Source organism: Poecilia reticulata, chromosome 18, assembly GCF_904066995.2.
Source record: "Poecilia reticulata chromosome 18, P_reticulata-male-v2, whole genome shotgun sequence".
NCBI lineage: Eukaryota > Metazoa > Chordata > Actinopteri > Cyprinodontiformes > Poeciliidae > Poecilia > Poecilia reticulata.
Window position 1 is genome coordinate 15,273,148 of NC_088847.1, and position 121,896 is coordinate 15,395,043.

The 121,896-nt window shown below is 39.1% G+C and overlaps 1 protein-coding gene across 7 annotated transcripts; it reads right to left on the minus strand.

The window, feature by feature from the left end:
* Window positions 1–11,893: 11,893 nt before the first annotated feature.
* Window positions 11,894–112,893, minus strand: caap1 (caspase activity and apoptosis inhibitor 1). Of its 7 annotated transcripts, XM_081599338.1 has the most exons (12): window positions 105,941–106,146; window positions 104,209–104,400; window positions 104,055–104,142; window positions 103,921–103,969; window positions 103,755–103,822; window positions 99,848–103,676; window positions 99,600–99,737; window positions 81,078–81,201; window positions 68,440–68,554; window positions 25,713–25,821; window positions 12,152–12,277; window positions 11,894–12,045 (listed from the first exon to the last, which is right to left on the minus strand). In XM_081599338.1, exons 1-6 carry the CDS (start codon window positions 106,043–106,045, stop codon window positions 103,219–103,221), a joined length of 960 nt encoding a protein of 319 aa, XP_081455464.1. In that variant the 5' UTR covers window positions 106,046–106,146; the 3' UTR covers window positions 11,894–12,045; window positions 12,152–12,277; window positions 25,713–25,821; window positions 68,440–68,554; window positions 81,078–81,201; window positions 99,600–99,737; window positions 99,848–103,218. The 7 variants fall into 7 exon arrangements, with proteins under 7 accessions (XP_081455464.1, XP_081455463.1, XP_081455465.1 ...); XM_081599337.1 differs by lacking the exon at window positions 81,078–81,201; XM_081599339.1 differs by lacking the exons at window positions 25,713–25,821; window positions 81,078–81,201; window positions 105,941–106,146 and adding an exon at window positions 112,519–112,893.
* Window positions 112,894–121,896: the final 9,003 nt, after the last annotated feature.

The window sequence follows — 121,896 nt, forward strand, 5'->3', positions numbered from 1 at the left end:
ATAAAACGGCCCCATAAAATGTCTACTGCACTGGAAACTCATCTTAAGAAATCCAGGGGACCAAGGTTGATGAAAGCACCCACCAGGTTCAGATTATTTTCAAAATGAATATCTGGGTAGATACCCTGATATTCTATATTCTATTTTTAGCCTGGCAGATGAGTTGGAAGCTAAGAGGAAACCGAATAGTCTCCAAAAAACAATCCATGATTCTGGAAAAAGACTCTAGTATGGAAATCTTCTGTTACGGCTTATCTTTGTGAATTGTGTTTATGTTTGATCTTTGTACTTTCCGGAGTGTTGAGGGCAGCTTAAAAACAAAAGACGACGATCATTTTGACGCTGGCTCAGAAGAGCCCGTCGCGAATATCAATTCATTTAATGTATTGTTTGAAAGCTGCTCTGGCTGCTCTGCTTTGTCGAGGTAAATCAGGCCCATACGCTTTTTGTTGAGCGTTTGATTAATGCCAGTTGCGGTAAAGTGGAAAACGTCCTCGGTGTGACAATGAGACAGATAAATTATCTCAAGGAAATCAAGGTAATGACTTTCATTTACTCAATAAGCAGATATTAATTATCTGTCCGGCAGATTAGGAGCCCCGAATTATTGAGAGCCCTGAGATAAATGGCTTTCTGATCGAGACATAATGAAATCCTTTTTATGTCCTCCAACCAACTACTCGTCAATTTACATATTAATTTCTGCTCTTCTTACTTTAGCACTTGCCAGAGTTTAGATTCCTCTCCCCGCGCCCTAACTGCGCCGCGATGTCTTGTTTTGCCTTCAGGGATTTTGATGTTATCACAAACACTTCTTCTCCGCTGACACCCCTCCCTGCTACCACCCTCAGAGGGGAAAGTAATGAAATGATGAATTTGTAAAATAACCGCAGGGTGACTATGATGAATTTTGTGGTATCTCTCAGACTAATAGCTCTGTCAACAAGAAGAACTCTGCGGATGAGTGCAAATGGCGGCATTTGTGGTTTAATGCACAAAGGATGAACAAGGTGGGTGGGGGGGGCTACAACTCTGAGCAGCATCTGATATTATTAATTATTAATTTGGCATTGATAACTGAGGTTTTTCCACCCAAGAAATGCAGGTTCCATCAACCATTTAGTCTGAATTCATCCCTTTTACTCGACTAACAGATAAAAATGTGCATTATCCCAAAACGGGAAAGGCGACGTGTTCTCGAGTTCTTTTAGACGAACAGGAGAATGAAAGTGCGATTAGAGAGCAAATACTTTGACAAGCATAGGTACCATATATTACTGTCAATGCTGAAAGCTTTAAGCGGCTCGGTGGAGCTCGTCTCTGATGGTGAGGACAGGATGTGTAGGCGGGAATAACTTCTCAAACATATGGAGGAAATTGCGTTTTGAAGAAGCAATCTAGAGTTTTAATGCAGCGCGAGCCATGACTAAGTAACGCGGCGTGACTGCAGCCGGCGAAACTTTTTCAAAACTTGTACATTTTGTCATGCCAGAACCACAAACCTAAGAGTAATTTGCTACAATGGAGAAATACAAAGTGATGGACCGTTCTCAAGTAGAAGGAAAATATATTCGTTATTTTAAAAACAAAAGTCTGAAGTGTGGAAAGCATTTGTGTTTTTGCCCCCTTTACTTAATACCTCAAGATATATTAAATAAATATTACATTGTGTCCACTGGTGTGTGATTTAATTTCAAAATGAATCCAGAGGTTTGTTAGAAAGCGTCAGTGAAAAAAAAAAAAATCATCATAATGAGGAACAAGAACCACAGCAGGCAGCTGTTCCTTTAAGACCTCAGAGGAAGTGTGACAGGTAGAAAGACCTGATGGAAGAAAGTCGTAGCAAGTTTGCTACAAACTGCAGAGGACACAGAACAGTTACTCTGTATAACGAGACCAAAGCAGAACTTCCTGGACAAATTAACTCTGCGTACTGTCCTGAACTCTGCACTCTGTTTGTTTCCCAAAGTAACTGCACAACCTACACGTCCAAAGCCCTTTTGCTTAAGTTCCACAGGCATCCAGGCCTTTCCGACAGTGAATTTCCAACATATAGAAGAAGTGCTATCAGAACTAATGGTTGACAGAGTGCAGTGAGCAGCAGACGCTTTCCCAGACCAGGAGTCTCACTGTTGCCTCCGTGTCTAATGGTGTTCTTCATTTTTCAGGCGGAAGAGACATTAAAACTTCACCTGTAAAAGATCAATTGCTTTGGCAATATAGATATTGTATGCTGTCAGATACAGTGGTAAAAATGACTTAGAAGCTTAGAAATAAACGAATCATTCACCGAACATGTACAATGCTGCTGGAAAATATAGACTTCAGTAAATTAACGGAAGACAGTCCTGTATTGAGAAATGTATACTTTTTTTTCCCTTAAACAAAGGCACCCAGAAAACTCTGGTAAATACATTGTCCTAAAGCATTTTCCTAATTTATATTTATATTTTAATTTTATTTTTTTTTAATTGGTCAGAATATCCAGGGACATTTAGATAGCCATTCTTTGTTTCTTGTTTACCAAGGGGATAAACATGATGTGACACGAGACCCATTTCTGTTAGCCCCTCTTCAAAATGGGAAAAGTAAGAGAACTTGCCATTCAGGCTGACCTCCATGACTCCGTCTCAAATTTATCTTGCCACTTGCCATGCTGGTGCCACACCAATAAGTGGCAACAACTAAAAGAAAAAAGGTGTTAAAAGGTGACCAGCTATTTTGAAATCTTTTCTCGCAAGTAATCTACAAACAATAGCTTCGGATACAAACAAGGTAGAAAAATGCATGCAGATTCTGCAATAAGTATATCAGACCTTATAACTTGCAATTTAGGTACGTTTCATGTGGTTGAATTGTAACTGGTCGCCATGCACCTAAGAGCTGTGGGTATGTATATCGGCTTATCTTAAAGTCGGTACACAGGAAGTAGACTGGATAGGATGGGATGAAAAAGTGCAACATATTGATGCAATATAAAGAAATAAAGTAACGTGGAGCTGAAACCTCAACACTAATGCATAATGTCTCAACTCAAAACAAACAAAAAAAGTTTGTCTTTTTTTTTCTTCCCAGGTTTAATGAGATCGTTTAAACACTTAAGATTTCAGCTTCCCCTCGGAAACCAAAACAGAAAGCTGGTATTGTCTTGTTTTTTGTTGTTTTTTTTCCGTTTCTGCCGGTTCGTTACAATGTTTTGCAGTTTTCTGTAATTCTTTTTGTTGTTCTCTTGTTTCCTGGTCTTCCTCGTGAGTTCTGCCGCTGGTCATCAGACCCACAGCCTGCGGTTACTGAAAATGCCTCCAGATGCACGGCTTGTTCCCTCTGGTTTCCTTTGCTTTCTGCCGGCTCTGTGTGCGTTTTGTTTTTGTCGGCGTTTGTTTTTGTTCCTGCTCTGTCCCTTTTGAACTTATGTGAACTTTGCTTTTTTAATTATCTTCAGCACTTTCAGTTTTTCCTCTTTGTTAGTAAGTAATTAAACTTTTTGTTTTCAAACCTGCCGTTTTCATGAATAATGCATCTGGGCTCTTTTCATCTTGCAGCCCCCTCCCACCCCCCCTGCATGATGTTATGATACACAAAAGAGAAACAGAGCCACCCTGTGTTTGGTAAGCCTAAAAAAAAAAGTTTGAGCATCTTTGTTTAAAACAAGTATTAAATATTAGAATCCAGAATCAGTTATATGCAATTCTCTGTATGACAACATTGACTGGCCTTAACACAGTTTTTCAGTAGTTAATTACGTAAGATTTTTAAACACAAATATCTAAAATGTTTCACAACGTAATCAGATCAATTGTACATACTTCAACTAAAACGGTATTTACTCTATATTGTTATATTTTTATAAATTTAGTTTTGCACCATTGATGTGGGCTCTTTAGTAGCTTAACTGCTAATTGCATGAATTGTGATTTGAGCCGCAGACTTGGACCCAGGTTTTGCTCAAGTTGCAAAAGCGACTTCAGACTTCAAAGATTTAGAGCTGAAAGACTCCAGAAAAAAAAAAAAAGAGTTTAAAAAGTATTTATGAGTTAATTAGGTCGTAGGACAGAACAGTAATGATTTCAATGCCTAGCCTGCAGCGATGCAGTGCTTCAGGCTTCACACTTCTAGAGCAGGAACATTAGTTACAGTTGTTAAAAACTAAAGAGTTGACTTACTAGATGTGAAAACTTTAGCCTTGACTTGTCACTTAAAGCCTTTAGTTTCGACTCAGACTTGCCTAAAGACCAGTTCTTGTCCTGACAAGAACTAAGCAAAACAAAAAACCAGTGAGAACATCTCATCTGAGACCTAAGACGGGAAATGTACGTAATACTCTAAAAGGCTTGTTTTAGAATATTATGGAACCAAATGGATAGCCATTAATTGTACACGTTCTTCTTAGAGAAAGCGGTGCAAGTTTCACATCTTTCAAATTGTCAGTGTAGGAATTAAGTCAGCCAGTCAAACAACAATGGCTCCTTAAATAATGAAAACAGCTAATTAACTGAATACAATGGCACCATCTTGCATTATTCAGTCAGATTTTTCTGGTGTGTCTACATGTGTGTGTGTGTGCGCACGTGTGTTTGTACTGGAACTATACTCTGTTTGCAAATGGCCAGCTGCACAGGTCGCGTGTTTCCGGTTGGGGCTTGTGGTGCTGTCAGCCTGCCCAGCTCCTCCACAAGGTGTTTGTCTGACCACAAACCCATCAGCTGCCCGGATAATGACTGTAATTGATTAGAGTCTCAGTCAGATCCCCTGAATTAGAACAAACGGATCGGCCCGTTTATTGCCGCAATAAAAAAGCAGAAGCAAAGAGCCAACCGAGTGTACAAGAGTCTCAGGGAAGAGACGGGTCAATAGTTTACCTCCATTTACTGTGACAGTACCACTGGCCTACGAACCAACGCCTACAGTGATAAACAAAGCCCTCTTATTCTTAATTCTATTGAAAATACTTTTTTGTTTGTTTTTTTTTTTGGTATGTTTTGTCTTTTCAGTTGATTGGCTTTGACAAACAGCAGAAGAAATTCTCGCTCGTGCTCCATCGAGGCCCCGTATTACCTCCGTGCTCATTACGCCAACATACCGAGCTCTTGATCCTGCATTATCCTCCAGGAAGATGCTTGATGGCGAGGCACCGTTCGGCACCGATTAGGCTGTGAACGCTTTCAATCACACGCTTGTGCTTCAAAGCCAAATATTCCTCTTCTTGTAACTTCAACCAAAAACGCATCCCCAAGTTTTTGTTTTGAAGACCTGAACATACCACTGTTGATGGTAGTCTTGGGCAAATAGAGGAATTAAAACAAGAGGATTTGCTCGTCTTAGGCTCTCGTTTAGAGAAAGATTAATTCCCAATTAATTTGCTAAACTGCTCAGAACCCACCACTTTATCCGTGCAGCGGTTTTGTTGGAGCACAGCACACCCACCTGCCCCTGCGACCCCTGGACCCGTCCGTAATCCTTCAGGATCCCGCGGTCAATACCGTAAGAGTGATTCACCCCTCCAGTCGAATAAACTATTACATCCATTAGTGAGACAGCTTAGCCTTACTTTACATTTTGATTACAATCAATCACCATCCCTCGCTGCAAATCTGATTCTGCGGTTCTGTCCAAATGTTAAAAGGCCTGCCTCGGTGCGCTCCAACGTCCAACGTACAAAGTGAAAACCCAGCCCGTGATGAATGATTAATACTTGGGGAGCAGCCAGGGCACAAAATGGTCGTCTCTACAGGTGGGAGCAGAAGTTATCTTTGTTTCTCGTGCATTTTAAAAGAAATGATTACAGAGAGTAAGTAGCTGCAATACGCCGCTCCTTGATATGTAGAGATTTTTTAAAAACTCTTTCCGTCCACAATGTGCGTGCGGGAAAAATAATCTCGGGTCCTTTCTTGGTTTCAGTTGCTTAGAACTTTTTAATTATTATTCATATAGATTAGGGAAGTGACCTGCAACTTTTACCATCCATAAAGTCATTTTTGCGTCAAATCCAGATAAATAAAACTTGTTTAGAACCACAGGAGCTCTGGCCTTTTGAAAACAGGCGGCTTATGTTTTTCGATACATGTATAGTACAGGAAATTTGTCGTGGTTTTTTAAAGGACAATCTTTTATTTCTATTTTGGAGGTTTTCAAAATAAATAAATAAATAAATAAATAAAAACTTCCAAAAAAGATGATGGGTGTGTTTTCTTTCTTTTTTCTTTCTTTCTTTCGATGTTGATATTTGGGACAAAAACAGTTTTGGTATGTCATTGGGTGTCGTCCTGTTGTGGAAATTCAATGAAACAATTCAATGGAGAAACTGAAAAATGGCTAAAAGCTCCATTTGTCACTACATTGATATTTAAAAGCATTAGTTTTTAAATACTGTTATTATGAGGCATCGTAGAGGTCCAAACGGCCATTTGCCGTAAATACTTCCGTCAGAAGTATTTATCATAAATACTTCTGACGGAAAATCCTCATTTATCTTTGACCGTGAGAAGTTGTATCATGTTTAACTAAATATCTCATTTAGTAAGCTTAAGCTCATAAAGATGGAAGTTAAGGATGACGGTAGCGATTCTTTTCAAGAGGTCATTGTGTTTTAACCGCTGCTGAGGTCCAACCGTCTGATATGTCATCCTGGCTTTATGTTTTACATCTTGCATTTTAATATACTGTAACGCTGCTCCCTTCGCCAAGTCTGCCTTGTAAAAAAAAAAGAGATTTTCACCTAAATAAAATGACTTGTGTAAACGAAGGTAAAATGAGTAACTTGAATATTTACAATGCATCAATTAACAGCTTCTTAGACAAGTAGAGCAGGATAACTATTGTGAATTATTCCAACACACAGGTCTAGTGAAAGATATCGTAAACAAAAACAGATCCGGTCTAGAAAACCGCGTATATTGGCTCGTGTTCGGTGTTTTGTAATTCTTGTCGACATGAAGGCACAGACGCTCTCTAGCACAAGTGGGAGAATTTTCAAAATCCAATCCACCGATATGTAGGACATACGTAGAAGGTAAAGCCATTTCCCCTCTTGCTTGACTGCTTCCTGTCATGTTGCCGCATCTAAATCTTTGAATGTTTGCCGAAAAAAAAAAAAAAACACCACAAGTTTCCTCAGTCAGACACTTTGTGTCTGTCTCCCATATTTTCCACATGATAGAATTTTTAGTAATCCCTCTGGATTAGACAGAGTTCCTCTAATACCTGGGGATGCGAGTCAACCACACTCAGAAGGTAGTGTTTGTGTGTGTGTTTGTGTGTGTGTAAGCCTGCGTTGCGGCACGGAGAGGAGGGAAACCGAATGTTTGGGATAAAGAGACTGAGCGGTGGGAGAGAGGGAGAGAAACGGCTTTAATGTCGGCCTCCCTTTTAGACATGCTTTTAATTCCTCCGCAGGAATATCAGCAATATTTAACTGGAAATGTCACAGAATGTCACGTCGGAAAATGTCACTGGGGAAGGACTGGAGGGTGACCTCAAACGTCCCCCCCTTTAAGATGAAATAAATATGCCTCAGCGGTACTGTAAAGGCGCATTTTTTTTTTTTTTTTTTTTTCAGCATATGATTTCTCCATTTTACGAAGGCTATTCATTTTCATAGCAACAGAGGGGCGAAAAGCCAGAAGACAAGCAGGGGAGAGATAAATGAACTCATCAATCGCGCTGAGTGGGAACACGGGATCGGCTAACGTCTACCCCGTCATTTCCACCAGCCGCCCGGTAATTGTTGACTTGCAGTGCTGAATGCATTGCCGACTCTGGCCTCCCGCATGTGATTATTGTTGCGATTGCCAAAAGGGATGGTTAGCGTTTCCTAAATGATCTATTGGTAAACATTTTCTATGTGAAAGCATACATTAAGGAAGCCATTTGCAACCCACTTTATCATCACCCCGTTTAGTTTCATGAAGAGAAAGAAGAAGAGAATTTTCTGGTCTTTAACGTTTTGCTTTTTTTTTCTTTTTCTTTTTCTGAGTTATTAGACTCTATAAGCAGCAAAGAAAGCTAAGAACTTTTTCAGTTTTGACTCCAGGAGACAAAAAGATGATTATTATTACAGATGCATTTCATTAAGTTGGGATATACTCCAAAAAGTTATTTTATTTTCTAAAAGTAGATGCAGAAAGGTTATTCAGAAATAATTGCACTGCATTAAATTTCACTGAAAGTTGAGTGGAAGGATAAACAATTGTCGTCATCCCCGAGTTAATAATATTAACATACAACGATATACGGCAGTTTTTTTTTTCTTTACAGTTCTCTCATATTGTGTTGTGCTTTCCTGAGTTTGTTCAGTTATCTTAGCACATCATGAAAGCATCTGACGGTACATCAACATGTCTTCTTGCATTACAGAAGTTCATTTTCAAAAAATCTATTTATTTTGGTAATTCAATACAAATTTTTTTTTTTATTTAACTTCATCACACAGAATGAAATATCTGCCAAGACCGAAACCACTTTCAAGCCATTTATCTGAAAGAAGGACAGATAAACATACAAGTGATTTGTAAACTCTCTCAGGCATTCGCTTGACATCACCTCATCACTCGAGCTTCTTCACGTGCAGCTTCCCCTGATAAGCGTCAGCTGCGCTTTACAACTCACATGCACACGCTGCTTTCAGAACGTCGCCACTAAAAGAAAGATTTCTGAAAACCGTCAAGGCAAAACAGGCAGCAGCTTCTCCTCTCTTGACGGACCTATTTCAAATAATTGCATCAGACTACCGTCCGTGATATAAGTCCCGCCTACAGCCGTGGCCTATCAGTGCCAATGCTGATTGCGACACTGCAGGCGCGTACGCCAATCACATTGCAGTCCTCTCAATGTACATTTCATATGAAGATGAACTGAAAACCAGCTTCTAAGCAAACAAACGAGCCAAACAAGTATTTTTTTGAGCACTTTGAGAGTGTTTTATGTAAGAAAAAACAACTTTTATTTACAGCAACAGTTGGTTTATGTGTTTTAGCTTTGAACTACCGTTTCATCATCAAGTGCTTAAGCAAAACTTTTTTGTTTACTTGTGGGTGATAGAACAGTACTTTACTCACACGTGCACAGTGGTACAAAAACTTTTCTTTAACTACTTTTTAAACTTATTGTTTCAAAAATCAGAACCGTGTATCTCTACACTGTAAGATTAGAAGACATTTTAACAGTCATTTAACATTTATTCCATTTGGAAAAACAAACAGCACTTTTTTTGCCATTAGGATCACAATTTATAGGTAAAGGCTGCAACGTAAAGATTTATTAAAACGGTTTCCGGCGTGTGAGAGAATTACTGTAGTTGTACAAACAAAGAATATGGCTGAAATCTCAACAAAGGAACAAAGAGAAAGCTGCGTCAGATGGAGTGAAAGAGGAGGATGAGATGAGTTTGTTTTTAACAAGAGGGAAAAAGGGTCAAATGCATTGCTAGCATATCACAAAGGACAATTCGCATGTACGGACCCTCCTTTCGGTTATGACAAAGCAAAAGTCACCCAGGTCACACCGATGCGCAGCTCAGCACTCAGAAATCCAAGTTGACATTTGAACCCATGCAGCAGTGGACTATAAACAGCCCTGGGGCTCGGTGAGCTGGAATCACGCGCTGTATATCTCACAGTAACCGTGCACGAGATGCAGGAAAAACATAAAACAACCCTGATCTGAAATCAATAAGGCTGCAGACAGTGGAAAAAAAAGAAGAAAAAAAAAGAAGAAAATTCCAGGAACAGTAAGAGAACAAGGCGCACAGTTCAGCTAAAAGGCATAAGGATTGTTCAGCTCTTTTTCTTTCTATCTCGCACTGAGGGAAGATTTTCTAAGGGGCACCAATGATCCACTTATGGCCTATCAAGACATTAGCCTGGAGTTCCAGGTGTCAGATTGGATACACGTTCACTCTGCTGCAGTGCTTCAGAACATTTCTTTCCTTTCCCCTCTGCGAGTCCGTCTCCTGCATCTCCGTTTCAATTTCCACCTCAGAGCCTTTACGCTTTTAAAGGTATTGATATTAACAAGGATGAGTCGTCTTCGCCGAGCTTTACAGCGCGTGATAATGGCGCTAATAGAGATCATTACCGACATAGACGATTAAAATTATTAGGAGCCGGGCCCCCTAAAAGCCAGCAAACAGCTTGGGCAAAAAAATATTGACAGCACGGAGTGGGAGCCTCCAAGGACATTGGAAAAGAAATTAACATCGGACACAATTCACCGATGAGTCACAGAAGCATCTAAAAAGAGATGTATAAAAGGACTGCTGGTATGTTTTGCGACTGTTAATGCCGCTGCGATGCTAAAGTGTCCTCTGCCATGAGTCAGAACAGCACGACTTCGCCGATTGGCAAGACAACTGGTTCAACAACGCTGCGGACGTCATTCCTTTTGACAATAAAGGGAGTGGCATGGACGGTACTTATCTTGTTCTGTCCTATTTATTGAGGAGCAGGGAGAAGGAGGAGGGGAGGGGTGTTTTAACAGGATGAGAAAATAAACCAGAGCTCTGCAGACAGGATTAAGAGTGAGGATGTTATCTTTTATACACAGCCACGAGCTACTCGGTGAAATTCACTGAAAATAGCAGCAGGAAGCTGGCGTGAAGCAGGAAATGAGGTTGAGACGGTACCGGTTTACATTTAAAAAGGATGGAAAAGGAATTCTACCTGTGGCAAAACTAACTACATTAACACACCTCGGAGATTTGTGGCCAGCGTTACGTATTCTGGTTTTATTGCTGTCCAAAATGGCTGACAATAAACTAGTGCTCAACAACAGCTGCACGTAATGTGAATCCCAAATTCCTGGGTGAGGTTTTGTGTCTCTGCTTTTACCTACTGTGATCTTGTATAACCCAGATTTTCTTTTGACACGTTGAACAGATGGAGGATGGAGGACGTCCCTTCACTGGGTGTTATTGCTACTGAAAAGTCATACGTCTCACATCCTCTTTAAAGGTTTAAGATACAACACCCCAGTTTTCCACTGAGGTGAAATTTTATTCTGCATTTCTTAACATGATGGCAAGAGTTTTAGTCAACAGTTTCAGTCAAAAATGACTTTACTTTGATTAGATTCGAATGTTTTAAGTTTAGCCACTAAAACTAAATCAACTGTGACTGCTGCAACAAATATGCTTTGTTAGTGTTAGAATTTCCCTTTTTTACGATTTAAAAGGAAGTTACAAGCCATTTTGATCAGACACTGATGATGATGAACTCTCTAAAAGAGAACAAGCTTTGTGCTTTTTGTTAAGAGACACAATAGAAATATGAGCTGATTGATCGGCTACTGTCTAAAACAATCCAGACTAATGCAAGAGTTGCATTGCTACAGTGGAGCAACTAAGATTGGCTGGAAAGTCTTTGACAAATGTTTCTCCAGTGTACAATAAATGAAGAACTTAATGTAATTTGTACTTTCTTCTACTGTATAAAATACAATCTGGAAGTAAATTCATGGCTGGCTAATTTAATGTGCAATTGAATAAATTGTCCCAAATTGCATCGGATGGCATTTGTTGCAAGTTAAATGCCAAGTGAATAAATTGAACAGTAACGTAAATGTGCATCAGTAAAACATATCAGATAATCAAGAAGAAAGTGTAAAATTGTGTTTTTGTTAAATTACCATGCAGCTTTAAAACATCTCGGGAGTTGCAAATAGTTACATTTATGTCTATTGTAGTGTTATTGTAATACCCTCTGAACCGTTTAAAACTCACAAAAAGATTCAAGATGAGAGCAAACCTGAACTGTTTTGAATTTGACTGAAAGCTTTGGCTCACCTTTGGTCCCCAAATGAAACGAAAATTAAGTTTAGGAAGATAAAATACTTTCCACCAAGCAGAAAGTCTAAGTGGCTTAGCAAGGGTCAGGACAGATATGAGGTGACACTCAAAAGATGTGCGCCTTCCTGCGCTACTGGCAGGTAATTTTATTAAATGTGCATTATTTCAAGGTCCCAGTCCTTTAAATGCGATAAAGCGTAATCTGCTGTCTGTGGCAGGCGGCAGCTCGCTGTTTGTCCTTTTCCGAGGTCAGCCGGCTCCTCTTCCTTCGCATAAAGAGAGATATCCAGTTTGAGCGAAAAAAAAAAAAAAAAAGTTCAAAAGGACCAAAGTTCGAAAGACACCAAGCTGAAACACTAAATGCTACAATACCTTGCACACCGAAGGTGTTCAATAATTGCTCTTTTTTTTCCAAGAAACATTCCCGATAGCATGCGGTAACAAGTAGGTGGTCTGGAGCCGGCGTTGAGGAGCGTGGGATGTGGGGCTTTATGTAATCTGCAAAAAAAAAAAAAGAAAAAAGAAAATATGTCATGCAAAGTAACTCCTATCAAGTTTTGTTGACGCAAAGACATACCATCTCTGAGACCTTGAAACAAGAGAAAGGGAAAGTGTTAATAGTATTTCATGCACCCATGCTGAATAACTGCAACCCAAAAGACGCGCATGTTCTCATTCAGACAAACCAATATGTGTGTATATATATATATGAATTACAGAGAAGCTTTTAGGTCAAAACAAGATTTATGTTCCCTGACCACCCACCAGGACTTTCCCATTATCTCTGTGTATTGCTTTTAGTGCTAAACGATGCCCCGAATGACTCATAAATAAAGCATTTAATCACAAAAGGGGAAAACATGTCTTCAACCTGAGTTACAGCATTTAGGGTTATTTAGTGTTGTGATATTATATAGATATATTTTTAATCAGTAAATGATAAATCCTTGCGTTTAATCTAGATCTAATGTCATACTATAGTAACAGTGGCCTTTTTAGAATACTTTAAAAAAAAACAGTTCATCATGGCTTACTTGTGAGCATGAAATTTATCTTCCTAGGGATGAGCAATGTGAGGGGGAATGTTGCAACTCTTCCGCACGAGGATGAAATTGCAGAGATGTTCCAGGCCGTGTGCACGGCTCCTTGTTCCCATTTACTCCAGTCCCCAGACTGGAGTTCTCCAACACGGGCAAAGAGCAAGAGATCCACCTATGAGGATAAGGCTTGTACATACATGTGTATATATGTGTGTGTGTTTATTTTCCAAGACAAAGAGAAATCCAGGGCATCTGTTTCTATTGATTTTTTTTCCCTGTGTATGCTCTGAGTCAGCGGCCAGGTTTGGAGATTCATGCATTCAGGCTTCCTCTCAAAAGTGAATCTACAGATCAGTCCCTCGGACGTCGCCGTGGTGAACAGCAGCATTTTCTGCTGCGCGGTTTGATACGCTTAAAGTCGCTATGCTACAGTCACGATTATACCAGAAACTTAAAAGGCAGGCATTATTCAGTGAATGCAACTGAGCGACACAGCTGCACTTTCCTCTCTAATGAAAGCATTGTTCCCATTTTTACCCCTCTTCCTTTATGGACATTAACTTTTATTGCATAATAGCTTGGTTGTGACAGTACACTAAGTTTTCCTTTATGTTTGTTCATAAACATTGATCACAGTTCCACGTTATGGCTGGCATTTTAAAAGTGTATAGTAAAACAAGAGCCATGGAGTTTTGTGGGTTTTTTTTGCGGGTCTTTTGGGCCACATGGCTCAGCAGAGGATATGAATGACTGGGGAGTTGAAGCTTTGTAATTACAAAAGTTTGCTTCTCCTTGGACTCCATTGTTCTTTCTTGTTTGTAATGCAGCTCCAGCTCAGTCAGACTGGATCTGAAGCGTCGGTGAAGAACAATTTCAAGATGTGTCAAAGATTCTCAATTAGACCCAAGTCTGGAGTTTTACTGGACCATCAAGCCTTTGTAGCGTTTAACAGTGTTTATTTTCTGATACATGCTGAAAAAAGCATAATTATAATGCACACTATATTAAATTGAGATCTCAAATGTTCAAACACAAAGAGCACATTTTTAAATATATATGCTATATTTCCTAAATGACTTGGATAAAATGTTTTTTTTTTCCTCCTACAGTGACTTTTTTCTAGATACTTTTACACAAAGGTCAGACTTTAAGTTTAATAGGATTTGGGTGACCAGATTTAAGTGTATCCGATTAGTTCAGCACTTTCTTAAATAAGTTCAATTCACAGCAGCCGTGTGCATAGGAAATGATAGAAAAGAATAGTTTCAAGTCCATGTTATTTGGACAAGTTTAAAATTACAATTTTTTATTTAGACTAGCTCTTCTCAACAAGAAATTTAGCTCTAATCCAGAAGTCAGTGAGGAAATCGAGGTTATTCTGCTTTCACAGGATCTGTAGACCTAAGGATGTAAGTAGTACTGCGAACACATAATTAGCATTAAACTCCCAAATTATTTTTCAAATAATGACCTTAAAAGTAAAGCTTCATTTCATCTTCCAACGAAGGAGGGCTCTCTCACACATGCCGAGGATGAGAGATGAAGGAGAATGAAATGCAGGACACCACTTGTTCCTAGTTTCAGTTTCTGTTACTCCTCCTCAACATCACAGATCAAAGAATGCAAGAAAAATAAAAATATAGTGACATACATTCCTGTCAAAAACAACATGTGTTTATGATAAGAGTTAGACAAGTCTTTACATTCAAAAGGGAATGCAAAGACTTTTCAAATAATGACCTTGGAGTTCAATGTAAATCCTGAGTTGAAACAACTGAGCCTGAGAAAAATGAAATCCTGTAAGAGTTTATGATGTCTGTGTTAAAAAGATGACATTTCTTAGGTAGAATGGGATGTCTTGTCATCCTTAAAGGATGGCGAATTGTGTAAAACCAACTTAATTTACCATTGAAGTCTTTACCACAATAGTGTCCTGGTTGGGGTTTTGGTGAGGTGAGGGAAGACGCAGGCAGGCCAGGATGAAGTGAAGATGATAATGAATTTAATGACAAATGTCCACGGGACAGAACAACGGGGAGCACAAAGAACACAGGACACACGACGGCCTAAATACACTGGGAGGGTAATCAAAGAAACGAGACACAGCTGGGAACAATCAACAGGGAAGACAGAGACTCACAGGGGTACAGGCTAGTAAACACAGAAAAACCTCAAAATATATACACAGAAAACACAGATCACAGCAAATACGAGTGTGAGTTAATACTCATCTGTACCATTTTATAGTTGGAGGTCACAAAAGCTGTGGGTTTTCTGCACGTCATTGTACTTGGCGACCCGGCTAAGTAAAATTAGCAATACAAACTAAAAGCAATGCATTTCTGATTTTTTTCTGCTTTGAAATACCACAGTAGCCTCTTTACTGGAAAAAACTAGAGTTGCTATGGATTTATAGGACGTAAAACGTCAGGAGTGGGAATAAATGGTTTAATTCTGCAGCTATCATAACTTTTTATGTACATGACAGTGATTTTGTACATGACAGTGATCTTCCGGGCTCTCTAAACAATCTGAGGTTGTTTAGGAGCCTCAGATTTCCAGTGAAATTTCAAATTAGAGGACATTTTATTTAGGAAGAGCTCTAATCCTACAAACACTGTAATTTCCCTCTGATCCAGGCCTTGGTGCTACAGAGAAAAAATATTATACACAGCATCGGGCACCCAAAAACTGTGTTTAATATATGTAATCCATATTTAATAATCAGATGAGTATCTATGAATTCAATTTCGATGCTTTGAATGCCTCCAAGTGGTTAAATAAGTATTATCTAATCAGAAGTGTGAAACACCCAGCAGTGCTTTCGTGACTTAACGGCAACTGGAGTGAAATTCTGAGACTTGATTCATCGTATCTGTCTTGAGGTTCTGGAATACAAGGGGCTTGTCAATTTATGCAACTTTTGCTGTAAAGAAAACATCCAAAATGGCACAGAGGCGAGAGAAACAGATGTCAGTTTTGTGGTTCAAAGCCTTTTTTTTGAGTTGGCAAGTAGCAGGAATAAACTTTGCATAACACCTCTGTTTCAATATTGCTATTTTACCAGTCTTTGTAGTAGTGCGTCGCACAAATATTTGATCCACTGTTACCTCTCCGTTCAAGGTTGTGTAACATTTCGTAGGCCTTTTAAAAAGTCTTATTATTTTAGGCGAATTATCATCCGACAATCAAAACATGAATAAATATGGCCGGGCGACAGAATTGCCGGTTCTAATTTAGTCCTGTTTATCGTTGTTTTGTTGTTTCTGCTTAGCTTGTTCCTCTGCGAAGTCTGCCACCTCACATTCCAAAATCTCTGTCTACCTCGCAATCTGCAATGCAAATGGGAAGCCCATGCAGAACAGGCCAGATGGTCCTTCACAGGCTGCCATGCCTTGGCCAATCAATAAATCCTGCCTGTGTCTATTGATCTATGCTCACACTTTTGTTTCCCGTGCTCTTCTTCTAAAAATAATAATAATTAAAAAAAGACATACAAACATGTCGTGTTTGTACTTGAATGTCACGTAAAAATGGTGAGAATGCTGTGGTGGACTCAGAGTCAACAACGTATTAAAAGGCCTCTCCGGTTGATGAGGAGCAAGTCTAAATAGGATTTCAGATTTTCTATGCGACCAGTGTTGGAAACATTCAGTGTTGCTTTTGGCCCACCTCCAAAAGAAGTCAGTCATCCACTGGCAACTTTTGGAACCAACGAGCAGGAAATGATCATTTGCATCTCTGCTCCTCTGTCAAGCCGAAGCCCTCTCCTCCTAAAATGAACGCTGTCAAACGCTGACAAGATGAGCGATGTTACGCACACGTGCCAAAGTGTGTCAGGAACTCATCTCCCCACCTGTCCTTCAAACGCGCAGCAGGGTGCCATCTTGCTTTTTACTCACTTTCACTGATGAGTCGATGTGTGTGTGTGCGGAGGGTGGCGGGGGTTCATTTGACGGGGTGCAATTTCCCTTCCTGCTTAACCCCAAAAATAGACCTCATAGCCTTGTTGTCCCTCTTGGCAGCAGTGAGTCTTTCTTGTCATGACACGCTGTCAGAGAGCAACGCAAAGTAGCAATTTGCCCAGGTATCCAGATTTCTAAACGGAAGTCAGACGTGCTCCTTCTAAATTTAGATCAAATCCTATTAAAGCTTGCAAACCCAAGTGACACACAGTTGCAGGGTGTGGATGCGAGATTTTCATGCAATGCGGTGTTTAACCGGTATATTCTAAGGCTTTCGTTACTTTCACACTTCCGATATTGTGGATATTCCAGCTAGAACCCAAGGCGGTGTCACAGATGCATCACCTACTTTTGAGAAGTTTTTAACTTTTCATCTAAAAGTCTGTTAAGAGCAATTCTTTATGAAAATGACGACAGTGGATATGAGGCTAAAGAGACTTCCTGGTGTGGACTACACTGTTTTTTTTGTTTTGTTTCTCCTTACCTATTAAGAATTTCACACTTGCTTCTAAATCTTCACAGCGCATTATCACAGCTCCGGATAATAGAGCGTGCCACAGGAGCTTAGAAACAGGCTGTTAAAAAAGCACCGAGTTCCAGTCAGAAGTCAGAACATACAGTCACACTCAGCATGACTGTCATAATACTTTGCTGTATTTTACTGATGCGTCCATTCTTTCTTTTAAAATACAAAAGAACGGTTATATCTATTATGCGGCTTTTTGACGACATTTATATCAGATTTGATATTTTATTCTAAAGTATTTTATGGGCTTGTGGTTGATTTGCTTGACTAAAAAGCATAGTCCTGACATTTTCAATGAGGGTTGAGGTTGGAGATCTCCTAGAAGCTTCATCCACTCCTGTCTGATGTGTGGTTGGAAATATTGCCGCGTTTGCTCACACAACTGCAACCATCCAATTGTGTTTGATTTGAAGTTAAAATAAAAACAAAAAAAATTGGAGTTAATCCTTCTTCACTGATTGACAGTGAAACTGACAGTGAACCAGCATCACATTATGAAGCTATTAAAGATGACTAGAGTCTGTTTAGGTCGTTGTGGCCAAGCAACTCGTTCTTTGACTCATCCAAACATAAAACGTTTTTTCCTGAAAACATTTGACTCGTCCATATAGGCAGCTGCTACTCTTAAAGGTGTCTTTCTTTGTCAGGGGCTTTTCCATCTTTCATTAATTCTTTAACATAAACTTCCTTCACACTGGACAATGACACTGGTGTTCCTTTAACATCTACTTTATTGGGAACTTGATATTCTGATAAATATAGTTTTAACGTTGATTTTACGCCTATTTTGTGGCAGAGGCCTAAAGCGCCACATCTGCCTGAGGAAATTAATCAAATCCAGTTTTATTCTGCAATCCCACCAAAACAGGTTGTCCATGTTGTCCATGCCAGAATCATGTCAGAACCTCGCTGAGTGATTCAAAAGCATGTAGTTTGTTAGCAAGATGCTAAAGGTAATTTGACCAAATATTAGGGGGTCATATTAATTTGACGTGCATGTATTTTATGTAGAACTTTTTTTAACCGGTTTACATTGTAGAAACTTGTGCACCGACTTGATATTTTTGAAATTGTTTACAGGTGTTTATTGTGTCATCATTTCGTCCTGGGAAATTCTTTTTTACAGAAAGTCCACACCGATACTTACACCCACGATGAGTGTATGCAAACTTCTGACCAACACTGAATCAGTGGCATCGTCAAAAAAATAAAGCGCGCTCATGGCTGCAGCAGTACAAATAAGACCACATGCTCTCTCTTCTTAGCTTATCCACCAACCAGACAGCATTTAGGAGAAAGCCCATAAACTGGAGGCCATAAAATGAGCAGGACTCTTGATTAAAAAGAGTAGATTAAGAGTCTGTTTGGCTGCTCCTCAGACATAAGTCATACTTGCCGGTGCCGTGTACGAGCAACAAGCACAACGGGAGATTCTGCAGTTGGCCTTTCCCCCGCTCCCTTTGGATAGATAACATGGCAATAGGGAGCTGTCCTTGTCCATATCATTGCTGCCCTCTGCAGTACTACAACCTCTTTAATGAAAAAAAAAAGCTCAGCCAAACCAGACACTAATTTATAATCATACCGGCTTTTATTGCCCCGCGATGGAGATTCGGTCGAAGGTATTACTTACTAATTGTTGTAGACATTCATCACAATAAAGTATCACCTCTGAAAGTTTCATATTAAAACTTAATCTCCCTAAATAAAAATCCCTCCAAAATTACGCAAGATGCTGCAACAGGGCAAACATCCAGAGACCTCTAAAAGCTGTTTCTAGGACATGTCCAGTGTCCCATTTTCTTCATGCACTAAAGCACAGTGACATGACTGGTCAGCCCACACCTGTGGTGTGATGTGCCATGTGACACCCGGCCCAGCTCTCTTCCCCCTTTGGGCTTGCCCACTCGCCTGCCTGCATAACACAGGAATGCAATTAATGACAGATGGCCGGGCGATGACCACGTCCTTGAGCTGCGAGCCTTCCTGGCACCTACTGCTAATTGTATCACATATAACACAACTAAAAGCATAATAAATCTGTGCGAGAGCGGGATGTTTTATGCAAGCCCTCTCCTCTTTCTCTGAGTGGTAAATTGCTCCGCTCTTGAAATATCTACAACCTTATGACACCCATGCAGCATTAGCTTAATTGCCTTTTTCTCTGCCCAGGTTTCTGGGCTGTGAGAAAACGCAGGAAGAAGACGGAGGGGGTACGGGGGGGAAGAAGAGGTGCAGCTGCGCTTAAGAAATCGTAGGGATGTTTTCGCTGATTAGCAACAATTGAGACTGATCGCTTGCCGCTGCACGATGCGACGAGATCCGAGGCAAGAGGGCATGAAATTATAATGTGGGAGAGAAAGTGACATGCTATTTAAGGTTCACACTGACGTCTTAAATATTATAACCAACCTGGCATTGAGGCTTACAACACCGGTTTAATGGTGGAAAAACAAACAACAACAAAAAATTCTGATCTAGGGTTGGGATTTCATAAAACTCCATTTATGAGGTCAGATGAAGTGTCCACACTGACAGCTTGAGTCACTGCAGGGGTTTTCCCCTCAGCGTCACGTGAGCCTCCCCACCCCACTACCTGCCGGCCGAACCTTCCCGTCTCACTCAGAGGGGCTCGTTACGGGGAGAGCGATGGCGGTGTCTCCGAGCAGCTTCTAGAAGAGCAGCTCTGCCAGGGAAAGTCATCAATACCATCGCGTAAGATGCCAGGAACACGAGCAACGATATTCTGCGCCATAAAGAGACTGCAGAAACAGACGATCTGACCACTGGAAACAAAGCACTTAAGGGTTTCATTGGCTCATCTGAAACCAAAGTTCACGGACTCTGCACACTTAATATCCAATATGGTGGATATTGACCATAACATGGACAATGGAGCCCAGGCATGTGTTCTCCACCTCATCCAAGTTTTAGATTTATTCAAGACCTTTTAATTTTATTTTATTTTTTTTTACTTTGAATTTAATGAATACAAATTTATCAGGATGAAATAATTGTTGCACATCCTCACATGCTTGACACATTTTTAGGCTTAAAACCATTACTTTGACTCCCGTAAAGATCAATATTTGTCTTGCCTGAATAAAACCCAGAAGGGAAGTGTTTTGTTGTCGTTTTTCATGTGGGCAGCTACGAATGTCTGTTAAGCTTACTGGTGTCAATTTTGGAGCATCTTTCAAGGCCCTATGGTGGAGAATAACTTGGCAAACTGTGAATAGTGACACCACTGTTTTAGAAGATCTTAGTTCATGACTTGGAGGGTCTGGCTGGTTGCTGGGTTGTTCTTGAACATCCCGATTTGTGTCCTTTAATCGTAGGGTGACAATTTAGGTCACATGGTTACAGCTTGGATCTGATGGAGTGTCTCAGTAGGTCCTAAATGTATATCAAAACTGGTTTTGGAATGGGTATTGTAAACCTGAAGACCAGTCAATTTTGTTGACTCTCTTCCCCCCACCCCCCAAGAAAAATGATCAAACATATACTAGAATCATGTTGATGGATAAAAACCCAAATGGTTCAAATGTATTATCTCCTACGATTATTTCATGTAACCTTTGATTGGAACTATAGATGTTTTTCTGGTAAACTTTGATAAAAAAAAAAAAGTGTAATAAGTGCTATGCTTGTACATAAAAGGTGCAGGGTGTCTACTAGAACCTATGAGGTTAAAAATCGTTTAGATCCCCTAAATGTAAAGTAAGGTAAATAATAAAAGGTAACAAGAGTCTTTTCTGTTTCATCTTCCCTATAGGACTACACAAAGCAACACCTCTAGAAATGACTAAGTGGACTCAGCTGAGTAAGCACAGCAGGACGGCTTCTTTTGAGCGGAACAGCCAAACAAACCTCTGAAGCCGCTGGGGAAATAAGAACGAGGTGGGGCAGGATTCACCACCCCCAGGCCTGAACTCGCAGCCACGTTGCTGTTATACTCAAAGCTCCTCATGTGCTGCTGAGAGAGGAGGTTTTCCACTGAAAGGCTGAAGAGAAAGGAGGCCTGGGCGAGAGAAAAGAGGGGGATGAAAAAAAGCACGAAAAAAAAATGCACAGATGGGGAAATCAATAAGGGTGTGTGAGAAATGGTCCAAGCAGCTTGCATTTCCTCGATGGTCATCAAAAGGTTATTTTACACCCAAAAAGCTTGTATTGATTGCGCGCGCTCGGCACGGCCTCCGAGAGAGCAGAGAGATATCTGCCGGGGGAATTTACACGGTATTTATTTTTTGCATTAGGATTAGGGTGGGCGTCGAGGACGATCAATGCTTGTTTAATGTAGCTGCAGGGATCAAACCATGAATCATGAGCTCCAGGGCTATTACATTTTATTTGGCATTATCATTGATGGGCTTAAGGGCCCAGCCATTCCTCAGTTTAGTCAAGATATGGAATTAGACGTTTATGTTGACAAACGGGTGCCAAAAATATTTGCCGCCAGTTTGGACAAGAAATTGGATGGATTTTGGTATCATCCGTGCTAAAAACAGGGATGTAAATAAAAAAATAATAATTGGCTGGACAAGTGTTTCTAATTGTTTGAATGGCCAAATCAATCTGCCGTAGAATAAAAGCCGTCCACTAATGGTTGAATGTTCAGTTACATCATTGATATTTGTGGCTAAAATTATTCACCGACATACAATTCATTAACCAGATAATAAATTGGTGTGTGTATCAAAGATTTGTGGAAATATATCCATTAAACACTCTCAGAACCAGCTGAAGAGAGACTAAACTTTCTGCTTGACAGTAATGTGAATATGCTAAGTTTGATAAAATTATTCATAGCTATTTCTCAAAAAAAAAATTCTGTTTGTAAAAAAAAAAGTTACCTTTACAACTTGAACACCCTCAAAATCAACTGCAAAACGTTGAAGATTTGTTAAGGGTTTACTTTTGTAGAGAGTGTTGGTGTTAAATTTAATTTAACTAAAACCTTCAATTATGTTCCCTTCATAATAAAGGCTAAAATGATTGCCATAAATACCAAAGAGAAGTCTAAGAGCAACAATAAAACTCCGACTTATTTCACTCCAAGACTCCTTATGGGTCTTTATGCTTTTAGAAAATGGGAGTCATTGAGACGAAATGAACCCAATCAAAGTTCCCTTTCAAAGACAATGACAGATTCACCTTGTCCAGAACTTTTCCTCTGCCGAGACAACCTTTAGATATATGTTACTGTCAGGCGGCAGCCATAAATTGCCTCAGCCTTGGCGATTTGAGAGAATCAGTTCTACCAAAACATGTATCATAGTGACGTACTGCTATGTTGCTGCCGCAGAAGGGATCAATTCATCAGCACATATCAGACCATAGAGAAAATGTTTTATTGTGCAATATGGTGGGTGATGAAAACAGCAAAGCTGGATCAAGGCCAGGATCAATTGCGCTGGCAGAAAAAAAAAGAAGGAAAAAAGTAAAGTGCAGCATTTCTGCTGATGAAGAAAAGTTAGGAGCGGGATAATATGGATCATTCTCACTTTCCGATGACTGAAAAGCTCCCGGCACCCAGCACGTCAGCTACGAGACAGTCATTGACATGGACTGCATAGCCAAACAGCAATCCTGTGCTTCAAATGAATAATTCAACCAGAACCAATAAGCCACTGCTCCAGCGTTTCTTCGTGTGACACAAAAATGACAGCTTCCCTTCTTATGTCTGTTGGAATTACGGAGATTAATAAGAGCACACGAGTGGCGGTGCGCTTACAAAAAGTAGCAGCAGTGTTTGTTTTCTAGGGATTTGGACGAGGAATTTCCTCATGAAAAACTAAAGATCATCCATGGATGCAAAAAGTAGCAGATGCAGCAGTTTGATCAGCGCTGATAAAAAAAAAATTGGAACAAACAGGTTAAGATATGATTGTATAAATATGATAGTTAGAAGAACGGCGCCGATTTATGCTTTCTCATCCACCTATATAATGTGTAGTTGCGTCACTGACTGGGACTAAGATTTGCGCTATCTACTTCAAGTGTTTAGACAGAGTTGCATACAGAAAAGCATGTTTAGGCAAACTGGCCAGTTGTAAGGCAACGCTCTGCCTCAAGGCCCACACTTTTTGCAACTTCTAACAGGTTTTCTTCCAGAATGAATGTCTTTGCCTCCATCCATCGTCCCGCTAGCTCTGACCATTGTCCAGGTCGCTACTAAAGGGAAACACACACACAGCATGCCACTGCGATGTTTCAGCAGTGACACCAATGTGTTTAGGGTGTTTTTGTTTTTTTTGGCAAACATTGAGCTATGAATGTTGGCCTAGTCTCATCTGACCAGAGCACCAAACATGTTCTCTCTCCTACGTGGCTTGTCAGTATCCCACCTGGGATTTGGATCTTTGTTGCTCCTCCAGAGCTTCCACTTTGAGAATAATTCTCTTCTTGCCTGGCCTGGTAGTTTAGATGGATAGTGTCCAGTCGTGACACATTGCTCTGTGAGACGTTTAAAGCTTTAAGTTTAAAGTTTTAAGATCTAACCCTGCAATGTGTTCCTTGGTCTGTATGACGCCGTTCGCTAATGTTTTCCAGCAAATCTTTGAAGCCAACAGCTGCATTTACACCGAGATTAATTCACACACGTCTGGACTCTTTAGACATTAGCAGAACGAAAGGGTTGAGAATGAATGAATGCTATATTTTCCAGATATTTTTAACATTTTTGTGAAAGTGATGCACTCTTTCCCTGCCAGAAATATTTGGTTGTGGCTATATAGTGACAAAACATGAAATATTTCAAGGACTACAAGTACTTTGAATGGCTCTGTTAATGCGGATGTGTGACTGTGTGGATGAGGAGGTTTTGTCTTGCAGTAAAGATGTCCTGATCTTTTAAACTTGCATAAGGACATTTCTATATGTGGATTGCATGCTCCCTGCACATCTGCAGGATTCTCTTTTTACCCTTAGGATATGCATATTAGGTTTTTTTGCCCTTGACTGTGAAAAGGACAACTCGCATTAAGCTGCCATGTGGTTGCATGCTGCTCCTACATACAGTAGTAAACGAAGGGTCAAATACACAGTACAATTTTTCTCTGAGGCGCTAGCAGCAAGACATTTTGAAACCTATATTTGACATTAAGAAAGACAAGCACAAACTACTGATTCAGTAAGACAAGTACTTTTCAGCAGAAATCAATCCAACACTTATCTCAATGTTTTTTTTTTAGTTTTTACAGAAAAACATGACCTAAATAGGCATGTCACTGTTCACAAGTTTTTTTTTTGTTGTTGTTGCTCCATGCATGTGTAGTTTCCAGGATGGTGTCCCAGATTTTCAATTCTGATAGTTATCCCGTTTTCCCATGGTTTGGTTTTATCAGGTCCCAGAATCCAAAAAAGTCAGTTGAGGTAGTTTAGGTATCTGATTACCATGCTTCCTGAATGCTGGAATTCATAGGAGGGGCTATATATTGGTTATGACAAGGGAATGTTTTGGTGTTTTCCCAAAATGAGACGAAGAATGTCCCTGGGAAGTGGGAAGTCTGGGTTACGTCCACAGACATCCACAGTCCTGTTACATCCACAGTCCAATCTTTAGCAGGTACAAGATGGATGGACAGAAATGTCTAAATTGGTACCTTCTGTCCATAATTTCACAAATTTTGTTGTCAGAAACACACTAATTAGTAAATCGTTGTCATCACATAGCGAACTCTGAGATTTCTTAGAGCTTTAAGGTGCTTACCAGTGTTCTCTCACCATCTTTATACAGGGCTACGCATTTAAAGCAAGATAACAAATGCCACATATGACATCAATATAAATGTAATACTACTATTAATTTAGCCATAGCTAGAAATGTTGTAGTCTTTTATGAAGGTTATATACCGAGATCTCATTCTGTCACAATTGTGCTTAATTTTCAGCAAAGAAATCACAAAGGAGACAAGCTTAGCTAAAGGTAAGTGTTTTTCTTTTCACAGGTGTGAGAGACGTTCACATTTCTGTCCAATAACTTTCATCTCAGGCTGCAGGTGGTGTCTGAGAGGACAGGAGAAGAGTTACAATTGCTTAGAGGCTGGTATGACAGCAATAAGGAATTGTATGTATATATATATATATATATATAATTTTTTTTTTTTTTTTTTTTTAGTTTTCTCAGGAAATGGATAGAGGGGTAGATGGTATTGAGGAGAGACATGATGGTTCCGGAGGCGAGTAGCTGAGCGTGTCATTGGAGAATGGTGTTGCTCGACTTGTGATTCTCAAGGTGTTTACCCTGGTTTGGATGTGTGAGAGTGCCGGAGACGGGCCAGGCAGGTGATAGCAGGGGAGAAGGAAGCTGCTAATGATGACTATGGAAGGTAAGATTGCTTAAAGGGAGAGGTGACTGAGAAGTCTAGCATCTTGGATGATGAAATCATAAACAGGTTTACCTTGCTGCCTGCTACGGTCAGTCATTAGCCATTGCCATTGCCTTCCTTCGCAATTCTCATCTCCCACCAGTGTTCAAGCTGAGATTCCTCCCAATGAGGTTGATTTCTCCTGTTGAATTTCAACAAATCAGACTAATCAACAAACAGAATGAGGAGCTGTGAATGATACATCACGCTGAATTGTGCAACAAAATGTAGGTCAGTAAGCATCTACTAGAAAACCCCATTAGTTTGGAACTGCAACCTGATTAGGTTTTATTTCCTGTCACTCCCAGATCCAAGGCTGGAATTACAGAGAAGAAGAAAAAAGAAACACTTTCCAAGTTCCATCCTCGCTTCTTCATGGCTTTCTGTGGCCCGCCTCACTTCATAGTGGGGGGTTGTAATACTTTTCCCTATTTTTACAATTTTTACACTTCATGAGATTTCTTGACTGATGCGACAGTCTGGAAAATACATTTCTGAACACCAACAATGGCAGACCAAGTACAACCAATGAAACTGGTGTCACAGTTGGAGAATCATTTGTGCAGTCAATGTGATGTTCCGTTAATGGCCGCAATTAGAATAACAATAATAATTATGGCTTTTAATAAATTCACAAACCATTATAAGTTAGTTCCTCCTCACTTGGTAGCAAACTGTTCCAAACCACTCAAGCCTTTCTTTACAAGCTTTGTTTAATTGTACCAGTCTAATAATTTGGCAGATTCTGAGTTCTGGTTGAAGCAGAATAGAGATAAGGCACCTAATTACCTTCATGGTAATGGAAGCTGACAGCGTGATTAGGCACTGACAGCGCCATTAGCCGGGAAAGTCACCCACTTTTAGGTTCCTTCTCATCGAATCAGTTTTACTTTGTTGTGGCACGTCTAAGGAAGCTCGCCTTCAGAAAAGTCAAACATTTTCTCTTGGCTTTAAACAAGTGCAGTCTGTGCAGAGGTGGAACTGGCTCCTCAACGCGGTCAGTCCATTGTTGATGTTACGCTGCTTCCGGTAATAAAAGACACATGCAAACGTTGAGCAACAGAAGGACACCGAGCTGCATTGCAGCCAGCACACTCAAAACTGCCAAATACTACATATATGGATCAATATTGCTTTCGCTTGACAGGGAGAGATTGATCACAGGCCGACATGAGATTTCAAGATGAAAACAGCAGGTGTCTTCTCCGGAGGAGGATGTCGAGTAACAGAGCGGTGCACCCGCTGATGAAACCGACAGGCCGGCGGAGACGTAGAAAGCAGAGCCTCCGCTCGCCCACGCACCTTACGTGACTGGATAGACTCGATTGAAGAGCCCTGAGAGTGTGGATGCTGCTGCTGCTGGAAGTCTGATACACGACTCTCCTGCTGTTTTGAAATGAGTGTTTTTGATCGAGCAACATGCCCTGACCAGTGCTTAAAGCAGGGGTCTTTTCTTGGTAATTATGACTAAAAACATATATGGCTGTTGGCTGTCTTTGTCTTAGCAAATAAGTGTTTGTGTCGTGTGGATTTTCATGTTAAGGCGGAGCGTTCTTATCATCCTGGAGACAGAAAACAGGGAAGCTTTGACATTTCAAAGTTGACTAATCCTTAATTCATCCTTTGATTTGTTCAGCCTTTGTTTTTTCCTCTCTTTTTTTTTTTTTTTTTTGAGTCCACACTTAAGAATCACTGTCAGAGTAATAAAGCTCCCCGTGCCTATTTAAACCCTAAGATCTTCACCCCACAGTGTTCCTCCATTAAACTGATCTAACAAAGCAGGCCGCTATCTCAGCAACGTCATCTGATATGACAGACTTTTACTTTCAAAGACGATGTTAAAAAGGGACTAAGCAAGTAAAATTTCACATGCACAGCATTGATCTCTCCTGATACCCCACTTGTCCATGCCACTAATTCTTTATCTGTAGGAATTTGAATGCAAGGCATGTTCAGAGTGCGAGCCGGCCCCCTCCGGATTGATTACACAGATATTCGATCAAAGGTGTCAGCGAGCTCTCGGCGAGCCTAAGTATCTCCTGACCAACCATGTGTTCAGACATGTTCCGGCAAGCTTTTGATGCTACAGAAAGGTTGAAATCTTTGTGATAACATCTCTTGACATCTATTCATGCGGTGGCTTGAGTCTGAGGAGGAAATACGCTGGTAGATCTCAAAGGGGCAGGAGTGATCGTGGATCTTTAAAAACCTTTTGAATCACGGTATTTTTTGACTATTCCATTTTTTGTCACATTGCACCAAACTTTAATGTTTTTTTTTGTTGGTTTTTTTTAATGACAGATTAATACAAAGTGATGTTTGTCTGCGATGGAAGGAAAAATGATTCCGATTCTTAACAAATTTTCACAAAAATAATCTTGCAAGTGTGGCATGCATGTGTATTCTGTTCCCAGAGTTGGCATAGAGTTAAAACCGCAGGAGATACACTCGTCCAGGTTTGCACATCTAGAGACCAAAAACTGTTCATTCGTCTTTGCAGCAAAGCTTAAGTTGTATCGGGCTTGGTTTAAATGGAGAGAGGGTGTAAACAACTATATTTAAGCCTCAATTATCAATTTGTGTCAATATAATTCTAACACATGAATATGCTTCCATCTGAACTAATTTATTGGGAGTTGTGGCTGGCGGTAAAACATTTTTTTGATTGAAGGTAAGATTGGATATTGCCTGGTGTTTTATGCTAGACTCCACCTACAAAGTTAAAAAAACATATAAAAATCAACAGCTTCCAGGTGTTAATTGTGCAATCAATGCACAATTAATGCCCATGGAAACAGTTTGGCTGTTATCAGTACGGACCTCACGTCTAACTGTGATTAATCACATCTTGTGGATGTGATTAATCACAGTTAATTCATGAATTAATAGTGGGTGGGGGCACTTATTCACTCAAGGCCAGGTTAGTTTGAATAGCTTGTCCTCTTAATTATTTTCATTATTTGAAAACGGTTGTTGGGATTCGCTCAGGCTATATTTTTCTCTTATTAAAATTGGTTCCATTAGATCTTTGTTTATAAATGCAAAAGGAGGAAGGAGGAAGGAACAAAATGGCTTAAAATTAATGGTTATTTCAAATAAGTGAAATGGTTTCTAGAGACTCTTATAATCAATAGAAACTGTTTAAGTGACTTTCCTACTGCATGACTTGTTACATTTGTTACTTTCCACTAATGGGATAACCTGCAAATTAAATAAATAATTTTAAAAAGTGGAGTAAAACCGTAATGTCTCATTAGTCCAGAATAGTAACACAATTCAGCATCACTTCCGAACCTGCTATTGAAGAAAAATCCATATTATTCATAAAAATATTACTATAAACTAAAGTGGAAGATCAAAGAAAGCTCATTAATATAGTGTAGTAACATAACTCAGCATTGATAATGAATGTTTTGGTCTTGATCTGCTCTTCTTATTGGAATCTTTTTAAAGTGGGGGTGTTATGTATTTTTCACCTGAAATGAAAGTGAAAGTCATATGCTGTATGACTCAATAAAAGGGGCGTTGTAGTTTGTACGACAAGCTCAGCAGGTGTGCAGTTCCACCAGGTGTTTGCTAATTGCTGCTGCTGCTAGTCTAGAGGAGCGGCATAGTGTAGGTGCAGAGGAGGGGTAATCTGTAAGCAGGGAGAATAACTAAGGGCTGAAGCTCCAAGGTTGAACTTTTTAGGTAAATATGTGGTGCACTGGGTGCACACGAGCGACTCATGAATTCCTAAAACATGACTCAAATCAGCACTTTGATATGTTTTTGATGAGGGAAAACATACCTGACATTATACAAAGCTTTAAAAAGTAAATTTTGCATAAAACTTGTCATTTAACAAATCTTGTCGCATCTCAGGACGATCAGAGGTAAAAATAAACATCCAACATGAGCACCAAAAGTCCTAATATATTACTGGAGCATGTCGTTGGGGTGGAATAGCTTAGGGAAAAATTATTTTCCACAACAGAAAGGTTGATAAGCCAATAAAACTGAATCACTGCATTTCTGTAATGAAGGGTGGTAGTGTACTCTGACGTTGGAAAGACTAAAGCAAACTGGTCGGTGTCCTTGAAAAGCACCACCGCTGAACTCTTGTGCATCAGAGCAGTCATGTGTTTCACTGAGGGCATTATTACAGAGTGGTAATTAAAGTGGTAAACCTTGCTGACTCTAATCTTTGGAGATACGCGTGTGGTAATGTGACTTTCCAAAGGAGAGCAATGCCGCGATGCACAGCAGCCATCCTCTGCGTAGTGGGGGAGTTCCAGTCGTTTGGTAATAGAAATTACATTAGCTGCTTGTTTATGGTGATGGGCTGGGAGGCACAGCCATGTAACTGGCATAAAAACAATTGCTTGACATGCATAACCAGAGGATTTAAAGAGTAAGCCCCTGGTGAAAGCAGTGTAGGACGTCAGCTAGGCTAGCATTTTTAAAATGGATGTTTTGCATTAAATTTATATAAACGGAAAGAAATGCATTTCAGCATGCATCAATGAAATAAAAAGTCTTCACAGGAATCGAAAAGTGCAAATCCATTGCAAAGAGCCTCCAGAAAATACTATCTAGCAAAGCAAAAGTTCTAAGGAGACTGCAAATTGAAATTGTTTCGGCCGGTTTGTCCTTAAAAGTTTCACTGTTCAGCTGCTTAATACAAAACATGCAAAAGAAATTAACTAAATGTGGACATCTTTCTCTTTTTTTTCCCAATTTAACTCCAAAGCATCTGGAAAATACAGAAATATACACTAAAGACCAAGGGAGCTCCTTGCTCTTTCGTCCAATTAATTTACATGTTGGACCAAATTGTGGCCCTATCATGTAAAAGGTCATGTATCATGGCACCTTACAAGAAAAGCCTCACATGAGATGGTGTCTGTCCGAGCTCATCAGCGCTTAGGGCTGGAGCACAGGAGGTGACAGACAGCATGGGGGCTGATCAATGTGGCAACAGCTATTAGGTAAGTGGGGCTGAAAGGCCAAGTGTGTTTAAATGAGCCACCAGGGAAGGCATGGTTTCCGTTGCAATAAGAACATCAGCGTTGACACTTGCTGGTGATGGTGTGTTTCTGCACACAGTGGAAAGGACTAAGTTGAAGCTATTGTTCCTTTTAACAACACTGTGCAACGAAGAATATTTAACTAAAACCGGGGGTACATGAGAGTTGCTTTAGATGTGAAGATTGAGAGGTATTACACTTTATCTTTGAGTTAGTCCACTGGATCGTAAACTGTGGTTAAAAGTTAATTTACACAGAAGACAGTCTGGTGTTGCCAGCAAGTTAAACTTAAAATATATTAATTTTATGGAGGACAACAGTGGACCAGAATCAAGTTCTGGTGATTGCTCATGATGTGTTTACTGCTGAAATCAAAAGATCCTCCGCTTTGGATTTTTTTCCGTGCAGCTCAGTTTTCATAGTCTTAATTCCGACTTTTATCATTAGCAGCCCTTTAGTGGAAAGGGCAATATTTTTATTATTATTATTATTGCTCTCATTATTGACATCATGAGATAAATGGATGACTCTGTTCTTGTCATAATCATGCTGTGTCTTGTTTTGAGCATCTGTTTTTGTTAGCATGCTGGAAACATGTCCAGTCACATGTACCGCTGACCACTATTCCTTTAAGCTGTTTGCAAGCTGGCAGCAGACAATCCTGAGATAAGCAGCAAAAACGAATACTGTAGCCCGTGTCTTGGTTAAATCAATTTGCTGGACTCCTACTTTGTAGACAACGTAAGTTAGTCAGACACGTGCTTGTCAATCAGCGACGTGTGTCAGATCATTAAGGGCCGAGTTTAAAGGATTTGGCTTTAAGTTGCAGTCAGTCGCTGTCACCAATAACTGATCTATGGCTTGGGAAACTAACAAAAGCTTTAAGAAAGCAGGATAACCTGCACATTAACAAGTAACCACAGGCTATGAACAAACAACACGGTACACACAATCACACCAAATGGCAATCATAAGACACAAAGCACAGTTGAAAGTTGGAGAGTTCTGTGACTGTCGGCAGAATTTGCCTTTTGAATCTTCAAAATACGTTTCGGTAGCGGGAATTTCCCCAAGTACATGGAGCAGTTATAACTACTCAATGGGTTGTGGTTTATATAACCACTATTTGCATCACATGACTTTTTGACATCGTATGACTTTTCACTCTGGTTACCACAATCCATCAAAAAACACAAGTAAATCCTTCAGTAATACCGACCCAACACTATCAGGATAATTATCTACCAAAATGGTTCCCTGATAACAAGCTTTTATTCATGTCGGGGTCAAAAATCACACAAGGCTCCGTCATTCTCAGGCATACTTCATGTACTCTGCGTGCACTTTTGGCGCATGGCTAGGATTTTCTAGTCAAGCGTACCCATTGCCTACATTTCTTGTGACAGATTCCTTTATTTCCTACAATTCTAATGGATATAATAAGTTTAATGAGCTAGTTGGTCCTAGTTGGACATCCGTTTCGAGTACGCCTGAAGTATGTACCGACCACCGCAAGGTGAAGTACACCCGAGTATGTAGGGATCTGCAGACAGAAACTCTTCATCAGCTCACTAATATAAGGCAGGCTAATGTCTTTTTTTTCTGACTTATTCTGGATAAAGCTCCATATAAATCTTCACTGCCTACTCAGATTTGTAGTTGCAGACTCTGTCATTGCTCCTTTTATTGTGGGTTTCCAACTCATGTGTATAATTACCTGAATTTGGCATTCATCACACTTTGCCAAATATCAGCTGTGTTCTCGTCTGGGTTTCCTTTTACACTTTTTTCCATATTTCTCCGTTTCAGTTACTGAAACTAACAAACGTTCTGAGTTACAAGCCTAAACGCAACTAAAATGAATAATTTGATCCTTTTACGTCACACCTTTCATAACTAGAAAGTTTTAAATGCTTAGTCACGGAGACGCAGAGACAAAAGGCCCTTCATGCATCACTCTGTCACTGATGTGCGTTCGCGTTAAGGTGGAACAGCAGGAGCAGGTTGTGTTTCATTATGCATCAGCCTACATGAGGTGTGGATGACTGATGAACTCGATTGGAAATCCATGACGAATAAGTCAGCTAACTAAGGTAACCTTGTTTTTACACGCAAACAAACTAACTTTTAAACACATGACAGTAGCTGCAATGTCACTCAGCAAAATTGATTGCTGCGATGGTGTGAGCAAGACCCCCGGGTCACATCCTGTGGGGAGGTGGGGAGGGGATGAGGCGACTTATGAATAGCTAAAAGAAACAACAGAGATCCGCTGAGGAATAGTAATTGGGAGTTCCAGCGAAGGGAAAGAAACATCGGCAGTTTGAAGGTTACAGAAAACATCGAGAATGAGTCCAAGGTCTCCGTGTTTTCCACAGACGAGTTGTTTGTGTTTTTTTCCTTTTGGATATAATTGAATCACACTGAGATTAGTGGGGGAAAAAAAGTAACAGGGGTCATCTTCAAGCAACAAGCTTTGATTTATTGACGGTGAACACACTCTTCTGAATTTACAAACACCAGTAGAAGACATCATATTAAAAAAAATTATCTGAAAAGAATTCTCTAAATAAAAATTGTGGATATATATATTTTTTAGCACCAGAAATAAGAAGTGTTCCTTATAACTCAAAGATATATGGGTGTGCATTGGTTAAATAATTGTTCATATATCAAATCTTAATTGTTGCCAACAATAACAGATGTGAGTAAATGAAAATTAGGCAAACTCATTTTCATTTGCTTGCAAAATGCACATAATGCTGACTTGTAATAATGAAGCACTTGAGATGAAACAAAACCATTCTATAGGACCTTACCAGAGATGTTTTTCACACTACATTTACTTACCTATTTTTAGATAACAGAATTATCGGAAATTCATTCAGGCTGATAAATGTTTCTGACGTCAAACAACATCTTAGGCCTCAGAATTTAGTACTGCATGAGTAGATCCAGTTATGAGAAGATGGCTTGGATTATCTTAGAAGCATTCTGGGTTTACACATCCAACACAACCTTGAACCGAGCCACGCGCCACCTCGTCATGTACGTCACCCCGTACCTTTACGCTGTGTGCACAATTATTAGGCGAGTCTTATTTTTGAGGATTATGTTTGTCAATCACTAACGGTTCTCTCAGGTAATCAAAACCATTAATGAACCGTTTCAAAAAGTAAAAGTTAGGTTTGGGCTTTCTTCATAACAAATCTATACGTGCACAGTTACTGGCCAACTATTGTGCAGAATTATTGCAACAACTGAATGTAAAACATTTTCTCTAATCACTAACCCCATTTTGGGGGTATTCATTTTTTAAAGAGTAAAAAACCCAAACCAATCTACAGGTATTATCACTGTATAATAACAGAATTCACAACCTCTAATTGCCCCCAACAAACTATTAAAATAATTAAAAACATTGCGCCACAGCCAAGAATACAACTCAAAACCACAGACTAATTTAGAGCGAAGATGATCCAATATGGCCCAGGCACAGCAGCAGTGACATAGTAGTTAATATTGTCAGTTATTTCCAAAACACCAGGGACCGTGGCTGCCAGCATTCAATTCAATCTCATAATTGGATGGCCCTAAAGATCTGCAATTACAGAACATCATAATTAAAACCTTGCTTTCCAGAAATGATTCAACTTTTGTCCTCTTGCAGGTCTTTTTTTTTTTTTTCTTGGTCTGCAATTAAACCTGCCACTTGAGGAAATGTGAACGTACAATTACAACAGACGTAAAGGATTGGTCATTGGTTAGTGTAATTTCAATACTCATCACAGGTAAGGGGTGATATAGTAAAGGCTGTCTGGTGGAGTTAAGCTGGCTGTCATAACGCTGAACCTCTTTGCAACTGTGGGTGACTAGAACAATAACAGAACACCAGATTATTATTATTGATTTATTTTTTACAGAAAAACAGTGCATGAGGTTCAGATCGTTTATGAATTGTTGTTCTGCGACTTTTGTTAAAGCGCTTGAAAAGTATTATGAAAGTCAAAATATTGTTCTGTAAATAGCTAACAGAAAACACGGTTTATGTCCCCCCCAAAAAATCCATCACATATTAATTCAGTCATATTAAATCAAATGGAATATTACAAAAAAGTTGAATTTACTAAGTGAAACATATTACATAAATACAACTATATAATGCAGACTGACGTTTTCATATTTTCTTTTTTATTATGAAACATTACAAGACACTTTTTACACCAAAACGTGAGATTGTTATCGAGTCATTCTTTTAGTATTTGCGTTACTTAGCTAAATTTGTAACAAATCCGTAGGCAGAGAATTGTTGTGTTTCTAACCTTAAACGTTTGTCTCAATTTTTGCAGCATTTAAAAAAAAAACAATACCTGTGGCAGTTTTAGCTGGAGCTGCATCAACAATATCAGATGCTTTGAAAAGTCAGGTTGGGTCATTATTAACTCGAAGCCTTGAATCTGATCAGGGTGGAAAGTTTGACTTTAATATATTTCTCCAGTTTTTTCCCAAACTGAGATAACTTTGGCTGCTGCTTACTGCAGCTTAAGCACTGCTTGCTCAGAGCTGCTCCACGTAACCGTTTCAAAACAAAAGTCTTGTAAACTGCCCTCTCTTATTTATTTAGTATGTTTTCTTCTTTTTCTTTTAAAACTATTGCTGCAGACTCAAAAGTACACAGTAAAACTGAATTACCGCCAGATAGTCAAAGCAGAAGACGTCTTTGGAAAAGGGAAGGAGCACTCACTCATTTCTTTATTTTTTTTGAAAACTCCACAACCATAAAAGTCCTAATAAATCACGGTTGGCTTAGTAATTTTTGTCGTCATAGCGAAAAGGTTGAGGGTAAGATTACTGCCTAAGCCAATAAACTTTATTGGTCTAGTATTCAAGATATCACACTGGCCTTTATTTGCCTTAGCAAAAAAAAGAAATAAAAATGAAGTTAAAAACGCGTAATAATTTTATTCAAACAAAACAAAACATACTTACATAAGTAAGAATGGTAAATTGATTTATGACATCAGAACTACCAGCACCACATATTGTAAGAGGAGTGGGAAATGAGAAAATAAAAAAAGGGACAGAGCTCATCTCTCCTGTGACATGATGAAGCACACTTGTGCATGATCATGAATCACCCTGCTGACGCTGTGTGTACAGAGCAGGGAGAACAGAACAGACACAGAGAGTCGCTGGAGTACCTGGCAATGGAGGCGACTCTTTCTGCCGTTTCATCAACATCACCACTTAGTCTTCTTATCAGAAGGAAAACCATAACCTGTATCATTCTGTTTCAACTCAGCAGACTAATTTATTGATTTCTTCCATAATCCAGGCATACGTTAGCAGTAGCTAACGACGCAATCACAAACCACACTCGCTTTGCGTCCATGACGGTTTGCAGCTGCTCGAGTACCTAAAAAAAAGAAAAAGCAGGCGAACATGAATACGTGTCATCATCCTTGGTTTGATAACTTTAGACATTAATTCTCAGTTGTGCTGAGAAATCAGATAAGTCGACGCGAGCGATAAGGACGACAACGAGCAACGATCCGGAAAATGAGGCGAGCTCAAGAGGTGTATTTATGTGGTTGAGCAATTGGTTCGGCATGTAATTTATTCAATGACTCACTTGCGCTCCCCAGATTCGGCAGAATTACATGAGCCTCTGCATCGAGCCTGTGTGTTTTATATGTGCTTCATTTTGTCAAAGTCTCGGAATAGAAACCCAGTTTCCAAGAAGTGCGCTGAAAGCACAATTCACCTTATTACAAGCTGAAAGCTCTTTTCACAACAGGTGCAACACCTACGTGTATCTCCGTGTTTCTGCCGGGAGAACAGCTTGTCATTAGCTGCTCTACTATTTAAGTTCAACTTTAATGGGGTTTTTTTACACTTCAGTCATAGCATGAGTTGTCGCCACAGAACGGGGCAAAGTATGAACATGCAGTTGGGACGTACTTCAGAACAGTTTGACCACTAGTCGCCTGCAGGGCAGTGATCCTAACCATTGTGAAAGCTGTCAGTTTTGCAGAGACCTCTGGCTGTCCTTAACTATTACCTTTAATTTAGTCTTTGTATGAGGAAAATGATCAGCTTGAGACCTGAAACAGTATCTCCAATTATTGCACCAATGCACCAAATAAAGTTTTTAGATTAAGTATTGTTAGAAGTAACATGTTTGTCATCTAACAACTCACGGTGTCAGTCATACCAAGATCTATAAACCAGGAATGTTATGAAGCACAAAAAACAACGATCCATTGTACTGAAAGCAAAAGTCTTTCTGTCCAAGCACGTGGTCACAGTTGGCTGTTGTTGGAGATACTTTCACAGATATTGACTAATCACAACTTCATTCTTTGAGGTCACTCCAAAGTGAGTCCAAAGCAAATATCAAGTCTCTAAAAACTAAAATGACTTTATTCTGTTAATTTAAAGTCAAATGTATGAGCTGTTCCCATGACAGAATGGGTTCATTTAATCTTTAAAATAAAAGTTGAGAGAAATGAGTTGTTTGTAATTTAGTCTAGACATGTTAGAAACATTTTCTAGCAGTAATTCTTTTCAAGAACAGGAACTCTGGCGCCACGTCGCGCTTGCTCCTTTATCAACACCTCAGTATGCTCCACCATTAAAAGTGACTTCTTTTGCAAACTAAAGAGCTCAAATCTATACAATAAGGCTCAGGTTGTTGTTTTTGATCCTCGTTTTTGTCCAGTGGCCAAGTTTGAATTTTTAGAGGTTTTTGATAAAAAACTCTCAATAGGCTGTAACCCTATTGGTCCAATGCGTTACCTAATAAACCACTTTGTGATAGTACAGAAGAAAATGTTACAGTAATTGTTTGTAGCACCTTTAAGGAATTAAGTTATATTAAAAATCATTCAAATTAAGCCATACGGCTGACAATAGTACAGCAGGAAAAAAAAAAAAAAGGTGCATTTTAAGAAAGTGTGTCCGGGCCCTCCAGCATTTACAGTTAGCTACAACTAGTCAGCAGTGCAAGTGAACATAGATTTACCAGGATGCAAATAGGTTTGAATTGCCAGGTGTCGTTTGTGCTCATTGTCCAAAGCACACACAAATCCGAGACACTGCGGGATGTTGGCAAAGAGGATTACTCTGCAGTTCATGAAGCAGGGCCTCAACTCTATGAGATGCTACCATCTGGATATGATGACTGAGTGTGGAACATGCTATCGGAGTCAGTAAACACAGGTGTGACCTTCGGTTCTGACAAGCATTTACATCAGCAACTGTAGGCGTTTATCTTTGATAAAAAAAATAAAATAAAAAGTTATCTCTGTTCAAATGTTTCTCTGAAGTAATTCAGGCTTTTCTTCTTGGTCGACGACAAGGTATTTCACATTATTTTACATCTCAGTAAATTGCTAATATTTGCCTGAGCTGACTTGAAAGGCTTAAGATTCTTTACCCTATTAAGTGGAAAAAGAAAAAACAAAATAAAATGTTTAAAGATTAGGGGGCCTAATTACGTCTCTGCACACAGATTGCCTGACGGCACTTTGTTGCTCAACTAAAATGCGATACAAGCGGCCATATCCGAGGAACAATCTATGCAAATAGCCACCGTTTCCTCCACGCTGGCTTTAGTCCATCCGGCTAAGATCAGCCGTTCCATCGGATTATCATCGACGGGAAGTCCGGACCTGCTGAGAGAGGCACTTTCCCCTCCTGATTCTCTATCTGACATTGGGACGGACAACAAACAACTCTTCTATTTTTTTTCCCGCTGGGAGTGCAGGGCTCCATAATCCATACTGACCTTCCTTGGCTGCAATTCAGACTTATTTTTAGTCATGCTTGAAGAGGACAAACCTTACCTCACACTGTTGATGCAGAAAGTACTGCAACAATTTTCCCTGCAGGGATCCAACCTTATCACTGTTTTTATTTTTGATGAATGGTGAGAAAGGATTGATTTGAAGTTGCTGTGTCTCAAATTACCCGGCATACCTCTTCAACTGCGACGGTCGTATCAAAGATGTAAAATGTAGCATATGGAAAATCCTAAATGGTAATCAACATGTAGACCTCTGAGGTGACCACAGCTGCTGTTTGTGATGTATATCAGGAAACAACATGCCTATTGTACTGCAGTAGTTTTTAAGTTTTTAACTTTTATTCCCTCCGTCAGCACAAATTGCCTGCTGATGTCCGCAAAGCGAGTTAAATCAACACCTGCTCCCTTCAAACAATCCTTCTGCGTAGGCCTGTCACGATAACACATTTTGCTGAGCGATTGTCTAAAAAATTATTGCGATAAACGATAATATTGTTTCAAGACCTTCTGACACTGATTTAATGGAAATGACGTAATAATGCATGTGATTTCCTGCCATAGATAGATACACTTTATTTTCAAAAGAACACATAACACTGGGACTGATAAACAAAATAAACAAAACAACCAAAAGCAAAAATAAAATGGATTCTCAGTTTCCATTAACAAAAAACATACTTGAATAAAAACTAAACAGTATAAAGCCAAAGTGGAAATAAATACTGCATTCAACCAAAAGAGTGCAGATTATGAAGTCTGTGTACTATATTGCCCTTCAGTAATCACTAGATTTAAATAAAGATGGGCACATCAATGCAATAGTTCATGCCACACAATTTTTTGCCCCTATTTTGCCCTTTCGACAATCTTTGTTGGCTGATCTAAGATTGTCGTTGGTGATTTCGTAATCGATCATCCTGCAGTGTGTGGTAGGTTACGGTAGATCGTCGTGACCGCTCCGATCTAAATCAGGGGTTTTCCCCGACTGGGAGCTTAACGCAGCCTGTTGAATGCGACAGGTAGCCAATCAGAAAGCCGGATTCTCCTCCGTGCTTTCTGAGGGGAAATTACGGAGGGGAATCCCAAATAGCTGACACGGCGCAACACGAAGTCCAGCTGACATTGGAGATGATTTGCGGAAACATTAATATTTATTCAATGTTTCGTGCAAAGAATATAGAAATGACAAGGAGAGGAGTTGGAGCCAAATTGCTACCACAGTTGATAAACCCGGTTTAGTTTTCAGCTGTTCTTCGTTAACGTGACATAAATAGGTTATAATGATTTTCATTCAGTCAGGACTTTACGCTGACTCTAGTCACATGCATCACAGGTGGATTCTAGTAAAGCATTGATTAATGCCTGATATTAAAATTAGTTAACTGGACTTGTAGCCATTATTTTGTGCCCATTGTTGGACGCGGCACGACGAACCCTAACGAACCGTTATACCTAGGATTTTTGTTGGCTGTGTGGCCTCAGGTTTTGAAAATCGGCCGACACCTCGTGTAGTGTGCACTGGACATTACACTAAGGAAATGAAGAAGGGAGGGTCAGTGGAGAGCACCGGAGCTGAGCCTTTTTTATTCAGTGTCAAAGACCAAAAAAAAAGACAGGAAGAGACAGGAAGCCGATAATTAAAATGAGGTCGATAGGTTTAATTTTATTTATCGTTTATCGAGACAGGCCTACTTCTGCGTGTATATCTTTAAGAGTTTTGTCCCTTGTTTGAGACAAATGAGCGAGAGATTGAAGGTAGCAGCAGTCTGACTGCATGTTGGATATTTTAATTACCCCTTCATTCAACGCTTCGCAACACGATTACCTTAAACTGACTTTGTAGGGCCTAACGACAAGGAATTTGAGTGTCCTGAAAAAAAAAATATATATATATTTATATATATATATATTTTGACAGCCGCATTCCTGTCATCTTTAACCTCTCACAAGTAGTATTTGGTGGACACATGCCAGTGAATAAAAGATTCACAATGCCAGTTTAGACCAAAATCAAAATTTCCCAATCCGTAAGAAATACTGGAAAATGTTGTTCTTCACATTTACAGTCATTGTCACAAGCGGTCAAATACAGACAGGAGTGACAAAAAAGTGCTTTTACATATCTTTGTAGGATGCTTGTTTGCTAGGTTACCAATCTTCTGGTCTCTTCGACTTACTCATCCTGACCAAATAAATCACTTTATAAATCTTCACTTTATGAGTTGAAGCTACGGACTTTGCAATCGCTGCTTCGGCTTTCTGCATCCATAATTTGTGTGTGCATTTATGCCCAAGTTCAATATTTAAAACGCAACGTCACGGATCTTCAGCAACTTTCAGGTCTGGTTTTAGATGTTCTGTTTCTTTCTCATTCTTTAGGTACCAGCCTGAAGTCAATCGAAAGAGAAAATTTGTAAATTTAATGATATATGCCCTTTAAACAATTCCAGTTGTAAGTAATAGATCTATCTGTCTTTGTCACAGACGATTCCCGACTGATTACACGTCCACCTAATCTGATATTTGACTCTATTCTTCAGCCATGGCAACATAAATCTTCAGGCAGATACCAATCTGGTGCAAAAATAAATAAATAAAAAATTTCCCTTTCTCAGAAAGTGGGAGAAAACAGATTTTTTTTCTCTCCTCATTGGTTTGCTCTTCATTTTATCTCAAATGGCAAAAAGCTTAAAGAAAGATTAACAATTAATGAGGCATGTGTTTCCCTTTAAAAGTCTTAATTACTGCAAAGATCCGAGACAAATTGCATTAAACTTGGAGGTAATTTGATCATCTTTGAGTGTTAATATCAGAAAATGAATTCATTCCACCTCTGCCGCAGTGTGTGTTTGCGTAGACCCGGTGCAGCCGCAGCGCTTTTCAAGCTTCAGAGAGAAGAAAGTACAAAAGCAAAAAAAAAATAATGGAGGACAGGGGAAGTAAATGTTAAAATTACCATATTGATGGATGTTACAAAATAGGGGGTTCATCTTTTTCATCTGAATTTTAATAATGCATAATCATAATGGCCATTCCTTGCCATATTTGCATAGTTTCCAGAATTATTCAATTTTTAGGTCATTTCACCAGCAACATTCTTTCTTTTTTTTTTTTTTCTTTTAATGCTGTTTAGGCTCGTCTGTCATAAGGTTACACTTGCAGTAGATATGAAGGCACACAAACAGTTTCTTTTTATGAAAGCACTAAGTAGAATGTCTTTTTGGAATGAAAAATATTGAAGTTTTTTTGTTGAAGTTCTGGATCTAGTGATGTTTCTGAAAAACCACCTGAAACTTTTCCTTGTTTATTTTTGGTCGCCCTTCATACTTGTAAAATCCCATGATATCAGTATCATAAAAAAATAACACAAAACTATCTTCAAGACGAAATGCCTTTCTCCCATTCTTTATTTCTGAATGTGTTGGGCATGATAGGTCCCTGCATAATGGATATTATTGTTATTATTTTCTCCCCTCAGTCAGTTGTGTTTATTCCTACCACCTTTTAAATCTGTTGTTGTTGAACCTATGTTCGTTTTTTTTAGAAACTGCTTGAACACCTCTTGGGAAAAATAATTACAGGTTTATTTGAAATTCAAGTTTTGCTGCACAAATGTAAGGAGAAAAAAATGTGTCTGACCAGATGGTTTTCTTTTCAGCAACAACACAGAAGTTTAAATGAATACCAAGTTAGGTTTTTCTTGCATTCAACAGAATCTGCTTTTCTGAAAATGTTCAGTGTTCATGATGTTCACAGACACAAAAATGTCACTGCTTTGGTCTGGTTAGACATCTTAACCTTTTATAACACTAATAAAAAAAAAATCAAAATTAAGAGACTGCACTTTTATGTTCGTCGTGGTAAAGAGAGAGCTGAGCCAAAAAGCGAAGCTCTTGATTTACCGGTCGATCTACGTTCCCACCCTCATCTATGGTCATGAGCTTTGGGTCATAACCGAAAGAACGAGATCACGGATACTAGCGGCTGAAATGGGTTTCCTCCACAGGGAGGCTGGGCTCTTCCTTAGAGATAGGGTGAGAAGCTTGGTCATCCGGGAGGGACTCAGAGTAGAGCCGCTGCTCCTCCACATCGAGAGGAGCCAGTTGAGGTGGCTCGGGCATCTGGTCAAGATGCCTCCTGGACGCCTCCCTGATGAGGTGTTCCGGGCACGTCCCACCGGGAGGAGGGGAAGACCCAGGACACGCTGGAGGGACTATGTCTCTCGGCTGGCCTGGGAACGCCTTGGGATTACCCCGGAGGAGCTGGAAGAAGTGGCTGGGGAGAGGGAAGTCTGGGCCTCCCTTCTGAAGCTGCTGCCCCCGCGACCCGACCCCGAATAAGCGGCAGAAAATGGATGGATGGATCGATTGGGTGTTTTAGATTAGTTGGGATCTCGTCTTTCAAACAGCAGATTCAGAAAATCCAGATTATGTCAAACTTCTGTTTTGACCACCAACAATTTTTATTTTTATTTTTTTTGCTATTAACACTCATATTCATTATTTGCTACCAATGAGATCCGTTTGTCAGATTAAAGGTGAAAAACCTTCTAAAATAATATTTAATAAAAAAAATTATTTCATTATCCCAACATTTCTTTTATATCAATATGAGTGCTTAAAAACCAGTCAAATTTGCCAAAAAGGTTATTCTTATACTGTATTAAAATATTTTTTATATGTTTGGATGTAATATGCTAATCTTAACTAACAATTATTTATCAATCAGTTATGTTCAAGAGTTTGGATGTGTGGATTCCTAACATTCAGTGTTTTGTTGTGAGACTTTTTGCCAGTGTCACTGATCCACCATCACCACGTTTGGATGAACCATTATTGGACATGTTTCTGCAGATGCTCCACTAAGGTCTCCATGGCAACTCCTTGTCACCTCTTTTTTTTTTTTTTTTTTAAAGTCATCTTAGCGAGCACCTCACAAGGAAGTACAACCGGAGCACCCCACACAAAAGTGCCAAAACAATTTGGTTGACGCTCTAATCCTGTTTTAAGCCCTCAAAGAATTATCATCTCCTGCATTAATGGGTAATGAAAACACATCCTGAGCAGCTAAATCCGATTGCTTTTAACATATTATCAGACTTGCAGCATTGTGCGGACTGTACGCATCATCTGCCCTGTCGGCCATTTGTCCATCTCCGTCCTGCAGTTTGCCATTTGGAGTCGAGGAGCCTGTATTGAAATTCATAACAGAAGCTCGAGTCGCATAAATGTTGATAGTCTTATATCAAGGCGTAGACAGCCCATCCTAAACCCGGCCGAGTGAATCTACATAATCTATCAATAAGCCGTAAAGCTTTGTGCCTTCAAGACGACCCGGGAGATCGATACTTCTCTGCAGGTATCGACAGGACTTTAAATGGTGGCTTAACACAATGTGCAAGCTCTGGAAACATTTTTCACACTTACCCCATTATCTAGTTGCACATTTGTTTCAAAGACAAAGCCTATTCATTGAGAAAAGGGAGTGCTCTGCAGACTAGCAGGGGCATAAATAAGGTGACTTTTAAAGGCAGAGTTAATCTGAAACTGCTTATTATGGCCGTGTTGTGACATAAACTACAGAAGTGAAAGCAGCTGCAGTAAAACACAAGCTAGTATCTGTTGTTTTCCCATAGCTTTACTCCTGGTAAAAGTGAAATGCATCCATTCCAAATCATGTCATAGCAGTTCAGCATTTTGTTCAATATTTCAGCAATAGCAAAGAGAGGTGTCGAGGTAGCAGAATGTTAATCAGATTAAGAAAACGGAACTAAATGATTAAGAATTATTTTTAATGGGACCTTTTTTTTGGTAAAGATTTCTTCTTCCAATTGGGATTAAGTCATTTAGGTAACAGTAATCTGGGGTTAACAATTTATTGGTAAAATGAAATATTTTATATCCTTAAAAATGAATTTATTGGTGAAATAGAAAAAAAATAAAAAGACTAATTTGATGATCAAATCATAATGGTGAACTAAATGAAATATCCAATTTAATAACTAAATGGAGGCTGGGATTGTATGGGCATGTATGCACGGTAAATGATGAAGGCCTTTTTCATCGTTCATCACATACAGGAGTCTTCAACTACTGTTGTCGTTCTGTCTGTAATTCACCTGCCAGTAGAGCTTCAGTCAACTGTGTGTCTGATTTCCACGTAGACAGCTTTTGGCAAATGATTTCCTCCGCTTAGTTTTCAGAAGTAGATTCTATGAGGACGTACATTATTTTCAAATAAAAATCGATGTAACAATTTTTATTCTCTATAACTCCATTTGAGGCCGCCGAAGGGAAACTCTACCTGCAGTCTTTCTATTATGTAAACTGCCCAAAGAGCAGCTGAAATAATGGCCATGAAATCTCATGGCATCTCAAGCAAAGCAGTGATTTTCTAAAGCAGGAGAACGATTACTAACTCAAAAACAACTGGAACTAAAATACAGTTTGAGATTCATTATCCCGTGGGCCACATCAGCACAAAGTGCAACCATGCTGGTGTTAGCCTAGCATGTTAGCAAGCTGCCATGTACTGTATGTATATAAAAGATTCGATCAAATGAAAGAAAAATTCAACAGCTAGACTTGAGTTATTCAGATCCACAATCATTTATGGCGGATTTGAACTTACTGCATATTAAAAAGGTATTATAACCGAGTAGTCATTTCAGGCTGTCCACACATTAGTGGAACCAAATTGTTATTTATTGTTTTGTATTTTCCTTCTAACAGATCACTTTTTTCAGTTCAACTGAGGTGGAAAAGTTTTAATGTAATTTATCAAGATCTCAATTACTTAAGTATAAAAAAAAGAGTAGAATTTGAACAAGGTTTGAGTACACTTTGAAACTTTTTTCCACGTTATTGATTTGCTTAATCTGAATATAGTAACAGACTTTGTAACTGGCTCAGAGAGGGGATAAAACACTGATCAGAATATCCTTAGATTTTACTTCCATTCTTAGATGAACACCAATAATGACCTTATCCTAGAATGGAAGTGAATATCCAGATCATATCTTACCACTCCTTCAACAATTAAAAACAATAAGTTACCATTGTGAAATTGTCAAATTGCTTCAGAAGTTTAAAAAGAACACTTTAGCTTCAGCCATCTTCTTCTTTGAGTTAAAGGCTTTTTTTTGTACCACAAATGTACACAAGCAATTACCATGAAAAGGAAAAGCCGTGCACACGGTTTCTTATTAATGCTGCCGTTAAATAATTAGCAGACTCTTTATCTGTGCAACAACTTAAAATAACGGCGCCTTTTTTCCATGCGTTTCCATTTTCAACAGTCAAATTAATTCCTTCAGAGGAACCAACACTGTTGAATTAATAACAGAAGGAAAATGTCGACAGCCTAAAACCCATTAATGCCAGACGCCTCATGCGTTTTCTTTCCCCACAGTCGCACATTTGTAGAGAAGCAACAGGTCATGTGACTGATGACTGCTCTTCTAGTCGCAGCGGCGATCAATCAGGGATGATACACATCTCATCAATCCACATTATTAACATCTATCCTTTATTTATCAAACCATTTGCATTTAAATAAAACCGAAATGCTCCAAAAGACCTGGTGTTTGTTTACTTTAAGAAAAAATCTAATTATCCACAGTTTCTGCCCCCTTTCTCTCGGGCCGCAGACCTTAAACAATTAAAGCTTTTAACCCAGCTGGTTGGTTTCATTCCGACTTCCCACTATCTGCTATGCTGCGTTTCCCAGCATGACGGAGACTCTGCGGAGCATGATGGAGCAAATAAGAAGAAAAAAAGAAAAAAACGCTTTCCTTCAACATGAAAGCCAAGGAGTGAGCGTGGAACGCCTCGAAACTGAAAACGGCGGCTTCATCTCTCGCAGAGCGAGAGCCTTGAGGTATTCCGCCTAGCACTTGAAAAAGACTGAAAACTGCCAGCTTCTCCTCTTTTTTTTTTGCTGCCTGTGATGTGCATCTTGTGAGCAGGCAGTTTAGGAGCAGGAGGCCCGATGGATGGCTGTTGAACTAGTAAAAGCAGAGGCTGAGCTGAAGTGCTGCATTAGGGGAATATAGGCTAAGTGGGCTGTGAAGTGATTGAAAACTTAAGAGACGGAATCTGGCACACAGATGCTTTTTGGAAAGATGCAGCTGGTCAGCATTGCGGTCCACAGACTAGAGAAAAGCCAGTAAGAGCAAGCTTCACATGTGCTTACTCACAGAGTTTGATTCAGTCATTTCAATCTTTGGACTGGAGCAGAGACACGGGCTTTAGGTAAACATAGTGACTGTTTTTGTGCAAATTACAGCATTATAATGTAAATTATGCTTTCTGGCATTCAATCTGACGCTACTAAACATCCCTTGGCCTACAGCATGTTCACAGAGTGAAACGACTATATGAAAAACATATCTAACCACAAAACAACTGGGGAATATAGAGATAAACAAAATAAAAACCCCTGCGGGGCTCCACATGTACTCCCTAACAGAACACATTTTTCACTACTCATTGTTTTTTGGCTTGTTTAAAGCCTGTCCCTCCCCTGGTCCAACACAGTCTGATTCAGAACCATCAACACACAAGTTGTTTTCTCCTTATTTTTGAATCGCAGCGGCTGTTTTTCTGCTTATGACATCATAAACATGTCTGAGACCAGCAGCTTAGAGACCCAGAGCATCTGAAAGCATCCTGTGTGAAACCCAGGCTACCTATAATACAAGTTTTGTGTGACCACATAAAAAAATTGCAGCTCAAGTTAAAATTCAGGCAGTATCTATACAGTCTATATTCACAGCAGCCCCGTTTCATCCGCTTCACTAATAAAACTCTAGTTCATTTGCCTAAAGAGTCAGATTAGTTTGGGGAGATGCGAGTGTGCAATCGAACTCTCACAGGGTCCAAAAAGCGAACTCTTAAAAATCTAGGTCTCAGTTTGGTTGAGGTGAGATCTGGTGGAGTCTGAATGCATATGTGAATGCCAAACAGACCGAAGACGGCGCCAAAAGCAGGAAGCGGACTACGGCACAGGGAATTCTGGGCAAATACAACAAAAAACCAAACCCGTGTCTTTAGTGCTAGCATGACAAATAACTCCTGGTCTTTTGCCAAAGACAAAAGAGAAATCCTACAACTGCTAAAACCTCACAAAACGCCATTGTTTACATTTCATGGAGTAGGAAGTAGCGCTCAGTTCTTCAGAGATTTTTATGTCTTTTTCTTTCGGCAGTTCTTGGTGTAGAGCAACCACAGTCGAGGGGGTGAACGGTTACACTGTGTGGACACGAAATGCACCAGATGAAATATTGCAATTTTAGTCCCCAATTGAACCAAGTGTAGCAGATCATCAATGTGAAAACAGTCTTAATTTCTGCTCCGGTTTCAACCGACTGTGTGGCTCTTATGTACACAGGCACTGCTAAAAGGACTTTCATGCAAAGTCAAATGTCTGTTCAGTCTCTGATACAGCATTTTCATAACAAGTACTACAGTTACTTGATTGTGGTATAAAACTACATAATGAGCCAAGGAAATACAAAATGCAGCCTCTTTCAATAGAAGTAGCAACCTTATGTGGCGGCACAACTCAACTCCTTTTGCTGCATAAAGGATCATTAGGGAAATTAAAAGTCCTCGCTCCGTCTTTTTCCTTAAACATATAGCCACTCATCAATTTAACATGTTGAACATGAAAAGAAAGATTTTTTGGGTTTTTTTGTTGGTTTTTTTTAAATAAAAAAATAACAGTTTTTTTTTCTGCGCAACAATAGGCAGCCACACTATGTGGTTTAAGACGGGATGTCATCATCCACAGATAGTGTCTTCTTTTGTTCTTTTATACAGTCATCGTATTTATGTCTTCTGGCTCCAAAATATGATGAAATATCCTCCTTATGAAAACATTTTAATCCTTACCATAAACTGGAATAACCTGTCAGGTAGTTTATGCTGTATGTGAAAAAGTAATTGCCCTCACTTGTTAAATTATGAATTAACCACGACTAGCCACGATTTGTTTTAAACCAGTAGCACAACAAAATAACAAACAGAAAGCGGCTGAAAACAAAATGCTCCACATTGAAAGTATCATGTTTTGCCGCTATCTGAAAAAATTCAAGAAGTGATGAGAAATGCACTCAGAACAAAAGTTTTCTAAAATATACTTTTTTTTTTTACAGAATATTTAGTCATTAGCTTTTATGTCATAATTATTACATGCCATTCTTTAATTTTGTTTAAAAATGATTTGTTTTTATACAAATGGTGTAGAAAAACTACTTTTTATTTACAAATTCATTTATTAGCTTAATCCATTTGAATTAAGTGGCAAATTTATTAATTTAAACCTAATCTATTAAACGCTTCTGTAGACTCCGTGTAACATATTGGCGTTTGGCTTTGTTGATGCGACTACCGTTTTCAGCTTCAGTGACAATTTGTCAGTGGTCGTCGGCGATAGAGCAGGACTGTTCTGTATGAAAGCAGATTTGTTTTCCCGAGCCACTCTGGAGCTGAAATTTGACACAAAAGTGAAACTCTTTTCAACTCGCCCCTCAAAATCATTTAGTGATAACAAGCCACTGTTGTGTGCAATCCATAAGTCTTGTGATCAATGCCACCCCTTCCTGCCACAATCCGCCTGCAGCTAATGGCATGATTAGAGGCATGAACGTGGGCTAACACCGAGGCCTTTTTATTCCCCACATGGAATTGCCATTAAAAAGTTTGGCCTTATTCTGCCAAATCCATCTGCCTCGTACAGGAAACCTGTTAATTGATGGATGAGGACGTTACAGGAAATGGCAGGAGTCGTTATGGTGGTGATTTTCTTTTAAATGTTCCTGCTACTTAGCTGCTGGAAGAAAGGATGAACGACAACTTTCCTGGACCCCGGACAGCTGAGAGGAACGTGGGCTGGTGATGCCACGTCAGCAGGGGGTGAACAAGTGAAGGGTGGATGATTGATAGGGACTTAAAATGGAAAGAGGGACACCCACCTTCTCTCTCATCACGCCAATAGCCGCAGTGGCTGTAATTTCCCAATGCTGGGTGGGTTTTAATGAAAAAGGAGTGTTTTTTTTTGTTTTTTTTCCCCACACATCGTTGCAGGGTTTCTCATTCCCTGCATGCCTCTGTTCTCACTGGCTACTTGCACCCAACCACTTTCACTGCAGACGATTTCATTATTGACAAAATGTACTAATGAAATGTCACCTCTGACAGCTGCCTTAGACAACCGATGTGCCAGAACTTTTTTTTTTCTTTCTTTTTTCAGGTTTTCTTCTCTTTACTTTTAGTGCACCTTCTGTATTGATTTTTTTTTCTGGAACTGATTCCTCACATCATACATTTTTACCTTTTTTTATTTGTAGCAAAAATAAATAAAAATTATCCTTAATCCTGTGTAGAGTTCTAGGCAAAAACTCAGTATATTCAACCTAAAACATCTTGGACATTGTGGTAGCATAACGAGTCCTCTATTATGAAAAACATTATTATGGCAAGGTAGTTTCTCTAAGGAATGCACATACAAGGAATTAAAAAAAGAGCCTCTATAGTCAATTGAGACGGCACAACAGAAAAGCACAATATTTCTTATTTTATAAGCCTCAAATGAACGTAAACCAGGTTTAGAGACATCAGTTATTTAAATCACAATTAAAAAATTGTATTCTTAAAAGAAGGACTAAGAAAACACAGACTGTGGTTTCAAGAAAACAAGTTAAAGACAAACAGAAAAATAAGGACTGCACACAACAAACTCAATTTTCAAGTCGTTAAAGTTAAATGTATCTTTTTCCCCAGAATCTCTTTGCTTTTGATGCTCAATCAAACAGCGTTTGTGCTACTAAGACAACTGTGTGTACATGCTAAATTAGCCTCGCGCTTATCAGCTACAAATTTCCTGGGGGGGAGATTTTCTCCCGTATTATCTGGCAAATGCAGGTATCTAAATTTCTTCATAAAAAGTCACGATGTCTTTCACTTTATCACTGCTTTTTGTAGTTTGGTTACCATTTTTATTGTTGTTATTATTATTATTATTATTATCATTATTATACCCAGGAAGTAGCGGATTACAGAAAATTAGAGATGAAAAATATTCTGGAACTTGAGCACAGGTTATGATGCAAATTAACACAATGAAAATGGTCAACAATTGTTCGAAGTAGTAATAAGTATCAGTACCTACTAGAGATGTGCCGATCAGGTTTTTTCCTGCCGATACCGATACCGATCACCCATGAGGGCCAATCACCGATACCGATCACCGATATGGATCAGATAATTATATATATTTTTTTATCATAAACACTACCGGTTACATTATGTGGAAAAAGGAACCATGAATTCACCTTAATTTTGACAAAAACTTGTTTTTAATAACTTTTTCCAAGAAGAAAACTAAACAAAACAGCAGTACAATTGTGCAAATTGTACTGCTATCAGTAATACTATCTTTAAGAGACTGAAAAAATATGAAGGCTCTGAAGAGGCTAAATGATGCAGAGTCAAAATAAAACTTCTCAACATTGCCAAAAAATTCAAGTATAAAACTTAACATTCAAAGGCAAATACAGGATCCATTACAATAAACAATCCAGAGTTCTGAATGAAAACTTCCTGTTAGCATGATGGCTACCTGATTACTGCTAGTTCTGAGTGGCTGTTTCTGACTGAGCGGAGTAATTATGCAGAGTAGGGAGATCGATAATTTTTTTTAGAGATTATCTGTCTCATGTTAGGACAGCGGAAGTTTTAATACGTATGTAAAATGTATTTTTTTAGGTTAGATGCTGCAGCTTCAAACAGAGGTTCGGTGTGAGAGTCACTACCAGGTGGAGCAGAAGCGGCGCTCCGTCTGTGAAATATTACTACCTGTAGCATAGCAGCGGTTCAACAGCGAGAGCAGAACCAGCGTCTTACATCGCAGCTTGAAGACTTAAATAATTTTGCGGGTTATTTGTTTAGCTTTCTGACCGTCATGCTAATCTGGGTGAGTGTTTGTAGCTGTGCGCTGCTTTACCTGCTATCTGATCCTCCATATGTCTTTTTTACTGGAGTGAGCCTCGATGTAGCCAAACTCCGTCAAGTATGCCATTGTTTTTATGTCGTATTAGCTTCGTTGTGTAGATGCATTTTGACGTGCTTCAATTTTCTGAGGCAACACGCAAACTTCCCCATTCACTCAGTGCGTTATAGTTCCACATCGCTTAGGATTTGTTGATGCGCGTTTGAATGAGGTTTATTTGTATGCAGTCACGTTCCCTCTATGCTTTCCTGAGTTCCTCCCACATTGCAAAAGCAAAACTGTTCAGTTGAGTGTTATTAGAACGCACAAAGAAGAAGGGATAATGAACCTATTCTGAAAAAATCAATTCTCCAACAACAGACGACAGAAATGAATCCGTTTTTGTTTCCGGTTTTTGCTTAGCATATTCAGAAGGAATCCGTATTTACAATCCCCTGGTTCAACTTTTGGCATGTGTGCTATTTCTGCACATAGCATTTTTTTGGATTCTTAGGCCACATAATTTCATGTTATAATGACCAAAAAGCATGAGATTTTTCTGAAAACCACAGTGTGGTTGATTACTACTTGTTATTTAAGCTTTGGGTGTGCATTTAGTAATCAGACATGCTGCACAGAGCGAAAGGGGCCGCAGAACACAAGGGAGCTCGGCCAGTGCTACTGCAAGCAACTCAGCAGCATCAAGAAATCAAACGCTAATTTTCTTTCAATTTCAGGTCGCCAAAGTAGCAAAACAGGTGCAAAAAGAGGGGAATGCCTCCCTCGCTCCTAAACCTTTCCAACAGCTGGCAGAAATGTGGACGAACTACTGCAGCTGCTCTCAGCCAAAAAGGAGCGCAACATGCTGAGCTTCAGCTAATGCAGAAAGTGGCTTCTGTTTTTGCAAAAAAAAAAGAAAAAGGGAAGCCATTTTGAATGGTAGCAACAGATGACTGTTGGAGATATGAACCAGCACCGCTGCCACCCCGCAGAGACAGGCAGGTTTAGATAATTATTGGATGGAAACACAGATATAGTTTTACTGTACTAAAAATAGACTTCAACAGTTTATCATTTACAAAGAAGAGTCAAGCTACAACTTCCCGTAAATGATGTTTTGAAAGTGGTCACAAAATCAGTGAATCTATTCTTTTTATGCCAACATAAAGCCTTTGCAAACTCTGTATGTTATCTGATAATGAGTCCAGAGAAAAATCCAAAAAGTAGATTAGTAAAAATTTAGATTTGTATTTCTTTTATTTTTGCTCAAGACATAAAGTTTTGATAAGTGGTTGTCAGGGAGCTAATAGGTTGTTGTCATCACCGTGTCAGATAAAAATAATGTCGTTAGGGCCTTGAAGTGCTTTTGAACAACACAGTGGGGGCATTTTAAAGAGGAAGTATTCAGATTTATGTTTAAAAAAGCGTATGCGTAAGACGGCACGATTTGGTAGCCAAAAAGCAAACAGAAGCAGCAGAGAGACATGCTCTTTTCTTTCCACTTTAAAACATTCTCCTTCCTTTCATATTTGGTAAACTGAGTCACACAATTTTGCAAAATTGCCACTTCTGAGAGGGAACGTTTTGTTCAGGGGAAACAGAAGTGCTCAAGGAAAATTGATGCTTCATAGCTTATTTAAAAGCAAGAATAATATTTTTTTATGTTTTTTTTTATTTGTTCTTATTTAAAACTTTAAAACATGCTCCCCCCCCCCCCCCCCCCCCGCTTTACTTTTCCCATAATTGGAGTGTTTAGTTTCTGCTACATGGAAACTGTGTGCAAACAACAAGAAGCATAATCTAAGGAAACAATCTTATAAAAAAAAAAAAAAAAAGAGCTTATAAAATTAACACCTACTGAACATAAATGGGCTGCTTGTTTGGCAACATCAGAAATGTTCCCCAACAACCTAAAATATTGTTTTGAAAAACACTTCAGGCACCAAAGTAATTTATTCTAAGAGAAAAGGGATAGATGAGGCACATTATAGTTGAAAAAGGAGGCGTTTAAGTGTAAAGTCAGGGTAGTTAGACTGAACAAGAGAGCTTAACACAGCAGGTTGTAGAAATGTCTCAATTTTGCAACAGGAGCAGAAACATTATGATGGCAAGAAGAAGCAGCACTTAAAAGGATCCTGAATAGAAAATCTGCATGGTGACCATGTGACAATGAAGATAGGGGTGGGTTTTGAATGAGAGGAAGATTATTACACAGTCGTATTCAATAACTAAGAATATCATGTAAAAGGTCCATTATATCCAATTTATTAAGATGAACATTACATTACTATGTTACTAGACTAATGACACTCGGCCTGTTTTTCAGCCTTTCTTTCTGTTAATTACGATGATTTCCCACTTATCTGATGAAAACACAACATTTCAGATTAGAAAATTACAGCAAGCCAATTAAAAAAACAACAACAAAAAAAACATTTTTACACAAAAATAAGGGTTTAATGAGAAGTATGTTTAATACCTGCTCATAAAGTTTTAGTTACAAAAGATGCTTCTAGTCTTTTGTAGAATACATATTCTAATTTACTGAATGTGTCTGTAGTTCAGATTTGGACTGGAACATGCTTGAGAGCCCGGCGACTCTTAGGAAATAAATCTGTTGGGCCCTCACGATCTCAAAAAATATTTGAGCGCCACGCAGCGAGATGGGACAGGTTTAAAAAGATGAAAAGTCTTCATTTAGAAACTGATTTTGTGTTTATTTATGTGTTAGGGTCACAAAAAGTAGGAAATCAGAAAGGGCGGAGTCACTTTTTCACATAACTGTAACTTAACCCTGATTTAAACCTAATATGCACTACTTATAGTTTCTCTGCCTCCATGGGGCCGTTTGTTCACTAATGTTCTCTTTGGGACTTCACAATCAGTTCCACTCTGTTTTTTTAGGGGTATCAGATTAAACAGCGCTGAACAGAAATGCACCTCACACCTCCAAAAAAAAACAAAAAAACCCCAAAGAAATGCACTGACGTTTTGGGTTGCAGCGAGACAAAATGTGAAAAACTAAAGAATCTTAAAACCATTTTTCACAAGGCGCTGTTCCACATAGTGTAACAAAAATAACCAACACCTGTGAAGCGTAATATGCTTAGTCATGTTTATCCCCGCGGTTCAGTTTACAAAGCACATAAAAGCTAAATGCCTTCAATTAACAGAGACGATATGGCTCTGCTTTCGTGAACTGGAAGAGCAGGACGTTGAGCTTATTGTTGAATCAACACGGCGCCGACAATCCACAGCCTGCAGCAGCAAGCTGCAGCTCCTTGGGTTACGTTCAGCAGCAGAGGGACATGCAAATCACCTCACTTCACCGCTCGCAGAACGAGAGAGGAAGAAAGCTTGTCCCCCCCCTACTCTCCCCTCTTCCTCTTCCTCCTACTCCAACTCGTCGACTTTCATCTTTGGCTGTTGTGGTTTGTTTACAAACCACTGCCCTCCCCTCTTAATTTACGCTTTCTTGCATTTAACGCGAGGTGCTGCGTGATAATAATGACATTTTTATTGCCGGGGTCTCCTTTGGCTCTCTCAAAGCGGAGATCACAGGCGCATCCCGGGGCTACGGCAGGATTACTCTGCGGTGAGGCGTCGTGCGGCAGTCATCACATTAAAGCTCCGACAGCTCCGAGGATGTTTATTTGCTTGATTTGCTTCGAAGATGGAAACGCACAAAGTAACGGGGCAATAAAGGAAAGAGTAAAATAAAAAAAAGTTATATATATATATATATATATATATATATAAAAAACAACCTCTTAGCTGGGATTTGATTTCCAGGGGGAACAAGGAGTGTGCATGTGAGCGTGTGCGAGGCGCCCCTGAGTGACTTTTTGACAGCTGTTTGTTTTTGAAGAAGCTTGCGAGTAATTTATTTATTTCTCTGACAGATTGGGCTCTCTTTGCTCTCCGTGTAGGGAAAAAAAAAGAAAAGAAAAATCCTTGAGACCTTTTTGTTATTCATTGTTTGAGCAACACCACAACGTTTTGTGCGATATTAACAAACATCCCCCCCCGCCCCCCCCTCCTACATACATTCGCCGGCGGTAATATTTAATACATTTGCCTTTCTAATACGATATGGTGGAAGATAATAAACGAGCTAATGTGACCAATGAATATCACACCCACTTTCACAATGCTGATTAAGAATTAACTGCTTCAGCTGACACTTAGGCTTCTGAGCCAATTTGCTTTGGTAATTGAAGGAGATGAAACTGTGAGCACAACAGACTTGAGGCATTCTGTTGATTAGAACTGATGACTGCATTCAGAGTCTGCGCTTTTGTTGTTGTTGTTGCATGATGAAACACCTGCAGAGCATCGCAGGCTGCTCACTTTTTATCCTATATATTAGAATATATATTTTTAGCTTAGCGTTGCTTCAGGGCGAACTGTCCGACTCTGCCTCTTTACCGTTATCTACCGATTTAACTAATGGTGATATTTAACTATAATAAACTAAGTGCAGTCTTTTTGTTATTTCATCTGAGCTTTATTTTAAAATGTCTGAATGCAAGTGCAGTATGCACAAGGTGAAATGGTGGCCAAATCTAATTTTTAAGTGTTAACCGTAAACCAGAATCCCCAAGACTTGTTTTTAAATTTTTTTATTTTTTAGGAAAATGTAGCTAAAATAGTTTGGCATGAACTTGAGCCACATATTCCAGCAGAAGGCAGAGTTTGTTTGGTATCTGCACTTTGATGCCCTTTTAATTTTTTTATTTTTTGCAAAATATGACATTTATACCAAACAATATGTGGATTTCCACACATTTTTATCAAAAGTATTAAATTTCAAAATTTTTATAACCTTTTCGGGGAGTTTAAGTATGAAATACTATGCATACTCTTTCGAATAGTAGCTTGGTTTTCTTATGTGCAGCTCCCACTACAGATAATTATGCAACAGGCATTTCTCTGCTTTTGTAATATCTGAAACAACTTAAATTATCTTTATTTCAAAATCTAGAAGTCTCGAATTTGTCAAAGGTATAAGGAGTATCCTCGAGTAACTGCAGATTACTAAGCATGAGCTAAATAAAGCACAGTTTGTACATTTTGGTACCTTAAATTTGATTTGTACGACTCAAAATTGCCAAAATTCCCCATCACACTTGCCTTAATTTTCAAGGCATCATTCTATCCCTGGGTGTAGATCCAAACGTAAAATTCAGTTTTGTGAGAATGATGAATCTGAGCTCAGATATAAAACATACAAATTTTACTACTACTATTAAGGATATTTTGCAGATAAAAATTATAATGGATTTGAGCACCTGAATGTAGCGTGCTTCGTAGGACCTGCAACTCAGGTAATACTTTGAATTGTGAACGTATTTCCAAGTACATCTCTTTTTTTTTTATTCCAAGTGTGCCCTTAAAAGAAAAAGAAAAAAAAATGCAATCTCTTTGCTTTCACCACAGAGACTACTGAGGACCGTGCCCACCCCTATGAATAAGTGAAGCGAAGGGTTACAATAAGGGGTGAAAGGATGGAATGAGATTCAGGCTTTTGTGAGAAGCAAATCTTTTGCAGACAGCCTCTATCTGCCAAAGGCTTTAGTCAATACAGTCAAGACTTTTATTAATTTCCATGCTCCACAGAGGCATTGATCAGGGCTTCTGTTTTTCCAATGATCTCATTTCAAGCTGCAACATGAAACTAAACGGTCAATACCGACATCTTACTCGGTTCTCATTTTTTGACTCGTCCCCCTGGCAAAAAGAAGTGAATATTTGTGACTCCGCGAGAGACTACTTTGGTTTCATTTAGTAATAATGCAGGACCGAGAGGCACTGAGACGTAAAACTGGTTTAAAAATACAATTCACTTTGGCCAGTGCAAGTTAGACTGAAAGATAGGATTAAGTAAAGTGCAAGTAAACAGAAGTGGTGCAATCAGCCATACCTGGATTTATGGGAGACAGACAGCCATTAAAAGATTGAGCACTGTCAGTAATCTCAAGATGTTGCTGCATCCACAAATGCAAATTAAAACCATGCAGGGGGAACAAAACAGGCTCAGCTGCCTGGAACTGACTCAACAGGAAACATTTTAGGAGCCTCGCACTCACACGGCTCCAAAATTAACTCAGGGGAAATTTGTAATTTGATGAGCTGTTTCAAGTGAGGCAAAGCACAGCGCCCCCCCCCCCCGCCCCACCTGCCCCCCCGTCTTCTTTTAAAAACTATTAAGTAAACGTGACGATTGAAATACACTATGTCAGGTTGGAAAGCTTAAATCTTGGTGCTACGGATTCAGCAAGGTGATGAAAACCTTCCTCTGAAGTTTCGGTCCCGTCACACGGTTGCTGTAGGTTTGGACACAAAGCGGAGGACCGCCAGACACGTCCCCGCAAATGTACTGACCACGTATGCACACTCAGTTGCGACAGTCAGCGCAACTGGTCGCGTGGACGCGTACCATGTGACAGGCCACAAACTTCCTAACATCCACTTTGACTGTGTGAAATTAAGGAATTTGTCTTGAGAAATGTAGGCCATCGGTGAGTCGGGCTATGAAATCTCAACCGTCCAAAACAGAAACATGTTTATTGACACCGACATCTGAAGCAGCATACAATTCTTCTTTTTTAAAACCAGCGTGATAGTTATTCAAGTTTTCAAAAATGGTTAGCAAGTTTTTAGACTGTGCGTTTTACATGTGCACAAAGTGAGAGGTGGCTCATTTCATAGCGTTGCCTTATTCTTCCTGTACATACAGTACATGGCATTTTTCTCTGTTCAAAAAATCCCATTAAATTAACTGGGAAGTTTTTTGGGGTTTTTTGCTCTTCAGTAATGATGAGTTATGATGATTTTCATAAACCCTGTTCTAGGATGCATCCCCTCTCTTTCCCACTAAATTTCAGAACTTGCTTGACCAGGACAGTGCGGATACAAAAAACAAACAAACAAAAAAGATTTTAAAAAGTCAAGAAATCTAGATATAATATTCCAAAAGTCTCATAAAATATTGCCAAACTTTCAGACTCAGTCGTATACCTTTAATCAAATCAGCCGAGGTCTCTTTGGTTTTTATTTACGATAAGATTTCTTTAAAAGAAAAAAAAATTGTCACCAAAACAGTTATAATTTCCGACTTGAATGCCATTCCATTGTGTACTTTTGCCTTTATGAAAGGACAAAGGAGGAAATGCATAATGGAACAAACAGATAAAAACGATAGGCTGCAGAGGAATCCGTAGCTATCGCTGCCCCTTTGTCCACTATTTTTCTTGTTATCAACACCAAGACCATATCATATTGGGGAAAAAAGCAAACCTTAGCGAGGATCCTGCAGAAACTCTGCTGTGTGAGATAACACAGCAGCGAGGTGCCCTTTGTTTGCAGATAGGGCTTATAATGAGGTAAAAATGGGGAAAACATTGGATTAATAATACATGGGTCATTTGTAAATCAATGGAGGGGACGACAGTGGGCCAGTGAACAGGCTCGAGGATTTATTCTGATTACGGACTCGCAATAAAGAGCCATTTACAACCCGAATGGGACAGCAAGTAATTAAGAAGGCTGCCTTAAAACAAAAAGAGAAAGAGCTCTGTGGGAGTTCGCCGTCAGCTCTGGGGGAGAGCCGCTTCATGATAATGGCCGCGTTGTATTTCACATGCGGTTGGGTTGGTAGCGGCCTGGGAAGTGCTGGTCCTTCAGGGAAACATGAGGTAGACATCTGTATTATTCCAGTATTGGGACTGCACACCAGGGATCGGCGGCGCTGTGAGGTGGAGCACACTGGAAATGCGTTCGTGAGGGATGAGGTGGTTGAGCGTCATAAACTAGCATCGTTAAACATTTACACCTCCGGCTCCTCCGATATCCCGAGCATTTTGTCAAAAACAAACAAACCAGCTTCACGCCGACCGCGGCTCATTCTTTCAGGTTGCTCTAATTAACTCGCGCTTTATTTTAGCATACTGCAAACGCGTCAACACGTCGACTGCATTAACGTCAATCTGATTTTATCCCCCCCGACAGAATGATGGATTAAGTGCTGTTGGCTTGCAGTCGGCCGCCTCTTTAATTGGTTTGTCTAAATGTTTTATGAAATCAAGATAAAAATCAATCAAGCTCCCAAAACTGCTGATTCACCCTCAAACTGCGAAGGACACTTTGATTGATTTAAGTGACCAAAAAAAAAAAAAAAAAAAAGGCCGCAAAGGTGATACATCCCTGCAGAGCAGCAGCTCAAGGTTAAACGGTGCTAGCCGGGCGATTCTTTTTCTAATAAAAGGCGGAAAGGGGAACGCCAACGCCCACACACTCGGCAGAGTCCCGTGGGTTTTTACTGCACAGCACACACTGCTGCAGCTCCTGCACTGCAAAGAAGCTTTATAGATGGAAGGCGCAGTACAGTGTGATCAATTTCACACTCTGAAAACAACTGGCGGTTGTCACCAGATGAAAACCGTTTCGCTATTAGAGCTTTAAACGATTGCCTTTATTAATCAGCACAATACTTTATCGTGTTAAGTATTTTTTTGGACTAAATGTTTGGAAGCAAGACAGAAACGTGCACAAAAATGACGATGGTTCATTGGATATGCTTTGCCACAAAATTGATTACTACATAAGAAATCCCTTCTTAGTAGAGTTGACTGTAATTATCAGACGTTATTTTTCAGTCATGTACCAGCTTTTAACAACAGAATGACTCTCAGGTGAAATTATTACTAAAGTTCCACAGCAAATTAGGATTAATGGCGAAATTTGAAACTGCCCAGGCTTTTTGCAACAATCAAATTGTAAGAGAAGCGATTTAAATTGTTAAATAAAATCACTATTATGAGCATTTTCTCTAGCCGTGTGAAGCGTAAGGTCAATTTTGTGTTCAATCCGAAGAAAAGACTTGCATAGCTAGTATTGTTCAGCCTTTTCTATTATTTGTGTTTTGATTTGTTGATTGGTTTGTTTACATATATATATGCTGGTTTGCATGTTGGGCAGTTAAATCTGAATTACAGTGGAAATTGAATAATCTTACAGTATATCAAATACATTGACAATGAATGAAATACGGTTGCGACTTGACAAAAATGTGAACAACTGAATTTAGTATAAACACTTCACTGTAAAACATTAGAACACTTGAATTAAAGAAAAGCATATTTAGGAATGGAAAGTTTTTTTTTTTTTAAATTTTGCAAACTGCTTTTTTTCTCCAAAGTATTGCAAATGAGGGAGAGAAATTCTGTGAACATTATCATGACAAGGACACTAATTGGCTCCTAATCGTGAGAAACTTCCTGGTCCTATGTCGTCATTTCTTTGGGTTAGAGAGAAATGGAGTACTTTGTTACAGCTGGATCGACAAACATCCTGTTGTCCACGGGATGTGAAATGACACTGATTGTTTGCCTGAGTGCTGCCGATGAACATGTGCCACATTCAGATCGCTCTTTTGCATCCATTTGATTTAAATTTAATGCTGAAAATTTTTCGCAATTTTGAAAACCACACATCCTCCGCTCAAAGCAAGTGTCTTTTGCTGGGTCTCGGTCCGCAGTTATATAAATATATATGTATATTTAAAAAGAAAACAAAAAAAAACTAAAGTACATCTGCCGGTCCACTAATCAATACACTTAAGCTCCAATTACATTTCACCATTAGGGTTCCTACGCAGAGGAGGACGACTAAAGTACAATGAAGTGGAAATAAACTCCACAATAAGACTGAAATGCTCAGTTTTATCTTGATACACTTTTTTATGTCTCTGTGTGAAAGTCTAATTATGCTTTAATGGGATTTGTAATTGCAGACAAATGGTTTATTTTGAATGAGGATCAATGTTTTTATTCAAATTAGATTGATTTCTAATTAAAAGCTAACTGAGCATAAATCAGGGAATTGCCTTTTAATGAAGGCAACCAAAAATAACCGCCAGGTTTGCTGCGTGTTTTGCCGGTTGCGTTGAAACAAAGAGTTTTCGCTTGCCGACTGCCTGCAGCTGTCATTCACACTGGCTTTACATAGATTTTTTTTTTTTCTTCCCCCCCAGCAACGTGACATGCGCTATCTGGGATGTCAGCTGAAATGAGAAGACGGCTGAAATGCAAAGCCATTTCCTGCTTGTTCTATTGTAAAGCTCAGCCATGTTGCGCGCCTATTGTGTGGCTTCCTCCAAGTTATCTGTCAGGCCCGGCAAGCACCCTATTATTTTCTGCCATTTGACTGTCCTCTCTGCCACGGTGCAACTCTTCTGTCGTGCCAGGCGATCGGTCTGATTCTTTTGACATCCAGCGAGCGGTATCCAGCGATCTGTAATGGCGGTAATGTTTCCTATCAGAAAACGGTCCCCGGGAACGGGGTGTGGGAGAGGGAGACGAAGCTAAACAGGAAAAAAGAAGAGGAAGTATGAGCCTATTGAGGGGGGAAAAAAAAAAAAAAAAAAGGGCCTCGTTTATGTCCAGTTTACAACAATTCATGGGTCGAGTCGAACCGTAAGCAATGTTTTAAGCAACACTTTTTATTGCAATGTTTTATTCTTGTCTCAATAAATGTTCACATTTTAGAAATGGACCAATGTGTGGCATAATTGTTGAGGCATCCTAAAGGGACATCAAAGACCCAATAAAGTAACAACTTTACGAGGTTTACGTAGCCACGTCTGACTCGGCCTGGCGAAACTTTAACTTAAGGTGCTATTTTTGTGTTGCATCCATTAGTACAAAGAACCAACCAGTTTCAGAACATTATGCCAACCATCACCTTTAACTATGACAATATACAACAAAACCCTAACAATGTTTATTTCGGTTTCTGTTGTGTTTATTGAGACAAGACATTTTGGAGACACTTTAAGGCTGTACTGCAGCAGGGATTGATCCAAATCCGATTTTTTTTTTTTGCCCTTATACAACCTGTGTCTGATCTTTTTATGACATCTTTTACAAATGTGACCCAAACCACTTGGATATTTGTTTCTAGATGCAATACGTATCGGATTTTTTTACAAATGTGACCCTGTGCCTGTACATAAAAAAGGTCTCCTGTTTGGGACCTTCTGTTCTACAGAAAATAACAGGTTTTGGTTTTATCTTAGACAATGCACAAATGTACTGTGTGCATTTGACCAATTAAAAGAGCCATGAAAATTCAGAGAAAATAAGCCTTCCAAGGAGAGAAGAGATAAATCCTTCAGCATACAACAATCTGCTGAGGATCCAAATGATAAGGCAGAAAATAATCAGTAAGATCTTAAATCCTCCGCTAATAGCTTTGTACAGAGAGATGCAGAAACCAAATTCAGTCATTTATTTATTTTTCTTTACTACTGCGTGAAAGACTGCAGAATTAAGCAGAACATTAGTAGTTTACTCACATCCTCTGTTTAGTACTCGATAGCAAAAATAAGCTCTCCTGCAAACTATATAAAAATACCAGACATAATAAATGTTTTCCAAAGTTTGCTTCACCCGTGTTCTCTCTCTTTCTCTCTCGCTCCATTTCTCTCTCGCCTTTTCACAATGACAGACGTTAAACATTATATCCAAATTGGATCTGGGAGATTTGAGCGCAGTCTGCATCTGCTCTGAGGGACACATACACTGAGGCGGCTGATTGTTCGAGGAGGCACCGAAAATTGTGCTGTCATGGTAGAAAATGCTGAGAGATTAATATGGGCGCATTTCGCTGCCATCATCTCGCTTTCATTATCGAGTAACAAGCACCGGAGAAGGGTGGGGGAATAAAAAACGCAAAAAAAAAAAAAAAAAGAACAAAATAAATAAATCCCTGCTTTGACGCGCAGCCTGAGATGCGAGTGTGACATTATGTTGACAATTCAGTATGTGGATTCGGTTCAGGCAGATGCAGACGTATCAAGGCGAGCCATTACTGTCTTTAGTAGATTGGCTTAGCTTTGTGCTGAGGTGTAATTGCGCAGCTGTCTGGCATTATTCCCCCCCCCAAACAAATTGGTTTAGGCAAGAGAGCCTTCCAAATCTAACAGTGAGGAGGCTGCATACCGAGTCTCCATATGGTTTGCTTCTAGAATTTGATAATTACTTCTTTTGCATGAACTTACATTTAGCTGCCATCGTCAATGTTGCGCATTGGCAGTTGTGAGAAGTGCAACATTGTGTGCTCTTTCGAGAAAAGGTCAGAATGTGTCAACAGAATGTCATTTTTATTGAATGTTCTGTCTTCTTGTGCACGTTTCCATCGAGATGCAGTCGTTGAAGTTTTAAATCTATTCCTGTTTATGAATCTGTCGTGGGATCCCCTTAAAGATTCCTCGCTCTGTGTCTGAATGAGACACACCTAATGTTGCTGGAACGAACCAGACATTAAGAGGCTAGTGTGAGAACTGGCAATGGAGAAGAGGCTTTTGTTTGTCTGTCTGCAGCAGCTGCAAGTTTTGCTTGTGCCATTCAGAAACAGGTAAATGTGCTCTAGATCTGTGCTGGACAATTGCACTGAGGAAATCATTTTTTGCGTGTGCAGTCCCACACAATATTGCTCTAAAAGTCAGTTTTTACTGTGGAATAAAATCACTAAACCTTTCTTTCACGCAGATTCTAATTTTGTTTTTAATACAATCTTGTCACAAATTTAACCTTCTCAAAACTGACAATATCTGCAACCTTACATTATTATGGTGAAAGTTACAAAATAAAATATATTTGATGGTGAACATAGTGCAGTGAATAAAGACTTCAAATATTATGCTTAGGGCTGTTGTAAACGATTATTTTAGTAATCGAGTAATCTATAGATTTTTCTTACGATTAATCGAGTAATCGGATAAAAACAATTATTAAATAAAATATTGGTAAATCTTCCATAACACCAGTGTTACTATCGGATATCAACATCAGTCTATTTTTTCCACATTTGTGCTTCCCTACCAGTTACTTTTTTGTAGACCGGGGGAGCAATGCGGGATATTTACAGCTCCTCCGTTCAGAAACTCATCTACCAGCCATGTTCCGCCTCCCGTTTGTTCAGACCGGGATGATATAAGTTTATTGTGCGGTTCGTCCGTAAAGCTGCACTTACCCTGTAAGCATCAACCCTCAGCCGCCCGCCGTGTTCAGTCTCTCCGCTCACCTGTATAAATCCTTCTCAGCTTCTTCCCGCCGTTCAACCAGCAGCTCCGGAGCAGAAAGGCTGCCGAACTCCCGGCATTGCGCCGGTCATTTTAAGGATGTTTATTGGTCCAACAAAAACGATGAAAACCCAGAATTATCACCAATCAGTAAAGTCCCCGCGGGCCGAACTTGAAGATTGGACATTATGCCGCTAACACGTAGCTTCCGTCAACAACTCAGAGGCGGAAGTCAGAGCTCTGCGTAATGCAAATAATGTTCCGGCTGAAACACAGTGCGCTAAATGATAAAATATAAATTAACGAAGCTTCGAGGCAGGTCAATTTTCCTCGAGGAATTTTAATAATCGAGGTACTCGAATCACTCGAGGAATCGTTTCAGCCCTAATTATGCTTATTCATTATATATATATATATATATATTAGAGATGTGCCGATCAGGTTTTTTCCTGCCAATTCCGATTCCGATCACCCATGAGGGCCAATCACCGATACCGATCACATAATTTTTTTTTTTTATCATAAGCACTACCGGTTACATTATGTGGAAAAGGAACCATGAATTCACCTTAATTTAGCCAAAAACTTGCTTTTAATAACTTTTTCCAAGAAAAAAACAAAACGGGCATTGTACAAATTGTACTGCTATCAGTAATACTATCTTTAACAGACTAAAAACATATGAAGGCTCTGAAGAGGCTAAATAATGCAAAAAGTCAAAATAAAACCTCTCAACATTGCCAAAGAAATTCAAGTATAAAACTTAACATTCAAAGGCAAATACAGGTTCCATTACAATAAACAATCCACAGTTACTGAATGAAAACTTACTGATAGCATGGCGGCTAGCTGATTACTGCTAGTTCTGAGTGGCTGTTTCTGACTGAGCGGAGTAATTATGCAGAACAGGGAGGAGGCAGAGGAGGTCGATTATTTTTTATTTTTATTTGTCTCATGTGAGGACAGCAAAAGTTTTAATACGTATGTAAAATGTATTTTTTCAAGTTAGATAATGCAGCTTCAAACAGAGGTTCGGTGTGAGAGTCACTATCACGTGGAGCAGAAGCGGCTCTCCGTCTGTGAAATATTACTACCTGTAGCGTAGCAGCGGTTCAACAGCGAGAGCAGAACCAGCGTCTTACATCGCAGCTCGAAGACTTAAATAATTTTGCGGGTTATTTGTTTAGCTTTCTGACCGTCATGCTAATCCGGGTGAGTGTTTGTAGCGGTGCGCTGCTTTACCTGCTGTCTGATCGCTTCATATGTCTTTTTACTGCAGTGAGCCTCGATGTAGCCAAACTCCGTCAAGTATGACATTGTTTTAATGCCATATTAGATTCGTCGTGTTGATGCATTTTGACGTGCTTCACCCCACATGCTTCAATTTTCCGCCGCAACACCTAAACTTCCCCAATCACTCAGTACGTTTTAGTTACACATCGTTTAGGATTTGTTGATGCGTGTTTGTGCAGTGAAGGAAAGAGGAGACCAGCTGCACAGGCAGGCTGCAAAACGAGATGGAGGTGATCGGTTTGCGTGATCGGCAACAAGAGACCCTGATCGGCGATCACCGATCATACACTTTTTCACGGAAATCGGCCGATTATGATCAATCGGCACACCTCTAAAATATATATATATACACGTCTATCAGCATGTTTAAACCTTTAATACATACAACCCCCAACAACTTGGGCTGGGACCAAAGGGGGTGATGAGGGCATTAAAACGGCTGCTCTTAGTGCAACCTAAACACAATTTACCCAGGGCCAATGTACTGAATTTAAATTTGGTCTGTTTCAGTTAAATTCAATTAAATTTAATTGCAGCAAACATGAAATGAACTATGACCTCTAAACCGGTGGACGTTTCTATGTGCTGATCCAATCCTTATGTCTGTATCATTGCTTGTCTTGTGTAACTGTACCGATGACAGGTTTCAGCTTAGGATGAATTAAGTTTTTAAACAGACGTGCAGTTCATTTTCAAACTTATTCAGCAAGTAGAAACCTCTAAAAATTAACTAATGGCAAAAAACATTTCAGATCTAACTTTACTTGATTTTCCATCAACAAAATTAAGACTTAAATATTAACCATCTTCTTTCAGACAGTATGTAAATACATCAGTTGTATATTTTTTCAACAAAATTATTAGATATGATTTCTTTATGGTGAAATATAACCTCAGATGTTAAGTCGCATTACAACAAAGCTCCAAATCATGGATTAATTTGATTTTGTGGACACTGAATCCAAGTTTGGTGGAATTACAAATGTGCTGCTCTTATGTAGTTATTTTAATCTTTAAAACGTAACATCTGATTTTAAAGGAGACATTAATAATATAACTAATCATTATCATCGTAAAGTTTAAAACTTTTCCTTCGACACACTTTCTTTCCAGTCAGCACGAAGGTCTATTGGTAAAAAAATAAATAAGAAATAAAGAAATAAAGCGCAACTGATGACTGCAAGATTTTTGAAGCCTATTTTTCACATTCATAAAAATGTGAAAAATATGCTCACATTTTTTTATATGGACCTTCAAATCCCCATAAGATAATTAATCAATGTCTGCTAGAGAATAACTTTTTTCCCCTTGGAGGAGAAATATCAGGTCTTGCCAGCTTGGAGACCAATGAGTTTGTAGAATTGCACAATTTCATAACTGCTACAGCAAAATATTAGGCATTTCTGGAAAAAAGAAAATATCCACAGCACGAGGCAAAGCAGATAAATACTAGGCTAGAATTAATTTAACACAATATGTTCTATACATACTGCTTGCTGCTTTGTCGTGTACTTAATTTAACCCATTGATGATTCAGTGCAACTACATCCACTTATTTTCACTTGAATTTTAAAATTGTTTAACTGTTTGAAATGTTTTTAGAGGAAAACACATTTGACTTAGGACACATGTATTTAGAGCTCCTATTTCCCCACTTAGGTACAGAGCTGAAGTGGCCATAAAATAACACCAGACGGGCAAGTTTTCAAAGAAAATCATTTTCAGGGAAACTCATACCCAACAGAGAGGCCGGTTTTAGCGTGCGTTAGCGGAGCGATGTGAAATGTAAATTCAAGATTTCCCTTTCAAAGTAGCTTCGAGCTTTAAGGAATTGCAAAATGCTAAAATCAAAGTTTCATTTCAGCCCGCTGACGGTAATCCTCTTCTCATCGCTTGCTCCTTTGAACGTTTTTTGGTGAGGTTAAAAGAGGAACAATCGATAATGAAGTGAATCTGGCCACATTAGAGCCTCCATCTGGGATTTGAATGTTCTCTTCCCCCATAAATCCATAACATCAAGGTTAGAAATTGTGACAGAGCTAAAGGAGGGTCCCCCCCCCCAGCATGCCTCCCCCAGCTCCTACCCTCCTCCTGATGCACAAAAAGAACCAAAAACAATACAGCACTCTCAACCATTTAGGAATCCATTAGTATCCATCCATTTTTCCTCCATCAGTGTCATTCAGAGGCGTTATCTCCTTGTGGAAGTGTGTCAGGATAATGACGGAAATTTACCTACATCTCCCTCAACTCAAATGTCATTACACAGAGGCACTTACACATATAATACTAAAGACATGTTCGCTTCCGTCTCCAAGGCGCTCTGTTTTGCTGAATCTGGTCACGTCCACCCTGTTCCCTCACCTGTTTTCTACAGGGTCACATTGCACCTCAGTTAATTGAGTAATTAAATATTTTTATACCCTTGCTCGTGCAAGAGGGGCCAGCCATATAAATACTGTAAAAGCTGGGCAAAGTTTTAGCTTTGAAGGTCAACCTCGTAGCCCTGACTTCTGTCGGCCTCTTAAATATTTTATTGCTTCAAAATGAAAAGTAGGATCCACAATTCAAACATACCTGCAAGCCATTTGGAAAGCCTCAGCCCCAGTGTTTACAATAAACAGGGTTTCGGTAACTATATTTTGTCTTCCATCGGGGCGAGATCACAGTTTGTTTGTGTTCAGCGCTGATCCTGAAAGAGAAACAAAATTTAGCCACATGAATGACCGAAATTGACAACAGGACCTTAAAGATGGCATGGATATGGGATTGAATTATTATTTTTCCAACTCATTAATAAATTCTTCAGAAAAGGGTAGAGTCACAAATATTTGCTATTTTGAATCACAGTAGCCAGAGACAAAACATAGAGTAGGCAAATTATTTAAAATATGGGTTTAAACTTAAGAAAGTGATCAACTGATTGAACCATCAAAACAACAAAATCTGCATACAGATGTGGTTTTCATTTTACTCTCTATTAGGCATCGACACCCAACAGGCAAAAGCAAGATCCTGAGGTTTTTGAAACAAGAAAGTCAATTGGTAAACATCCCAAAATGCACTTGCACTAGACAAAAAGATCCAATGGACCTTCTAGGAAGAACCTAATCAGAAACGAAGGCAGATACTGACTGCAGTCCTATGATAAGATGGTATGTGAAAGAAGCCAGATTTGAATAAAGTCTGCAGGTAGTTTGAAGAATAAAAAAAAACTATCTATTGTTCCCATTGCCTACAAAGAAGAAACAGGCTCACAGTATCACATTTCCTCTCGCATGCTTAATAGCGGGCATAAGATTTTTTTTTTCTATACCTTTATCCTTTGCTTCACACTTGCTGACTAAAAGTACACAGTCAGAGTTAAAGTCCTAGAGTTTAGCAATCTCCACGTGTTTATATTTGCATTTGCTTTCCCCTGATGCATCTTCCAAACAGCCAGGTGTCATGTAGACTCAGTCTAATGGTTTCTATGGAGACCCGGAGGTGACCCAACGATGCCGCTACCTGCTCTAGTTCTCTAACAATGAGTTTTGGAGACTCTTTTTTTCCCTTTCTTTTTGACTTCCCTTACCATGCCACTGTGTGTGGTGGCAAAACAAATGCGGGTCTTTGTCCAGCCTAATGGCCAGTGCCGCCAGATACCAGAATGGTCCTGTATCTAAAATTGTGCTGCAGGTGATTATTATGTGAATAATACAGTTTCTCAAAAAAAAACAACTTTGTACATCTCTTGGCATTAAATGTGGACGGTGTTGTTTGGCTTAGTGTCTTCAAATGTGCACAATATATAGTGCCAACATTAAATGAACATGCACAAAATGTACCATTACAGAGCTGAAAATTTGCCATTTTTCCCCAACTTGTACCTTTAAGATAAGCTACAAATATATTTGTAAATGAGGTGTTTTACAATATATTATATTATAATAACATTGAAAGCCTCTAGGATGATTTTAAAACAAAATGTACCTCTGTTGTGTTTAACAGTGTGTATACTGAAGGGAAGTTCTGTTTTAATGTGCATGGTGCTTTAAAATGCTTCAAGTGCTAAACCAGGATTTAAAAAATGACCTCATGTGAATGCAGCAAGTCATTTAATTCAAACATAAATTCTAGAAAGCCTGCACAAAGTTCTTCTGAGAAGGGTCAAACATCTCTAAAGGTGGAGTAAAAAGTTTCTCTGCAAAATTATGACAAGAATGAAAACTATGCACCCCTTAGAATAAAACATGTTAATAATTTCTATCCATTTGCAATATATTACCCTGCAGCTGAAAGCTTGAGACCTTGAGAGGCAGCAGGTGCAGACAATCAAAAAATTACTCTTTGTGGAGCACTTTCTGATTTTTATCTGTGAAAGGCGCTATATAAATAAACTTTACTTACTATTAAAGTTAAATGGTAGTATAGTATGTACATCCAATTATGTAGTTTCTCAAAGTTTGGCTTTTAGGAGAAGGGGTAGGGAAGGATTTGTTGCCCAACCCTTGAAGTAACAAGACTCCTGTTGCCTATGAAAGCAAAAATACACACATCCTAATGTCTCATTGGAAGGCCTTTAACTTTGATCATGACACTCATTCACAGTGGCATTGCTTCAATAAGCTTTTTCTGAACCTTGACCAATGGCTGTTCAGTCCCAGTTCCTGGTACCACTGAGTGGAGGATTTAAAACCTAAAAACACTAAACCAACTGTTAAGCATGGTGGTGGCGGCATCATCCTGGAGGTCTGCTGCGCACAGTGTGGGCGGACTAAAGAGGGAGGAGGACGAGATCGTAACTCTTCAACTTCACCTTAAGTCAAGAGAGAAAGCTGGCAGACACAATTTAAAATCTCCATTTAAAAATCACGAGGCTGTGTAAACTGCTGACCTGCAATGTAAAGATGAACCAAGGGGTAAACTGATCAGTCCGTTATTTAATGAGCCAATAATGCAACCCCTTGAGTCATGTTGCTTACATAAGTAGAGACTTAAATTAAACACTGCCGTGCAGCTGTCACATTACGCACCCGGCAGCAAAAAGGCCCCAGTGATATTTCAGAGTCATTATTAAAGGCAAACACATGCAGCCTTTCTCAGTCCCGCTGCTATAAATGACCTGTTTGATTTAATAAGCAGCAACTAATGAATAAAGAGATAATTAACAACTAGGTAACTCTGTACGATCTCGCCACCTTCCCCGGAGTGCGCTAAGGCTGAGATCACATTAATATTGATCCGAGTGAAGACTCCCTCCTCAGGTGTGCCAGACCAGGCTGATCGGCCACAGAAAGAAGACCCGATATTAAACATTAATTATTCCACAGGCTGGAACTCGATCTGATTAATCAGCAGTTGGGGGATACGGGGGTGCTGTCGCTTGAGTGGCAAATGCCAATATTCACCGTGCAGGTGGGGGCAAAAAGGCCGGGGTGGCTGCGGATCAACAAGCCAATACGGAAGAACCGATTCATCATTCTGTCCGACCAATGTCCAGAGGGTAAATGGCAGGATTTTCCGATGGGAGGCAGCAAACGCAATGGTGAGGAGGGGTCAACGAGCTTACACCTCCCCAAAGAGTGCGTAAGCATGCTAACAACTGCCACTTCCAGCTTTTTAATTACGACAGATTAGCGGAGGTGAGGGAGCTGCACTGTTACCACCATCCAAACTGCTGATGTGAGTAATGCTCCTCCAGCAGCAGTGCAAGTTTTAAAAGTATCTAAAAAAAAAAAAAGATGTCAAATGTTACAAAGGCTAAATGCCATCATTTAATGCTCTTTAACAGCACAGACTCATCTCAATGACTTTTATTAAACATGTGGGACTAAAGGGTGCCTGAGTCTGCACTCATCTTCAAACGGATTGTGTACATGTTGAACCCTTTTGAATAAAAGTGACAAAAAAGTGGCCACATTTTAGAGGAACATAAATTATCACCCTCTTTCCTCAAAAAAAAAAAAAAAAGCCCTCAGTTCTATTCCAGCTTCCCACACTGCATACACATAGCATTTATAGAGAGCTTTTAACAGATTGCATTATTTAAAAAGCCAACCCCAACACACAAAAGCAATTTGAGAGAATAGCAGCCGTAAAATATAGCTTTCAGTCGTGGGCACGCAAATGGTTTGTCTTTCATCAATGCCTCTTTTTTTTTTTCTGGCCGCTTCTGTCCTCTTGTCAGACACGGCACCCACCAACCTCCCCCGACCTTATAACCCCCTCCACCCCCAACCCCCAGCCACCTCCCCCAACCTGATGCAGAGAGCATCATAAGTGCTACTGCTGCACTCAAATACAATTGATCTTCCATCAGGTACACTTCAACCAAACAACCCCACCCAATACACACCCATCCGAGTGCCCTCATTGAAATTAGGAATGTCTTCATAATGAGTTGTAGGTGTACTGAGAAAGAAGATATGGTTCTGCTCCACTGTGTATATTTAGTATATTTATATAGTATTATTTCATTTATTCTGAAAATTTTTCCAACAGTTACACAAAAAAGTCCACCCTGAATTCTCATAGATGTTATTTTTGCCATTTTCTTCAGTTTGCTTCACAAAAGCATCAGTAAATATCAGTAAAATATGGTTAATACAGCTTCATGCGTGCAGTTTAGTGATATAAAGTTCTTCTTTAAGTCGTCCTGGAGATATGTATTTTAAACTAGAATGGTTTTCAAAAGCAGCATTTGTTTGTCATGCCATGAATGTTGTCATGCAGTCACATTACTAAAAGAGAAGCAATAATGTTTTCATCAGCATTTTTATTGTTATCGCAATAATACCACAAAATATCATGATCAAATTCAAAGTCCATTTAGGTACAATTACTAGTATGCCAGTTAATACTTTGCACAACCCACCTTTTACCAACAACTGTTACTCATCTTTTTATCTCTGTAGCTTGTCGACAAGCAACTTGGCTAGACTAAACACACAGACTTCAATTAAAGATAAGATTTTTTTTTTAAAGATTTTTCTCTGTGAAAGTCAAATCAATAACAGCTGGATTTCTTATAAAGCATTTTACGCTTCTTTGACAGAGGTGCCAATGAATTTGGCCGGTACTGTGCGCAAACTTTCTCGAAACATTTGCGCGGTCAGGCTTCCAAAAACATGAAGTGCAGCTCATCAGAAAGGGTAGACGGGAAAAATAACCAATACACTTCTGTAGTCTGATTTACTTGGAGGAAGGCTTCAAATAAAATAAAAAAAAGACTTTGCAAATAGTTCAAATGCTGAAGTGGAGTAACCTTCAGAGATTTCATGTGTAAGCACGGCTTCTTTTGGGTCCATGACAAAATGGCAAATTGAATCATGTTGCAACAGTGACACTGAGGGACAAGTTCAATATATATATGATTTATCTACTTAGACAAATGCAATCACTGTCAGCTTATTCCTACGAAAAGGTTTCCGCGTCTCCTCCTTGAGCGCAAATGCAGTTTGTACCGAATTTGATTTTATCAAAAAGTTTTTCTCCCCTGCCCCATGGCTTCTGAAAATAGCTTTAAAAAGGATTCACTTAAAGTTTGTTTAAATATAATAAAGAATAAAAATGTGTCCCTGGAATCTCATAGCTAACAGAGATGGAGAAATGTGTGCACATGGACAACCTCCTAATAAATCACTTTTCACAGTTTAATTTTGCCATGAACCAAAGGAAGAACCTTTTGGCTGCAATAAAGAAAAATATGAACACAGAGGCCCTCTGTTCAAATATGTAACATTTTCAGATATCAACATTTAGTTGTTAATTTGTTATGAATAAAAAAAGTAACTATAGATTTGTGTGGGGCAGAGTTTTTTCCCCGTATCCGCTCGTATATTGACATCTTCTCAGTCTTCTTCTTTTACATGAAATTCTAAGTAGATTTCCATGACAAAAAAATGTTCAAAATGAAATCCGAAATAACTGGAGGCCTTATTTAACTACAATCCACCTAATTATCAATGCTTTTTGCTTTAGTATAAGATGTTAAACCTTGTTGCCTATTGCCAATCATACACTTCACCAACAGGGGGCAGTGTAGAAAAGGGACACAATAATGTTTTCCTGTGGTCAAGACAGTGAGGAGGAGAATCACAGCGCCAAGATGTGTAACAAATAAAGCTTGGTTCATGAATACCGCCACCATCTTTTAAAGCTGCCACAAAAATCAGAGGCATTTAGCGAATATTTATGAAAATATATTTTGTTTGCTGCTTATTTTAATATAAACCCTTCAGTGTCTCTTCACTGGGTTTATCTTAATCATACATTTTGTGGCCGACCTGAACTGAGAAATGAATGAATCAGTTCATAAAATTATTTGCTTCAGTTGGTTCACTCACTGGACCATAACACTACAAGGGTGTAACAAAACATCCTTTTTTATTGTCAAATTATGACATTTTAACATTTTTAGGAATAATAATTTTGATAACTCAACATATTTTTGCTATAACAACTAAGCTGATATGAAATAGTTAAATGAATAAATATGGTGTACTTTATTTAAAGATACACAATGAAATTGAGCTGTTATTAGCAATAGCCTTTTGTGATTAACTTAATGTACTGTCCAACAACAAGCCTGGTTCATCCTTATGAACCTTCTTTTCCGATTTCCATCCACTGCTGCTTGGGGGAGGGATGTAGAGACCACATAACCAAAACCTTAAGCTCAATATTTGCCTTGAAAACACTTCTGAGACACTGAACATGCAAAGTAATGTAATGCCTGCTTTGCAACTTCAGCTCTTTTACCAGTGTCTTCTCAGTAAATTACATTTGTGGGGGTGTATTCGCCGTGTCCCTCAGCTGTTTCTTCGTTTCCTAAGCCTTATTGAGCACAGCGAACAATGCAGCCCACTAAGACGGAGAGGTTTGACTGCTAATAACATATTTCTATGGAGATAATTGCCATTTAAATAGGTATTGTTTGTTTCAACAGATTAGAAAATAAACTAAAAACATGATTAATAGCAAATAGCTGCACGGAGTCACAGAATTAATCATTGAAAAAATATAATCCATTTGCCTCCCTAAGTATTATATAATCATTAGTCATGTCATGAATTAATACAAAATGAGGGTTTTTTTGTATGTTGTTGAAGGTTATTTTGAGGCTATATACTAAGCTACTATAACTTTTCATTTTCATAATTATTTTTTGCTCATTTTCTCCAATGTCTTGGAAGAAAAACAAAACATCACATTGGTTCTGACGACAGCAATAAAGTGCATCTAACATTTCTGACAAAAGTAACTAAAACTGGTTGTTAAAACCGTATCTTTATACCACATTTATAAACCGTGTCATAAATATGACACGGTTTATTTTCAAGTGATCCAAAACGTCAAGTAATTGTAAAAAGCAATGCAAAATATTTTCTTTCTGAAAAGAAATTAAGTGTAGTGAGGAGATGAAATGTCAATAAAATATCCTCACTTCTGATTTGGTATTCTGGTGTGGTAATCCTCAAGCCTCTTCTCCATTGTCAAGTCACACTCAAGCTGGTTTGGTTCTAGCCACGCTGGAACAGTTAGTGTGTTCCTCACTGTGTGGGCGTCAATTTGGGCAGGAACATGGGCGGGCCGTGAGCACGCAGAGTCTGTGAGCAACGCTCTGATGTCATTTTGCCCGTGAGCCGTTGAGAGTTTGGCACATGGGAGGCAACGTCGCTCCCGCTCCATTCAAAACTCAACTTACGTGCAATGAGCCGACAATCGCTTGCCCTCCTTGGGCCAAGCAAGCGGCTACAATTGTCGATGTGAATTGGAAGTTCAAATCTGTAGATGTGCGCATGCGGGCTTGCAACACAGGACAATAAAGCTGAAACATGTTCAGCTTTTGTTGCCGTTGTCCCCGTCACATCCTTTGGGTTTGGGTTTCACACTGGGTGGCAAGAACTTTGGTCCGCCGTTGTCATTTGTCACTCGTCGTGTTTTGAGCCCAATAGGTGGCCAGTTTCTTTAAAACCTTATGCTATGTATAATATATTTGTTCCCCCATCCAGAAGACACTATATGTGCTCTTCCATCACAATTAATAAAAAGGTTTGGACCTCAAGGTTTGTCCATGGAATTACTGTTTTCCAGAAACATTCAAGTAAACACGAAGCCTCGACTGTGCCAAAACCAAGGAAAACATTTTTTGATATGTCAAATAATTTATTCCCCCCAAAGCTTATGTCATTCAAATACTGAGAAACATCTTTTCACTGCTAATCACAAAACACTATGACAACAATGTCAAACGTAACTAGCCACAGTAAAGAAAGTACAGTCAAGCAACCACTAAATGCTTATAGCCCTCCAGTTTCTTCTAGTTTTCCAATGACGTAACTATGAAGTACTTAAAGTCTTTTGAGTGGGGAACTTTTAGGTGTTTTGAAATAAGTCCATAATATATATGGAGCTATGACTGAAGTGAACATGCTTTGAAATTTGCAGTCTGGTTGTTGATATCTTTCCTGTCACCTCCTTTGGACACAGATTGCTTAAAATACTTTTCTGACCTTTCCTTTGCATCTCATTACATTTTCCAGTTGTCATGCAGAGCTTTAAATAGGGGCTGAAAATAGGAGCTAAAAGACGTGGTGATGGTGGAATTTAGGTAGATTTTCCATTTACTCCAGCTCATCCGGCCACTATTTAGTGCCCCCAATTCATTAAGCCCAGTGAACAGCGGCTGGAGGAGCAGGGCTCATCTTTTTTCTTTTTTTTTTAACTCTTGGACAACACTCTGAATGATAACAAAGACAAATGTGCTTATTTCCATGCTCTAATTACATCAGCTTCAAATCCATAGTTATTTTCTCTGAAAATGAATATCCACATTAGATAAGTGGGTGATTTACGAACTTGTCCAGAGATTTAAATATACAAACCACAAAGGAGAGGTGTGGTAACAAGCATCACATCGATTGCTAAAACTCAGAGTTCAACACTTTTCCAGGCAATGGATAGAAGCGTATTAAAAAAGAAAAAGGTTCCTTTTAGAATAACAGCCTAGATCTTTCGAAAGACAAGACCGCTTTGCTTTCCATTGCCAAAAAGAAAAAAAAAACAAAAAAAACACAATAACATGTTACTTCTAGGTGAGATTAAAATATTTTAGGGCTTGGTCTAAACAGAAAAGCCTTTCAAAGTCAGCATTAGTTAAATTAGAATAGTCGAAAACTGGTTACATTTTCAACATATAGTTACACCAAAGATATTCATGATTTGTATATTCAGATATTCTGCTAGGTAAGACAAGGATCTGCCAATTTTAAAAACCTGCATTTAGATTATTTATTTGGGGATGAGAACTAAGTTTCTGATGCTGGAGGGCCTCCTTGCTGTCACCGTAATACGCAACTTCCTCCACAGGTACCATCTGATTCAATGTGGGACTCTGAGTGGGTCAATCTAATGCTATAACATTACTTACAGGCAGAAAAAAGAAATAGGAATTATTCTGGGCTCAAAGAAGGGATTATATTTAGCTTTAAATTATTTTATAATTTTATTCCCTAATCAAAAACATATCTCGAGTGTGGCTTTGATTCTTTCATGCATGTTTGAGGAAGAATACTATTCCTGTGACAGCCATTTGGGGGTGCTGAAATGCTTTTTCTCTCAAAGTGACACCTAATTTAAGGGTATGCACACTCATGCAAGCGTAGCAATTCATTTTTTAAATTTTATTTATTTATTTTTTTACATGTCCCTACAGGAGCGTCAAACTCTAGTCCCCGAGGCATGGTGTCCTACAACTTTCAGTTCAATAATACAAAATATGTGTCATATTGCAGGTGAAAAAATTTCACCATATGATTCATCTCGATTTTGTTTTATGTCTACTCGTGATAATTAATACTGATCATTAATAAAAATATTACTGAACAAACCTGACATGAATAGAGTGAATGAATGTACAAGTTAACATCTCAAACAGGGCACTTGCGTTTTTACAATGGATTTGTTCATTATGAAGATATATGTCGGCGTGCGCTTTATTTTATGGCCAGAGGCAAACTAGTGTTGACCAATAGACGAGGAGAAAAACAACTTGCTTGGAAAATAAAACCACAAAAATTCAAAATAAGTTACATTTTAATTAATTAAAGTGTAGAACCGAGTAATTAAAAAAAAGATAGCATCCCTATAGGTATTGTAGCTTGGAAACAAGAGAGCTAATGATGTAACATAAAGCGTTCAGATGCACTTGCTTCACTTATTAAATGAGTGAAGCAATCTTCACTAATTTAATAATATGAATTAAAACTTGTATGGAACAGTTCAACGCACAGGTATAGTGATGCACCTCCGCGGTGAGGTGTTAGGGATTGCACCATCTGTTGTGCTGTAACGGCGAAAAACCTCGTTAGAAAAATTCGCAAGAATGTTCAAGGAAACACGTGAAATAAGACAGAGCTGCTGCAAGAAATGCCATATTAACCAACTGAAGCATAAACACAGCATCCAAGTCTTGGAGCAGTGAATTGGAAAAGCCAGTAACCGTCCCATTGAGGATGGCTCGAGGAAAACAGCATGTACATTCACCACCTGTTCATACATCAGGGAGTCACAGACATTCTGGCATCGAAGCTTACGATTATTCACAAAGGCTACATCTCAGAACAGGTGAGAAAGTCAGCCATGCATAGTAGAAGTGGAACTCGGTGTAGATATATATTTTCTTCTTCTTCTTCTAATACCCAGTGTTGCCCCCTTTGTTTGGAAACTATATCCCACATGTCTATTGTGCAAATTTCTTATTTACCCTCCTGAGTGCCCCCTAAGGAGTGTTTCATTTCTAATTTAATTTTTCGTTTCTTATGATTCAGCTTAATGGTCTGAAGACTCTTTTTATTGCACATGCAAAGTGAATGCAGCAAAAGCTACTTTTTTTATGTAAGGTATAAAATCACATTGATTTTCCATACAAATATTAGAGAAAGCAGTATGCCTAATTATTATGTTTCCCCATAGAGTTCGGATGCTTGTATTAATACAGTTTTGTACAGAATTGCGTATGTGCGCACTGTTTTGAACTGCAGTGTTTTGCATGTTGCACCTTTTGTACACACATTTTTGTTAAACACAAATGTCTGAAAAAATTGTTACAGACTTCTAGATAAAGCAACAGTGCAGATCAATTGTTAAGAGTAATGTAGTGAATGTATCATGAAAATTTGAGCTCATTAGCAATTTTATTGTTTTGTTGTTTAGGTTTCTAGGTCAGATTAAATCATTTTCATGAGCCCCGCCCACTTCTGTCAACCATTACCTTATTAAATACGTAGGAGCTATTCCTTGGAGGTACATGCAAAGTTTTGCCAAAATTCGATTGGTTGTGGCGTCACATGACGCTGCATTTAAAATGGGCGCTTCATATACAGACCTTGATTGGTCTGTCCTTGTTTCCTTTGTCGTATGTTTTTGTCCCTTTCTGTCAGATTACTGTTGGGTAAAGGCCACTAGTGAAAAAACAAATCATTAAATAAATGAAAATCCAGTCATTTTTGTGGGACAAACTTCTCACTTTTACAGCGCCACCTAGTGCTGAACTATTGCAGAAATCCCTATGTATTATATTTTTAGCTCAGGATATGAAGGAATTTTGGAATTCTTTAGTTTCAATTGTCCATAAATTTGACTAACTTGGCCATGTCTATTCCTGTGTTATTTCCCAATAAGACAAAAATGTACAAATCCACCAGCATATTTTTTTCTTTTGTTCCTTGTAATTTGTATTAAATAAGAAGCTACTCTTGGTATAACGCTTAAGAACTCCAGTTCTTTAGCAGTGTTTCCATCTGTGCGTCAGACAGGAAACATTTGTATATCTGCATCACAAAATATTCCCAATCCTTTTCATGCTTGACGCATTGGGGCACAGGTGGCCCTTGTTGAAATGTTCAGAGAAAAAAACTTAATTGGTTGCATTTGAATGCAGCCAGATGTGTTTTAATAAGTTTACTAAAAAATAAATATAAAGTGATCATTGGCAGCTGAGCTGTAGACTTATTGTCCAGTACTTTGGAGCCTAAAACATACCACAATGCAAACCTTTACCCTGAGTGAGTTTACACGTTTGAATTTCTGAGTGAGCCCATTATCAAACCATATCAAAAGATTCTGGTTTCTCATCATGAAGCATGCACTCCTCTCCTAATACACTGCTTGCACCTGCTTGATAGTGAAATGATAAATTGCTATTCCAGGTCAACATTTCACAGTGGTGATTGTTCATTGAGCGTCACAAACTTTAAAAACTTAATACAAAATAAGCACTCTTTGGTTTCCAGTGCCCGCAATTCACTTTTGAAAATATTCCTCTCTCATTGTCCAGGACCAAAACCCAAGAGGGTCTGGCTTTCGATGTGTCCCAAGTCAGCAAGCGTGAAGCACTGCCTTTTAGAAACTTGCATGCCATTTGTTTTTACAGATTTGAGGAAATCTGAAGCTTGGTCAGCATCAACAAAAGTTTCATGTTGCACACCTTTACAGTGACGAAGTTGGACAGCTTTGGACATCATACTAAGGTCTGGATGTCGGTTCTCTGCTTTTAACTGTCCAGTGCCTTTTGTTCAGTCATTTAACTAGCACTTTTATGAGTGGCATCAAGCTGTGCCAGAGACGTGTCAATATTAAAGGCACTCCGCTGCCACGAGTGGCTCATAACAAGCTCTTCATTACTTCACAATAGTGTCTGAGCATGCTGGTCCCTGCAACACATTCGGCATACATTATAGATAAATTACATACATTTTTCAGTATTAAATTATGCTATTTCAATAAAAGTAATTTATTAGTTTTTTTTATTTTTATTTAAAGACACATCTTTCCCAGAAGTACCAATGAATTTGTCCAACGACACAGACCCCACGTCTAATGCATCTTTAAATTGTACTTTTTATTTTTTCACATCAGTGAAAATCAGCGAAAGTATGAACATTAACTTTTTTTAAAAAATCTATGTTTTTTGTCACAGTTACTCTTTTTAACAAGATCACTTTTCACCAGAGTAGTCTAAATTCAATAAATATCTTAAAGAAAATCATCTATGAATGCCAAGTTGCATGGCAAGGGATGGAGACATTTTAGTCACTATTTTCTTGCAAGCACTTTGCCACAAAAATAGGTTTGTCTTTTGATTTCAAAAGTGAACTCCCCCATTTGTAGCGATGGCAAATAAAACGCAGAACAAACACAGAAACTTTGAGGGTTTGGAAATTGTTTCTTACAGCCGTTTTACTGCCTCTTCTTTCTGAATCCGTGATGACTTGTGCGAGTTCAAGCTGGCATGGTAATGAACTCCTACACTGCCCCCTGTTGTTGATGCACAGACATGTAAGGCCCAAGGCATTCCTAAAAAAGAGGCAGTAGTTTTTGCATGACACATTTTAAGAGCAGAATGTCAGAGTGACCTTGAACTGAAGTGGAATTTATGAAAGTGAAATATAGCAAAATGGATGGGGATTAGGCTGTGTGAAAAAGGAAAAGTCTTATAGTAAGTACTCTGCCTTGGCAATTAATTGATGTTTATTTGGGCATTTATAATGTGCGTCTAAGATTCACCTTTATTTATTTACGGTATTTGTCTTTAAGATCTTCATATTAAGGCATGGAAATAATAATTTAACACGGAATTCAAATCTGAATACTTACTATATTTGAGTTAAACTGAATTACTCTGTGTGATAATTGTATGAAGGACGAAAACTCAATCAACTAAAATGGTCTTTTTGCAGGTAAATGTATTAAAAAATTATTTCAGTAATTCACTCCAGAAAGTCAGACTCTATATCTACCATATAGACTCATTACATACAGTAATGCATTTTAAGCATTCCTTTTTGTTCACTTTGATCTATATGGCTTACAGGTAATGAAAACCTAGAATTCAGTTTAACATAAAAACTGTATGTTACATAAGATCAATTTAAAAAGGAAAGTTTTGTTAAAGCTATTTTATCACAGTCGTCAGAAAGACAATTGACAATTGTCCAGCAGAAATGTAACTGACTCCATCCACAAGGTCATTGCTAAAGAAGCTGGCTGATCATGCATATTAGTGGAAGGAAGAAATGATGCACAAGGAACAGAGATAACCACGGCCTTCAGAGGACTGGAAACCAAGTCCAGACAAGAGTTCAAAAGTGTAGCCGTCTACCAAGAACATTTTATTCACTCTTGAATGAGATATTATTCTACAAAATCCATGGACTGGACGGCTTATCAGTGGGCACAAATAAAAAATCCATTTTTAATCCGCTTCACTGAGATGTGCACACATGTTCTGTTTTCTTTCGCGTTGTCTGAAGAGTGGTTAAGGAGAAATGGTTTCTGTTTGACCACAAATGGCTGGCCTGCTATACAAATTATGATGAGAGGAAGCTCCAGGGAGTCATGTGCTTCCAGGCCATAGGAGACGTTTACTGCAACCATTTGCGTCATAGCAAACTGAGGACACTACTGACCAGCTGAAGTGCTGGGAGCGAAAAGCCCCACGCATTTGTTAAAACACACTACTGTCTCTCAAACAAAAAAAAAATCCCACATAATGGGAAAGCAGTGATGTGGCACCACACTGTGACAAGGCCTTGTTAGTGACTTTAGCTTAAGAACTACAGTACTGCCGCATCTGGCTCCTCCTGAGAAGGAAGAGAGCTGGGGGAAAATGAATCAAGCGAGATTTAGAATCAGGGAGCAGAGAGGATAGCTTGAGATGAGATGAGGAGGAGGAGGAGGAGGAGGAGGAGGAGAGCGAGCGAGAGAGAGAGCGAGCGAGCCACGTGTACGAGCTATGGATCATTGGACCTCTCTAGTTCAAGGAAAGTTCATTGGAAGTCTTGCTCAGATTCATGTCATCTGTTTAGCTGTTCATTGCTCCCCGGAGTGCATCTCGCTGTCTGTTCAACTTGACAAAAGAGCAGGAGGCTTATCAGACCTCCTGCAGCCAGGAACAGATTTTCAGTCCAAGTTACAGATAAAAAATAAAAGAAAATAAAATCCACAATATCAATTAGGAATCCCTCCCGGTTTGGACAAAGTGGTCTCGGTTTTTGCTCGCTGGCAAATATAGCCATATGATAATTTTGGATGTTTCTGATAGGAAAAAAAACAACCAGCAATTTGGCAGACACTAATAGTGGTCTAATTACAAACAGTGCCTGTGACAGTGAGCAAGTGGGTATGCAGAAAAGTATGAAAAATGACTCCCTCTGTCTTTGTCCAGATGACTGAAAAGCACAAGGGATAAAAGTGAGTCATATGTAATTGCTGCAATAAATGCCAAAGTGGAAAATAGTTGTTGTCAAATTGAGACAGTTCTATGCATGCAGAGAAAAAATAAATAACTGGGCAGTAGACAGCTACAAGGACTAAACATGGAATGAAAGAGAGCCTGAAAGCTGAATGCATTAATTAGAAAGTTTTCAAGAAAGGAACCGTTGCAAACTAAACTGAAACTAACTTGTACTGTTTACAGCTTGAAACCACAAGAACAGACGGGGAAGGGATACCAATTAAGCTCATAATGGGTTTAAAAAGCTCCAGTACAAATGGATACCATTAGCTTTTATAGAGCTCCAAAATAAGCTCTTTGATGCTAGCTTTCAGGAAAACTTTAAGGCATCTCATTACAAATACATCTGTGGAAAAGGTAAATCAAGCAAAAAGTTATCACAAAGTTTCTGTTTCAGACCGTTAACGACTGATCTCATCATATTCTCAAAATGTCTAGTGGAATAATAATAGTAGAATAATAGAAAAAAAAAACACCACCACATATTTGTCATGTTTTAGACATGGTCATGTGGGGAGACAGTCATAGAAAGTTGGCATTAGCATGCATGAAAGAGATGTTGCAAGATAGCCTGAACTAGCCTTGGTCTACAGACACTAAATCAACATGGTCTTCATTATAAACATTCAGTTTTACAATTACCTAATGACACAAAGTAGTTCCTGTCTGAACAACTGAACAGTATGAGAAAATTAAAGGTAAGGAGTCACAAAAGACAAGCCAGGCAAGGCCAAAAAAGCGGGTATAGCTAGAGATGTCCAGTTAGTTGTATCAGTGAGGGAACAAAATGGGGCACAGCATTTTAGAAAGCAACAGAGGTCATCTGAATTGTTATTTTTTCCTCTTTTTTTCGCAGCAGTTATCTCACTATAAGCCAAAACCTCATGCAATCTTTGATGCTGAAGGAGAATGTTTCTTGTCAGTCTTGCTAAATGCTGCCAACACAACTTTGTCTGGTGAAATAAGTGTATGCTACTCCTATCAGCATGGTTGATTTAACTGCCTTAGTAGCAAAGTTTAGATCGAGTTGAAGGTATATAACAGGTATGTCTGTAAGGACATCCAAGTTTTCTACGCTTTTGCTTAAACTTTAACGCACCACAGCTTGCACTCCTTCATTTGACTTTTAAACCAATCTGATAAAAAAAAAAATCTGTGCAAACATGGCACGGCAAGAATTCAACAACAAAAAAAAGTGATGTAAACTAGTAATAGAAACAGGAAATAAGTCGGCACCCACCCAAGCGCACCAAAATAATCCTTCATAAGAATTTCTGAAGTGTGGAGTAGCGAGCAGATTTCCACATCCTCCATCATTCAAAGAAGTCTCGTCTTGCTTTCCTGAGTGATGCTCCAGCTGCACAAAATATAACAATTGTATGACATTACACGGTAAAAAGGCTTGCTCTGGGGCCAAAATGTCATCTCGAGTGTAAATGTATTCATACGGCATGTTGTCTTGTGCTTCCATTACATTTGTCAATCTGCTGTACTTCTGTGTCTTCTGTTGAAATTGTAATGCATTTCATATTGAACTAAGTGATGCACAGAGATGATTGTTGGGTTTGTTTTCGAGGGGGGGTTGCCTCAAGTCTCTTAAAAAATTCAATACTAGCACATTCAGGATGCAGTTAGACATCCTGAATGACACACACACAAATGAGAAACAAACAGCTTATATACATATACCTCCAGGTTTGGAGAAATTAAGAATAAAACCTGAACAATTTAGATTCCTTATTTGTTCTTATTCAGCTATAACCATTGTTCAATGTGATTAAAATGACATAAACCAGAGTAAAGCTGGGAATAATTTACCAAGACTGTGTCTGCCTATCATATAATGCTTCATTTTGGGACTAATTCAAACTGAAAAACAATACAGGCTTACAAAAGAGACAATTTGCTTAGGCTTATTTATTTATTTATTTATTTATTTTTACCATGAATCTTTTGCTTAGAGCAGAGAACCTCTCAATTTGGCAAGTAGGGTTGCTTTACACAATGAAATATGACAATCTGTCCATCAAATTTAAAAATAAATGTATCCAGTTAAACTATTTGTTTCATGGAATGGTAAACCCAACTTAGCTATATCTAGCTACAACTTATGTTAACATTCAGAAAGTCTCAACTCTAGGAGAAAAGGCATGTTTTAATTTTGCTGCCTAACATTTGAATAAGACAATGCAATGCTGCAAGGACACAGCCTGGCCAGTCTGAGACCAGAAGTGGGACCCCACATAAGCCAAAAGGTACCATACCAATACTGAAGGTTGGAGTTAATAATATCATTATGAGAGGTTGTTCTTTAGTGTATAATACCGCCAGACTTTGTGTGACTGAAAAAAAGAGTAAAAACAGAAATGTACTTGAATATTCTTGATTAAAATCTAAAAATGGGTCGGTTTCTCAGCAACATAATAATCCCAAACTTGCAGTTATAGAAATTTAAACTCCCAGTAAGTCTTAAAGAGAAAAAAAAGCAAACCACAAACTTGAATACTATTGGAAATCAATGGAAACACCCAAGAATCAAAGTGCATAGTAGAACCTTCAAGATCTGAAAAGGGTTAGTGTGGAGGAATGCGTCAAAACAACTGAGCAATGCCTGTTACTTGTTTCTATAACTGTGAAACAACTTTATTTTAAACTCTGTGCAAAAAAATTTTTAAAAATACAACTATAAGCTGTCATAAAAATCTGTAAATTATTTAGCAAATCCCAAAAAGTTCAGTACTTATGATTCACCGTTATATTACACATAACTCCCGGTTATTTTGTTTCTAGGATGGATGACAAAAAAATGGAAGCCTCCATTCAAAAACCTTCAAATCACAGCGTGAACTGTTGAACATCCCTACTTTGTGTTTTGCATTGCCAACACAAGTTTCTCATGAAAGTCCATGAAAACAATTACAAAGCATCTGTAAGTGATGTGGACAACAAGCAATGATGTCATCACCACCGTCCAGGGCCCAGCTGTGATGCCAGGTCCAGCTTGTACCCCATCTCATGCCCCCCCTCCCACCCGATGTCTCCTTACTGTCCACCAAGAAACATGGGTCTGAGCGCAGTCTGGGAATACTGCTGAACATCATCAGGATTTTAATGAGGTGACAGTGCATTGTATCAAAACCCAGCGGGGGGGTCCGCTGCTGCTTTCCACTCTCCACTCATTAAAGGACTTTTAATAGGCTCTGAGGAGGGTTCACCTTCTCTAAGTGCCTCTAACTAGTTTAAAGCTTGTTCAGGTTGTCTAGGAAAATTATTTTTTGTTTAAGGACCAACTTGCCATTCAAGCGCTGAAATATTGATTCGGGTAAACTTCAAGGGAGTTGCTGGCTGGCGTTCTCTTAATGGCCGAGCGTCTGTGGGGCTTACGGCTTTCAGAGAGTCAAAGACAATGAGAAAGTATGGCGCAATAGATTTTTAAATTTGGAGAGTTTAGAGTTGTCCTAGAAGACACACTGGAAGTGGATGGAAAGAATGCAGTGGTAATTACCAACAGCACCCTTTAATCACGACTCTGTAGAGTTCAATTGGCATGATGTCGTTTCGCTAAATAGATGTTTAATTCAACAGAGATGATGGGTTCCTTTAATAGGAAGGGCTGAGCTTGCACATTGGTTGTTTTTCTTTTTTTTAACAAACTTCCTGTACAAACCCGATTAATCAAACTGTAATGTATTCTACAGAACCATATGCTTAAACAGAATCTCTATCCACGACTATTCAAGCCTGTCTTCATTATCTACTTTGCACTTTTCAAGTTCACGCCTCAAAAGTAAAGCCTCGAGCAAAACTAGATGAATATATTCTCCATTAACTGTGACCGTCGGTTGCAATCTAGCATACACAGGCACCAAAGCCCTGTGTTTAAAAAAAAAAAAAAAAACTAATTACATTACCGAGCGCATTAGAATGGCTTTGCATTTTAGAAAAGGGCAAACAACTTGTACTGTGCAAAACACAATCTGTTACTTTATGTGTCATCGCAGTGGTGGAATACAAGTTAGTGGCTCTTTGAAAATTAAAGACAGGGCCAAATGGTATGTTAATTAGTATGATGCTAATTGTGAATTTACTCACTTAATGGGTGCAGATGCTTGAAAGGAGTTAACAGGCCAATATGTCCTCAAGGTAGTGTGATTTACATAAATTAGTTGTTTTTTTCCCTCTCCATTCAGATGTGGTCATGCTCATTTTTGTGACATTGAACATTGATTACGTGTGTTTTAATGGGTAGATTTTTTTTTTCTAGCTGCTAAATTTTTTTTTTTAACAAATTAGATTGGTTGCTTTGTTGTTTTCCAATGTGTCCCGTCATGGCATGCCAGGCATACCATATAGAGACTTACTTTTGCTTTATGAAAAGGTCAATTGCATGATTGACTTTATTAAGTCAAGACTGCATGCAGCATCAAAGTAGGCAGTCTACATTGATGTTTGCATGACCTTCAAACACTTGGATTATTTGTGTGTTGATGTGTTTGAGTGCGTGTTAGCTGCGTTTCTAAATAAGGTATTCTAGGTGACATAAACATCCTAATTCACTCACACCATTAACATCAGAATATATTTGCATATTATTATGTGAAATGATAAATCACTGAGCAAATAAGCGTAAACACCATTAAATATGTTTTTGCTGTCAAGGAAATGTTTAATTTGAATGCAGTAGTAATAAAACATGCTTTTTATTTAGCATAGCAATTAGCATAGTTAAATATTAACAGGCAGAGTGCTTTTATGTAATGAATATGCATCAACACGAATCAGTGCTATATAGACACTACTGTTGTGTGGTGGTTAAAGGCAAATTCAGAAGAAGACTGTACAAGGGTTTAAACATTCTTTTAAGGCTTATAAAAGAAAAATAATAAAAGGGATAACCTTTTGTAGAATGTGCTTAGTTAATGTTAGGACGAGGTAGCAGAAGCAGAGCTGACTAGGTATTGCACAAAGCATCTGTTGCAAAAATGTTGGAACTTGACAAATATCAACTTGATCTCTTACGTTTTGGAGCACATTTTTTGCGTAAAGTTTGCACCACTTTTCACATAAAAAACATCTTTTGTTCTCATCTCTACCTGCATTTTACATACAGACACTTACGCTTTTGATCAGAGTTCCTTGCAAAAGAGAATAAACTCAGTTAAATTGGATTGACAGTGTTGTAAAATTTAATTTTTTTAAGTGTAACCACAAATTGTCATTGGTTTCTCTTATTTGGTCTGAAGTGCTCTAACACAAAGTATACTTGAATCCGTTTGTACTTCTGTTTAGGAGTAGTTTTCCAAATGAATGGTGAATCTCTGCATCAGTCTCAAGTTTTTTTTTTTACAGCCTCTAACAGCTTTTCTTCTAGGATTTCCCTGTGTGCAACAATTCAACATAAGAGAGCCACCACCATGTTTCACATTGGGGTGGCATCTTCAGGTTGATGTGCAATACAGGGTTTCCTCCACACATACAGCATTTTGTTTTTAGAACAGTAAGTTAAATTTTAGCCTCATCTAACGAGAGCACATTCTTCCATATATCTGATGGGTCCTCATCGCACAGTTAATAGCCTTGCAGTCAACAGGTTATCTCGAGGCTGCACAGTGTCGCAGTATACCAGCACCTGTGCCTAACAGCTTGCTGAGTAACTTTCAAATAACTCCTTCAAAGTTATAAATCCTGCCTTGCAGCAAGAAGGTCCTGGGTTCAAATCATTGGAGTCTTTCTAAACATGGCTGTTTAACTCGCCTCTCTAAACTGCCCTTAGGTATGAGTGTGTGCTTGTTTGGTTGTTTGTCCTCCGAGTTGAACTCTGATGGACTGGCAAGCTGTACAGGGTGTACACTGGAGATAAGACACCAGTCCACCCCTTTTTATCTCAACCTGTCAGTTTAGGTGGATCATAGGTCTTGGCAGGATTGCAGATAAACCACACTTTTACCTTTTCCAGATAATGGCTTGGGTAGAGGTGTTCAAGATATTCTAAGTTTGAGATATAACCTGACTTTAAACCTATACGCAACTTTATCTCTGACCTGCCTGCTGTGTTCCTTGGTCTTCAAGAAGCTGTTTGTTCAACAAATCAATTAAGAAATACATTAATGATCTCAAAAGGAAATTACATTTACATTCTCTAACAAACTTCTGACACCTTTCACAGAACAAATGCATTAAGTTACCCGCAGGTGGACTCTATAAACTTATTACGTGATTTCTGAAGGTTTCGTTTTGATTTATTTTGCAGTATAAGTGTAAAGGGATCTGAATACGTGACATGCTGGAGTTTCAGACGTTTGTTTACCAGAAAGTTGGAAACTATGTACCATTTCCCCTTCAATTTAAAATTATGCACTATGTTATACTCATCTACCAAACAAAAACGCAGTAACATATACCAAAGTTTACAACTGTGACAAAAAGGCAAAAACATCTGCAGAGATGTGAATACTTTTGAAATGTGCTGCACAAATTGCTTGGCCTCTAAACGTTTTCTAAAAGGTAATGCTGAAAAGGCAGAAACTTTGATTGAATTTATGCTGCCATTCCTTTTCCTGTCACTCCCAAATAAAATATGACCAAGAGGATGACCTCCACGCGTTTGATTCTGGTGACAGTCAAGGACACTTCTACCTCTGCAGTGACACTAATCTTGAAAAGAAAGACTGTAAAAGTATGCCGCAGAGGGGACGGACATTAAAGTGCTTCGTCTGCAAACAAAGTTTTCCGAGTGTTTTTTTTTTCTTTTCTTTTTTGCTTAAATAAATGTCCATTTATCACGCGGTGAACTCAGTGAAAGTGAGAGACAAACTTGAAATCCCTTGAATGATTTTCACACAGCCAGCTCCAATGATGTGAGGGTGGAAGCCATAACTCTTGAAAACAACGGTTATCCCTGGCAATCTATAAACATACATCATTCGGTAACAACACATTCATCACAAAATGGCAAGAAGGGGAAAAAGAAAGAGCTGAGGAAGCGATGGTTTGCGTAATACTTCTGATTAAATCTCCGGAAGGCGGCACAAAAGTAACACCCTCCACCAAAATCATTTGTTCTTGGCAAATTAGCACGGGCAGGTGCTATTATTCTTGCATGAACCCTTCGGCTTTGGGAAAGAAATTCATCTTTTCAAAAATAGGAGAGAGCAAATCACTGTGAAGTTATTCAATCTGTGCCTACTGATTCAAGTTAAATTACCTTTCTTTGCTTTACATGCAACCACAGGGCTTCGGTGACATTTAGAACAATGATAGTGACTGTCAAAAAGAAGTCGCCCTGGTTCAGAGCACCCGGCGACTGGAGACAAAGAAAAGGAAAGGGGGAAACAAAAAACAAAAAAACTTTTGGACTCACTGTGACTGCACATTTTCACTTTAAAGCTTCATTTAGCCCTCAGATGAATAACCTATTGCTCCGTCGCCTGAGCCCTTCCTTTAAGCTTGTCATATTTCCAGCAACACCTCAATGTGTTTAACTGACCCCCCTCTTGCAAAAACTGCGACTGAGTGCTGCCGCAATATGAATAAATAAGAAAACATGCGCTCATCTTTGTGCCACCTCACACGGCGTACAGTTCTGAACTCAATTTCACACTCCACTGCCTTCTCAGACAATTTAGACAGGCTGATGCCAACAGCAGAAAGTCAAGAGACAATGCATTTATTTATCGACTTTTTGGCAGAACGAGGGTGTGTGTGTGTTGGGGGAGAGTGCAGGAGGGGAGAGGGGGTGTTGTCAGCCGTGTGCGTGGATGTCGACGTGGATGTGCCCATGCAGCTCCTGTATGTATGACAGAGAGGTAAGAGAAGGGAAGAAAAAGCAGAAATGTGATTCAGTCCCCAAAGAGACGCAGAAAGAGCACGGCGGAGAGGAAGAGCGAGACAACAGGCATATCCAGGGGAATTGTTTTCTTAGTCACTCATCCTGTGTTTGTCCCAGCACTCCTGCAATGTGTCGGAGGAGGAAATAAAATACTCCACGTCCACAGAGAGACACGGTCCACTGCGGGAATGCTGACAAATAATAATAATAAAAGAAAAAGACTGCTACAGAGCTTAAACACAACTAGGCCAGTTGTCACTACAAGTCGACACGAATATATTGTGCAAAAACTGTGCTTCCTTCCCAGTCATATGCCGCAGAGTGTGATTCACACTGCACACCACTGCCAACTCTGTAAAACTGCTGATAAAGATAAAGATTTTATTTATGATCTTCCTCCTAGCGGCAGGATGCTTCAAAATGCCGGGTCCAGACTCATCGAACTAACCGTTGTAGCTCAGATTAAACATGATTCAAATATTGTATTCCACTGCACATAATTTTTTGATCCAATTCCTTCCACCAATTTGTTGGTCTAACCAAAGGGCATGACTGTGTATGCAGGCAACGCCATTTCAATTGAAAATAAAACATTCTGTTTATTAATGCATTTCTCTCTCTCTCCTTCTTTCTCGTAATGAAATGCAGCATGAAATTCCGGGCCCTTTGTCTAAACCGTCTTGAGAGGTCACCTATAGCACATAGAGTAATTGCCAGCATAATAAAAAATAAATGACCAATTTCAGTCGTCTTTTTCATTTGCAGAAAAAGATATTTGAAAATGTGTTCAAACAAACAAACAATGTTGGAAGGTATTTCCTGTAAATGCTTATTGGCGGCTCTTCATCTTTGCAAAATCAATGATGAGGTCTATGAAATCTTTTTTTTTTTTTAGCCATCTGGCTTTCAGCTTAGGTTTTTCGCTTAATCGTTTATGTTATTCATAATGTTGAGCTTTGCTCATACTGAAATATTACAATGTCAAAACAGAATGAAAGGGTTAAACATCCGTTTTCTCTACAATGAATCGTTTATCTACAAAGATAAATGTTATTTGTCTCTTGAATTACTGTGATTTTATTCTATTTTGTATTTACTTCTTAGGAAGCCCGTTTGCCTTTCTGATGCATCATGGGGAACCCTTTTTTCACTAATCTTCTCCGTAGAAGTACAGTTGATAAAGTATCAAGTATGATACATAATTATACATTATACATAATCATAGTCCATTTCTTCATGCCATCTCCCAATCAGTGAAAGATAAAAGGGACTGACAAACATTTGAAATCTAAACATTGATGTTCCCACAAGTTTTTCCCCCAATTTCTGCTCTGCAACTGCAAGAGACCATTTCCTATACGTAACAATACAGGACTAACAGCAGCCAACAAAATTTCTGCAATCTAGAAATAGGATTCATAGGAATAAAATGCTTACAAATTTCAAGACAGGCTGACTAAAAAAAAAAAATCTGAATCAACATCAGTGATATTGCTAACATTCTAAAACCATTTAGAATATAATAATAGTGCCATTAAATGACAGAAGGGAACATCAACCAAGTCAACTGTTTGAAGAATATGGATCTGTTTTAGAATATGATCAGACAGTTTTTCCTCTATCATTCGTTTTAGTTTGATGGCTTCTGAGGAGGTAAACAAAATGTTGATTTTGACCCATTTCTTTGGTAAATAAATATTCAAGGAAAAACATAAATGAGGTCAAATAAACACTGTAGGTTTAATGAAAGATACTACTTAGTCTAACAAGTGCTTTATTTTATTATTTTGTAAATGCTTAAGTATGGTGGGATTGTTTGACTTTGAACTTTAACGTTCTGTGCTGTAGATCACGAATGTGCAAAACTGAGTGTGAAATGGACTCACTTTACACATAAAGGGAGAGATGAAATACAACATGTGTTGAACAGATCTAGAAAAAAAAAGATCGCATTTGTGGCTAAATGCTTTACTCATTGCAAGGCTATTTCCTTTCCCACAGAAAAGAACTAATACGTTTTTATGCGGTCCTTGTCAAAAATTAGTATATAAATATTCTGCGACAAGAAAAATGTTTGTGTTCAATTTACATTAGATGCTTAGCCGTGGAGACATATGTAGTTCTGGAATGTATGAACCACTTGAAAAATTCTGTAAAAGAGGCAAAAATAAAACAGTCAAAATAATTAGACTGTAAAATGTCAAGCTCCGTGTGGCACTGTCTGGAAGTACAGCTGAGATGCTAATCTTATTTGTTTTTCAAATTCTTTCAACATGCATGTTGAATATATTTTTATATGTAGACTAAAAAAACCACTAATTTACTTATTTCTCTGCCAAAATCATATCCAGTCATGATCTCAATTCCAAAACACAAAGCAACACACCCTCACCTTCAGTTCAGGAACAAAAACTGTTCCTGAAGTAGAAACACTTCTTTTAGGTGTGCTGAGACACAAAACTTGGTGCGAGTGTAGCCCTCCCAACCATTTTTGAAGACTGGCAAAGTAGCCAAATATTCTCTTCAAACAGAGTGATGTCAAAAAGCAAACCCTTGAGGCTGGCATGTGGAAAAGTAAAAGTGGAGCCAAACCAAAGTTCCACTTCAAAAATATTCAAAGCACAGCCTGGTACAAAATTCTCAAGCGCTTCCTGTGAGCAGAACTGGGGGTTCAGGTCCACTGAGCAGTTTCTTATCACAAAGACTTTGTGTAATTGGCTCAGACATATCAAATCAACTTTCTTCAGAATTCACAAGTAAGCAGGTATGACATTCTAATGGGCTTCCTCATTAAGTCTTCCGGCAGGGGGTAATGTGTTTGAAATGAATGTGACATTTTCGACTCCAAAGAGTTTCGGTTTTCAGTTACTTCTCCTGCTCTGTTCCTCACTGCGGAGGTAATTTATGCACAGTGGTGATCTAATTCAAAGATGCGTCTCCTAAGCTGCTGGAATGTGATGATCTGAAGCCGAACAACATGTGTGTGGACACATCAACGCAGAGAAAAGAGCAGTAGAGTTCCAGCAGGGCATAAAGTGGGATCTTGTTTGAACGTAGGGTTCTCCCTGTAAGAGGAGTCAGCGGGGGTCAAGCGGCCTTTTAGTCTAGACGGGAGTTTTTCTGGGAACAGAGATACTCATAGAGGTTTCAATTTTGATGGATGGTTTTTATATTTTTGCAACTATTCAGCCAGCTCTGAAGCCATATCTCCACATTTTCAGCAGGGTAGTCAAGGTTCCTCAATTCCTAGCGAGATATAGTGGTAAAGTAAAGAGGCTGAACTGTATGAACATTTTTAAGTCAACAATTCAGAATTGGCTTGGCCACTGCAAAATGCTCTACATATGGAGAGAGATTAAGGTAATAGCACAAAGGCCTCTCAAGATCAAAGACTTGGACCCCATTACAAATGGTAAAAATACGAGTGGAAAGATGCCATAAGCTGGTCAGCTATTGCAAGAAGGATGTGATTGCTATGCTACCATAAATGTGTTTCTTTTGGTTCTTGAGATGGGTATAAATCATTTTCAATATGCCCTTTCTAAAATATGCAAATTGAAAAGAGGATGTTTTTCAAAACCGATCTTGCTTTTACATTGCTTCCTTATTTTTGAGACGCCCAACACATTTCTTTACAGAAACTGACTTCTTGGTTGAATGAAAATAATGTGTCCAAGGTACGATAATTTAGTGGGGGTAGTAGCATATATCAATGTCTACTGGTCTTGGGTTTCTGTAGGTTAGAGCAAAATGTTTCGAGTTTTGAGATATTTTCATCCCCTTGATCTTTTTTATTCTTGATTCTACAGGTGTGATTGCTAACATTCAACTCCAAAAATATGTTTTTTTCCACAATTAACTGATTTAACAAAGATCTAAAGGCTGCTTCTTGACAGTGGCCAGGCAAGTATGGATAGCTTTATTCCCCAAAACATAAATTAGTAACTTATAAACTGCATCTGAATGGGCTTACTGATCAGAAACAAACAAAAAAAAATGGAAAAACAAGAGAAATGTGATCTTCCTCAACAAGCGCAAGAAATGCTTTGTAAAACAAGGAAGATGCTTGCAGGTGATTGAAGTCTTTTACCTGATATATCATTTTTGTAAAAGAGGACAGCTGCTTTGAAGCATATCCTCTCAGGGGATTGGTTAAGCCACTACTTTTTGTTAGAATGATTTAAGGGGGAGCTCTAGAAAATAGGATTTAGCCCTAAAAACGTCCATAAGCCCAACTCCCGCCATAATTGCAGCATTTAAATGTGTTTAAGATGTACAGCTTTAAAGGCATACATTTACAGCACTACAAGTTTAACAAGAATAATATTTATAATTCAGAGATCTGGGCAGCACTCTTGTGCCTTGAACCCAATTAATCTGAAAGACTTACTTCATCTTTCTGAGTATATTTACATGTAAACACGATTATGCATAGTGCAGCGCCGAAGCTACTAAGCTAAAGAAGCAGCAGAAGATGTACTCCGTCTTCTTTCTTTGCAAAACGAAGGGATTAGTTTCCCCAGTTGAGTTTTATCCAACATTCTGCACTATTATCATCATTTCCCAGTAAGCAGAAGCTGTGTGGATACTCCCCAGAGAGCAGCACTGAGCTCTTCTAATGCCTTTTGCCATGTTCCCATGGAAACATTTCCATGGCATACCCCATTACAGAAACAGACACTTACACATCACTTTGGAAAAGCTTTCGGGGACGACTTTAGGTCTGTCATAAAAAAAAAAAAACTACAAAAATAAAATCACTGCAAAAGTCTTTTGCTCCAAACTTCAAAAAGGGGATTTTCATTGCGAGGATGTGTGGGACACTTTGGTGATTTTTTTTTTTTCGAAAAAGTAGGGACTTCTAGCTTTTTTAGAAGAAATATTTTTAAAGAACCAAGACATTCTAAAAACAATTACAGTGCTCGGGTGAGAACACACCACATGACGAAAATGAACGACTGACTCGTTTCACCAAGCAAAAATGAAAGATTTAGTTCATTGCCTCAGCGTATGTGCCCTCTTATCACCTGAACAAAAAAACCTCCATGGAGGTAGAGTGCGGCAGTGGCCGCCGCCCAAAGACTGCCCCGCGTTCGGCTGTGGGGTGGGGGGGGCAGCCAATTTTCCAGAGGCCTGCTCAGCTCCGATTAAGTCACATTTTATTATGCCGTCTCTGCACCCATGTAATGAGTCTGGTCTGAGGGTGATAAAGGTTTGATGAAACTTGCAACATGGTTGTTATGACTTCTCAGATAGCTGTAATAAATAAACATGCCAGCAGTGAATGCTGAGTGTTAACTCTCGGAGAGAGGGTGGGCATCCTGCAAAAAAAAAAAAAAAAAAAAAAAGAAGAAGCAAACCTGCTCCAATCAGGTGTGTGCTTCAATAAAGTCAGCGGGTCTTCAAGCACAGTCATCATTCATATCCAAAGCACTGATTGCACTTTTATGACATATCATTACCTCTGTGACTAATGAGTCCCAGAGGAATAGGTTGAGGTGAGGCTATCGATACTCTGGCGCTCTATAATTGGTGGACCTTTGCCGCGAATACGCGATGACTAATGACGGATCTTTCGGTTTTCAGATGTTGATTTTGAAGTGACTCATCACTTCCTTGTGACCTTTAATTGCACAAAATAGTAGTTGATTCATCTTTGGAGGAAAAACTCTGCGAAAGCTCAGTTGTGAGGCGTCGAGGAGTTCTTCATTCGCCTGCTGCTGATTAGTTTGGGTGGGACCAGATTAAACTGATTGGCAAAGGTTGATTACCGCTCAAATCACTTCAAACTTACCTTGATTAAGGCTTGAGAAATCATCAAGAGCGCTGAACTATTTAGCCTCTGAAAAACAAATAGTTTGCTATCCAAGCCTTCTCTCAAAACAGATGCACGCACACACACACACACACACAACAAATGTGTTTTGACAGTGTCATATTCGCTCATCCTCACAGTTGTGCTCTTATTTGCAATAAATATATACATCTATATTAGTCTGAGTACTTGTAAGATTTTTTTTTTTTAATAATTCAATAAAAAACTTAGACTCATATATTATTTAGAGTTACTACAAACAGAGTGATATCTTTCAGGAGTATGTTGCTGTTAAATCTGGTCTACAGCTAATAAAAAACTCAAAATTTTTATTTTCCCCAATAGATTAAATATTACGCAAGATCAATAAAAACTGCTAAGTAAACACTGCACTACACTTATTAATTTTCAGTGGAGCAATGTTAGCAAGCAGCTATCAAACCCAAGTCATTGCTTAAGAAGATGAGTGCTGTGTCATACAAACAGAAAATTCAGTGGATAGACTGATCACACATGTAAATACATTTCCTTACACAAAGCTTGTAGGACACATTATAGAAAATTTAAGTCATCAGTTGTCAATGCAGCTACCAAACAATTTTGATAGGTGCTTGTCAGGTACAATTGACAGCTGGTCAGTGTGAAGAAACTCCTTTTCTCACCCAAAAAGTTGGGCATGAAACGACCAAGGTGTGAAACGGCCAAGCCGTTTCACACCAGACATTGCGCTGGTGCTGTTGTTGTGAATACTGTAAAAGTGAATAATGCCATTTCTCTTGTTTCAAAATTGATAAGACACCAAACACACTAGAAAGCGATAATGAAAACTAAATTTAAATTCCAAGTACCCATGGAAAAAACCCCATTACTTAAGTTTAATATGCTGACATTTCACCCTCTAATTTACATCACACAAGCATCCAGAATACCACACTACCCTATGCTCAAAACGTAAGGGAAGAATGAAGTTTTCAAGTCTGGTTTGCTACAGGAAGCTGACGGATGTCGGGCCTCTACTTATGATCAGGAGCTGTGGGTAGTCATAAAAAGATACCCATAAAAAACAACATAAGTAGCTCCAGTATTCAAGAAAGAGCCTTCTTGTTTGAAAAACAGAAAAGATGCAACTGATGCCAAAGTCAATGAACACAAAACCCTACAGGAAGGATTCAGTTTTTTCACACAAATTTAATCTAGAATATAGAGGCCAGAAATCGAGTCGATTTTGACACTTTCTGTCTAAATTACAGATTTCCCCAGGAGAGCAATACACTGCGATATAGTTAAGACACACATCAGGACAGTCATCCTAAGGTAAGTAACTTGATGCATGTCCTGATGGACAGAAACTCATAAAGCAATACAGTCCTCTCCTGACATTCCCTTTGACAATTACTTACCTAATACAATCGCTTGCCAACTGGTAGCGGGAAGCAATTTGACAGTTTTATCACAGTACGGACAAAAGTAATTTACTTGGCAAAGTCCTCTTTCTGCTGCTACAGGAAATAAATCATCCAAATAAAACACTAGATAACATAAAGATGGCACCCAGCTGGGATTTGACAGCTCATAGTCCTCCAGCGCCAGCAGAAATTGAGGTTTCTTTACTTCTTTACTGAAACATGACATCACTGAGTTTAATGTCAGAAACTGATCCTCATACTACCAGAGTTGTCAAATAAGTCGAATTGTATACTGATAACCACTGTGCCACATTAACATATGCATAAATTGGTTATATTATGAGTGGACAATGGCTAAACTAGAGTCCAAGAAGGGGTCCACCATTTGAAGTTTTTTGGCCTATTGTTAAAGAGACTGAGCTGCCAATTCCAAAAAGTTGTTAAATATAATGCCAAAGCTGCTAAGTTTACAACAGAGGGGCGACTATTGTTAACTGTGCGCCAACAGACATGACATGGTGGATATGGAAGTCAGCTAGCTCTCTCTTACAGCACAGCAAAAAGGGGACAGTGGCTGATTTTCAAAACTTTGAGGCGATAGATAAAATTGGCTTAAAAAAAATCCCTCAAAATTAAGGAAATTGAGGCCAACTATTTTGCTGTATTATTGTCTACTGAAATGACTGAAGTCCTTCATCGAGCAGGTTTGCAGGAACTGGTGATTCATGCCACGAGTTGGGAGTAGGATGCATCAAAAAGTTGCAATATCCTCATGACTACCAGTAGTTCATTTTTGTCTTCTGTAGAGGACATTTCTAAACTTGAATATCTCCCACCCCCTGCATTCTACTGAATTAATTCCTTTTGGTATCTGGAGAGGACATTTAGGGCTTTTCAATGACACCACATGTGAAGGGGTGGGACTTTTGTACGTACCTTTTTCTAATTCATAAAAATAGCATTTATCAGTAATAACACATTTTATGGGAAGAGACAAAGTAAGTGCATAAAACCTTTTATCACCTTAGAAAGGCTGTGGGATTTAAAAAAAAATGGTGATTGGACAATATTTTTTTTCCTGGTAGTCAGGAGGATAGCTCTCAAGGACCAGAGTTGGAAACCCGTGTTCTAGATGTAGGCTTTACAAAAGCTGGTGTGGACTCTCAGTCATCCAGGACATAACAGTTACAAGTACTTCAATAAAAAGTCAATCCGACCTCTAGTGTTTTGAGTCCGTGAAAACCATAACCGACCTCTCATTAGCGGGAGCGAGTTAGCTTAACCAAAATTAGCTGCCAAACAGCAAAACGGGTACTTTCTTATTACTTTACAAATTAAAACACTGAACCACAAAATACCATCAAACGTATTAAGTGCATACTGTGTGTGTGTATGCGTATTTAAACTCACCTGTAACACAAAACAGAGCAGTGGCCCTCCACATCACGTTACTGAAGGACCTTCTTTACAGCTAACAAGCTAATGCTATTGTAAAATGCTAACAGATTCCTCATGTCAGTCTCACAGCAAAGTCCTCACAACTGCCATCTGTTGGCAAAAATAAATATTAATCAATGCCTGTGTAAAACAAATCGTGATTTACTTACAGGAAATCCAATTGTTTAAAAAGAAAAACAAAAACTGTTGGAAGTACATACTTCTGCAGTGCTTTAGATGTGTTTCTAAACCTTGAGACCTTTATTCAAACTACCAGCAATAACTACAAAATTGTAGGGAAAGATCTGTCGGTGCAGTCATTTGATAACAGAAGCTTACTGCATTTGGTTTAAACATATTGTTTCATTTGATTGTATTGGTTTGACTGTGGAAGGCCGTCCATCCTGATGTGCATGTGTAGCATTTTGAATTATCGGCTCACTGCTCCAACTGGCAGAAATTCAGAGGCGTTTATGCACCATTTGAATGCACTCCGAAATTGTGAGGGGCCGTTTTGGTGGTGGAGCTGTGACCCATGTGGAGAGAGAGCATGCCTGGAATCTGAAAGTCAGATGCGAGGGGAGTCACTGAAGAGGAGGGATTTGCTCCAAACGCCGATGCTACACTGGAGTGGAATATCAAATGCTCAAATCTCTTTCAGGGGAAATTTTAGAGTGTGACGAAAAGAAAGGAACGCTTCTCTGCCAAATTGTACCAAACTTGTAATCCACTTCATATTTTTTTAAAGGAGAGTTCTGCCAGGCTCTTTCCTCTCTACTGTTGACATAACGTTAGGAATGGAGAAGAGATGAGCAGCACGCCTGGGATCAAACGTGTGAGAACTACAAATGGGAAGATCAGGATTCTTACATCTCTTGCAACACACCTACACCTATTCATGAGAAGGAGGCCTAAAAAGAATTAAAACAGCCAACGGCATTGTCACTGAATGAAACATTTAATCAAAACAAAGTAAATTCAACATAAAACACGACTTCCAACTTGGCAAGAAATCTGTTTTGTTGGCAGCTTGAGGAAAATGAAATGCGTCCGATGAGTCATCACTTGTGGAAATCAATTCATTTAGTCATACAGAGGTGCTAAGTTATTTATTGCCCGTCAGACTCTGCTTTTAGTTCAATTTAATTTCCCACTGCAGAAGAAAACAGTGAACGCGCAGGAAGAAAAGTTAAGTCACTCGGTTTTTTTTTTTCTTCCACAAGAGAACAACACAAATATTTATCCTGGTTTATGCGGAAACAGTAGAGGCGTTAAAATTGATATATTTTCTGATTCGCAAACACTGGAAGTGGTTTTTAGACAGATGTATTATTGTGTTGCTCACCGCATGGACCCAACTGTTTCAGCTGGCTGTAAATGTAAGACAAAGTTAAAAATACGTGATATAAGCAGCTGTGCCAAAGCTCTGACACAACCCGGCCTTTAAGATGCAGCAAACCTCGAGATTATAAGGTAGCATTTTCTGTTTCAGCTTGTCCTATACTCAAGATATTTAAATTCTGTGCTTTTCAAAACCCGTCAGATTGCATGAACTGAAAAACATTCAACAGGAACAATGTGTCTTGTGCATCAACTCCCATCTTTGCTTCGCTTAACGAATACACATATTCCAATTGTTCAGCTTTACTGTTGATTATCTCAAATACACATTAGCTAAACAAACCTAGCAGAGCCTCGAGTCCGTTTCATATTTCAGATTTGTGATATTAAACATTTGAATACGTGGAGAATAAAACATCGGTAAAATGCTGACCTTAACAACGACAGGGTAATTGAAAAAATCCTCACCGTCTGAGGACCTTGGTCCGAATGCCAATTTGAATGAAAGGTGTCAAAACAGATGAACTGCTCTCATTCTTTAAGTGTGACCTTCTTTTCACTTTGAAAATGCTGCGGCTCGATATTGTAACATGGATCATAGGGTTTGTCTGAATTCAGAAAGCATCATCAACTATTTGTCAGCCTATAAGCTTGATCTGAGGTGATGTTTTATTCATACCAACCGGATCGTAATTGGCCTTCTAATGGACACCAGACGCAGACGTAACAAGCATCTCAACGTCTTTACCAAAGTAGACTTTTTTTTTTTTCTTCTTTTCTATCCTTGGGGAACGCCAAGACACCTTTGGATAAATACACAGAAAATGACGCATTTAACCCTCGCACCCTCACCTCTACCATGAAATAAACCTTTTAAATGCAAATGGCTTGAAGAGGCAACTGGGATCTTACTGCACATTTCATTGAGTGCTGTAGGGGCGGCGGCAGGGTGCAGAGATATTTCACTCTGAAAGTGTAGCCTCGTGCGAACACTGAACGATTGATATTCAGACAAAGCGACTCTTTGTCAAACTGACAGAAAACCGTTTGAGTGAAAGGATGGCGTGAATTCAAACAACTTTAGAAGTCAGAATTAGACTCAAAGAGGCAGAGTTTGTAATATACTCTGGTTTTAGTGTGAAAACTTTGACCTGGGTCTAAATACTCCAACAGACCGGACACGGCTTCGTTTCAAATCGCTGCTCCCAGTGATGTTCGGTTCTAATGCTGGCTAAAACGGGAGCCGCAGTATCTCTGTAACATGAGCCACTAAAATCTATACAGTGGCAGTCCTCTGCACGGATTACTGCAGTCAAGCGTCCCTGCACTGTTATGGGACAGAGTGCTACTGCCATCTAGTGACCGTAAAGGGAAATGACCACTTGTCTTTAAAACCAACTTTTCCAGACTGAAATTTGTCAAATTCTAATTTTTTACACCTCTTTTCAAGTATAAATAAAAAAGTTGACTTTGAATTGACAAATGAAGGAAGAAAAACGGGGCAGAACAAGGAGAAGAAATAAAGAAAGAAGAAAAATAGTAAGAATGATTTATGAGGGAAGGAAAGATGACGGAAAAAAGGAAGAATAGAGAGAAAGGCGTTATGGATTAATGGAAGAAGTCAAGTCCACTTTCTTTGTTTTTTGAGTAGGGAACAAGAAAGTGAGGCAGTGAGGAAGAAAGGCAAAAGAAGAAAATGACAAGTGAAAGGAGGAATGCATGAAGGAAGAAAGGGAGCAAACAAGGATGGAAAAGGTAAAATAAAGAAAGGTCTTGGAAGCAACAAGGCTTATGGAAGAAAAGAAAATAAACGGGGTTGATGGCAGACAAGAAGGAAGGAAAAATAAAGGCAGAAAAGATAAGACACAAAAGGAAAGAAGAAATGGGGATGGAAAGGGAAATGAGATAAAAAGGAAAACAAAAGTAGAAGGAAGAAGAGGTGAAAAGAAAGAAGGAACAAATAAAGAAAATTACTTAAGAAACAAAACATGCAAATAGTATTTTCCCATGCTTCGTTTTCTTTTTCCACAGAAATCCAGACTCAGAAAACCTGCGAATGAATTCCAGACTTTTCCAAGCCGCGTAGGAACCCTGATCCCACAACGCACTTATAACTATATTATATGCAAAAACACAATATTTTGATGAAGACATTCCATAAAGTCTTAACTCAAATCATACGAGTTCAGTTCAAGTCGAATGTGAAAAGCTCTACATAGGAAGAATTAAACACAACTTTCAGCAAAACAGGCTAAATGTTGTTTGTCATACAAAGTTTTTTCTTGTCTCCAGCTTTCATCAGAGCCTTTATGGCCCTCGCCCTCATCTCCAGCTCCAGCAGCTCCAGCTGCTGGATCGACGGCGAACAAACCGAAGCTCCGCCCTGAGCGGCCGCTTCGCCGCCCGCGGTCTGCGACGTCCCGCTGCTCTCTTCCGCAGCTTCCTCTTTACTCGAAGTTGAAGAGAGAGCTAGGATTTCGCTGACGCTTTTGTCTATGTCACTCTGAATGTCCTTCTTCGTCTCTGGAGCTGCCGGCTTGGGGTTTACGGAGGCCTGGTCAGATCGCTCACCGCCGCCGTTGTCCGGTTTCGCGACCACCTCGTCGGCTTTGACGGCCTGCTCCTCCTTCGGCCCCTCGATGTCGCTGTCGTAAGCGTCTGCGTTTATGCTCAGGACGTCGCTCTCCTCGCCAGAGCCACCTCCCTCTGCTCGAAGGGATTTCCAATTACAGTTTTTAGAACTGAATATTTGAGGGGCAACTTTCTCTGGCGATTTTAAATAATTACCTTGCTTTGCGTCATCGGTTTTAGCGACTTCTTTCAAGCAGGAAGTGGAGTCAACATTGTTATCCTGTCTGGAAGAAAATAAATAAATAGGATAGATATACAAGCAACTTGTAAGAAGTACTTTCATTTTGAAATTTCGCTCTAAATCAAATAAATGATTGCTCACTGGCTCTCCAAAGTCCCTCCATCACCGTTTCCGGCTGTTATCTCTTCTCCTAGAGGAACGCTACAGATTTTGTTTTCCATCGCAAAGCAAAGTGAATTTCTACCAATATCTGTCAAACTGGCTCTGAATCTTACCCGCCAAAATTTGAGTGAGATTTTTCTCCGAGATCGGTTCCAGCTGCTCCCAACAGAGAGTTTTGATTTCTTCTAAACTGCAGTCCTGCTGAAAACAAAAGTGTCTGACCACAGGATTCGGAGTTTTGAGAGTTTCCCATACTCGAAAAGCTACCTTGAGCTCATCGGGCACCATCTTCCGGACCTTCTTCTCCCCCAGCACGTGGAAGCACTGCTGCAGCATCTCCCGCTTGTTGCTGACGTAAGCTTTGATTGGCTGGAAGGGCACACTGAGGTCGAGACCGCCTTCCTCGATGTCGCTGCCGACCCGGTCCAGCTCGGGGTCGGCGAGCTCATCTTTGGAGTCCTGCAACAAGGAGAAGGCAAGCCTTCAGCCAAACAGCTTTTTCCCAAAGAAATCGGATTCATCGAATCAAAATTTTTCAAAAATAATTTTAAATGGTTCTGTTATTTGAATATGTGACCCGTGTATAACAAAAGTAGCTTGAGGAAATACTAGCTGAAATCAAACAAAAAAGAAAAAGTGAACACACGTTTCTAGACTGAAGCAACTTGCAATCATGGCAGCCATACGTTTTGATTTTACCAAACCACTAGGCCACTGGGTTTATCTCTGAAATATAGAGATAAAGCAGCATTCTTTACAGAAAGCATGTAATAGAGAGCCGACAGAGGAAGAAGGGACAGTGAACGTGTGAGAGCGGCGAGGAGCCGAAGGATTCACAGGCTGAAGGTGGAAGTGTGAAGACGCAGAAAACACCGGCAAGCCACATGCTGGCAAACACGCAAAACGAGGAACAAAAAAAGAGCATACGCTACTATTTGACCCTTAATAGATTATGAACATATGTAAATAAAAATGTATTACAGCAATTGCAAAAGATGCAGTTGAAACCAGAAGCTTGCAAACGGTGAATAAAAATGCACTCAAGTTAAATTAGACCAAACTTTAGGTCAGTTAAAATTACCTAAATGATTTATGTATTTGCTAAATGAGTCAAGAAATTAGATATGGTGAATTTGTATGCTTTTATAAATATATCACTTGAAAATGGTCTCAAAATGCTATTATTATTATTTACCACAACAATTTCTGGGACAATTTATCGGCCTGCAAAATTTATTGGGACCCGTCTTCATGGAGTGGCAAGAAGAAGTCTTGTTTAAAGTTTGCCACAGCAAACGTGTGAAAGAAGGTGCTCTGGTCAGATGAGATACAAATGTAACTTTCACAAGCAAAAGCTTGGCAGAAAACCAATTCTGCAAAACAGCCTAAAAGCACCATCCCCATACTAAAGTATGGTGATGGCAGCTTCATGGGCTGGCATTGCTTTTATTCAGAATGGAGAGGGAAGCTGGTCAGAGTTTACTGGAAGGTGAAGAATGCTAAATCTGCATCAATCCTGGAAGAAAGCTGCATTTAGGGGTTACAAAAGATTGGGGTGAAGGTTCACCATCCATCATGGAAAACATCATTTAACATGCAAGTCCAGAAATAAGTTGAGAATGTGTGGTAAGAATAGAAAAATTATCTTCAAAGATGCTCAACACTCAAATTGAACTTTTTTTTGTCGTTTCAAAACATAGTGGACAAAAATGTCACTTTCTAGATGTCTGACGCTTTTTTTTGCAGTACACGAAGATGGGAAACTGCTACACATTCAAGTAAACTTCAGCAAGAAAGGATTCACTCCGAACGTGGAGAAAATCGTCTCTAACCACAGAGAAGATGTCTGCTCCATTCCTTATGCACAGCGAAATTAACACACTTCTTTCCATATCGTCCGGTCTCAGGTACCATCTCGTAATGTAACTGGAAGTCATTCATTGGAAGACTGCAGCTTGGACTGAGCACCAGTTAAAGGAGCTAACCGGAACATTTTTACCTCTAATTGTGACTCAGAGCTGCGGCGTTTGTTGCTGTTCTGTCGTTCTTCGGAGTGCGAGTTTTTCCTCTTCTTTTCCGATCCACTTGGTTTCTTTTTCAGCATATTTAAAGCAAGCAAGCAAACAAACAAACTAACCAGATACCGTAGCAGAAAGCCCACTAGCTATGTTGTTTATTAATAACTGACGTCACAGAAGTGGAGTCTTCTTCTTTCTGGCAGTGAGAGTCGTAGCTCTTTACTGCCACCCTCTGGTGAGGATCATTGACGAGTAAAAAAAATGAGTTGAAAACAGAGGTGTTAAAAACTAGTTTTATTTACTCGTGTAAAAACAAAACACACACACACACACACACACACACATATATATATGTGAAGACCATATATACACACCTACATTTTATGTTTAATTGGGACTTATTGTTTATACATAAATCCCCACAGTCAAGTCTTGTCAATAAGCGTTAAAAAAAAAAGCTTTGTATATATTTATTGCACAAGTAAAGTTTTTCTTTACAAACAACTTTGGTAATCCAATTATTGATCACTAAGGGATAAATTTAGTTTTTATCAAATTGTGCTATTTCCCCCTGCAGCAGCACAACATCCAGATTTAAAGCAGCTCTCGAGTCAGAGTGGCTCAAGGTATAAGTTTGTTATATTCAATAATGACATACAAATGCATAAAGAGATGAAAAGGGAATTAGTGAAATCAGAAGAGACCCTCCAGAAAGTGAGGATTACAAGACTCAGGAGTGTAAATAAACCATGGAGCACAGTGGAAAAACCTGCCCTGAGTTCAAATTTAAGAATGTCTCTAGCCTAAGACATTCTAGTTTCACTGAAAATTTTCAGATCATCAAACAAATATCCATGTCAGTACAAAAATGCATTTTGTACTGACATTCATTTAGCCAGTACAAATTGTAATTAAAGTGAAATTTGATGATCTGAAAACGTCAAATGAAAGGTTGTTCCTTTTTGTAGCTCTGCAACTTTAAAGAAGAAGCAGCATATGCAAGCTCTCATTTTAAATTATAAAAAGAGAGCTGGTTTTAGGTAAGAAGCAAGAATCAAAGAATTTGCCTCAGCAAAAATCCTATTTAAGCATCATATATTTAATAGAGAATTGCACATTACTTTTGTAGCAGTCGGCTTTCAATCAGCGTCGGTATCCGAGTTACAGCCGTTTCTCAAAGTGGCAGGTGCCTTTTCTCTCGCTCTCTTGCAGCTTACAGAAGAGCAAATAGGGAAAATTTGCATCCCATCAGATTTAAAACTCGCTTTCTACTCTAGCAACGGCTGATCAAAAATCCTCTTCCTCAATTTTACATGGTCTTACCATCTCAGACTCGCTCCTCTTTAGCATTTCATGAACTGCAGCATGTCAGATTTATAAGTGTAAAATAATTCAACTCTGTTCTCACTACTTATTTATACCTCTCGAGTCAAACTTCATAGAAAACATCTCGTGGTGAAATGACTATGCTAACATTAATGTAAAGTGCATTGCTCCAAAAGGAAAACAGTGTTTAAATGGTAAATGTATGGACTTGAAATTTGTGCCACACCATGCAAAACATAAAACTAAGATGAAACTTCTCACAGACATTCTGTTCAATTTTGACATTACGTTATAGCATGTATCTCAGAAAAGAAGAGTCTTAGGATTTTAACTCTAAGAACAGAAATGTGACTTAATTGTGAAACAGAAGGAATTGGATACAGGATTTTAAAAATGATTTACAAAAAAATCCCCTGAGCCTATCATTTGCAATTACAGCTTCAAGTGTGTTTGGGTATGTCTGCATATCTTTTGCAACTTAGGGACTAGAGTTTCTACACATATTTATTTGCAAAATTGCTTGGAACCCGAGCGTCATTTTTGCAAGTTGGGAGATGAAATCTAAATCAGTTTACTTGCGTAGAAGTGCAGGAAGAGCTAGAAAATGATCAATAGGACGTTACATAAAGTCGTTCTATTGACAAAAGCAAACATGTAATTTTATTCTACTTTCACTTAGGCATAAACAAAATTATTTTCCTTAAAGTTATCATTTCAGTTGGCTATAAATTTACTGTAAAAGTTTAAAACTTACCTTAGATGCCTCAAGAGTGACTAAAATTAAATAACGTTCTCCCTGACCTTCCTCACGTAGATCCTCAAGACTAGTGGCAGCAGCAATTAGCAAACACCAGACTGAACTGAGCATCTGCTGGGCTTACCATACAAGCTGCTTCTCGGTTCAATGTTCCTAAGAACAGTGGTTAACAGCATAATGGAGGAACAGTGTTGTGCTGATGTGCTGAAGATGGAGTGTCAGAAACAGTAGGATCTTCCTAAAGAGACATAGGCCCAACTTCAAGGCATCAAATTGCAAAAGTGTAGTTCTTTTAACTTATGTTTGATACATACAGAATTTTTATAAGAATTTAAGGTAACATAGTTACTTGATTGTGGCGTAAAATAGCACTATGTGCCTGGAAAATACATAAAGCAATGCACAGTTAATAGTTCATTTTGTACCTGAGTATGAGTGCAAAAGGTGCTGAATATAAATGCACACAGCTTTTCAGGCTTAATAGAATACAAATTAAATGTACTTATCCTCCCACTTCCCAACTAAACACTATTATGTGTTGGTCTATGACATAACATCCAATTTAAACAAATTTATGTTTTCGATTTTAGCGTAACAAACTATTAAAATGTTTATGCATATGAATCCTCATGCTATGCTTTAACATATAAAAAATATTTACAAAAGGGCCACCTCATTTAAGCTTTCTCCCAGAGCTTTTTTCAAGCTTCTTTTTCTCATTATACCTAAGGTTTCTTTTTCTTTTTTTTTTAACTTAGCTGAACCGAGACACAGATTTCGAGGTGGTGACGACACGAGCAAAGCTGTAAATCAGCCTAATTGGCATCCCCCCCGCCTCCGCCTGAAATAAAGCAGGAACCAATGCTATGGCTGCCTGGGCGCCATGGTGACAGCTGTCTCCCCATAATGCAGGTTGTTATCCTGATGCCATCAGCCAAATTACGCCATGGATGCGGAGCGAGGTGTGCATCGATCACGGTCGTGCCTCAGCGAATTTTCTTTGCAACATCTGCTCCCATGTGTCTGGATATCACCTCATTAAAGGGGCAATAATGGAGCTGGCTCTGCGGACCAGGGCGGGTTCAGGTGGGCCTGGGAAGAGAGGCTGAGCTACATCCAAATCTCTGTGTCTGACTAAATCCTGATAACTGCTGCCAAACCTATTCTCTCTGCAGTGTTGCTGTGACTGAAATCACACATTACCTGCAGTCGCATTACATGGTGGCCACATAAAACAGAGCACTTCATGCCTTGGTTTCTGTCCCTAATGTCGCATAGCAGACGCTGCGGAGGACACGCAGAGTCAGTACAGCTCATCCCAGCGAAGTCGACTGACTAAAAAGCGGCAATTAAATGGAATTAAATAATAATTAAGTTCCATTTGATGCGAATGAAGAAATATTTGATTTATTATTTTTTTTAGCATTGCTGTCAGAGCAGTCATACATCAACAAAAAACTGCCGTCATGAGAGGGGAAGTGAGGTTTTGAAAACTCAGAGTCCAGAACTTCATGTCATTTCATTTATCTTACTTAGCGGTTCTCAACGTGGGCGGTACCGCCCCCCAGGGGGCGTTCAGAGGACGGCAGGGGTCGCTGGCGGACATTTTCACAAAAGGGGGGGCGATGGGATGCCTTTGGGGGGCGTTTGGTCAAAGGTAAACTTTACACCTTAAATGCACAACAATGCCAGTTTAGACTTTGAGCAACTTGGTAAAACTGTCTTGTGTAACATTAAACCATGCTTGGCTGCAACTGTATCGATGGCAGCTCTTCTAGTGTTTGTTAGCTTCTGTTAGCTTCTTGGCGCAGCTCCGTTCTCCTGCTACTGGTAGCTAAAATCACTGTGTATCCCTCTGAAAAATGAACCCACTTGAATAAAGAAATAAAGAAATCCCTCCATGGGTGATGCCATGATAGAGAGCGTTCATTTTATAGCGTTAACACCGGTGCTGTAAGTGGTTCGGTATGAAACGGGGGTGATAGAACAACACAGCACTTTTAAATTTCAATAATCAGAATGCAGAAATTCTTTCCGTTGTTTTAAAAGGTTTATGTCAGTCTGCCGTTTCCCCATCGATACGCTTCCCGACCGTCCTGCACCTTAGGGGCTTTAAAAAGAAAGACGTTCACATTGCGCAAAACTCTGAAACAGGAGAAGCGGGACATAAAACGGAGCGACGAACTAGATGTGAATTATGGCATAAAAACAGAGAATCCGACGCTGAACAGTGAAAAAATTAACACATGATGTGAAACACATCATGTGTTAATTTTTTCACTGTTGAGATTACTGATGGTGAGCGTCAATAAACGATAAAATAAATCTAGCAACAGGAAAGAAACTAAAGTGGACATAGCAATAAACCAAGAGAGGATAATACTAATCAAATGGAAATGAATGAAGAACAAAATTCAAGAATAAACTAAGAAACTAAAGTAAATACAGAGGAATAAACTGGTATGGCAAGACCTTTCGAGCAATAATTAATACAGAGGACTGTATGGCAAGAATAAACAGACACTATTTCCAGATAAAGGTAAAATAATATTATTGAAATGTCATGGGTTTATTGAGACCATATCTAGTACTGAGAATAAATATCTTACAGACCATAACAGTAAATAACTTATCACTTATTTATGTTTTTAATTAGATTTTATATATTTATTTCTTCTATATTATTTTTCATGTCAGTGTTAATGTCATGAGGCTGATGACTCTATGACACTTTCAATTTGACTCATTAGGATTTGATTAAGAACCAGATTTGTTCTTTGTAATTTCTGTCCAGTAAAACTATTAATCTATAAATCAATAGACCAGGGGTCCCCAAACTTTTTCCTGTGAGGGCCACATAACTTTTTCCTTCTTTGCTGGGGGCCGGAGTCAGTTTGTAACAGAAAAAGTGTGACGATTGCAGGAGTTCATAAATGTAAAAATTTATTGTTTTCCAGAAAGCACAATCAAATAACCCTCTCTGGGTTCTTCACAGAACAAAAGTCAGGAAATAAATAACACTATTAACAGAATAAATAATAACCAAATAACCCTCTCTGGGTTCTTCACAGAAAAAATCCAGGAAGGATTATAATCCGTATTTTCCTAACTGAGCCACACCGGACTATAAACCACAACCCCAAAGTTTTTTTTTTTAAACCAGTAAACATGCACATATAAGCCGCAGAGATCTCTACCGCTCCAGCAGAGGGGGGCGGACACCCAAAATTTGAGTCATAACAGGTCAATTGAATATCACATTTATTACGTTGAAAAAGAAAAGTTGCCAAGTTTAGATTTAACTGAACTGATTACGGTAATTTCCGAACGGTAACTGTAACAGTAAAAGTTCTGATCCTTCGTGTTGCTACTAGCAGATGCTAAATCTTCTTCAGATCTTCTGGTTCTGGTCTGCTCTGCATCCCCAGAACCAGAACCAGACGAGGAGAAGCAGCATTCAGTTTCTATGCACCACAGATTTGGAACAAACTTCCAGAAAACTGTAAAACAGCTGAAACACTGGGTGCCTTTAAATCTCAACTTAAAACTCACCTGTTTAGAGTTGCTTATGGCTAAATTAGGGTTAGAGTGCCGGTTTTGATGTCTTCCATCTTTTTATGTCTTTAATGTTTTTAATTTCTTCTTCTTTCTTTTCGACGTTTTAATGATGTAATGTTTTTTGTTTTTATTTTTATTTTTTAAATCTCTCTCTTTCTCACTGATTATTTCTGTTTTTATTTTAATTATGTAAAGCACTTTGAAATGCCTTGCTGCTGAAATGTGCTATACAAATAAAATTTGATTGATTGATTGAAATGGGCGTCTTCTTCTTCTTCTTTAGATTTCAACAGCAGCTTGCATCCATTATTGTTGCACTACTGCCATCTACTGGATCCTAATATCTATACCTCAAATTCTCATAATGATCCCAGTATCATTTAAAAAGCTGTTAAATAGCATTTCCCCTCAACGCCATTTAACTGATCAACAACATTCTCAAATTTCAATTCCCTATTAAAACCTAATTCCGTTTTAATGGCTGCATTCTTCTTTTATTTCCAATTTTGACTTCCAATGATTCACTTTGTAATGGCCTCGCTATGGTGTCTTGTACCAAAACTAACCATCAGCCAAACTCCTTTCACACGAGTCAGGATTAAATAGTTCTTCCTTTATTTCCACGTAGAATGGAGTGAAACTGTCAAAACACAAACAACTCAGGATGAGCTCAGAGCAGCTTACAGAAGTGTTTTACATTCAGATGCATACATTAGAAGTACAACAGCTACCTCTGAATGCTATGAGCGGCAATGCTATGTAACGACCTGAGAAATCTTAGCAGCCTGCTAGTTAGCAATGACGTAGCACATAATCAAATCGCCCGCAGGTATTTCCAAAACTAATTCAATAAACAAGTTACTTCTTTTATCATATGTTTGCATAAAGGCTCGTTTTGAAGTATAAGCTGCTACTTACAGGCATCGCTTCGCAGAACTCGACCTGGAATGCGGAGTTCATAATAGACGTGTGTGTTCATCTGCTCTACCGCTAGCAAACAACCGCACTGATTAAATAACATAAAAGTCAAGCAGTTCCCTAAAAGTCCAACAGATGGCAGCAATGCACCATGCAAAATAAAACACCCACAGTTTACAGGACACACGTCCTGCTAAAGAGCCCCCTGGTGGTTGAAGAAAAATCCACATATAAACCGGAAAAATACGGTATATGAAAAAAAATAATCTGAATTCTCTCTGGTATTGTTCAGGGGGCCGGACCAAATGTGGAGGCGGGCCGGATCCGGCCCGCGGGCCGTAGTTTGGGGACCCCTGCAATAGACAAATCTATATAAAGATATAATCCATGTTTCTGTCTCATATTTGTATGGCATTAAAAGGATCTGGAACTTTTATTTTTCCACTGAAAGCTCTGGTTTGCACATTAAATGCCATGTGGGTGAAGTTTTATGGATGATACTCTGATGTCCCATTCTCCTGAAGGCAGCACAGAGCTGCACCACCAGAAACTGACAAACACTGAAGAGAAGAAGAGCTATGATTAATGTAGTTACAGTTCTATCCATGTTTTAATGTTGCAGAGCTCAGTCGTTTTGCAAATAGATCAAAGTTTAAACTGGCATTGCTGTACATCTTTTATCTGGTCATTTTGTGCAAGATTTAACAACTAGAAAATGGCACAAAATAATATTTTCCACTCTGACTGCCTGCTGTTAGGCCTACCGATTTTAACTTGAATGTTTATTGCATTTTTCGTAGACGCCTGTGAAAATAATTTCTATTCCCATGACTTTTTTGTCCTCTGGGAAATTATTTTTGATGATAAATACAGAAACAAGCATAAAAATCAAAACATCTACAATAGTGATAGTAATATTAATGATAAAATAATGGTCTGTGCAAAGTAGCCTGCACATTCTTTGGTGAGGGACCTGGATAAAGGCTAGGGGGGCGCTGGCCCAAAAAAGGTTGAGAAACACTGTCTTACATAAAGGGTGTTGGGTCTTCTGAGGAGGGATGTGGACGAGACATGTCTTCACAATCTGACTGGTTTGGGAACCCTGTGCAATTTTCACAAAAAAAGACTAATGTATCAAGGTCAATGTTTCCCTCCCCGCAATAAGACACTGCAGAGGTGGGAAATTTTGAAATGATTCAATGTAGTGTCACTTTTTTTTTTTTTTTTTTTGCACCGCACAAACTTTCACTTCAACTATAATGCACACTTGACAGCTGCAGTATCTCAGTCATTTTTCAAGGAGTCCTTTCCATTTTGAAGAGAAACATATTTTATTCCGGAACACATTTCAAAACCTATTCTCAAGTCATCTGTTTCTCAGCCAGCCCAACTCTTTCATTTGATACTTCCTCAATTCCTCACCTCAGTTGGCTGCACGCCTCGCACGAAGCCATAAGTTGTGAACAGTAAACTTTCCAATCAACGCCTGTTCTTGACAAAGCAACGCTTACGTTGATGGTGAAAGTAGCAAGTTCTCTTCCAGATGAGGAAGTCCAGCTGTGTTCGTGCCTCACACCTAAGATTCTGGTTTTTTTTTTTTTTTTTTGGCTAACCAAACTCCACCCGTAACTTGCTATTTTGAACACCAGTGATTTATGAATTAAAATCATAGCTTTTTACATGGGAACGTTTTAGTGGCACAGATTGTACCAAACTAGCTTTTTTCTGAACCCTCACCTAAATTTCTGGAAGTTCTACTTCACTTTCATATGTTGCACTATTTTTATCACTAGTAGCTTCATTATCCTGGACATGCTTTTAGGAAAATCAGATTTAGTTTTTAACTCGCAATTACTGATACTCACATATTCTAACACATCAGGGGTTTTCTTGACTATAATATCAAAAGTATTCAAGTAGATATGTAGATAGAAACTAATTTAATTATTCATCTTCATCCTAGGAGGAAACGATTATTAGTCTTACTTCCTTCGAGGCGTCGGAAGTAGCAGTGAGACAATGGATAATTCGTGGTTTAATTTCTATCTGCTTTCAACTCATAAGATCTCTTTTCTGACTGATATTAAACAAACAATAACGTTTACTAATGTCCTGTGTGCAGCTTTTGAGCAGAGGCCTTAAAAATGGGGCTTAAAAGTATTTAATGATGTTACTGATTCTCAAAGCACCGTTTTTTCATGTGATTTTTTTTTTTTTATAAAACACCACACTCAGTAGTCTAGTACTTCTTTAATTTAATTTATTTTAAAGAGTTGATAGCCATGGCTCATATTTCTTCATTTCACAACTGAGTGAAATTCTTCCTCGAAAAAAAATGCTGTAAATACGAAGGCACTGAACAGACTTGGCTAAAATATTTGTCGTCTTTCTTTGTGGGCCCAATTTATTTTCTTCTCCTGTAAGACACCTTTAAGAACTTAAATGTGTTGAATCCAATAAAATAAACTTCTAATGCTCAGACATCTGCTAAGGCTGCAGAGGATGGTGTTTGAGAGAAGTCTCTGCGAATCCCAATATGAGCTTGGCCCTCCCGACAAGGCCGCCTCCGTCTCACAAAACAGGGAAGGAACATTTCTCACAGCAGCAGGGCTCGTTACAGCTGCATGTTTAAAACCGATCTTTCATATTTTAGCTTTTATCATAACAAGTTGAGTTTTTCTTTTATTAAGTTTGCACGCTGTGTCACTTTATTAATGACATGAGCAGTGTTCACTTCCACAATGTCATAACAGTTGTGTAAAGATAAATATGCCAACGTAGTAAACATGTTTTCCACCGCCTTCATGATTTATTGTCACAGCTCAGCTTGCCAGATATTGTAACGCAACATTACGTCCTCTTGGTCAACTCAACGTTTTCAATTTTTGGTGAAACTGTGGTAAATTTAGTCTATTTGGTTTTGTCTAAAAAAATAAAATAAAATATCTGAAAAGCTTGCAGTTGTAACACCACAGTGAACACCGAAATATTCATGCTTTAACTCTTAATTGTGTCGTTAAACAGTTTTATTGCAATACTAATTTCTTTATGTGATAGAGAGGGAGATCAAACAGATGCCACTGCCTTGTCCCTTCTGGACTCGTCTATTTAGGGACCAATTTAGGCCAAAGTGAAATGTGAGAGGGTGCGTTGGGGAAAAAAAAAAAAGTGGGTAAGGAGATAGCTGGAACTCAATCCGTCTGCACTCCTGCTGAGAAAGAGAGAAAGAGCAATGAACTTTGAAGTTTCTCTGGAACAGACCCAGCAGCTCGCTTGCAATGTTCCCAGGAGCTCTGCTCTGTGTGCGTTTGAGTTAGAGCGAGCGAACAAGCAGGCAGATATAGCCTGTCGGGTCTCGCAGGGTGAGATGAGAACCAGGCGCGGGATGGGATTTGGCCTTCCTCTCGCCTTTCATTCAGTAATTGAGGGCTAAGACTGGAAGGAAAACTGACAGGATCCTTTCCCCCTTGAGGTACAACCCCTGATCCTGAGGAATCCTGAGGCACTGGTTCACTCAGGCTAGGCTGGTTCCAGACATTTTTCATTTAAAATGAACACAAGCAGGAGATAGGGGAGTTCATTGTTATCTGCTTGCGTGGGGATTGTCTCAGACTGTGCATACCACCTGTTTCCTTGAAGTTAAATTTAGGGCAAACCTTCCTGGAACAAAACAGTCTGAGCAAGAAGCAGCGTGGAAAGGTTAGTTGGAGAGCAACGCACAATTAGAAACCGTCTTCTGTGAAGAATGGAACGTCCAGAAATGTTTAATGCTGTAGATAATTGTATTTTCTAAAATGCGCAACTTCTACCAAACATGCAACGTCGAATCTTTTGAAAGAGGGGTGCTGTGGGCAAATTTTACTTTGATTATTCAAATTATAAATACTAACAGAAACTAAGCTTTCAGTTCATACTGTCAAGATTAAACACCGGCTTCAGTAGTGACTCATTTTCAAAAAATAACTAACCGGAAATGTTGACTTCTTGTGGAATTTTCATGATTCGTAACAACAAATAAAAACATCTTATTCTTCCCAGTGAGTATCAGGTGCTGCCATAAACCCCTCCTCTGTCCCAGAACGCTCACAGGTGACCAGGTCCTCGTGTAACAGTCCCTACCAGCGGCAGTCAACGGCAAATAAATCCCCGATGAATGATGCTGCCTTTGGATGATCTACAGAGTCATCTTTTCATGTCAATTTAATGAAAGTTTTGCAAGGTAAATGCAATTGTTGCCTAAAAAAGGACATGCAGTCACAGGACAGACAGGAATAAGAAATAACTGAAAGAAATAGGGCAAATTATAAAAGAAATCTAAAACGAGGGGCTCAGTTGTTGCTTCGAACCTCTTTGTTCTTTAGTAGATATGTTCCTTATGAGTGCCACCAATGTTTAAACAAACACTTGACTATATAAATGCGCAATGCGAGGACCCAGGCCGACATCCTGTACTTTGCTTACATGGCTGGTGTCCAAGCATGCCTCCGAGGCTCCAGCAGCCCGCTGCGTAAAGAGCAGAGATTGATGAACAAACACACAGAAGTTGTGCCAATAAAACCAAGTTGGCAAGGTTCCATGAAGCAATCCGGCTCACCTCCCTGCCTACAGTAAAATAATCATGCGGTGCAAAAAAAAAAGAAAAAAAAAAAGAACCACCGCAACTGGATGTGTTCGTTGGTTATTCATCTTCCCGGCTCCATGCTTCTCAGGATTGCAGAAGATCCACAGATACATTAGGGGAACCTTCAGTTTCTACACAGAGGAAGATATAGATGCAAGAGTCTTCAAATCGTGACGCAATATTCTTCAACATCGTAAAATGTTTAATACTTCAACATCTTTTAATTAAGACGTACGCAGCTACAGACAATATCACAGCAAGTCAATATGTTTCCTGCAGTTTTTCGGCACGATGATCAAATTTGCCTGCTATTTGCATGCACTGCTTGCATCATGCAAACAAAAATGTGCTATATTTAAAGGAAGAAACGTCTGCTGTTAAAGGAAGGAAAGAAAATCTCACAGTTGCTTCGAAAGTCTCACAACCTCCAAGTCTGACTGACAGTTGCCAAACTCAAAGCTATAATGTCATTTCCAACTGTCAGAGGGATATTTACTGTCACTTAAGCTCTGGATTAGTCCGTGAGAAATTTCAGAGCCGTTTTTCTTCCATACGCTCAGCATGAAGAAGAACTCAGGTCAGGCAAACATACACATTGTATTTTGTAAGCATTTGTAGACACAGAAAACTCCTGTTGTGTATAAGTTCCTAATATTATTGCATAAAACATAAAGAAACATGCAACATGTTTGTCTTTAATGAGTTCAAGTTTGGGGCTCAGCATTTCTGTAGATGGCACTATTTCATTACTGAAGAGATAAGAAAAGGGTTTCAGAAGCAGAGCTCGGTTTGGGATTAAACCGACTGGCAAGCCGTGACAATTTATCCCAAAATTCAGCAACACGTTAAAGGATTTATTTATTGAGAAGTGGCCTTTATAAATAAATAAGGTTTTGGGTTTTTTTTTTGTTTTTTTTTAGATTGACAATGAGTAAATTGTGATTTTGTAGATATCTTGCTTTCCATTGAAAGAAATGTGTTTTTTTTAATAACTTGTGCATTATAATTTTTCTCCTTTGTTAAAAAAAAAAAAGATGAAAGTAATCTGAATCCTTATTCTCAGGTATGAAGAGGATAAAACAGTCCTTTACCAAAAATGTGTCTTAACTTCATCTGAATTTGGACGACATCCAGCATTACTCACTTTAACTCTGGTGGTGTTGACTGATGTGAAAGAAATGGAATCCTGGTGGAATACGCATTTATTTGTTGCCAGTGTCTAAACTAGTGTGAAAAAATGATGATTTTTGAGAGCGGCTGTAAATAAATTTGAGGTTTATTTACTACTACTTATAGTTGTCAGATGAACTTCTGGAGTTGCCCTGGAAGTAATCTGTACGGCTCAGAAATCATTTCAGTCCATCCATCGTTGTACACTTGGGTTTCGGTCTATCAGAACCAGAGACAACTTAAAACTTTACAGTGTATGTAATTCTTCATGTGACCATTTGTTATTGTTCCCTTCCAGTTCATAAATTTCGCCACTGCTGTCTCCCTTATCCCATCTTCCTTTCCCTCTTTTAGAATCAGGAGGATGTTTGAAATTCGAAATTTTGCTCTGGTTTCTACGTTGGAAATCTGAAATGAAATATTTTACAGATTTACAAACTCTCAGACATGTCTGATTCCAAAAAATGGGTCCAGATTTGCAAAACATTGAGCAAAAAAATACTTTTGGAATAATATTTTGTCATACTTCAGATATACAATTACAAACAGAATACCCTATTGTTCATTGTCGTAGTTTCTGACTCCCCAGACAAATGCATAGCCTCTTCTTCTAAGGGAGCTTTGAGGATGTCCACAAAGTTCTCCCTCAACTCACTTGATCAGGCAGCGAGCATAAGCTGGAGTTATGAATTTAACTTCGATACACTGCGCAGGAAAGTCACGCTCTGCCAAACAACCGTCCTTAAGCGCTTTGACTGGGGGTAGGAAAAGGCCTCCGCTGCGCAGGCTGATGACTGATGCTGCATGATAATGCTGTTTCAAAAGCAACGCTCCCGCTAAATATGACAATACAAAGCGCTGGGTGTGAACTTCTGCAACTCCCACACCACTTTCAACTCTTAGTGCTGACAAACTACAAAATGGAATACATCATTGATGCTTTAACCACTGATGTTCCCCTGTCAGAGGTCCACTGTGTACACTCATCATCCATCACTAGCTTCTACCTGTCTCTTCTCTTGCTCCTTACACCTGCCTCTCCTCACAAATGAGCTCCCAGGATGGATTGTGTCTGTTCCTCCAATATCGCCCGCTTCACTCTGTTCCACAAGTGTTACTTCAAACAAAATACCTCCATATCCTAGTCCAGCGCCTGGATCGATAACTGGGAGAGACCTGCATGGAGATTTTTTTTTAAAACACTTCACTGCTACGACTAAAGACTTTATGGTAGGTAAGATGTCGGATGCAGCTGATGCTTAAATAACTCTTATAGGTGAGACCAGATACTTACTTTTCTCTTTCTCTGGCACCACCGGCGACCAAAGTTGTCCAGTTTTAGGCTGGTTAATATCACCAGAATTACTTCTAGTCGCTTAATGACAGACTAATAACAGAGATAATATGTTCATTCGATTACTTCTAGTCGCTAAATGACAGACTAATAACAGAGATAATATGTTCATTCGAGTTCTGAAGTCTGCTTTCAGGAGCGTTGTCTTCAATTTTATGAGTTGGATCAATCTTTTTGGTTGATTAATCAACCAAAATGAAGTCTGGTTGTCCAACCAACTTCTACCCAAAGAAGGTTGGTTAGGGATGCAGCGTGTTTGAGATGTCGCCTTAAAATACTGTACATCCAAAGGCGCGCCTTCATTTAACTTCAATGTCGTGAGTTAACACAAAGGAAGCTCTTAAACATGACATTCTGTTTGTAAGCTTCACAATTATAACCAATTAAATAAATCATCTGGAAAATATTTCTTTAAACACTGAGGGTTGGCAAGAACAAGTAATTTGGGCGACACTGACGTACCTAAAACTGTAGCCTGATTACTGTCAAGCAGAGACGAAAATAAATGGGTGTGTGAATTTTTGCACAGTAAATGGAAATAATTGGTTCAGTTACGAACCAAATATTTGTTCCAAATGGGAAAGATGAGAGAACGTTTCCATTCGAGGAAGGCGGATGCGTGTCTATCGGGACATTGCTACAATGGGTTTCAATAAATGTAATATATATGTTAGTCTGAGTGAAAGACACACTTATTTATCTGAATTAGCCAGGAAAATCTGAGTGGTAGCTTGTGCTTTTACCCGAGTCATCACTAGTTTCAGTTAAGATCAATGCGGCCTCATACGGCAAGTCACCGCAGTGTTTGTAACCGGCTTTGTGCAGCCGGGTCCGTTTTCACCCTCGTAGCTCAGCAGATCATGACTTTGATGGAGCATCCTGACCTTTGGCCCCATCCTACACCGCTTGGCTCGACCCGCTCATTAACAGGTCCGTGGGTCTGAACCTACCATCTGTCCCAGAGTTAAGGTTCACCAAACCCCCTCCACGGCCCACCGCGCTCTCTGCGGCTCCTCCCAGCTGAGAGGAAGAGGAGCAGAAGGTGACATTCCAACTTTCTGTCTCTCGCTTTTAACTCAAGCTCCTCTCAATTCCAGGTTGGGTTCATTCCAAAAAAAAAAGAAAAAAAGGGGGGTTTAATCCAAGGATACCTAGAGCGCAAGGTGAGGAGAGAAGGATGTGTTTGTTTATTCTGTTTACGACGTGAGGGTGGAGCGGGGAAGAGGGCGCCAGCATGGGAATCTTGAATCGACAGCATCTGGCTTTGAACGCTTCATGCAAACGTTTGCTAATATCCACTGGCAGTTTGTGTAGGGAGGAGAGCTGGGGTTGAGGGGAGAAGAACAACAAACAGTTATTTTTCTCCAATCTTTTCATTTTAACTCTATTTCCAGGGGGGGTTCTGGGTGGGGGGTGGGGGGGGGAGCACTGATACTTGATAGAGACATGCACGCCTCGCTCAGCATGACAATGTTCACTCGCCTCCTCCGAAAGTCACTCAGGCACAAGGAGAGAAGAATCAAGAGTGATGAGGGGGAAAAAAAGGGGATGAGAGACGGGATGACAGAGCAGCAACTCTCTTTGTCGGAGCCCCGAGTGTTTTCTGGTGAAGCGGCTCTCGCTTCGTTTCTCATGGCGGCTCAAATCGGGACGACTCCGACGGTCGTAAATCAGCCACTGAGCCGCCAAAGCTGCAAACGAATCCCATCGTCTAATCGCTTTTAATCGCCGCGTCTCTGCAGGTGCATCTTTCTTACCTGACGACACTTTATGAGAAGTATAAGTAATGTCTCCAAAGAGTGAAGTAATTTGTTCTGTTCAGTCCATCAGATATGATGAGGATTTCAATTTGTTTTTAATCACCGCAATGAAAGATTTGAAGGAAGCTGTTTCGGTGTAGCAAAAATAAAGAGAAGAACCTGGTCTTGTGGAAAGCGGGAGCTGCTTATCTGCTCTATATTAACTTGCATCTACATAATAATGTGCCTTGCTAAAATATATATAATTACTTGAACTTTTTCAAAACGTTTTTATGTTCCAACCACAAACCTCATTGTGTTTTTGGTGATTTTGTGCGACAAATCAACACAAAGTAGCACAGATACATTTGCGTACCTTGCATGCATTTGTATTCAGCTCCCTCACCTAATCAGTGAACAGTGTCCAAACAGAAAACCTTATTTGTGGTGGAAGCCTAACTCTGCACATGAATGAAAACGCCATCCTTCACTGT

What these genes read in the sequence shown, in the direction of transcription:
- caap1 (XM_017310403.2), bottom strand. Translation starts at nt 106,045, where the DNA reads ATGCTGAAAAAGAAACCAAGTGGATCGGAAAAGAAGAGGAAAAACTCG. An exon ending in TGGTGCCCGATGAGCTCAAG is followed by an intron (nt 104,143 to 104,208) that starts GTAGCTTTTCGA and finishes TTTTGTTTTCAG; the next exon opens with CAGGACTGCAGTTTAGAAGA. An exon ending in TCTCACTCAAATTTTGGCGG is followed by an intron (nt 103,970 to 104,054) that starts GTAAGATTCAGA and finishes GCGTTCCTCTAG; the next exon opens with GAGAAGAGATAACAGCCGGA.